The 141396-nt window shown below is 40.1% G+C and overlaps 6 protein-coding genes and 1 long non-coding RNA gene across 33 annotated transcripts in view; 5 read left to right on the top strand and 2 right to left on the bottom strand.

Moving 5' to 3' along the window:
* Window positions 1-42934, bottom strand: part of CFAP46 (cilia and flagella associated protein 46) — a 60251-nt gene extending 17317 nt beyond the window's left edge. Inside the window, exons 1-40 of one of the 2 annotated variants that reach the window (XM_033066169.1) lie at window positions 42704-42934; window positions 42240-42364; window positions 41692-41823; window positions 39774-39838; window positions 39092-39256; window positions 37650-37773; window positions 36435-36529; window positions 35544-35651; window positions 34423-34522; window positions 34113-34211; window positions 32583-32773; window positions 30448-30676; window positions 29314-29434; window positions 28334-28457; window positions 27477-27607; window positions 26017-26162; window positions 25358-25491; window positions 23588-23800; window positions 22088-22295; window positions 21602-21754; window positions 20763-20870; window positions 18995-19176; window positions 16088-16219; window positions 14657-14822; window positions 13526-13610; window positions 13280-13418; window positions 12603-12786; window positions 12106-12265; window positions 10657-10880; window positions 8604-8711; window positions 8076-8243; window positions 7566-7714; window positions 6063-6161; window positions 5672-5801; window positions 4608-4754; window positions 4052-4252; window positions 3034-3140; window positions 2184-2366; window positions 1253-1388; window positions 352-531 (exon numbers count right to left, since the gene is read on the bottom strand). In XM_033066169.1, coding sequence (XP_032922060.1) covers window positions 352-531; window positions 1253-1388; window positions 2184-2366; window positions 3034-3140; window positions 4052-4252; window positions 4608-4754; window positions 5672-5801; window positions 6063-6161; window positions 7566-7714; window positions 8076-8243; window positions 8604-8711; window positions 10657-10880; window positions 12106-12265; window positions 12603-12786; window positions 13280-13418; window positions 13526-13610; window positions 14657-14822; window positions 16088-16219; window positions 18995-19176; window positions 20763-20870; window positions 21602-21754; window positions 22088-22295; window positions 23588-23800; window positions 25358-25491; window positions 26017-26162; window positions 27477-27607; window positions 28334-28457; window positions 29314-29434; window positions 30448-30676; window positions 32583-32773; window positions 34113-34211; window positions 34423-34522; window positions 35544-35651; window positions 36435-36529; window positions 37650-37773; window positions 39092-39256; window positions 39774-39838; window positions 41692-41823; window positions 42240-42364; window positions 42704-42752 — 5700 coding nt within the window. In that variant the 5' untranslated portion in view covers window positions 42753-42934. Of the gene's footprint in view, window positions 1-351; window positions 532-1252; window positions 1389-2183; window positions 2367-3033; window positions 3141-4051; window positions 4253-4607; window positions 4755-5671; window positions 5802-6062; window positions 6162-7565; window positions 7715-8075; window positions 8244-8603; window positions 8712-10656; window positions 10881-12105; window positions 12266-12602; window positions 12787-13279; window positions 13419-13525; window positions 13611-14656; window positions 14823-16087; window positions 16220-18994; window positions 19177-20762; window positions 20871-21601; window positions 21755-22087; window positions 22296-23587; window positions 23801-25357; window positions 25492-26016; window positions 26163-27476; window positions 27608-28333; window positions 28458-29313; window positions 29435-30447; window positions 30677-32582; window positions 32774-34112; window positions 34212-34422; window positions 34523-35543; window positions 35652-36434; window positions 36530-37649; window positions 37774-39091; window positions 39257-39773; window positions 39839-41691; window positions 41824-42239; window positions 42365-42703 lie in introns of those variants that run through there. The other variant, XM_033066170.2, reaches the window with a different exon arrangement.
* A 4341-nt stretch (window positions 42935-47275) lies between these two features.
* On the top strand, window positions 47276-62119 carry TCTN3 (tectonic family member 3). Its single transcript, XM_033066311.1, has 13 exons — window positions 47276-47382; window positions 48070-48191; window positions 50865-50995; window positions 51913-52021; window positions 52096-52214; window positions 53317-53352; window positions 53696-53770; window positions 53870-53995; window positions 55145-55240; window positions 55425-55522; window positions 56097-56262; window positions 56959-57096; window positions 60511-62119. Exons 1-13 carry the CDS (start codon window positions 47282-47284, stop codon window positions 60730-60732), a joined length of 1539 nt encoding a protein of 512 aa, XP_032922202.1. The 5' UTR covers window positions 47276-47281; the 3' UTR covers window positions 60733-62119.
* Window positions 62120-63241: 1122 nt separating this feature from the next.
* Window positions 63242-96928, top strand: ALDH18A1 (aldehyde dehydrogenase 18 family member A1). 7 transcript variants are annotated; one of them, XM_033065887.2, is made up of 18 exons: window positions 63244-63274; window positions 72510-72633; window positions 75352-75575; window positions 77067-77216; window positions 77307-77411; window positions 78625-78783; window positions 79319-79409; window positions 81048-81172; window positions 84236-84380; window positions 85493-85566; window positions 86212-86311; window positions 86574-86794; window positions 89429-89566; window positions 89676-89871; window positions 90017-90138; window positions 92848-93034; window positions 93904-93999; window positions 94914-96928. In XM_033065887.2, exons 2-18 carry the CDS (start codon window positions 72540-72542, stop codon window positions 95093-95095), a joined length of 2409 nt encoding a protein of 802 aa, XP_032921778.1. In that variant the 5' UTR covers window positions 63244-63274; window positions 72510-72539; the 3' UTR covers window positions 95096-96928. The 7 variants fall into 7 exon arrangements, with proteins under 7 accessions (XP_032921782.1, XP_032921778.1, XP_032921781.1 ...); XM_033065890.2 differs by lacking the exon at window positions 63244-63274 and adding an exon at window positions 63446-63732 and having other exon boundaries at window positions 92848-92993; window positions 94914-95002; XM_033065888.2 differs by lacking the exon at window positions 63244-63274 and adding an exon at window positions 63448-63732 and having other exon boundaries at window positions 78625-78777.
* Window positions 96929-99523: 2595 nt separating this feature from the next.
* MSH4 (mutS homolog 4) lies at window positions 99524-124464 on the top strand. 6 transcript variants are annotated; one of them, XM_033065751.1, is made up of 21 exons: window positions 99679-99767; window positions 99969-100057; window positions 101763-101927; window positions 102580-102743; window positions 105344-105454; window positions 106212-106327; window positions 106932-107105; window positions 109209-109381; window positions 110146-110213; window positions 112860-112934; window positions 113331-113395; window positions 113955-114124; window positions 114946-115082; window positions 115486-115589; window positions 116423-116547; window positions 117380-117580; window positions 118759-118877; window positions 119337-119465; window positions 120927-121101; window positions 122740-122828; window positions 123162-124464. In XM_033065751.1, the coding sequence occupies exons 2-21, from the start codon at window positions 99991-99993 to the stop codon at window positions 123345-123347; spliced, it is 2613 nt and encodes an 870-aa protein (XP_032921642.1). In that variant the 5' UTR covers window positions 99679-99767; window positions 99969-99990; the 3' UTR covers window positions 123348-124464. The 6 variants fall into 6 exon arrangements, with proteins under 6 accessions (XP_032921640.1, XP_032921641.1, XP_032921644.1 ...); XM_033065752.1 differs by having other exon boundaries at window positions 99694-99767; window positions 99973-100057; XM_033065749.1 differs by lacking the exon at window positions 99969-100057 and having other exon boundaries at window positions 99524-99767.
* Window positions 124465-132419: 7955 nt separating this feature from the next.
* LOC116999830 lies at window positions 132420-133774 on the bottom strand. Its single transcript, XR_004418626.1, has 2 exons — window positions 133691-133774; window positions 132420-132506 (listed from the first exon to the last, which is right to left on the bottom strand). It is a non-coding gene; the product is annotated as an uncharacterized LOC116999830 (long non-coding RNA).
* LOC116999827 (proline-rich receptor-like protein kinase PERK2) lies at window positions 132451-140922 on the top strand. Of its 15 annotated transcripts, XM_033066829.1 has the most exons (14): window positions 132451-132537; window positions 133218-133360; window positions 133933-134010; window positions 135037-135076; window positions 135178-135219; window positions 135315-135482; window positions 135566-135645; window positions 135723-136783; window positions 136862-136889; window positions 136984-137313; window positions 137391-137492; window positions 138471-138587; window positions 138829-138983; window positions 139061-140922. In XM_033066829.1, exons 11-14 carry the CDS (start codon window positions 137416-137418, stop codon window positions 139813-139815), a joined length of 1104 nt encoding a protein of 367 aa, XP_032922720.1. In that variant the 5' UTR covers window positions 132451-132537; window positions 133218-133360; window positions 133933-134010; window positions 135037-135076; window positions 135178-135219; window positions 135315-135482; window positions 135566-135645; window positions 135723-136783; window positions 136862-136889; window positions 136984-137313; window positions 137391-137415; the 3' UTR covers window positions 139816-140922. The 15 variants fall into 15 exon arrangements, 14 of the variants coding, with proteins under 14 accessions (XP_032922720.1, XP_032922721.1, XP_032922731.1 ...); XM_033066830.1 differs by lacking the exon at window positions 133218-133360; XM_033066827.1 differs by lacking the exons at window positions 132451-132537; window positions 133218-133360 and adding an exon at window positions 133737-133824.
* Window positions 140923-141338: 416 nt separating this feature from the next.
* Window positions 141339-141396, top strand: part of LOC116999185 (basic proline-rich protein-like) — a 1988-nt gene continuing 1930 nt past the window's right edge. The window contains exon 1 of the mRNA XM_033065519.1: window positions 141339-141396. This exon is cut by the window's right edge and continues 885 nt beyond it. The gene's annotated coding sequence lies outside the window, so the exon portion shown is untranslated.

Genomic DNA, 141396 nt, shown 5'->3' with positions numbered 1-141396 from the left:
TTTTTTAAAAGCAACACATATATATTTATATACAAATATATACGTTGAATGTGATTGTACTTTCAACTACAAATGAGCTCTCTTTAACAGATATGCAAATTCATTAACAACTGATTTAGAAAAAAAGTTCAATCCCTAAGCAAAGTTCAAGCAGTGCCAAGGAAAACATGGGATAAGGGGAGGGTGGCCAGTAAGCCATCCCCTAGACTAAACCACACCCTTCAACCTCCATTACCACAAAACAACATGACTGGTCTGGGAACCCATTTCTTCAGTAGGGGTAGAGGCTGTGCTATGGAAAACCTTGTTATACCTTTCATGCAAATCATAGGACTAAATATTTTGTATTACCTGTTCTATTGCATCATCTTCAATGATTAATTCCTCCACAAATTCATGAAATGATGCTTCTCCCACATTTTTAAGCTTTTTCTCAGTAATGACAAGATGAAAAATATCCAAAAGAATTTCTACAAGATTTATTTTTCTGAGAGCTAATTGTCTCATTATCGGCATACTAAAACCTTTACTCTGAAATACAAAAGTAGAATTTTAATTTCAAGTATTTTTGCAAATCAACCTGATAAGAAGTTAGAATGTTGTACTTCTTTTAACCAAAGAAACAAACATTTTAGCATTATCACCTTGATACAGCAGAAACATTGCAATGAAGATTCTTTAGTAATTTAAAAGGAAAACTTCAATATCAAATATATTACAAGGCAATCAATGTAGCTCCATAGAGTAAGAGCAGCTGCATTTTTGCTTCTCACATTTTATGTATTTGGTACAAATATGTAATATCTAATAACGTTACATGCACAGTTGCAAAGTAGGCTGGAGGCTTTCATGACCCAAAATACAATATTTTGAAGACATTCTTTATTTATAATAATGTTTTATGAAGACTGTTTGTTTCTTCTGAGAAGAAAGACATTTTGAAGGACTTTAAACTTTCAAGATATTTAGAGAATCAAAAATAGCTCCAGGTTTATACTTTTTTCTTTTGTAGCTACTTTGATAAATGTCAGAATTACATAAACTTGACAAAGACCAAACAAATCCTCTCTTCACCCCTTTTTCAACTGTAAATTCTTTTGGCATGCAATATTTCCTTCTATATATAAAGAATGTTTAATCATTACAAGAAGATAATTCCTTGAAGCCCCAAAGAAGATTATCCAAGAATGTATGAATATTACATCTAAACTAGGTTTCCTTTCCACTATTAAGGGGGGAAAAAAGTCAATACCTCATTAAATGCAAATAAACTACAAACTTTATGAAATATTTCCTCTGTTCTGGATACTGCTCTCTGAGCTAAGTTATAAGCATCAAGATAGTGGCTGTGTTTGTCTTTTTTGTTCCACTTCTGCTTGGCAATCCTCCTGAAAAAAAAACCAAAAAAACAAACCAACACCATAAACTCAAAAGAACTAACATAAGAAAGTGCTTTTTTTATGGTATCAACACTATTGAACACATATAATGAAATACTGAATCTATTAATTAGTAGATTAAATAGATTAATTATAGATTAAAAAGTATTAAATTTGTATATGTGTTTTTGAAATGTACAAATAGGAGGAGTGAACCATTACAAGTTATTTCTCAAAGGTCTTATTGTTAGAACTGTACCACTGCAATGCAAGAAGATGCCAAGACTCAAAGAGAAGAAAGGCAGATCATATTCCAGAGTATGTATTTGGCAGGAACACAATGGCAGTACACCAGGTACAAAATATTTCCCAGTTGTTTTAAGGGGTATCTTGCAAACAGCTGCAATTCCAAGCATACTACGTTTTGCATTTTTACTATTGCAGTAGTTTCTAGAGAAACATTTTAACAGTAAGAATTGTAAAAGCGCGTAAAAACTAGAGAACGATTGGTATGGCTGCTAAAATACTTCTACAAACTGGAAGTCAAAAAGCTGACTAAAGAGACCCTGATACTTTGTTTTGACCTCAAAAGAGAACTTTGCCTTCAGTGAAAACTGAAGGATTCTACGGTACTACAGAACACATGAAGAATGCAAACAGACATCTAACACCAATATATAAAACCTAGCAATGTTATCTACTCTGTTCCATCTTAATTAGACTATAAAAAGTAAACAATACACTTCATGAACTAGTTCAGCCTAAATAAAAAATTTCAATAGAGGTATAGAAGTATAGTCTTACCTATGAATATTTGCACATTCCAGCAATATTTCAGCACTGTAGTTTTTATGCCCATGATTAAAAAGGTCTTTTTCAACTTGAACTAATTTATTGTAGCATTCCTGTAGAATGTGTGGCAACTGAGCAGAATTAGCATTAACTGTCATAGCATCCTGGGCAAAATGTATCTGAATAAGTGTTTTTCTAGAAATAAAAATGAAATACAAGACAGTAGTCAGAAAGCACAGCCTGTTTTTGAGAACAGACACATTTCTCTCTGCTTTCCTTTAAATTCTAAGAAATCTACAAAAAGCATCATAAATGTGTGTTCTACAAATTATAGTAATTCTGAAAAAATCCAAGTATTATATTTTAAGATCAGAGGTGTCACTTGTTCCTTGTATCTAATTATTCCATCTTACTAGGTCTAATCAGTCTTCTAAATACAGATGAACTGAGAAGACTGTTAATTGTCTTCCATTTCTAACTGAAAGTTTCCCATTTATGGAAAGAGACAGTAGCATGTTGTATATTTCTTTACCAACACATTTTAAGGTCTCTGTTCCTGGATTTCAGTGGAATTTAAATCACTGTTTAGTTTCACCATGAACAGGCTTTTGTGGTATCTAGTTTGCCAACATAACAGGTAGTAGGGCCACAGGCATGCATTTGGGAAGAAGATAGAGAAATATGGAAAGAAATTTAAATTTTAAAAAAAACCAAACCACAACATAAATTACTTAGAACAAAAATATTTGAGAATCCACAGAATTTGCCATAGTAAAACAATACAGCATTGTAAAAATTACATATATTTGCAATATAGCTGCATATTAGAAGCTGGGCATATTTTAGAGAAAACACAGCTTACTTGGCTTCAAGGGATGCAATCATAAAACCCAACTCTGATTGCCTTCCAGGTCTCTTCAGTGAAGTAGATCGAAGCACATTTATAGCACGTTCCAGTACCTCACAAGCCTGCAGGTAACACCAGAAATTTCATAATTCTATTTTAAATGTCTATGGATAATAATGAACATTCATTTAGAAAGCTTAAATTTTGTACAGAACATGTTAATTATTCCCAAGATGGCTGGCTCTTGATACCTGTAAATAAGTCTGGAAAGTTTGAGTTATGGTCATACTTACTTTGATGATTACATGAATGGTGCACATAGATACAAGGAGAGAAGATGGAGCCAGATTCATCTTGGGGGTACATAGCAAAAGACAGCAAATCAAATTAATCCCTCTACACGACACAGCCTTGCACTGTGTATCAAGACAGGTTAGATCATCACAGACATGAGACTTTATTTATGCTGAAACTCATAAAAGTTAAGGGTTTAAGAGTAAATGGATATTTTGATGCTATAGGATTTTAGTTTAAAAAAAAAAAAAAAAGTTATAGAAGTATCTTCCAGAATCTAGAAATAATGTTTGTAAAACTATCTGAAATACTTGGGATGGAAAAACATAATATAAAATGTTATTGAAAGGTGTGATTTTTATTGAATATGAAAAATAAACACACCAGTGTTAACAGAACTGTCTGAATACAAAATAATTCTAATCAAAAGAATCAGATCTCTGGGATTTAGTCATACATACTAGATTATAACTGGTTTTATTCCAATAGAAGGATACACAGCTTATCACAAAAACATCCTAAACTTCTGTGGGTTGAATTTCATTCATTCCTAGAGGCCTGCATCTGTTTGGAATTTGTAATTAATGTCTGTTAAATGCTCATAGAAAACAACATTAACTGCATTTAACACCTAATTTTGCTTTTCTTGAAAAGTAAAGGCTATAATATTTCACTGAGAGAGACCACTGCTGAAAAAAATCCCCAAACCCCAACCTCCAAACCCGTGAAGTTTCCTCACCATGCTCTGTTTTCCTTCCCCCTGCTCCTCAAGAATTGCTTCCGTCAGACTAAGAGTACAGCTGTACCAGAATTGCTCGTCTCCTCCCAGAAGCTGTGCTTTCTCAAGGAGTGCTTTAGCTTGTCTGTGGTTTCTCTCCAGGTTAGCCAACACAGCAAGTAAGTACAAGCACCTTGACACATCAGACAGGGCCCTCAGTTCCTAGAGAGAAAGAGATGTGCTCTGCATAACAAAAATCCACGACTGCTATTTGCATTTATGTCTGTCCACATTTCAGATTAACCTTACTGTAATAAAATCCTCCAAGTATCTGCTGAATTTCTTGGTTACTCCTTATAGTATGTCTACTTCATACCTCTTTCTGTTCCTGTACCTTCTATCTCACCAGTCAAATAAGCTACGTATGTTGAAACTTAATAAGAAATTGGTTTGGGGTGGTGGGAGAAGGCTTGGCTTTGTAGTTTGATTATTATTATGCTGAGGAATAACTGCATCAAAATGAACATTTTCTCTACACGTTATTAGTGCTTCTTTTTATATTTAATTTGTATTGTACCTGAGCTGCAGCATGGGCCTCTGAAAGCAGAATCCTTGCTGGTTGATACAAGCCTAGCTGAATTAGTACTTCAGCTTTTTCAATCCACAAGTGAGGGAAAGAAAGTGCACTCAGTCCTTTTCCTGTTACTGCATTTACCTCGAAACCCTGAAAAAATTGAAGTATTACACCTTCATAAATTTCAAAACAAACTAGACAGAATACAAGTTGTTATTAACTATGATATCCCACATCTCAGATGTATTTTCTAACTTCAAAATTTAACATTATATTGAATGAAAAGCAGGTAGTTTATGAGATCTGGATTTTACAGTCCTCCTAAGGCATTGAACTAGTAAGCATATACTGTTTAAACTAACTGTATGACAGATTAACTACTTCAGATATGCTGCTGTCACAAAACTGATTTTTTGTAATAACTAAAACTCAAAGAGGAATACTATTTACAAGATCTAAAAGAGGTGACTTGAGAGGGATTAGTAATTATAAAAACAAGGTATGTTATATGCACAAGTATGGAAAAAATATACAAAGAGAGTCAAATGGTGTGATGACAATCCAGACAACAGTGCCATAGTCAAGAGCAAAGTCGAGGTAAGTGACAAAGGAATCAGTAAAGAAATTATCTTCCTACAGAAAATACAGTAAAGACAGACCTGAAACATTTGCAAGCCCTTGAAACAATATGTAAGAAGAAGCAAAAGAGTACATGCTAATGTAATGGAGAAAGAAGATAAAAAACGAGGCCAAGAGCAAATACAGTATCCTTTTTGCTTCTCAGTATTTTTAATCAATTTGCATTAGTCCCCAAATCCATTTGTAGGAAAGTAGTTTTACTTTGTATGAATAAAGATTCCAATCTTGTTCTTCCTTGATATAAATAATATGCCAGGCAAACCCAGCTCAGCTTCAGATGTCTCTAGCAGAATTTAAGCAGCATGCATTTTTGATGACTTTTGTGTTCATGTATTTCTCAAGTATTATGTAAAAACAAACTAGCAAGTGCATTTTTAAAAAGGGAAGAGTAATTAATTTAGTATAGAAACTGAAGTAGAAATAAAAACCTTTTCACTTGAAGTAAGAATATTCTCACTTCTACTACCATTAAGCTGAGCATTTTCAAAAGGCATTTTTCTTTCTTCTGTTTTCATGCATACAGTTTTTTCCTTTTTCAGTGCAATCTCTTGCCTACACCTAAATCACAATAAAGAAAAAGTGAACTGAAGTATATTTTTAAAAGTGTTTCATAACAAAGTATTAGTGTGTAAGGAGTCTTTACCATACACTACTCTGTAGATAGACACTAACCAAACACGCACAGAATTTTACAGCAGACCTAATATACCAAAGATATGTTCCGAGATCACGTTTTTTACTATTATCCCCCAACAACACTTATCAACTGTAGGGCAAACAGTCCCAAATAAATACCACATCAGCAGTGAAAATACATACATTGCTTGTTCTAATTCACTAATGTATACTTCTCCAGCAGCCTTCTCATGGTACACAGATGCCTGACTGAGTTTCAAATCTGAACATATCAGGGCAATTCTACAAATAAAAAGAAGAAATGTATAATAAACAATCCGAATCCTTCATATGTTGCTTCATATAAGCACATTATATATACATAGCACATATTCCACATTTGTCAATTCTACCTTCACATGTCTTGATTCATTCTGGCAATAACAAAGACCATAAATAAAACCAGGGGAAATTACCCATTCGCAGAGGTCACAGAATCAAAGAATGGTTTGGGCTGGAAGGAACTTCTGAAGATACTTAAAGATATGGGCAAGGGCATCTTTCACAAGACCAGGTTGCTCCAAACTCCATCCAATTTAACCTTGAACAATTCTGGGGATGGGACATCCACCAGCAACTCCAGTCTTGTCCATCAAACCCGTATCTCTCCAACATAATGGCAAAAATTATGTACTGAAAGTATGAAAATATTTAGATGGTCTCACTACCCCTGCCCCTCAATGTATATGTGCTAACCTACTTTTCTCTCCTGAGTAAAGAGGAATATATTCCTACGCATATATTGGGTCATAGATATATATAAAATACCATTAAATAAACACAAGTCTTGAGGAATCAACAAAAAAATTTTGTCTGGCAAAACTTGGCTGAAAATAATTTCCTACCAGAAAGTCCCTTTTAGCCTTGTAAGAAAGCAACTCAGTAATCAATTGGCAGAGAAACATATATTTGTAAACATGAATATTTATTGTGTTTGGTGGGATCAGTTTCAGGCATTTTAAAGTTATGTGGTATTGCACGAACTATCAGAAAATAAGCAAACAATTATTGCTTATGGCTGTTACTTAATAAGCAAACATTATTTAATACCTATCAAAAAAGCATGATTAAATGCTAGAGAAATTTTCAACTTTCAATTCAAGAATTTTCAATTGCATGCATATTAAATACTTTTAAATCAGAACTTTTAGAGATTCTCACCCATAAAAAATAACGTAATTTTGGTCACAAAGACAAATCTCTCTAAAAATGCACTTACCAGGGCAACTTCTTTGTGCCCTTAAGGTGGAGAATATATTTTTGATACAAGTAGGGACTCTGCCTTTTGAATACTTAATAGATAAGACTTTTTAAATAGAAACTTTTTTTGACTTTGCTTTTTTCAGTTAAATGACGACAAGGCGTTTCAAAATTTTGCATGTGGAAGTGGCCAGGCTTCGTAATCTCATATGCTTTCCATGTGGGAGATCGTGTTTAGTAATAAATAAACTTAGTGGCCTTAATTCCACAAACCTATTCATCAAAATTCTATTAAAATGCATTAAAAATAAAGAAAAACAAATTAAAAGCCATTACAAACATGAAACAGTAAGTCACAAAAATTCTTGTTACTACTTGGTGAAATATTAATGGATGGTCCACTCCATTCAGTTTCTCTTTTATTTAAAATAAATAAAGGATACAAACCGAAGGTGATAGAGATCAGACAGACTTCTACATTCCAGGACTTCACTAGCAATAACTTCAGCTAGCTGAAAGATTGGAAGAATCAAGTGGGGGCAAAACATTTTCTGTAGTTCTTTAGATAAAAGGTCCATAAAATACAAAGTGCAAGTCTGAAAAGAATTTTTTTAAAATTCAGTCAGTATAAACATAATTTTGTAGAAAATAAATTTTAAATTAATAATTACATCTTCAGTTCCAAAATAAATCCCAAAAAAGTCACAAAGAAACTTTCTAGCTGAAGGAGCAGCAAGGTACATAGAAAGCTGCTAAATGTCTTCTCTGAGTTAACTTCATTTCAGCATGCAGAGGACAGGCTAACACCTTTTGAAGTATTAATGAATACTACAATACAAAAGTATTTGGGACAGCTGTCTGAAAATGCACAGACAGGAAAGCTAAAATACAGCCATTTTCTGGTACTGATTTTCTCCTAAATAGTAAACGCTGTAGAATTTTGAGGAGTATGCTTACAGGTTTTGGGAAATTATCCCAGTTGATACCGTGACTATTTGTTTTCTGTTTAAAAGTATCTCTGATTTCAGTGGGACAGTCGTACTGGGCCCATTCTTCCACATCTGCTGGTAAGATATCAACTGATTCTTTCCCTTTAGACTTCTCCTTTGCAGCAGAAGCGTCAACCTGTAATAAAAACAAGAACACTCAGGTCAAACTAACAATCCTATTGGTGTTAAATATTCAGCTAAAATATGTACACATTTGCTTAATATCCTTTGAAGTATTGTCAGATTTGGGGTTTTTTTGGATGTCCAGACAAAACAGCAGTTTTTGACCAAGGCAACAAACAAAAGAAAAAGTGTTTGTAAATCAATGATCTGTCAAGACTGTGTGATCAAGAGTGAAGGTAGGGTCCACAGATTCACAGAGAAATTCTTCCCAAGCTATGAGAGTCAGTACAGGAAAGTATTTACCAAACAAGCCCAGGGAAATATCTCTTAGAAAGAGAGGGTGGTTTTAATTCCACAGAAAAGTGGGTCTTACTTGTTTCTCTTTCTTTTTAGGAGTTTTTAACTTCACTTTCTGAGGACCTGTAGATTGTGAAGTCTTTGAGAATGCTTTTGTAATTATCCCTGATGCTGACAACGTCACCTAGACAACCAAATAATTACAGTTAATTATTTAAAATTTGTAACTAAAAAAAAAATATGAGTGTTTAGTAATAGTTATTATCCACTGCAAGTCACAGCTATCTACAGCTATTTACAATTGTCATATAACATATTCTGCTTGTGTAATAGTTTTCTTCAGAAGAATAACAAGTTCAGAGACTCCTTGATGCTTGCATTTTTTGTAATTGCAATACAATTAAGCAGCAGAACTGTCAAAAGACAAGATCAACCCTGTGATAAATACTACTGCTATCTTTGTTTATCCTATATGGTTGCAAATGCAATTGTTTTTTTCAAACCACTAGTCTAACCAGCTTCATTTTCTATAAGGGATAAATTTTATAAGGAAGTTATCTGCAAGACAGCAGAGTCACTCTGTCCTCTTTCTGGGTTAGTTTTTTACAATGTCACTACTGAATACTATATAAAAGAAACTTTTAAATATTTAAGCATACAAAAGAATTAATTGAAACTTTCTCTGTGCTAGTAAGAGCACAGATTCTGATCTTACGTAAAATTTTTAAAAAACAAACAAAAAACAACAACAAACAAAACCAAAAACAAACAAAAACCCAACCAACTAAAACAACAAAAAGACAAAAACGAATGCCACATTAATTTGAGAACAATAATATGTTTTACTGCAGGAAGCAAGAGAAGAATACAAAATATGAATTAAAAAATAGTACTGGCTACTCACAACAAATGAAAATTTCAAATTAAAGGTAACACATCTTTTAAATGTCAGAGACAGCTGATTTTTTCAGAGAATGTTTTAAGATCTAGTTACTTATGGAATCCTAACACCAAAGAGCCTGCTTTGAAGTGGATGTCTGCAGTCAGGTCTGCTTTATTTTGTCAGCCAAAACAAGGTGTCCTGTACTACTTTAATTCCTTTAATAAAACAAGGTTATTCCTTTTCTCACAATACTGTTCAGCTGTAAATATGATTCCTAGAATTACTACCATTATCCTACAACTGGCACTGACAGCAGCATCAACTCTTAAATTTTAGCTTTAATAACTTATTCAAACAGTAGTGCTGTCTTCAGATAGTTTTTTCCCTAGTAAGACACAAAGTCAAGTGTTGGATATTAAAAGTTATGTTTGTGTAAATCTGAAAATATCAATATTCAATTTTTGTTTTGAAAATTCCTGTCTCACATCACATGTTAAACTGATTTCACAATTGAGTGGTAACAAACTGCAGGCTTTTACTTCTAATTGGAATAAAACTATACACAAGCTATAGCTTACTAGCCTAGTTGATAGGTCCCAGCTGAGACTCTTCCAATAATGATTTGCTGCATTACTGTTATCAAGTACATATTTAGTCCCTTCGAATATTTACTTAACATATAATTACTTTCCTATGATCATTGCTGTGATTCTGAATAGCCATTTCAATTGGGCATATCTATGAGAAATGAAGTAGATTTGATTGACTTGAAGTGCTCTAACTATGAAAAAGTAATTAGGGAAATCAATCAGTGAACACTGCAAGCCTCTACAATTCCTTTCAGTCAAATGACAGCCATTTTGATTCAATTCCATGACGGTCTACCTGAAATCACAATTATTCAGAACTGCCAGAAATATCTTTAGTATATATTCTGCCACTACTGAGATTCCTCAATAAATTAAAAATAAAAAATTTGAGAATTTACAGCACAAAACATATTAATGGATTCCAGAGAAACAATGGTCCACTGCTTTTATCCATAGTCTGTCTTCTCCATTTTCCTGAGGGAAATCATTTTCTTGTTTAATCCTTAAACCTGATAAAATACTCTAAATGCACTATAAATAGAAAACTCTAAGGACAAAGTCAAACACCAAATGAATAGCTGCTACCATGATTACACAAGGAAATGTGAAATGTACTGGCCACATGACAGTGCCACAACACAAGACAGGAATCTCACCTGCCAGATGCGGATGATGCAGGCATATGCCATCAAACAGTGCTGCTCATGAAAAGAAGAACTAGGACCAGAAAATAAAGCCATTAATGTCTGTGCTCTAAACAAAGCTTCCAGTTGTTTAATATTGCTCAAATCTTCCAAATTAATTTGGGGCATGGTACCATGTACTTCATTGTTCATCTTCGTATTTTCTGTAGGCAATAACTTTGGTATGGCATTGTTTTCTGTTAAAAAAAAAAGCAAACACATGCTCACAGTGACAGCATTGTAAAAATGTATTTAAAAGTTAAACTTTCTGAATTGAAAATGAAAATATTTAGGGGAAAAAAAGAAAAATGGAAATCTATCTACTATAGGTGCTCTTGTTAAAATGATGTAATGCTATTTGTACCATGTTTTTAATCAACAGTGTAGCAGTACTGTATAATGAATGATGTAAGCCTGATAGAGAGATGAAATTCACAAAAGGCTGGACCAAATGACCTTTTGAGGTTGCTTCCAATCTGGGCTGGTTTATATTTGAATCTAATTTCCCTTATTATATTATCCGAGTTGCCATTAAGAGCTTGCAAAAATTTTCTTGAAACTTAAGTGATGTAAGGATAATAATCACAAGCAAACAGGTGAAACTGGGTGGAGGATCATTACAGAACAATTATGAAATTTAAATCACCATGGGACTGTAAAAAAACCCCCAACAAAACCACTAAGAAAAACATAAGCATAAACACAGTATCGCTACTGTTACTAATCAACTGTGTGATAGGAGAGACACTGCACATTTATCTTCCTCAATGAAAACACCAGAAGTACTTGTCTCATCCATGTCTATTCACACAAAAAAGAACAGCACAGCAGATGTTCATTAATGCTACACAGGACAGTATGGTTCCAGAAATCAGACACTTTTTTCCCAAATGAATATTGGGGTATCCTATCAGAACAGGTCACTAAGGTCATAGCAGTACAAGTGGATATTTATGTAGAAGGAGCAAAGAATTTTTACAGTTACAGAAGTAGTTGAAGGCATACATCCCTTTGAAAGTAACTTTTGACAAATTAGTGCTAAGATAATGCCAAGAACAGGGTAATGGCCTTAGGTACCCAAATCTTGACACAGAAATTATTTCTTTCCATTTCATCTGTCCCTCCGTGAGAACTCACTTGAAACAAACTCTCCAGCACTGCTTTCTGGTAGCATCTCACATCTCAGGAATCCCCAGGTCAGAGAGGAGCAGTGTCTTACTTTACCAAAAGACAGAGGGTAAGTCTCCACAGCATAACACAGAATTCACAGATAAACTGAACTTGTATTGAATAAATGTCAGTAAATTCACAGGAAAATACAGTCATTGTGCCATTCTTTTTAATAACTACGCTGTAAATTGAAAATCTTGCCTGTGTTTCCTGCTGAGAAATTCCTCTTAAGGAGAAACAACCATTACATACCTTCCTCTTGTGAGGACTGCATAGGGAATTTCATCTGAACCAGGAGATCTACTGCCCACTCCAGAGGTTTAATAGCATCATTGAGGGGAAACTGATTACAATATAAGCATTCAGCAAGTTCCATCAGGTAATCAACTCTCTGCCATTCACCTTCCTGTTTCTATAAAAGTAATAAAGGAGGAGTTAATTTGTATTTGTTTATGCAAACCATTAAAATTATATTCTAAAGTTTCATGATATTCTAAAGTTTAACCAGCTACATCTTCATTTTATTAAAACCACTTGCTACTCCTGGACATTTTTCTTTGGCTGGACTCAACTAAAATTTTACTGGATATAAGGATTCAACCACAGAGAGCTTTCCTACTGAAAGGAAATCTCAAAGTTACAAAAAATTATATGGCCTCCTCACCAATTCAGGAACTTGCAGTCCTATGAATCACCTGAGAAAAACATCATTCTATCAGCATGGGAACAAACAGGAAGAACTGACAAACCTGTAAAGCAATGATCGCATTTTGAAAACATCTCAACTGTCCAACAATACTTCTGGAGACTGTGACCAAGTGTCGCCACATATCTGACAAATAATCTTCACTTTCATGACTGACGTTCTGAATGCCCCTCATAAAATTGCACCCTGATCCTGCCCGCACTGTAGCCATAAGCTTGAAAATCAGGCTAGAAGAAAGATCAAACAAATTACAAATTACTTGTGTCTGTACCTGTAAAGTAACTTTGTGAGCAGTATAGTGCAAAGATGTAAAGCTTATAAACTAGCATAAAAGGGCATGAAACCAACACGAGAAGATTATGTTTACAATTGCCTAGACAATTTAGTTTCCATTTAATGAAGATGGTTTGCAGTTAGGAATTTCTTGCTATATAGCCACATTTCATACATCTATTTGCTTGGGAAGTAAGATACTACTTATATACAAGATTTTTAAAAATTAAATTTACAAATATTATTAGCAGATTAATGATAGGAAGCACTGCCTATGTGTGTCCTTTTTCATGGAAAAGGCACAAGAGTGTTTTGTGTCATAAGGACAGGCCGCTAAAAAGTAATCGTAATACTTTCCCAATGCAAAATACAAAAAAATACTCAAGAGTTTTATACTTCTTAAGAACCAAAATGCTTATTTTAATAAAAATAAGTCAACCAACTTACAGTTTGTGTCTTGCCTGAGGCAAAACTTGAATAGCTTCATCCAGGAGTTTTAGTGCTGTCTCCCAGTCAGATTTATCAGCATAGATGTGGAATAACAGACCATATAAGGAGGTTCTTAATGTCAGATCTTCCTCAGCACCTTTGAAGTATATTCAAACCATTTATTAATACATTGAAGAATTAGAATAATGATTACAAAATATTGGGGTTTCTTTTATTACCAGATAAACAGAAGGAAGAACATGCCTGGGACAAAGCATCCAACTGATAACCCAATATTTTGGAAATCTTTTGTAATCCACTGATGCAAAGGACAGGTATCTTCCTTCTCCTAAAAAAAAAAAAAAATTTAAAAAAAGAAAAACCAATAACAAAACACCTTTATCTTTCAGTTACTTTCAGTTAATGTATTAACTGAAGTTAAGTATTATTGAACTTTTGTTTTGTCTGTGAAGCAATCCATATCATTAATATGAATAGTAACCTAAATAGCTTCTTGACCAAATGAAAGCCACAGGCATTTCTCCAGAGTCCTATAATACAAATTTGTACCACTAAGTTTGGATGCAAAAGTCATCAACAATCCCTTCAAGTACTCATTGAAATTGTGCCTATGGAAATGTACAGGAGAACTCACAGCATCTTCATCGACATGTAAATCAAATCTAGAAAGAGAAATGGGTAAGCTCCATGGAGTTTTGAAGTAAGAAAAGCTGTAAATGTGCATGGAAGTTTCAGAGTGCAGAAGAAATTCTGCCTGGTGAGATGTGTTATATGACACACATCACCTGCATTCTGCTTCAAGGGGATAACTTCTTTGGATTACACAGGCTGTTCATAATCAACAAGTGTTTAATTTTATCACAAACTCCCAGCACAGTCTAAATTTTAACTGCTCCCTACTGCCAAAGTCCTAAACAGTCTGTTAAAAATAAAGTAAAACTTTCCTTTTGCAGGTAGAAGAATTTTGAGTTTGCAGGTGGGAGAAACCTTAATTTACTAACAATTTTTTTCTGAGTTACTGTTTTAGGATATAATATCATATTTTCTAGTTCTATTATCATACTTGCCAGAAGTGGCTTATATTCTGGATTTTAAATATTTTCTAAAAATTTTTTTTGTAAGCTTCATGAATTGAAACACTACACAGAAAATCAGACAGCAAATTACGTACTTTGCAGAAAACTGTTGTGAATTGGACAATTGCCCAAAACCAAAAGAATCACCAAATGGAATATAAGAGTATGTGACTGCAGGTAAGAAACCAGAAATGTGTTTATGACAAGTGACTTTTGACTCTTACAAAAGGTATCTTGAAGTTTCTTTACCATCAGTACCAATCACTAAAAACAAGCAATACCTATTAGAAATTCTTACCTGTTTGTTTTTAGATTCTGCTTTATTTATGTTCTTAAGAATTATGTTGGTAGGTTCCTTAAACTGTTCTCTGTCATGTGGTGAGCCTAGCAAAGGTAAACATGCATTCCAAAAGTGCCTAGCTGCAAACATTACAAGGGAATAATTTCCAGCTTCACCTGCATACCTGGAGAAAGGGAAGTAGAATTTAACAAGGAAAAACAACCACACTTCAGCTATAATAAAGAATTTTACTTCTAGGAACTTTTGGGTTTAGCTGATCTATGGATCACCTCAGCAATGAGGACTTAGCATAAGCTATTTTCCATTTTTATATACCAAACCACTTCATGCACTCAGCAGAACTAGGAAATAATAAATAGCATATTCATGATTTTACTGTATTTCTGCATAATCTTAGCTCAAGATCATTTATTTTAAAATAACATAAACCTCCTCAAGAAGTTCTCATTGGAATAATATACTTTTTTTTTGGCTTCCTATTATGTTAATTGCCCATTCTAAAAAACATTAAAAAATGAAACACAGTAATTATTACTATACTGCGGATTTTCCTTAGTACAGTACCACTGTAACACAAGAATATGTCCCAAATGTCTCTAGCTGCATTCAAATTGCTTTGAGCACATTTTATGCAAATGATACTTTGAATTAATAAAAGTTAATAATCCTGCAGATTGTGACACAACACAGTGTGTTCTGAGTGAGAAACAGCTTGGCATTTTAGTGAAAAATTATAGATTGGTGCAATGTAATCACCAATTGAATAGTGTTACTGTTTTTAAAAAAGTAGTTTCTTGAAACTGTCAATGTGATCACAGAACAAATGTTTAGACTGCTGCCTCCAGTTCTAGGCCACCCAACACATGGCAGACATGGAGAAACCACAAGGAGCTCAGTGAAAGGCCACTGAGATGATCCAGGGACGGGACTGCGCCTGCCTTGAGAAGAGGGCCAGTTGAAGAGGTGGCTTTAGGACACCTAAGAAGAAGTTTCTCAATAACCTAACAAAGTTCTTGAGAAGCAGCAGTCAGGCTCCTCCCAGTGAATGGCAGAACAAGCAAGAGCAGGCAGCAGTTAAAATGAGAAAGGTTCAGAAATGTCCCCCGTGGGTAGAGCCAGGCAGGCTGTGTGTCTCCACTCCTTGAGGGTTTCACAGCCACACTGGGTAAAGCCTGGACTGCCCTGCCTTGAGCAGGAGTCTGAACTAGAGTCCTTCTGAGGATGGGATGATCCTATGACACTACAAGGTCAGCTATGTGGAAAGTACTTGATAAATTTACCAAAGTGCAAAAGTCTGCCAAATCCTTTGTTAAACATTTCAACTCACAACTATTTTTATCAGTCTTGGGAGGAAATATGATGATCCCTAAAACTGTAATTAAACTTTAGATCTATTTGATAATAGTTTTCTTGCAACATAAAACATACCTGGCACTCTGAACAAAGGATTTTGATGCTGCTACACGCAGATGTTTTCTTCCAGACAAGTTTTCCATTATGCTCTTTCCTTGTATACAGGCTGTAGTACTTAACATTTCTTGTCTCACCCTGTTACCAAGCCTGCATAAAAGCAAATATTTCAGAAAGTGCTAATCAATTCCTATTAATGATGTATTCAAGTTGCTACTAAATACATGTCCCTTGCTTTGGAAGTTACAAATCCTTCTACTAAGTTTTCCTTTAAAATTAGAAAACACTTCAAAAAACTTAGTATTTTGTGAAAAGGTAGACTAAAATATGTTTCTCACACCTCTAATGAAAATAGCTGTGAAACCAGATTTTAAAAAACTATTACCTATTTTTAGCAAGGAAACAACATAGATCTGTAATTTTCTCCCTACTTTTCACTACTGTACATAAAAAAAAAATAATTGGCCGAAGTCGAACTTACACACCAAGCAATTAAAATTAAAATCAGAAATCAGGAAAATCCGATCATTTTTGATACTTTCTTTTGGGATTTGTTATGCGTGTGTCTGATAAAGTATGCCCAGGGCCCTTGAGAAATTTGTATGGATGCTACTCTACTACATGTAGAAGAAAACAATGTAGATTTCAGCCCCAGAGTCAATCAGATAAAAAAGGAATACAGAAATAAATGTATGCCATTGGTTAATACCAGTGACTGGCAGAACTGAGCAAAGAAAGAGCAATCGCAAACCGCGGAGTTCTCGGCGAGCGCTCCCGAGCGGGGCCGGAGCCGCGTGCAGGGGCGGCCCGTGGCCAGCAGGGGGCAGCAGAGCCCCGGCGCAGCGGCTCCAGCTCCTGCCCTGCATTCCCCCCGGGAATCCTGCCCTGCGCTCCCGGGAATCCTGCCCTGCATTCCCAGGAATCCTGCCCTGCGCTCCCGGGAATCCTGCCCTGCATTCCCAGGAATCCTGCCCTGCGCTCCCGGGAATCCTGCCCTGCACTCCCGGGAATCCTGCCCTGCGCTCCCGGGAATCCTGCCCTGCATTCCCCCCGGGAATCCTGCCCTGCATTCCCCCCGGGAATCCTGCCCTGAGTTCCTGGGAATCCTGCCCTGCGCTCCCGGGAATCCTGCCCTGCATTCCCCCCGGGAATCCTGCCCTGCATTCCCCCCGGGAATCCTGCCCTGCACTCCCGGGAATCCTGCCCTGCACTCCCGGAAATCCTGCCCTGCGCTCCCGGGAATCCTGCCCTGCATTCCCGGGAATCCTGCCCTGCACTCCCGGGAATCCTGCCCTGCATTCCCCCCGGGAATCCGGCCCTGCGCTCCCGGGAATCCTGCCCTGCCTTCCCGGGAATCCTGCCCTGCGCTCCCGGGAATCCTGCCCAGCGCTCCCGGGAATCCTGCTCTGCATTCCCCTCGGGAATCCTGCCCTGCACTCTGGGAATCCTGCCCTGCCTTCCTGGGAATCCTGCCCTGCGCTCCCGGGAATCCTGCCCTGCACTCCCGGGAATCCTGCCCTGCATTCCCCCCGGGAATCCTGCCCTGCCTTCCTGGGAATCCGGCCCTGCGCTCCCGGGAATCCTGCCCTGCATTCCCCCCGGGAATCCCGCCCTGCGCTGCCGGGAATCCTGCCCTGCACTCCCGGGAATCCTGCCCTGCATTCCCCCCGGGAATCCTGCCCTGCGCTCCCGGGAATCCTGCCCTGCATTCCCGGGAATCCGGCCCTGCATTCCCCCCGGGAATCCTGCCCTGCGCTCCCGGGAATCCTGCCCTGCACTCCCAGGAATCCTGCCCTGCGCTCCCGGGAATCCTGCCCTGCGCTCCCGGGAATCCTGCCCTGCGCTCCCGGGAATCCGGCCCTGCGTTTCCTGGAATCCTGTCCCGCATTCCCGGGAATCCTGTCCCGCATTCCCTGCACTCGGCATTGGCAGCTCATGGCCACACAGTCCAACATCTTCAGCAATTTGCAGATTGCTAGATGTCAGCGAGTAGTCTCTGTATTTCTGTGAAGTTCTGAAACTATCTATTTAACATTAAGATTATTTATTGGTTTTATATGTTTTTAAACCCATGTACAAAACAACTACGAGTTTCAAGGAACAGAATACTGTTTTTATAAGTTGAATTATTTTGCAGAGAAAAAAAAAAAGAACACTATATTGTATCTGAAATCTTTCAAATGTTTTTCTCAAACTTCCCACATTCAAAAGAAACTGCTATTCAATGGAGCTGATTCTTTCCTCTTCGGGTAAAATTGAATTCTGCTTTTGGAGGAAATTATTTTTAAAAATAGAGGGCTTGAAGGCTATCAACATTTTTAGAATTTATTTTTAATTTTATTTTCTATTTTTTTTTTTTTTAGGGCAAGTTTCAAAATACCAGTTAAGTAAGAGACTGGTCTTTCAAAGGAATTAGTTCCATTCCTATTGCACCCATGTGCACAGGCAGCAATGCAGTGCTGTCAGACTACCTGACAGCAGAGCCTGGAGCACGGGAGCTGCCCGAACCTTCCATCACCCCCAACTCCATCCTGGCCCATGAACTGTGCGTGTTAGAGCCAGATGAGCACTGAAAGCTATTTGCACCAAAAAGCAAAAGAAGCAGAATCAGATTTGCTGCTTTGAGATTATAAAAGTGTCAGAATACCATGATTCCAGGGATCATTTCAGAGCAGCAGTACAGAGATGTACAAGCTTCTGACTCACTTGGATGCCAAGCTTCATTGATCTTTCTGAACAGGGTCCAGAGCCACAATCTGGATCTCTCACTGCCTTTAACTTTCATTTTCCTCTCTAACTGCACCATTTTTTGGGAAAAAAGATTCTTCATTTTTGATTATGTGACCAAACACATTTGCCCTCTTTACTTTCTTCAAAACATAGTTCAAGTACATTACCATATCATACAAAATTCTATGTACTTACATGCCATATTTCTTAATATTTCTATTGCGGACAAAATTCTTATCTGAGTCCAAGATCCTTTTGGAACAAGTCATCACACTTTTATAGTCTTGTGATACATAGGCAAAATATGTAAGTCGTGTCAATGTCTGCAGTTCCACTGAGGAATCTGACCAACTGCATTCTAAAGCCAAATTCACTAACTAGGATTAAAAAAAAAATAAATTAATTTCCAGGTTTTTATATGCTTTTTCTACAGCAATTACATGCCTACAGCTGTATCTTCCTTATAACCCACCTGGGCATGGAACAAGTATGTGATAAAGCCATCTGGAAAATGAAAGAGCTACAAGTACAACCAAATATACAACAGACAGGCCTCATCCACCACGTAGTAAGTATTACCACAATGTGTGCAAATCCAGCTGTAATTGTGCATGCTTTTTAGCCAGAAGCCTCTGCCAGGACTTATTCCATATCCTCCATCATCTTCCAAAAATCAGTGGAATAGGACTTTCAAAATTCAGAGCCCATTTTAGTTAAGCCAAAAGTAAGAATGGGACATAGAATTGATTTTGCAACAACTAGTAATTGTAATCAGTAGTTTCTATGTATGCTGTTATATATGTGGCAGCTTGGGAGAGCTTGTGCTCCGTAATCTTAGAGGACTTTTCCAACCTAAACATATGCACAGATATAGATAGTTACAGTTTCATGTATAGTTCCATTATAGGATCTAAATGTTTCCATTTAATTTCTTTTGTACATGTCAAATTTGCACCCTTCTAGGATAGAGGTGATTGTTAATGAATTCATTCAAATGAAGGTACTACAACACTGCTATACAAAACTATGCTGGTGAAGCACAGCTAAACTTAACTTGTAATATTTGACATAAATCTGTAGACTGACTAGAATTAGATATCTATATCTTTATAAGGACCCCAAATCCTACTTGTCAGCAGTAGTTGTGTGGCTGTCCTGGCAACCTGCTTGTTTGGTTTCACACAGTCCATCAATAGTAACCAAGTGTAGTTGTGTTCTACCTTGCAACTGTCTAAAGTAAATTCACTATAATGTGAAGTTTTCTGTTGAAATACTGAATGCTTCTGATACAAACACAGATCTCTGTACAACTACCTGAAATGAGGCTGGAGCCAGGGAGAGGTCAGTCTCTTTTCCCAGGTAACAAGCAACAGGACAAGAGGAAACAGCCTCAAGTCGCACCAGGGGAGGTTTTGGTTGGATTTCGGGAAAATTCCTTCCCTGACAGGGCTCTCCAGCCCTGTCACAGCTGCCCAGGGCAGGGCTGGAGTCCCCATCCCTGGAGGGATTTGAAAGTTGTGTGGATGTGGCATTTGGTGGCCTTGGCAGTGCTGGGGAACAGCTGGACTCCACGATCTTGGAGGGCTTTTCTAACCTAAACAACTTTATGCTTTTATTAAGTTTTCTCCAGAAGAAAAATGAAAGGTTAGAAGAATGGTTCTGTAGAGAATTCATCTGAACCCATTATGCTCATCTGATGGTTAGTGAAACAATCTGCTAGAGCAACACAAGCACAAACCTAATATTTATCTTCTAATGCTATCTGGTCTTTGGATAAATAAAATTATTCTGTCACAAAAATCTCCTTCCTGTCATAAATATTTGATCTCTTGGTTAAAGAAAAAATAATGGTACAATAAAAGTTTCAAAAATAATTAAAACTCCATTTAAAATTGAATCTGAAATCAAATTCATAGTACACAATTTCATTAAACTCAAGAGCTTATAAAAAAACCCAAAATACCTGAGATAAGCTAGGAACAGTGAAATCCATGAGACCCAAGCCATTACATGAATACATTTCCAGACCAACAAGAATTCTTGCCAGAGGATTTTGTGCTTCATCATTATTCTAAGCGGAAATTAAAAATTCACATTCAGAGGTTTTGGGGTTTTTTTGCAAGTTAATAATATTAAGAACATTAATTGATAAAATAATAACAACAATAATAATAATGTTTGAAAACCTCAATTTGCTCTTAGCAATTCCTGGTCTCTACTGTGTCCTTAAAATGGCCAGTTTTTTGTATTTGTATTTTTTTAATTAACACTGTGAACTCAACTACTACAGTTTCAACATTAAAGCCCACATCAACAATACTATGAAGGCAAATTTCATATGCCACTGAGGGTTTCCAGTTTTATAGACACTATAAAATATAAGAATTAAATTTTTCTTTCCAGTTTACTATGTCTATAATGTATAATTATATATATAAAGAGGCCATAGTAAATGTTGACATAAATATAGCTGATTTTTCTTTACACTGTTAATGCAGCCATTTTATTATTTTACGTTCATGAATTCAAAATCAATTTTGCTCAACAGATATCATATGACAAACATCACCGTGGCAGCTAACAACAGAAGGAAGAGTTAAGAAATGTAGACTCACTGCTATACCCAATGTGAAAAATTTGCTATTCCCCTAAGGAACTAGAGCCCAAATTTGCTTTTACATTCTGATCAAATATACAGAAGAAAATATACCTTGGTAACTTCAGTTATTATTATATGAATTTATGAATTTAACTTCTCTTTGTCAAGTTTCAACATTATGCAGGATTTCCGGGCAGTCATACCTCCTCCTCCTGAGTGCCAAGGTGATGTCTGATCTGCTGCTGATTTAACTGCTTTGCTTTCACCCAGGTAGCAATGATCTGTTGTTGTGCAGCAATAGAGACTTTTTCCTTAGATATGCTTCCAGTCATTGCATTTAGGGCAAATTCACAAATCTAAACACCAAGAAGAGGAAAAGTAAATGTGAAACACAGAAGAATGTGGAAAAATTCTTGTATGGAACATGTTATCCATTAGTTATTTTTAAATTATTGCATCTCTAAAGCTAACAGGAATCTCCTTTAAGTCAGCCTGAGGCAAATAGAAGTTACAGTCCTCAGCTCCAAGCTGGTAAGGAGCTCCAGTGTGCATTTGGGGAGGATCTGTGGTGGCAGAAACTGTAAAAAAATGTAGCTTTGTTTACTTTTTAAATTTCTACTATTAAATGTATAGGAATTGTAATGTATGGCAGCAAAATGAAAAGGGCTACAAAAACCAGGGGTTTGTACCTCTAAGGCAGCTTTGATGTCAGGAAGTCCACTAGGATCCACTGAAAAAGACTGGATATTTGCTTTTTCCCGTTTCTTTGCTTCACTTTTTCTGCTACTCTCTGTTGCTGTATCTTCCATGTTCTCAGCAGGTTTTGGCTTTGGAATCCAAGAAATAATTAGGCCACGAGCCAAAGCATTACATAACATCAGTAAAATTTCAGTACTTCTGTAGAAGAAAATAAAAATCAGAAGTGCATACTGCATCAGATCAAGATAAAAGGCAGGAATAAAGTTACTGATTTCAAGAAGTAGGCATTACTTGAAAATCTAGTTTTCTTCTTAGAAGACAAAAATATCGATATTACCCAAAAAAATCTGCTCATTGGTAAAGCAGTTTAATGATTAAAAACACAAAACCCAGAATCAGTTTTCATCTAACATCGATTTTTCTCACTCTTTCTGTAACTGAAGCTTCCCTTTCATCACAGGAAAAAAATACATATGCCAGAGCAACATTTTAAAAAACTTTTTATTGATAGGTATCTGTGAAAAGAGCAGCTATTTTCTAAAAAATTTTCCTAAACCAAGCCCTTCACATTTTTTATGATTATCACGCCAACCCACTACCAAGCTGAGATTTTTCTTTTTCTTCTTTTTTTTTTTTTTTGAGAAAACATGAGCCTAATTACGTCTAAGAGATTATTGCTAGTACATGCTGATGTAAGTATCAAAATTAATAACCAGGTATTACCATTATTCATTCATTCAGGTATTCATTATTCATCTCTGAACAAACTGAAATTTAGATTTTATTCCCAGTACTGTTAAAAGAGATCTCTTTGCTGCTCGTCCTTACTCTACCTAGTGATGAGGTCACGTCAATATCTAGGAATTTGTCCCATAGTCAGACTTCAGCTGAGTACCTACTCCACAATGGTCAATCATTCTCCCACTGCATTTACTGCAGAACAGGATTTCTCTAAACCACTGTGTAATCTGTGTTCCCATTTTCATGGAACTAATGAGCACATTCCCTTTCTTTATTTTGTTTTCTATTTTCTCTTATTTCAGAACCAGTAGTAATCACCTTACACTAGTTAGACACAATTGCAATCAACTATATTTACAAACCAATTCAGGTTCGGAGAACTGACAGCAAGCAAATGCATTTTGAGCTGTTGGGCAAATTCAGAGTCTAAGAGAATTTTCCCAATTTTCTAACTTAACAAAATGCTATTTCACATGCACATGTTGCTATTCCACACTGAAGAGAAAGCAGTATTTTTTGATCTAAAGTTAGCATGGCTTACAGTGTAGTAACAAAGAACAAACAGAAAGGATTATCACGTAATTTTCACAATTTACCTCCTCAGCTATTCTGCATACACCAAGCTCTTTTACTACCAGTGAAAGCCAGCAATAAATATTTCATAGCGCAAAGTGACTTTCAATGTTTGAAATAATATTTTCCATGTTTTAGAAAAAACAATATGTTCATATCCAAACATCTAAATTTACCCATCGTGCCCAACAGTCTTGATGGCTCCAAGAAGAGTCTGGAGATACTCAATAATGTCCCTCTGTCTTCCTGAAGAAATCAGATGTCTGTTGTAATTTAAGGTATACACCACAGCATTGTGAACAATCCAGGCTTCCTTCAATTCTACTCCTATTTCAGCTGCACGTTGGAAGTTTTCCATAGCGTACCAAGATAAGTTGTCTATCCATAAACTGTAAAATTGGAATAAAGAAGCTGTTTTTCCAAAGCTTCAACACTAGAAGGAATTCTATCATAAGATTGAATATGCAGCACTACATCTCAACCAACCACAAGAACAAAACTTTCATTACTTTTCTATTGCATTTATTAAGTTTTTGCCCACTGACTTATATTTTATTTTGATGAGAAAATGGTTCAGAAAAGGAAGTATTATCAACATAAAATTAGTAGTCTCTGACATACAAGGCTATTGGCGTAAAAAACAGTGTCTATGGTTCATGTTTCATCCACATGTTCAGGTTTTTTAAATGCATGTGTGAATCCACCCATCAGTGCCAGAAATCATTAAATAACCAGGTAAAGGCTCTACTTGAATATCAATATAAGTGAGGCATGCCATCTGAGAGCTAGGGATGTGTCTTTTTTACTCAAAACTGCATGTGCTCTTGCACTCAAAGACATTTCCAGGTCTAAAATGTTGTAATAATTTTAAATAGAATATAATTTTTTTTCAGTCTATATGACAACTTTCTTTCAATAAATTTATTTTCTGTCTTTATTTTCAAAATGTACTATTACTTAGAAAAAACAATACTAAAAATACAGTCTTGAATGATCATACAGAATTGCAGTGTTTATGAAGTCAAAAAGCCAAAAGCAGAAAATGACACTGGATACTACTATGTCAACAGTGGTACAGGACACAGTATGAGACCAAAGTCCTTTTTTTCTATGGGTTTTTAATCTAATTAGGTAAACTCAAAAATAGCTAGCAGCAAATTTTGGAAGAAAATTCTCATCTTCTTTGCCCCTTGGCTCTGATAAGTTTATAATTTTTCCTGTTTTACTGCACATTTGCAGGCAGACAGTGTGAGAAACTTCACTTCACTTTCAGACTTAATGAACAGACCTAGGGACACAACTCTGCCATCGTGCTCTCTCACACATGGCCACTGTGACTGTAAGGCTGGTACTATTATGAATGTCAACAGCAGAGAGTCTAAGCATCACCTTCAGAAATCTCTCTCCCCCCTCTTCTCCTTCTCAAGAAATAATCATGTGAGACTAGTGAAAAACAGGACTTGATATATTCTACTCTCCCAAATTCATTTAAGTTGGTTGGATGGAACACACTAGATTTGCAAACTGGAATAATTCATTGCATGCATTCAGTACTACGAAATCATTATATGTATAAGAGCCACAAAGTAAGACAAATAGAGCTTTTGGATTTGAGGAAACATATTTTTAAATACAGAATTTAATCATTTAAGTGTCAATATACAACTACTTATTTGGTTTTCAGCTTGGAATATTAGCTTCTAGTTTCAGAGAAATAAATGTTAAATGAAAAACAAAATCCATGCTCCAAAGTGAAAGGAAACCTAGGAAAAAATATTTCAAACTATTTTCTAGATCCTTTTCCCATTTGCCATGACTACCTACAAAAATGAAGAATCTGGTGACAATTTTACTAAGGAGAAATACCTTTTGCAATTACCATTGGTGTCAGATAATAATGATGTTAAGAGTTCCTTGGTCTTGACATATATTACAAAAAAAAGCACCTGTACGTTTTCCATTCTGGATCACTTTCAGGAAGATATGAAGCATATCCTGGGTGACGCTGGTGTGTAGCTTCTGGAGGTACAGCACGATCATTCAGTTTGAATCCCTGCAATCTTAATAAATGAACAGTTGCCTGAAAAGACACAGAGAAATAAATTATCTACCCAGGTCATCGTTTTAAAAACAGATTATGACTTCATATTAGTGCTGTTATCTCTTAAAAAATTTTAAAAAGCAAAATGCTTTTTCAAATGTTGTACAGGCATGTACAAGTATATGAACAAGTATACAAGCTTAGTACTTCCTAAGCTTAAAATTGTCTTCAGCTACCTTCACTAAATACTTACACAGAGGGAAAAACATTATTTATATATGTAAGTTTTTAAATCGTTCTGGAACTTCAAGGATCCAGAAATGCAATGTCAGATGTCAAAATTTTACAGTAGAATTTTTTGTAAAGAAGTGTGATCAGCACCTGCAGTAAAAGTATTGTTAGTTACTTTCATATAGTATTTTGATAAGGTTGCTTCATGAAACCACTTCTTTCTTTGCTTCCTAGGGAGATAGAAAATGACTAAACTCAAATTTCCAGTGCTTCAAGATTTGTATATAAAACAAAACTAAGCAAATATGAATGACAGTTGTGTAATTTATTTACCTCTGCATTTATAAATCTTATTTCTGCTAGTATTCTGAGTAAATCTGTTTCAAAAGAGAAGGATTTAGCAGGCAGCAATGATTCTCCTGATAAGCTGCCACCTTGACCATCAACCTTCGTAGTTGCATTAGCTTTATTCTTCTGTGCTAAAAATAAACAAATCCATTATTATTTCCATGCAAATAATCATCTTCATTTTTAAATTTACAAACCCCTACATATTCTTAAATTCACAAGGAATAGTTAGCAATAAAAGATTTTTAACTATTTCAAGCAACTAATTTTTTCATTAGTACCTCTTACTGCACTCAAAATCTGTTCTCAATCAGTCTTGAGGCATTTGTTACCAGTTATTTTGCTGCATTTGTGCATAACCTTCAGTATTTGCAGCAAATAACTTGCCCCAGTCATAATATGCATACTTAAATTTCAGTGTGAACAGACTGCATGGCCTCTAGTTCAATTTTATTGCATTAATAGAAGTGGATCATAGAACTGAATTATGCAGAGATTAAGCCTTTGTGCATTTGAATCATGGACTGGGTTGACTTTCTGTTAATGCACATATTGGTAAAGAGGAAAAATATTATTCTTTTTCTCTGGCTTAATAATGAAGAGAAGGGACTAAGGTTATTTTAATATAAACTCAAAGTTTGTAAGAATGCACCACTTTCTATTCATGATGCTTTTGGCGTGTGGTTACCTTCAGTTTCTGCTAAGTGTACTTATTTTTCCCTTATTTTGTTTGGAAAGAAGACAAAGACTAAACACGGCTAGCATGCAAATGCAAAACCTGTGAAAGAAAACCAGCAAATTGATGTCCTATTTTAAATGGACCTCGGAAACAGTATGGAATAGGTGTGATTAACTTTGCCTAGTGAAAAATAAAACCGTTTCATCTATTCTCAAATGTGAGTTTTACAAACTTCCTGACAAAACCTACTTTAAAAGCCAGCAAGCAGAGAGTGATTTGAAAGTGCTTTTTCCTCAAGTTAAAAACTCTTAATGAGTGCTAGGTTTCCAGCAGACCCTCAAGGAACAATGTTGGATACCTCAGAGGAACCACTCACTATTAGAGGATTAAAGGGTAAAAAGTGTTAACATGTGAGCCTCATACAAAGTGTGACAACAACCCATTTCTCTACAGAATGCATGAATGATATGGACCTCAATGACCATTAGAGAATTTGCCTGTGTTCTTAAGGCAGATAGCTGTGTAGTGCTTCTCTACAGAATGGGTGAAACACTTCTGTACAGCTTCTACAAAAAAATGTAATGACCAATTTCTAGATTTGGAAGCAGAAGGAATATTCCGTGTATGCCAACATGCAGTACCAGAAAAGAAACTCAGAGAACTTTGGGAATGGGAGGAAAGAAAACAATATTGTCTGACTCCTTTTAGTAACTTTAATAAATAATGAAAAAATTCCTTACAACATTGAAAATAATTTGTCACTTACTTTTTTTATGCTTTGTTGCCTCCCTAAACAAAATATCATCATACAAGAGGCAAAATCTACATGCTGCACGACAGACATCCCACACTTCCAGTTTACGTGCAACTTTTGCCAAATCTGCCCAGAGTATAATTCTACCAAAGAAAAAGCATAAATAAAATTAGTTAATAAGCAGGATTAGGTTCCACAGTTCAGGATCGACAAAAACAATCATGTCAATAATGATGGCCAACAGGAAAAAAAATTACATCTAATCAAAATTATTATGTGGAAGACTTCTTGTCAGTAGCAAAGGTAGCACTATTATTTCATCAATTAAAAAAAATCCCCTCAGCATATCAAGAGACAAAATTCTTGTCTTGGATGGTAATTATACCATCCAAGAAGTTTCAAAATGTGTGTGACAACCCTCATTTTCTATCTCATAAAGTAAATTAAGTATCTCAATACTAATGTTGAGAATTTAAAAATAAGTCTTGAACAAGTCTGGATCTAGAATCTTTTAGAAAACAACTGCCTTTAAATTTCAGCACAGGAATTTTAGTGCAGCAAAAAAGTAGACATATCCTATTAAATAAAGAATGACAAAATTAGATATAAATTAAATCATTTTTCTACAGATTAATATTTCTGACTCAAAGTTGTAGCACATTATGTGGCACAAAGACCTAGAAAGACACTTGCAAGTTTCAGTTCTACATCAAGCAAAGCCTTAATCCATGCATCACTCTGTATGTTGGGCTCATATCAACAGAACAGGTGAATTTAAGTGTGCATGTGAGAAAGCAGAATAGAAACAGGGAAATAATAAAATTCTGCATAGTGTGGAAATGTAACTGGTTCTGGTCTGTAGCAATTACCTTTCTCTGCCATTTCCATTTCTTAAGTGTTTCAAATGTTCATCAACTTTCTCCACACTTCTATTATGATGTTGGGCTTTTGCACAGAGGTAGCTTATTTGACTATTACTTTTACCTGAGGAAACTTGGCAAAGAAATAAAAATTAAAGGTAGTTTTTATATATTAGAAATTTAAAAATCCATATTAATGGCAAGCAATTAGATTCATAATTCCTTGCTGAAGCACTCAAAATCCATCCCTTTGCTCATTTCTTGAAGCTTTTCCCAAACCAACCAACCAACCAACATGAAAAAACTGTGTTCCACCAGCATCTATAATCTCTACTGCAGGAGTATACTGGCTTTACTCAAAGTTAGTAAAATTAGTCACATGCACACTTGTTTTATTGCCAAGATAATACAAAACAGTTTAAGCAACCTGGAAAGTCTGTTCCCTGTCTGCTTTTCCTCAACCAGAGGCTGTATAATCACAAACTGTTTGGGGCACAACAAACGTGTCCATTTATGTTCCATGTTTTAGGAAGTAAATAATGAATTCACACCTAAATCTCTGTGCAAAACCAGAGCTCCCAAAAGCAAGATCTTAGAAGAGAAAGACAATTACAATGCAGAAAGAATACCCAATGTAGTTAACACAGGGTATTATTCGGTGACATTTCTGAAAACACCACTTAAAAATTACCTCGGTTAAAAACATTCAGGACTTGCACATAGTTAAAACAGAACCACTTAAAGCACCCTACAGGACAACAGTAAGATTCAGGGGAATTTGCAGGGGAAATCAACACCTTTTCTAGTATCACCATACAACCTTTAGATCCTTAATGAAAATTATAGGAAGTCTGCCACAGAATTCAGCAGAACTATCACTTCATCTGTACTGCAATATTCCCTTTATGTTGCCACTAGATGGTATGTCCAGCCTTTAAGAGTGTGCAAAGCAAAGTGTAATAACTTTTAGTTACACACACATACTTTACCTTTAGTTTCATTTTCACTGTCAAGGACTATTTGAAATGTGTCAGGAGCTAATGCAAGACCTGCATTTACCAGAAGGGATCTGTTTTTCCTTGCATTATCCTTTTGTTTTCCCCTTTTAGCCTACATAAAGAAAAGAACTCATTGTTATAGGGTTCATTTTACATTACAACTGGATCTTTTTTACTAAACATGACAGAATACACATCATGTAACTTACTACTACCAAAAAACTACCCATAGGCATTATGTATCTTTAGGTATCTTACACATCATTCTACAGTACTATAGCTATTGAAAGTGACTGCAGAACTGCTGTTGATATTCACATAATCACACCACGGATAATTTAATACGAAGCACTGTTCCTGCTTCTCATGAATCTTTACAGTATATTCCTCAGTATATAACCCGACATTACATTGTACCTTCTCAAACAAACAACAGAATTTATTTACAACCAACAGTAAGATGTCCAGTGGGCAGTAACCAGGAATTGCTATAAAATATAAAACAACATTCTGGTCTGCCAAGAACTAGCCAAAGTCAGAGGAGATGTGGGTTTTTTTTAAGGAACATTTAAACAGAGCAAGTTTGTATGCAAAAGCATTTAAACCAGGAAAACAATCAGTTGCCAGTATGATTTTTGTACAGGTGTTAAGGCAGCGCAACAAAATTAGATCCAGTAACTCTCGACAGTGCCTATATTGTGACTGTAGAGTATATTATTTAGTGGCATTTGTAAGTGTCACATAATACTGATTTATCTCATAACCAGCTAGGACATTTAGTAATTTGGACACAGTGCTTCACATTAAATAAAAGACTGTTTCATGCAATTAAATCCTAATTATCGACAACTGCTATTCTTTTTTCTGCTGATATTTCTGCTAATTAACAACTCCCTGTCTTCCCCCAAGAAATAAGCTTTGAAAGAATTGGGAAAAAAGTCCTCTATTACAATTTTCTGACTGAAGCAGCACGACCACTTCAAGGCAACAAAGCAAAGACAGTTTGCTGAAAACAAGCTGATGCTGCCTCTACTACTATACAGTTCTAATAAACAGCTGTGTCTCCTCTGCTGGAATTTGATAAGCAAGCCTATTCCAGCTGCAGACCTTATTTTAAATGCTTACCTGTTCAATCAGCATTACCGCCTGATCCTCTAGATGCTCAGGTGACTCATACAGCATAGCACTCAAACAAAGGCGCCTAAAACTCAGTCTTAGATGTTCTCGATACTGCCCACTGTTGTTCAGGTGCATAGCTTTTTGCAAATGTTCCAGAGCAGCCTCTAGTCTTTCCCCATCTTCTTCAATACGAGCTATTTCCATATGAACTTGGCAACGCAACAAAATCAACATGCTAAGGATTACAAATTTAAGTGCAAACTGTTAAAATAAGGCACACTAAAATTCTTAGACCTGAAACTCACCTGAAGGTGAAACTCAATAATTAAAAGTGAACTCTAGTGTTAAAATAGATATTCCCTTTTTAACTGACTTGTTTCTTTAATTTTCACTATTAAGCCTTTTTAATTGAAATTAGTAACAAAATTTAACTGCATATTACTTTCACTGACCCTGCAGGACAAAGTAACACACCTTGTGGACTAACTGATCTTTACATATCTGTAGAAATCTTTTTCCGTACCGCTTAGGTGAGAAATGAAGAGGTTTTCAAAAGTAGTTAACTGCCAGAGAAATGATAATGTGCTGAATAACGACTTTTGACAACAGCTGACTCTGTTCCTAACATTTAAGTAGAAGCTAATACACTTGCAAGTCTAGCCCTGGTTGTATTTGCTCAGCTCTTTTAGAGATGTGACTCACCTCAGGCATAAATGTTCACCCAAAGTACTGTCTCTACCCAGGTGTTGCTGACACCACTCACCACTCTATGGAGCCAGCAGGTTTTCACCAAAAACTGCATGTTCTCCAGTCTCAGGTACACTCAGCTCCCTATCCATCACCTGCCCCAAGGAGCTGTTCATGACAGCTCAGAGCTCTACATGCTACCACAAAAAATCAGATAAACAATAAACAAAAAAAAATCAGATAAACTAAAGCAATGTGATGAAAAAGAGAGAGAAGGCTTTCAAGCCTGTCAAATATGCCATAAGAACTAATGTATGTCCACTTCAGAGCCAGCCTGATTGATTTTACTGTGCACCAAAGTAGCCACAATTAATGCTGCAATCAAAACAAAAATTAAGACAGGCAAATTAATAGAAACAAATTACTTCATTCAATCTCTAGAGACAGCAACACATCAGAGTTCAGGCTGAGCCTACTGGATTATTAAGAATACACATGTGACAAACCCTCAAATCCTAATCTCTCCAAAATCTCCCTGCAAGCTTTCACAGAAAAATTGTCATTACTAACATTTGGTACAAATTTCAAAGTTGCCTATGCTGATCTTGCATTCTCTATATAGAAAGTATAATAAATGCTTAAAAACAGCACAGTAATACAATATAGTGCTTTCATGCATGTGTATATCTACTCTTTATGCAACTAAAAAAATAAATTTAAAAACACTGAAACTAGATTCCTCACCTTCCTCTGCAAAACTTGCAGCAGAAACCACCTACTGTCCTGCTCAAATGTCAATTACAATTCACTCTACTGCAAAAGTTCTGATCTCTGTTCTTAACAGTCAGTCGATGCATGGGTCCAAACTCAACTAAGCAACAAATAGTAATGTTTACTTGTCAACTCAAATTAACAAAAAATGTGAAAATATTTAGGTGCTTAAGGTTAAGTACAGCATAATTGCAAATAGAAGAACGCACCCCCCCAAAATAATAAATTTTCTTAATACGGTAGGTTTTTCAATTTAAAAAAGGTATCATCAAAGATACAAAAATAGTATCTTACAAGAAGTGTCTTACTTGACATGTAATATAGAAGCCTTGATATTTTTTCAAAAGTAATTTTTTGGATTTTATTTTTTAACCAACAAAGGCGATGTTAACACAAGAATCTAGACCACAGTCCAACACATATGCTGCAGTTTTGGAATTTTTGCAAGTAATTTTGATTAACCAGAATTTTTTTAAATTCCTAAAATATTTCACTTTTTGTTACAGGACATTAAACAGTGTAAGGCTGTGCCTGAAAGGAACCTATATTTAAATGATTAACAGGGAAATGTATGCAACATGCAGACATGCATTTATTCTCAAAGACAATATCAGACAACTTGAGCTTTTATGTGCGTTTATGCTTTGAGACCTTTCAAAAAACTACACAGCATTAAAAATTACCTGTCAATCTCTTCAAGGGCATCAGCAACTGAGATCAATGGCCTTCGCACATGTTGATGCAAATTGTGTTGTAGTAGTGGTAAGCACAGATTCCACTGGGTTGCACAAACAACCTGGATCACACCAGGATCTCCCAACTGAACTGCACATTTTAACGTTAATTCAAGATTTTTTATCAATTTCAGCTGAGCCTATGTACATGAAGAAGTAATTAGCACTATTGCATTTAATAAATAGAATTTGTTACTTGTTCCTCCAAATTTTAATCTCAGGACTGTTTTCAGCAGAAAGCAGTCCTTCAGCCAGCAGACTTGCGAAACTTTTTTCTTAATATTTCCTTTAGTAATTTTTTTTTTAATAGGCATCAATAACTAAGGAGTATTTCTTTTAGGTGCTCCAGGCTGGCAGAAGTCTGTTGGCTATTCCCCATTCTTATGATAAACAATACGTATTGATAATTGTGAGTACTTGTGAATTCAGATGGTTTAGCCATTTTGGGTTTTTTCACATACAGCTACAGATGCAGTACAGAAGAGGAAAAAAGAATATTATGAATGGAATTTGCCATACTGTCAAGTAAATTTGGTTGTTATTAAATCTAAAAGCCAATGTCACCTACAGTAACAGACATGTCGTTTCTTTTGTTATTTTTAGAGGTTATGCAAGTAAAAAACAAAACAAAACAAAACAGAAAAAAATCGAACAAAATCCTTCTCCAACTTCATACACTGTAGACTTAAAGTTTAGAAATACCTAAACATCCTGGTTTATATTTCAGTATTAGTAGTGTTTCATATTATGAAGAATTCATTAACAAGAGGTTTTTTTTTCAAAAGGTGATTGGAATTTCTGAACTCCAAAATGATAACAGCCCTAGATAGGAGTAAGTCTTTGCATTACCAATTTCTATTAAACATATTCCTACTTCCCACTGTAGGAACTTTAGGGGACTCTAACAGCTGGTCTAAACTGCTCATTGTAGGCATCTCTCTAATCCCATTAATAATATTGATATTTAGGCTTCTAACTTTGATGGTCTGAATTATAACTGAGCCAACCAACCACAGAAATTGAAGAAAATCCTCCCTAGTGTGACAATTTATCAGGGACAATCTGCATTTTTCTGACATAAGAATTTGTGTAAGATTAACCATAACATGGAATCACAGTTGAGATGTACTCAGTGATCCCTAGTGGTCCTTTCCAACCCAGGATATTCCATGAAAAGAGATCCCATAAAGGAAAAATACAAAAACACAAGAGTGTTGCCCTTCTATGCCTCAATGCTACCATCTTTGCTCTTGAAAAGCAATATATAACGAACCTTTACAGTCAGACAGAAGACTTAAGTGAGCAATACACAACTGTGGTTTATTTTTCTCCATTTCCTTCTTGAAAGTCCAATTTAAGAGAATATGAAGGTTAAAAGAATTCCTTATCAGTAATGTAATTAAGACACACAGTCAAATGCAATTTTCCACATTTAACAAATTAAAACTTGTACTTTTCTCTCAAAGTTAAAGAACATACCTCAACAACTCCTTTGGTGTAAGTTACAATTTCAGTGCCATTTTTCTTCATTTCATATTCATATTCCAGACATTCTATCTCAATAAGTTTCCCTTGCTCCTATGAAGAATTAATACACAAATTTAACTTCTAATCAAACTCTAGCACAGGTACCATTTTAAAAACATATGCACAAATTTACAGTCAATATTTATTTGCCAAAACAAACATAGAATCATTAGTACTATTTTTGAAATATTAACAGAAAAGAGGTGTGGGAATGTGGGGGTGTGTGAAAATAAATATCCAAACCCACATAATTAAAACTTACAGTAATTGGAATGCTCTTCAAATCAAGTATACAATGAGTTGCGAGCTCAGTGCAGTTTACTTTCAGAGAAAAACGAGCTAATTCCAGAATCAAAGGAAACCTTCAAAAATACAAAAACATCACTCAGAGAATTTGATATTGCTCTTCCATGGAATTAAAAAAGCACTATTTGAAAGTAACTGTGCAATGTATCTGAAAACCTGAAAGTCATATAAATATTAGAGGAATTATAATTATAATGTTTATTATTATTATTATTATTATTATTATTACTATTATTATACTAGCAAAGCTGACAGTTAACAAGAAAATCAGAAAGAGTTCAAAGTTGGCTACACAGAAAATACAAAAGTTAATCTGTTTAAGGAAAATAATAAGCATACTCCTACAAAGTCTGCACAAACACTTCCTGAAGAAAACAAAAACTACAGAATGAAATGCATGAAGCACAGACATGCTGAAGTAAGAAACTACAGATTGCAGAATGATTGCAGGAAATTTTGGAAATACAATTCAATGAACTGGCACACAAAGCAGTCCAATCCATCATTCTGCTGCCTAGGAACGAAGAACACAGATACAGAGATGGAGACTCTGTTCCATCTGTTTGGATGTCTGTAAATAACCAAAGGAGCACAGTGCACTGTCTGGAACAGAAGTGATGAGATACCTGAATATTGTCAAAGAGAGTTTACCTTAACAAGTAAAAATGTAGTATTTCTTCCATATGTAACAGCTGTGATATAACTGCTGGAATAGTGGTCAGTTTAGTCTTTCAAACTTATGCTTAAGAGTTAGAAAAGGCCCCAGGAAAAGTTAAAAATTAACTACAGTCTGAAAGTACATGTCCATTTTAAGACCTTTAAAAAAAAATCTCGTTTTACCAGTAAGAAATTATTATGGAAAGATTTATCATGTTATACAAACAGCTGTATGCAGGAAGATATTTAATCTTGGGTTCTGTCATAAAGCCTAAAAGGATTTTGTCCTTTTCTAAGATGACCTATGTGTTAAGTAAGTGTTCAATCTCTGTAAGGTCATCAGGAATTCTGACAGACTTCCATGGAAGCAGGATCAGATTCATCATCAACTTTCAGGGGACTATGACAAATCAAACTCACTTCACATTGAGAACAGATGCTGGAGGTACATCATATTGTTTCAAAAGCTCATATATAGAATTCAGATTTGCGGTGGCATCACTTGGAAATACATTTGTGTCCCACTGCCTGCAACACATGAGGAATTGGGTCATAATATTTAGTGAGAAAGGTTATTCCATTAAAAATTTGAAATAACTCTCCTAACTTCAGAATGGATGGCTCTTATTCCAAAGTATCAGTGGGCTACCTGGACATTGAAATATCAAGAAAAAAACCCCAAAACAATAAAACCTAACTTTAGTATCTGAATTAATATTTCAGACCATAAATTTTATTCCAGAACAAACATAAAAGATGTGCAAGACTTTCCCATCATTTCAGTATAAATTAATTCACTGTTACTAAGAAAAGAATCAATATTTTTAAAATGGGGAAATCTTGAGACACTGAAAAAGAATTACATGAGATTTTGCTATGAAGCCTAATTTTCAAATTTTTCTTATACTTTTAAAATTTAAAGAGTTTTAAAAGCATTATGCTTCATGATTTGTACATTGCATTTTAGATGATTTCCCCACATCATCTTTACTTTCTTGTACACAGCTTGGGGATAGAAGGAGAGTCCATTTGATATTAAGATGTCTTTCAGACTCTTAAATTCTTTCTCCTGGCAATATCTGTACAACAGACAAATCCCTATGTTCCCAAATAGCTAGCTCACTTTTTAGATGAGGGTGTTCTCTAGACAGACCTGACAGTTACTACAAAAAATGTTATTATCATTCTCCTTTTGAGGAATTAAACTCTGCATTAGATTTTTCTACAAGCATATGGGAACCCTGAAACTGATTCTACCTCTGTAATACACAGCATAAAAGTACAAGTGGAAGGATACATTTTCATACTTACAATTTTAACACCTGCATTTTATAAATAACTGAAAGATGGAGGGAATTTTGTGTTTCCTTCTTTATCTGGGAAATATTCATTAGTTTGTGATACACCTATAAAATAACAATTTAATTATTATTTGGTTAAATAAGCAAAGAACTAACACTAAACAAGGTATGTGGACTGTTTTTATGAACTTTAAGGGCAATATGGCTACTATGATAATCTATGTTGTTCTGCATAGATAATACAAAGATCACCCACTACAGTTACACTGACCTTCTGATAGTCAGGATCAGAACTATCAGCAGAAATATAAATGTGGAACCACCTTCTGAGTTAGAATCCTAATTAATGCATTTTTAACACCTTTTGATAGAACTCAGTCTGAAATCATGTCATCTAGCTGAGAGAAACATGCCAAATTAAATTTTATCTGTACCTATAGATAATAGGCAGGGAAAAATATTAAGACATTACAATAAACTGCAGTTACTTCAACTCAGCTGTAGAGTTACACATTAAGAGTGTGCAGATCATTTCTTCTGACTCTCACAACTATCAATACTGATTACTTAGGCTGTACTGGAACACTAAGTTTTGCAGGACTCCAGTAGGCTGCTGCTAAAGCACTTTGTAGTTTGGATCATACTTCTAGATGAAGTGATGAACAGAAAAAAGACAACAGACAGTGTAGAAAAATGAAAGAAAATATGCCTGCACACAGCTTCCGAGTTTTGTTTGCCTCTTCCTGCTTTTGCCACATTTGTCTTCATCCTCTTATTTCCCAAATTAAGGGCATGCAAGAAATGTGAATTATTGTCATATCCTCCAATTTCCAGAATTATTTACAGGGTTCAAGTTGAATCACTCAAGCATTTACCAGCATGAGAAAAGTCAAAAGATACTAAATATGCCCTCAGTGGGATAAGTCAGGTTAAATTGCTCTCACTAAGCCTTCTCTTTCAACAATAATTAGTTCCAAATAGAAGTTTAGGGTTGGCCAAAGTTATTCATATTATATCACAATGTGTTAAAAGAACATGGAGCAGCAGGGAGCTTTAGTATCAAAAATATACAATTTGTGAAAATCTCTGCACATCTACCGAATTGTTTGGTAGCTCACAAAACATAAATGAAGAAAACAGCTTATATAACATTATAACTATGATCTTACAAAACGTGGACAGAGCTCTTGTCTTAATGGGAATTTAAAATATTTTTCAGCATTACCATTAAAGAAAATATTTGAGAGTATTTATCTGGAACATTTTCCTTAATAAAGACTGCTGCAGTAGATGAAAACTCTTTTGCTTCTTCCAGTTTTGAAGCATCAAGGTAGCACTCAAGTAAATTTCTGCAGATCAAATAAATGATTGTATTAAGTATTTATTAACACATTCAAAAATAATTCTTAGTCATATTTTTTAACACTCTTTATATTCAAGTTACCAATTCTAAATGCAGTACAAACAATTAGTGCTATAAAGCATTGACTCAAGACAGAAAAGATCCTCTAATTTTTACATTTTTGCTTCTTCTAGATATACAGCTGTTAACATATATTTAGTGCAGATCACAGTAAGAACCTTGGAAAATGTGGAGTTTTTTTGTGAAAACTTTTCTCAGCAAGATACCTGGAATTAAAAAGATTATTATCTTAAAGTGTATGAGAAAAAACATTTCTGTGAGACGCATTCTAAGATTCTCCCTTAAAGACTGGAAAGGCTAGTATTTCAAAGCCATTTAGCAAAAGAAAACTATTCCTGTTGGAAACTGCAATATATCTACTGGATTTTCTATACTTTATCTTATTTAACTGAAAAAGAGCCTGTGACTCCACAACATAAATTAACAACAACGATAATCATAATTTTTTAAAATGTAGAAATAAATACAACTTTAAAATAAATAAATGCAACCATTAGCTTTATAACACAAACACACTGTGTGCATTTGTTTGTCCTCATCAATACCCCAGCAAGAGTTTGGTACCAAGAAACTGCATGCATTATATTCCAGATAGTCCTTAGCACACCCCTTGGAATGTTTTGTTACTTCACTCCAGTTCCAGTTTATAAAGAAAATGCTACGTATCAATAAACCACAGTCATAGACCAAAGAAACAGAAAAATTCACAAAGAGAAAGGGAACAAACTATAGTAGGACTGCAAGAGGAACTGGAATCAGTCTGTTGAATAGGGGATCAAAACATCTCTATGAAAAGGGAGTGTAATTTGAAAAATTACATGGACACTCCTCCATTTGTGCATAAAACTATTTTTCTCAGTACAGTTATCTCAAGGTTTATGCTCCAGCTTCGCTCAGGAAATGCAAGAATGATAATACATTTATATTTATACACCATTTATTTCCAATTACTATCAATGATTCAAACACTGCATCCAAAATTACTGTGAAAATTCAGATCCGATCTAGGGCCCAGCTGTCTCTAAAACTTCTCTTTAGCTGTCACTAAAACTTCAAGCTTAAAGTAGATATTGAAATGAAGCACCTTTTATGTTCAGTACATTCATGTCTCTGTAAGAAGTTATTAATTAAGCTTTAATAAATACATCTACAACATTACAGTGAAATATACCTTATTAAAGACCTCAGGTAGCAGTTCCAAAAGCAGTTCCATAGCCCATATGAAAAAATACAATTAAACTCACATCATGAGTTCTGCTCGCCACTCATTGTCTTGCTCTTCAATTTGGTTTAATGCTGTAACAATCTGTGAAAGGCTGGGAATAAGGCAATAGCGGAATCCAGGCTTAAGAAATGGCCTCACAAGTTGCCAATAAAGAATTGAGGCATTATATATCAAAAAAAAATACCTGAAAAATAAGAATTAAAAAATTTAGTATTTCATGAACTTGAATAAACATAAAATTACAGCTTGAGTACTGTAAGACACTTTTAAGAAGTTAAAAAGTGCACCTTGTACTTTTCATTGGAAGCAATCCTGACTAAAAACTGAGAAGACAAGTACAGCACAAAAAGACTATGGTAACTCTTACAACTATACTCTACTCAATAATTATCCACTTAAAAATAAGCTAAAATGGTGTTCTCATTCTATAGATTATAATTATAAAAGGATAAGAAGTGCTGAGATATCTATCAGCTTTTAACAGGGCTGTTCATCCTGACCACGTAAGACTGCAGTATCCTTTTGTTGTTACAGCACAAATAGCAGTAACAGAAGTTACAAACTGGAAGGAAAAATCTAAAAAAAAAAAAACCCTAACAACACAACTCCATGCTACCTAATGAAAATCAAGACAAAGAATTGAAAATGCAGATCAGTAGCATTTTCTGGGATTTAGAGTTAATCCTGTCAGTATGACCTACCTTCTGTTATGGGTTGCAAAATCTATTGCCTTCATAAAAAACAGCACAAACTTTTCAAACTCTTCCTAGAATAGAACAAAGAAAAGCTAGTGCAATTTGAATATGGCTTTTATAAATCAGTAGATTATTTTCCTATTTAAATATGTTCATATTTCATATATTTTATTTTCAGACCACTCTCAACTAAAACATACTGCTATAGTAAGTTGTTGCTATAGAAACAGAATAATTAAAAACTGGTTGATAGCTTATTTATATGATTTCCTGATTTCAAATTTTAAGACCATATTTTCAATTTACTTCATTTCTGCCAAATATTAATTACGGGGACTGAAATTCTCCAAACCTACAAAGCTGCATACTTTCTAAGCTTTTAGCAAAAAAAGTTTGGAAATATCTGAGAGCAAATCCAGTGGGGAAAAAAGTTATATTAATCTGTCCCATTAAAAATATCAAGGAATTATTTTCTTTAAAAAAGGCTCCAACAGGAATTTGTCAACAGAATGATGTGACAGGCATGCCCTTTCTATCATTAAAGGAGCTGGGAACCAGCTCTTCAGAGGAGGAGCTAGGCATCCCAGCGGACACCAAGTGGAGGAATACCAGCCAGCAGCATTCCCTTGCTGCAAAGGTGGCTGACAGTGTCCAGGGGTGCCTTCGGAGGAGTGTGCCCAGCAGGCTGAGGGATGTGATCCTTCCCTTCTGCTCAGCATTGGTGAGGCCACACCCGGGAGCACGGCTCCCAGTTCTGGCCTCCTCAGTACGAGAGACACGGATGCTGTGGAGAGTCCAAGGCAGGGCTGCAAAGGTCAAGAAAGAACTGAAGTGTCTCTCCTATGGGCAAAGACAGAGAGCTGAGACTGCTGAGCCGGAAGGCAGCTCAGGGAAGATCTCATCAGTATTCCTGAAGGCAGGGTGTAAAGAGATAGTATAAGGGAATATTTGGAAGTGGAGAAGGATGCAGTGCAAATAGCAAAGCCAAGGTGGAGCTGGATGAGCAGGAGTGGGATGACACCAGAGGGGGTCTCTACAGTATGCTAGAAAAGATAACCTAAAATCTCTGAGCTCTGGGATGGCATAAGAAGGGTACTGATCAATAAATGGGAACTGCCTAGATAAAGGGAAAACCAGAGATGAAATACGTAGTAGAGAAGTTGCACTTGGCCCTTAAGAACACAAGCATCTTAATCAATTAAGAAGGATTCCTTAGGATGGAAACCAAAACAAGGACAAATTTATCTTTTCTATCTAAATAATGATTACTTAGCATGAGACGTCATGCCACTTATACCTTCATAAATTATCTAGGAACACAGCAGTGACAAAACTTTACAACTGATGTGAAATGTATTTTAAGAGACCATTACACCACATGACACAAGGAACCAAGCCAGGACTGCACTTTTAATTGTATTTTTAACTTCTAAGAAGTTAACAAGAGCCAAGAAGAAAGCAGTAAAACATAACAGAATAGTTTATTAATTTAGAAACATAACTGGACATTGGATGTTGCTAACATGCATGAGGTTTTAAAGTCACCACTGACCAGTCATTCTGCATATGTGCTCGTAGAAGAAAGAAAGCACAGAAAACGTAACAAGGAAAAGATTCTAGCTTGAAAGTTAATTCAAACATATTTAAGTAAAAAGTTAAGAGGGTGACTTAAAACAATCAACCACCTGAAAATTTTAAAAGTATTCTTTTTTATTGTCTTCTCCAAAATATTTGAAATATTACTGTGATTCAGATGGTAAGTTTTGTTTACTGACAAATTACTTGTTTATATATTTCCTTCAATTTTTCCCACAGTCATGCTTATCCTTGTGTATTTTAAATTACTGAAGGCAACACATAAAAACCTAGGGATAAAGACTTGTAAAACCAGGCTTAATATAAATCAACTTTCATAATATCTCACCAAATTATCTGTAGAGTGTGGAGCATACAATTGGCCTTGGCACAAATATGCTCTGACAAGAAACTGGTTCACGGGAAATCTTCCTTTAAAATACATCTGTAGACAGTCACTGCTAATTTCCAGATATCCCAGCTAAAACCCAAAAAAAGAGCATTTCAATATTAAAAAAAATTGCAACAAATAATTAAGAATTGTTAGCTTTTTAAAATGCATGCCTAATCAAGGGTAACATCTTAACATCTAACTCCATACCAGTATGTAAGCAATATTCCATAGGGATGCACACCAGTTGTGGTATAAGCCCATTACAATTTACTAAAGACATAGTTTTGTCATTCCAAATGTATGTGAAAAAAAGAAGTGAGGATTTAGGGGTGGAGTTTTAACGGAAAATGTATGTTTAAACAATAGCTCTCCAAAACCAGAACCGTGTAATACTTTCCTCAGGTGCTTCTGAGATTTTTAAAGTAGTAACTGTAACAGTTGTAAATACAGTGCATCATATACATATTTTTATTTAATACAGTTAAAGGACCTAAATTACAAACCTGAAGCGCTTGTTCAGCACATAAAACATACAAATCGGTGCTGATGTTATCTGATGAATCAAGTGCAGTCTGTCCTTCAGTGGCTGATTTGATTAACTTGTAAGCATTCTTCAAAGCCTGAACATCTGAAATTTTAAAAAAAGTAATTAAGCATTTTTGCATCCAGGTGTACTGATGCGATTGCATTCAAATGAGTCACGTGACATCCATTCTCTCCTCTGCAGAAATAAATGAAGAATATTTAAGGAAAATACGCACATGTTGCTCTAAGTTAGGGATAGTTCTAAGATGAAACATTAACAACTCTCTTGCTATTTAAAATCACTAACGTTAGCACACTAGAAAGCGAGTTTAGAAAACAGATTAGGATCAAGCTGTTTTCCTGTTTGAAGTCGAATTTTAATTTCACTTCTTTTCCAAGACGGTCACGAGCCCGCAGCCGCCCGCTCACCCCGTGCGCTCACCCCGTGCGCTCTGCGCGGCGAGCAGCAGCTCCCGCACCGCCAGCTCCATCGCGGCCGGGGCCGGGGCACAGCTCTAAGCCGCCAGCGCCAGGCCTTCCCGAAGGTCCCGAAACCTTGTCCGGACAGCCCAGGGATGCGGCTGCCAGAGGTGCCCGCCGGACATCGCAGGCTGCCCCTCGGCCGCTCGCGGTTCCCACAACACCGGCGCGTATCCCGGCAGCGCTGCCACGACAGCCGCGGCCCTGCCCTCGGGGGCCGGGCTAACCGGGAGGGAGTGGGAGGGAGCCGGGAAGGAGTGGGAGGGAGCCGGGAGGGAGCCGGGAAGGAGTGGGAGGGAGCCGGGAGGGAGGCGGGAAGGAGGCGGGAAGGAGTGGGGAGGGAGCCGGGAGGGAGCCGGGAGGGAGGCGGGAGGGAGGCGGGAAGGAGGCGGGAAGGAGTGGGAGGGAGCCGAGAGCGAGCCGGGAAGGAGTGGGAGGGAGGCGGGAGGGAGCCGGGAAGGAGGCGGGAAGGAGTGAGTGGGAGGGAGCCGGGAGGGAGTGGGAGGGAGCCGGGAACGAGCCGGGAACGAGCCGGGAGGGAGCCGGGAAGGAGTGGGAGGGAGCCGGGAAGGAGTGGGAGGGAGCCGAGAGCGAGCCGAGGCCCGGCCCCGCGGGGGAGCTGCGGGAACCGCCGCGGTAACGGGCGGCACCGGAGCGGGCACGGGCTCCGCGGCTGCCACAGGCAACGACTGACGCCTTCCTGCACGTGAAAGTAGTGCTAAGAAATGCTGTCTGTCACCAGTGATTTTTGTCCCCGTGTTGAGAGCTTCTAACATGAAGCCTTTTGAAATAAAGCATACACAACCAGTGGCTGAACCTTTGGACTAAAGCCGAACAAAATGCCCAACAACAGTGGGATTATATCTGCCAGTCCAGGAAGAAATCATGGGTGAGGGAGAAAAAAAAAAAGAAAAAGGGCTGCCTGGCTGCACTGACATTAAAACGTACAAATTAAGTGTTTAGAGCCTCAGCACTGCCCCTCAACTACTGAGTCATACCAGAATCTGTGAGGGAAATAATTGTGGTCATGAACAGAATTTAAAAGTTTACAATTTTAAACCGAACTAGACTCGATTTTTCAAGCTAGGCTGCAACTCTGTACCCCTAGGCTGCTCCAGTACAAGGGTCTGTAAAGAATTCAGGAGTAGACTCAGTCCCTACGTGTACTACATAACCCCCTCCCTGGCCACAGCGCCCATTTAAATCAAGTAACTGTCTTGCTTCTGTGAATTTCGATGAACAGAAATAAAACTAATCTGAAACTAGGTGGGCAAGGAAAAAACCCTATAGCAAACCTGTGTCAATTTCTTAAGCAGACAGTAGTGTATTACTTGTGTAATCATGTTAGATGATAATAACAATGGCTTACTGTGGCATACCATGGTATATCTATCTATATCTATATCTATAACTATAGCTATAGCTATATCTGGTGTTTATACCCAAACTTTTAAACTCTTATTCGGTTTCAGCCGCTTCTGGATGTCTGTTGGCAGAATCCCAGACTCAGGTAAGAGTAGTGTCTCCTCATGCATAAATGAGTATGTGAAAGCTCAGCTGACTCAACTGACTTCTGCAGTGAAGATAATAGCCAAAACGACACCACCATAATATAAATATCTAAAATTTTTCTATTTATTATTCATCCTCATTAAATACCTGGGTGTTATGATCCGGTTTAAACCCAGAAGAGAAAAAAAACGAAGTATCTGTGTATAAAACAGAAAGAAGTTTGAAGGTTCAAAATACACTCAAAAATGTGACTAAAACTAAACCAGGTCAAATGTTGTTGCCAAAAAATTGATACCTTTCATTCAACAGTAAAAGAGTCAAGAAAGAAAGAAAGAAAGAAACAAACAAACAAACACACGGGCGCCAGTCACTGCGCCTCTGTCCAGAGGTTTTCCCAAAACACACCCAAAGCCTTTTTCCCCCCACCCCATGGTGCGAGGGTCCGTGCAAGCCTGGAAGCTGATAGCCCTGGGGCTGTGATCTCCACCCTGAAGGTGTCAAGCTTGTGCCTTGTGACTGTCCCCAGCCCTGAGCTTCGTCAGCGAGCCATGTAAAGCCTCAGTCAGGACCCCATGCAGGGTGTAGTGGTCTCCTCTGCTGCTTTTGAAATACAGTTCTGCTATAATAGGCGAAAGTCTTTAATGAAAATGTTTAAGTCGTAAACTACAATATTTCGGTCTCTGACACCGTGCTAAGAGTCTGGATGTATTATTCCCAATTTCAATGGAAAATCACTGGCTACTATGTAATGAAAATTGGTCACACGATTTGTGACTATCAAAATCTACTAATTATGTCATGATCAAATGACCAGGAAAACATAGAAAGAAAACAAACAAGACCAAGTTAAAATCAATAATTTGAATTAATTTTTAAATTAACTGAAAGGAATTAAATCAAGGAATTGACAAAAAAAAAAATATATATATATATATTTGAGCGAGGATCACTAAGCTTTTTGACTTTTCTAAAACTGTAACCCAATATAGAATGACTGATGTTCAAATCTAGAAACTTAAGAAATCAGGTGTTTGTCCTCCCAGATGTTACTCAGCAATAGTTATGATCTCCTGATACTTTGTAAAATAGAAATCAGTGGTAAATTGCTGGTAGCTTTTGCTAAAGGGTCTGTGTCCTTGTCACCAAAATCACCTGTCTGTACAAATAAGAGATTAAAGTAGTAATGTTAACCCACATAGTAAAAACGTTAAAAATTTAACATGTCCTGTAAATGGTTGAAACAAAGTGCACCATGGAGATTACTTTACAGTGCAGTTTCCTTCTATAGGATTTCATTTATTTTCCTTGAATAGATGAGGTATGATTCCAGTCCTCCTATAGGCAAGGTGAGTCAAGAGAGAATGAGAAATAATTCAGACCAAATACTCTCTAATCAGAATTATACAGATGTCAAAGGAATCATTGGTTTGCTCCATATGCTTTTTTAATTATAATTACTTCCTGATTCTTTTACATTCTGGTTTGCAGGTTCAAACATCAAATTTCATATGTTACATGTTTGTCCTCAGAGGGCTTTGTTGCAGCGTGCTTTTCTAACATGTAAGAGAGTACAAAAATTGTTTTCTATAACATTTTCTCACCTTTTGCTCCTTTCTTTCTGTTTTATCTTAAGGCAGCTTAAGGCTAACTTCATTATTTGTACTGTGGGTGCTGTTCCTTCTTGTTATATACCATGGGATTCATGAATGACCCTGAGGAGACTAGATATACGGATTCCATTTATTCCCAAGCTGCATACTAATGTACAGCCATGAACGCACATAAAGAGCAATGAAGGGGAGAAACAAAAATTCTAGGCTGCAAAGAGATGTAGACAAACTGGAAGTATTTTCTATAGACAGTATGTATCGTATTCTCTTTGTTCAGAAATTGATCATGATCACACAACTTGTATTATTAAATTAATCTACTGCAAAGTGGCTGAGTTATATATGGAATGAATGACAGCAAATGATAACTAAATATCTGATGTCACAATGCCTCTGTATTCTGTGCTGTCCTTACTTGCCAAAAAAAAAAAAAAGGCTTAAGGTATATCTTCTCTGTCTTGGCTTCCGATGAAAATCTAGTACACACGGGACATAGGCATGGAACTGGATCAGAACAAAGGTCTAGCCAGTGAGCTTTCCTTCGACAGAGATGAGCCCTAGAAGGCTGAGTTTCAAACAGGGCATTGCAATATTTCCAGAGTAAGGAATCCCTGAAGCTTCCAACAGCTCAAAACCATCAAATCTGAGAAAGCCCTGTTGCAGTACCTGCATCTTTTATGACCTTTGACATTCTTTCTTTCATGAATTTGCCTTATTTGACTCCTTGAACACATATAGACTTTTTAATCTCTACTCTATTGCACCAGTCAGATTCAGATGTTAGATAAATATTGCATGAAAAACAACTTCACAAAAAGCACCATGAAAAATATTTTTATTTAAAAGATACAACTATAAAAGCCAAACTCACCCAGGACTTACCTATATGGGATTTTGACTAAGCTCTGGCATTTGTTTGGAAAGAATTTTCATTATTTGAAAATTAAGAATCTTCTCCCATCTGGTCCGCTGTGTAGAAATGCTTGTGATACAAAGTCTAGAAAAAGTGAAACACTGTTTTTACCTAGGTAGCTCTGCAGACCAGTTTATGCACTCTAACATAATGTAAAGCAGTGATTGCTTAGTGACTCATTCAATTTACATAATTTAAATGACAGCAGAACGGGGTAACTCATGTTGAATGTTAGACACAACTGCCCTTTTGAATGTTAGACACAACTGCCCTTAACGCAATCATTATGCCATGACATGAATACATTAACAGTAGACGATTTCTATCAGCTGTGAATATAAAGTAGCTACACCTACATGAAATTAACTCTTTTAATCACGCTCCGTGAGAAGAGCGCTGTCCTCCCAGCGCGGCCCCGCCCCGCCCCGCCCCGCCCCGCGCGGCCCCGCCCCTCCGGCCGCGCAGGCGCTGTGGCTCCGCGGGGTCCCCGCGCGGGTGCGGGGCCATGCGCGGCCCCGGCGGGGTGTGGGTGTTGCTGCTGCTGCTACTGGCGTCGGTGCCCGCCCTCAGCCCCGCGGGCGCGTCCCGTCGCTCCGGCGGCAGCAGGTGCGTTGGGGATGGGCTTCTGCCGCCGCTGGCGTGGAGCGGGCCGAGGCGGGCCGGGAGAGCGGGCGCGGGCCGGGCTCCGGCCGGAGCTGTGCGTTGGCCGCCCGTGTTTCGCGGCGGTGTTACCTCATCCCCGGGCCCGGGGACAGCGTGATGCCGGGCCGGGGACTGCGTAAGGCTTCCCGGGGCCGGCAGCGCAATGGCCGAGATGAAGCGAGGCTTGGCTACTCCGTGATGAGGCAGCTGGCGGTGGGACAGGGAAGTCTGGGTTTAAGGTAAAGGAACTTCGGAGAGCTATGAGGAGATCGTCAGACAAGTACAGATCGCGAGATGCTGTCAGTGAGGAAGATGATCCCAGCTATTAGAGAGTAAAATCTGCCTTTGCAGCTTGCTCTTGTGATGAGGACTGAGAGGAGCTGTAATATATGGGCATTGATTTTATTTTCAATCACTTTTTCTTCCAGGGAATGTCAGAGTGATTTCCAATTGCACTAACCGAATGTCCACAAAGTTACTACAGTGAAAAGAGAGACTTTCAGTAATTGATTATCAGTGCAGATTGTACAGCTCATCTAAACTGACGAAAAGTAATACTGTGTTGTGTTGTTGGTGTTAGGTAGTGTAAAATACGAAATTAAGCAACCACGGTTCATTTCATAGTTCGCTGGGCGGGGCTTGTCTTTACAGGTCTGCGAATAAAGTGTGTGTGGAAAAGTCACTCATTTTCAGAAGTAACACCCCTTACTCTACAGACATCGTTTCTGATCCTGGTGGACGTGATCCGCTGTTCTGTGTGCAGTTGGATGACTGTAAGCAATATTTCTTTTCACACATTTTGTTAATAGATTGCCTCTGCTTAGGGAATATTTCTTGAACTATGAGTTATAATTGTTGCTGATTATTTTGGCTGTTACAGTTCCACAGAGACCATAGTGAATCAGAGTCTGATCACCAAAGACAAAACAAAGATTATTGCACTGTTATAAAGGATAGAGTTTCTGGTTGAGCACAAATAAGTCTTTATCAATTGCCTATGCATCTGAGATACCTTACATAATTGGCTACACACAGAGCAGCAGATAAGGGTTGACATTTGAAGTATCCCACTATTATAATTTTGAGAAAGTGTTTTCTTATTGTGTCTTGGGTTCTTCATTATATGTGCTTCTTTTCATTCTTTCTTCTCTGCTGGTGATGATTTTTTTCACTGGTAATCATGTATCATGTAGGATATGCATTAGCATTCTTTCCTCTTTCTGCTTTCCACATTGTACTTCATTTGAGTGATCCAATGTCCAGCTTCTGGCATTCAGTGCGATTGCTGTGGTCTCACATTTGAACACTTACCATTTTCTCTTTTGAGTTATTTGTCTGGGAGTTGTGACCCACAGTTCCATCTGCTTCTGACCTAAATCTGAATATTTTAGGTTGAGAGGGACTCAGGAGATTATCAGGTACAACAGCTAGTCAAAAGAAGGTTTGTTTGTTATTCTCTTGTCTGATTTCAGTTCTATACAGATTTTGCCTGAGTGTTTTGTGTGCAGGGAAGAACAAAGAAATTATGAGAGAGCTTCATAATCTATAGTATGATAGGTAGTAGCACTAGAACTTTACTCATTCCAATTTTCAGTAGGTCTCACAGTAAAGATTAATTTAGATGAGGGTTTAACCACAGCTTAAAGTGCTGTCAGGCTCCTGGGCTTTTCAGTCTGTAACTTGCAATCTAAATTTCACCCTTTTCCCACACCACTTGTAATATCCTAAAATTAAGATTAAAAGGATTCAGAATTTTTAATGTTTTGCACAGAAAAGATCATCTGTGTTCAGATCGACAGCACCAGACTTTTTTAGTCATTTGATATTCGGGCCCTGTATCTATCACATGATTAGGCCCACTGTAGAGGTCTAAACATTTGACTGCATGTATACATTGGGTGTAACCTACCTGGGAACAGAATTCATTGTTCACATGGCCTTTTCCTTTTCTGTGCTTGTTGTTGGAAGAAGACTTTATTTGGGATCACCTGAAGGTTCACAACATTTTCTGGTAGAAACAGTGGCCTTTCCCATGGAAATATAGGAATACATATATTTTATTTGACTGATTGTGGCAGCAGCTTTTCCAGGATGGTGTGATGAGCTACCATTGCCAGAGATACAATTGAGCCCTAATGAATTGTCGTGGCCAGTGAAAGTGATGTACAGGTTGACTTTACCTTGTTGAAACCATTGCTAGCAGATTAAATTTTATTTTTGCTTTTTCTGCAAGATTAAATAGCCTTTAATATCTAAACTTAAGCAGTTTGAATATCTTAAGTTTTGCTGCCAAAGGTATTTCCTTCCAGTTTTCAGGTATATTTTGCATTATGTAATATTATTAACCTGTGCTACCAAGTATTCAGCTTTGATAATAGAGAGTATGTGATAAACTGGATCCCAAATCAATTAAATGGCTGTGAGAAAACAATTGCGAATGTTTTCTTTTTCAGTCTAATTATGACACCCTCAAGTGATTATTAAGCAAGCTGCTTTGCATGCCTATTTTTGTGACCCTTGCAGGAGCTTAATAGTCCTTCGACTTTTATCTCTCTCCTTGAAAGATTTGACTGCTTAACTAATGGTGTATTTGGATATTAACAATCTTTTGTTTCTGCTAGCTCTGCTGTACCTTTGAGCATCTGCTCTGCCTTTGAACAGCAGAATTACATTGAGAGCTTAAGGTTCTTTTTTTACTGTTCTTTTTTTCCTCCCAAATCTGCTGGATTATGTAAGTTCTTTCTGGAACTACTGTAGTTGAGAGTACTGATACTTGTTGCTGTTGTCACTAGGATATGTAATCCTTGAATCTTCTAAGATGCTGTATTTTAATGCATTGAAAAGCTTTTCATATTAGGATGAGTCTATGTGGCATGCCTGTAATAAGTTGCCTTTTTATAACAGTGTTTTAGTAGTAATAAATTAATACATTATAGCATGCTAACCATTCCATTGAATACCACCAGGTCAGGAAGATATCACTGGAGGATAGCAATACAAAGTCTTTTTTTAGGATGCTTATCGTCTATTCATACTTGTCTTGAGTTTTACCAATTACCAGTTTTACTTAATTGTTTTGAATCCATTTAATGTTGCTTTTAGTGAGCTCACAAATTATAGTGCTTAGTATTTAAAATGTTATGTGTGCCTAATTTGGGCACCTCATGGAAATTACAGCATATATTAAGATAGCTGCTAAGGAATCTCATGCTTTTTGGAAAGTCACTTTGTGTATTAATGTCTGTTTCCTATGAAACTTACTCTTGTCATCCTGTTTGTAGAGCATATTAGCCTATTAGAAGTGTTACTAGGGATTAATTAATATAGTGCACCAGCTAGCTTACAATTGCTTAAGTTATTCCTTTTTAAAATATTGGCACGGTATTTACTGTTATCTTTTCTAGTAACTTAATATTGATGGTTTTTTTTTTCTTTTCAAACTCCAGCCAAGCTGAACTATTTTCAACAGCCACAGGATATCAAAGAATCTGATTTTGTGGAGTTCTTAGAGAAGTATGGCAGACACTCTTTCTTAGCACCATCACAAGTTCAACCATCGTTCTCTGCTTTTTACCGTGTGAGTTGAAAGACAATAGCAATCAATTTGCACATATGCTTTTACTAAAGCTCTCTGTAATGATGTCTGATGAGAACAGATCGAAAGATTCTTGTTTTGTACCTGGAAGCCATGTCCTAGGATTGTAACATATCCTGACTTGGATGGGACCCACGAGGATCATTGAGTCCAGCTGCTGGCCTTGCACAGGATGCCCCAACAATCCCACCCTGTGCCTGAGAGTGTCGCCCAAATGCTTCTTCAGTTCTGTCAGCCTTGGGACTGTGACCATTCCCTGAGGAGCCTGTTCAGTGCCCAGCCACCCTCTGGGGGAAGAATCTTTTCCTGATATAAGCCTCTCCTGACACAGCTCGAGCAATTTCCTTGGGTCCTGTCCCTCATCCACAGAGAGCAGAGATCAGTGTCGGCCCCTCAGGAGGAAGCTGCAGAGTGCGATGAGATCTCCCCTCTGTTTCCTCTAGGCTGAACAAGCCAAGTGACTTTAACCATTCCATGTATGGCTTCTCCTGGAAAAGCCCTTCATCATCTTTGTAACTCTCTTTTGGATGCACTCCAATAGCTTTATGGCTTATGTTGTGGCGCTCAAAAGTGCCCTCAGGGCTCAAGGTGAGGCCGTACCAGCATGCAGAACAGAGTGGAACAATTGCCTGCTCCTAGGAGCTGGTGATGCTGAGCCAGATGCATTCCAGGACACAGTTGGCCCTCCTGGTTACCAGAGCACATTGTTGAACTATTTATCTCTCAGTACTTTCCATTCCTTAGTGTATAAAAAGTTTCTGGTCAGTTGCCTCATGTTTAAGAGGTTGGACAACATTTTAGACAAAACTGGGTGTACACAAAGAAGTATAGATTTGTCTCTTGCCCTTGGCCTTAGTATTCTGCTGTAACTTTGTAATTTCTCCAAATTGTCTTTTCAGGCTGGTGATCCAATCCTAATCTACTTTGATTCATCATCTGTATTGAGCATGCTTAGACAGCCAGTAAAAATGGGAGCCAGTGGACTTTGTGTTGATGGAAATCCTGCTGGTAAGTAAAGGGGGAAGAATATCTTAGGGTGGTTTGCTTCTGTTTTATCTGTTGTCATGTCTTAACTCACCCAGGTTTCCTGGACAGTAAAAGCACAAGCTGTACTCGGATATTTGTCAACTTGAGCAAGAGCTGCATGACTGACCCTGCCCTAGATGCTGCTTCCTACTACCGTGACTTCACTGTGCTAAAGGTGCATTTCATAATTCTTGCTTTTGTTCAAAATCTAAATTATTTTACTATGCATTGCCTTCCACTGGGACCTCACATAACTGTAAAACTGAAGGTCATCTGGTATTTCACTCCTGATCTCCCAGTTGCTGAGGCCTTATTGCTGAGAAACCTGTTAAAAGTGTCATGTGTGACCAGTGATCATCCTTCAATTCAAACTACTTTCCAATAAATTTCCATTATTAGCAAATTCTCAGGGTATTTAACTGGTACATCATTGATACTTTATAGTTCTAATGGTTTATCTAATATTCTCTCACATTTTAAAGAGATGGTTTATGAAAGTATTCCTGTCTGTTCTATCAGCTTGATCAACCAAGCAATGCATGTTCACAGTAAAGAGGGTGGTCTTTTTACGTAAAGTGTTACCTCTAAAATCATACTGAAGGCCCCTTATTAATATTACCTCTATTTATATCCATGTCAATTTCTCTACTATTTATCCTGACAATAAATTCAAAGCAACCAATGTACTGATTTGAGTTCATCCTACTGGTCTTACTGAATGCTTATATGAAAATGTCTCTTCTCACCTTGTAGAATTTTTCTGTTTTTTTCAAGAGAAAACAACATTTTAAATAGGAGTACTTATTAAGGCTGATGGTTCAGTTTACCTTTATACTGGAAATCTAAATGTACTTAACTAGCAGAGAATATTCTATTGATCAGATTTAATTAACGTTTTCAGGGCTTTCTTTGTCACTGTTGCCAAAATTCAGTTTTTGCCTTAACTGGATGCTGAAGTATTAATTTGATTGCAGAAGATGCAGTTTCAGAAATGGATCAGAGATGTGACAGTTAAAATACCTGCGTTCTGCAGGACGTTAGTAGGGCCAAGCTTAAATTTGTGTTTTGGTATTTTAAAATGGCTTCTGTGGAATGTGTCTCTGATTTATAAATTAGAAAATGATCACAAGTTTTCACATCTGGAATAAACAAAGTAATTTTGTCAATATAATATTCAGATTCTTTTGTAATTGTTTTATGGCTTTGGTCACTTGCAAACACAGCAATTTACTTAGCTTTTTATTGATATCGTAAAATGGTTTGTTTATTTTCCCCAGGTCCCAATTAATGACGCTGTTATGCAGTCCATGAAGGTCAGTCTCTGCTGCCAATGAAAATAATTTCTGCTTCTGAAGGGAGAATGGGAATGTACTGTGTCTGAGACAAGATTTTTCTTGCCAAAGTAGGACGTTAGAGAAAAAAAGGACATAAGTAAGGGTGTGTTTTTAAATGAATGGGCATAGATAGGAATAAAGTCAGGGAGGTAGCTTACTTTCCTGGAAAAAGATTTGGGATCTAGAGCAGTGTGCTGTACCCCAAGGTCACAACTACAGCAGGGAGGTAAATCTGTCTTGCATGGAAAAGCAGTGAAAAAGAGTAAAAAATGCACTCTCCTTTTAAACAATTACTAACTGTTAGTATGCTTACTGTCTCCAGGTAAATGTCTCTGCAGTCTCACCACCTGGAGCTCCCCACATGAAAGACAACACATGCATCAATGTTGTTTCTGAGGTCTGTGAATCTTCTTCCCTTTTGGAGCTGCTTAACACAAGCTTAAAGTCATCAATAACCCTAACCTTGTCTCCTATGATTCTATAATTGGACTTCCAGGTGATCTATGAGATAGAATATAGTGGCACAAGTGGAATTCAGAGTGTTTCTGTTCAGTTCAAAGTGAGCAACATCTCTGGGAACTCCAGATCCTCTCTGCAGCAGCACTTCACTGTGCACTTCTGGGTTAGTATCCCCATCCTCTCTGGAATTTTTCCAAGTTTGTAGTTTTTAGCTTTTTGTAGAAATGAGACCTGAAAAGGTTAGAGCAGTGTCACTGTGGTATAGTAGTAACAGAATCCTGGGGTGCAAATGGTTTAAGACAGGAGGGGAGGCACTTCTGGTCTCAAGTAAACCATGCTAGAAGAAAAATCCAGGCTCGGCATTGCACAGATTTCAAGGAGCTGATAATTTTTACATTACTATATTTGCTCTTGGTTTGTAGGTTTTGTTTTAGGTGTTTTTTGTGTGTTTGTTTGGGGCTTTATGGTGGGTTTTTTGAGGGTGGGTTTTTAGTTTGTTTGGTTTAGTTTTGTGCTTTTTTTGTTAGTCTTGGGTTTTTTGTGGGGTTATTTTGATTTTTTTTGTGTGTTTTGTTTGGGGTTTTGGGAGGTTTTGTGTTGATTTTGGTCTTTGTTTGTTGAGATAAGTCAGCAGCATGGCCTTGTAAAGAAAATTGTTGAAGCTAGGGCTTTATCTGATGTGTTTGGTGTTTGTGAACAAAGTTACTAAATTTATTCCAGATACTTACTTAACTTTGCCTTTGCAGCAGGAAAGAAAGTTACTTTGAAGGGAGTAGAAATCTGGGAAATACTAATGTGTGTTAAATTCACTTAAATCGCGTCCCATAGAGACAATATAAAATTGGATAAGTGGTGACCTCAGGAGTTGGTAAGTGTGCAGTGCAATCTTGTTGAAGTTATGCCCAGAGGCTCTTGCCATACAACCATTTAGAGGTGGAATGAAGAATCAGGGTTCAGGCAGGGTTTGTTTTGCAGTTCTTCTGTAGAATTAGTCTGACTGATCTGTTCAGTTCCTCAAAGACAAAGGTTGAGCAATAGCAATTCATTGTATTGAGAGCTTTCCTGGTATTAGCCACATGTCAGGATACGGACATTTAGGGGTTTTTTTTACCTCCTGGACTGCAAATGAAATTTGCCAGGTAAGAGAGAGACCTTGGAAACAAATATTTTAAGTGGTGTGTGATAATCAATCATGCAAAAACAGCTTACATTTACATTTTTGAGAATGCAAATTAGATCTTTGGAGATGAATGGATGTCATTGGTGCTAATATTTTCCTCTTTTTCTGTTTCTTCCCTTTGCATCTTTGTAGACCAGGATTCTTTCTCATATGTTGCCTAGAAGTGGAAACCCTGGCTATATCACTGGAGCACCACTGTTGATTGCAAACAGTGGTGCCGTGCAACATGTATCCTTATCTGCTATGAGTTGTTGTTTATCACTGGAGGTTTTTTTATTTCTGGTACTGCACTGTGTGGACTTTTATAGCGCACCAATAGGGATATGGGGTGAGTGGATTGTTAAAAACAAGATGAGTGTTGTATGTTGTCTGTTTATACTTTTGTTTGGCTTCTTGATGTGTAGTCTGTCAGATGAGCATATTAAGGAGTGAAAGTGATGGAAGTTGTTCACAGTTCCTCAGACACACGGTGCAATTTGGAAGGAATATGAGGACAGGCTGCAAAATCAGGTAACAACACATTCCGCAGTCATCCTTTCTGACAGTTGGAAGTTGTGGGCTCACTTGGCATGTTTTTCTGTAGTCTCTCATGTACTGCTGGGAGCCAAGGTCCTTCCCTGAGGTCACAGTGGATCTCTACAAATCTTCCATATACTCCTGAGAGAACTTGAATATAGGAAAGATGGCGGACTTCTAGAATAATCTGAACATTGTGAAGGTCTTCTGGGGCATTTTGAGGCTCTAGTGTGGCAATATGTTTTGGGCAAGAGTAGCATTGAGGAGTGAATCTTAAAAAGAGGTTGTTTTGATGATTAGGATTGTTCTTTTGACAGGGCAAGTGCAGGACCACTGATGAGATAATATGGCTAAAGGGCTGTCAGTTTTATTATGCATTACCCTGCTATATTTTTCTCCTTTCTCATTGCAGAGAGGATTGAAACTGCATCTGTTTAATACCGATACTTGTTGATTCATTTTAAGGGGAGAAGAAATACTTATTGCAAAGAAAGGATGTTGATAATGGTTTGGGGTTTTTTTGGTCCTGGAAATCACTTTCTAAAAGGTGTTATTTTTTCATTTCCAGCCTATACCCAATACTTGAAGACAGTAACTGCAGTTACATGCAGCAGAAGTTATACAAGGCTTTTTGGGGGGTGAACAGAGCAGAGGACTTCGCTGTAACTGGCAGTGCTCATTTGACTCAGGCAGAAGAGTGGATGACCATTCTGATTCAGAACTGCAGTGTGCAGGTAATATGAATGCAAAAAGACTGTCTGTAGATATTCTTCCTTTCATATTTTTGTATTGCCTTGGGGAGGTGGGGGTATCTGGACTATTTTTGTATAATGATCCTATGACTCTCAGGGGTCTTAATATGTGTAAGCATTCATTATGGTTCATATTATTAGAGTACTTAACAAAAAAAACCCTAAAGAACCCCAACAAACCCTGATGTTTCCTATCTCTTTAATCCTGTTTTTGCTATGAAATAGGCAAAAAGAATAAAATACTGAATCCAGTGTTATATTACATAGTTTTCTGACAGGCTTTTGGAACTGATAGTAGCTGGTTGCTTCTTATTAGTTATTATTGTAATCTTTTCTGCTTTTCCAGAATAAGGGAATATTTTTGTAAGGATATTTATATCCTATTATATTACCTAATAAAGTTTGTGAGCCAATTATATTGTAGTAATTGTTAATCTGTGGGGGAATGGCTAAGTGGAATGTGAAATCCAAGTGGTAAAGCTGAGACAAATTCTAATTGGAACTGAGATGGCAGTGAGATGGATGTAGCTCCAGAATGGGTGATTGTCCTGACCAGTACTGAAGTGATTGATTCAGGTTCTTTTACCTATATTATCCAAAATATTAGACTTTGATCATAATGGTTGTCCTTTATCACTTTTAAAATACTATATTAATTTGATTTGGGTTTATTTTCAGGCTGTGAATTGCACTTCCTGTTGTATGGTTCCCATGACCCTGGAGATACAGATACTGTGGACTAAAGTGGGCCTCCTGTCCAACCCACAAGCTCAAATACTGGGTGTACGGCACTTTTACCAGTGTCACCCCCTCAAGGTATGGAATAAAAACCCTCCCTCACACACAGAGGTAATTAAAGGGGATTTACAGATTATTTAAGAAGCAAGGAATCAAATGGTCTTGAAACTAAGTTGAGATTTTTTTAATTTTAGCAGTTGTCTGGCTGCAATGGTAACCTTTTATAGACAACACTTCTTTTGTGGTCTTTCCAGTCCTGTCCTCACTCAGTTGCATAACTGGAACAGATATCTTCTTTCCAACCCTAAACCACTTAAGGACTCAATCTTTAAACTTTCAGTTATGGTTGGTGTAAAGTTGTAGTTGCAAACATTCAGTAACTCCATGTTTATTTAGTTGTCTCTTAAAGCCTTGATACAGAATTTGGATTGAGTAATATTTCACAGAGTCCACAGAATGCTGATCATCTGTGCAAGAAGATATTTCTGTTTCTCTATAGCTTCTGAAATCACCAACAGGTAGCGGAGGAAGTGACTAATGCTGATAGCAGCATATTTGAAGAATTGGGGAGGAAGGCTGTAAGCCAGAAAGAGGGTATTCAAGACCAGGTTGGACAGAGTTCTGAACAACCTTGTCTAGTTGAAGGCATCCTTTGTCATGGGAGAAGGCTTGAACTAGGTGGCCTTTAAAGGTCCCTTTCAGCCCAGACCATTCTGTGTTTCTGTGATGCCAGCAGGAATGTGTCAATTAACAAGTCCACAGAGGACCGTGAGCAGTCTAAATTCAAGCATATGTCAGTGGATCCCACTGTATGGGGGTTTTTGTTTGTTTTTTGTGGGTTTGTTTGTTTGGGCTTTTTGTTAGTTTTTGGGCTTTTTTGATATCAATAGTATTTTGGGCAGCAGATATATTTCAAGGCTTACACTTCTCTGTAAGGGCTTTAGGGAGAGCAGCTGAAACCCACTTGGGCATCTTAATAGCTGTAAGGTACAACATGGAAAGTGTCTGTCTGATCTGTTAACACTCTTTGAATTTCAGACTCAGTTCTAAATGAGATTTTACATACTTGTTTGAATGCATCTAATGGTACCCCTTTGTTCTCCCTTCTTGCAAAATACATGAAGAAAAGAGGAGAGGAAGATGTTAACCTGTGTAAAACTCATATTGCCCTGAGGCAAACTGATACCCGCACCCCATGAAAATATTTTTTAAATCACCTGTTACATGGCTTCATTAACAAGATTTCTGTGTGAGAAAGAAGACTTGCATTCCTGGTAAAAGTGCAGGGTGAAAATCTCTCAGGATTAGCTAATCAAGAAGAATGAGATTCAGATTTGATTGAGCAACTGATGCTAATTACTTTAGAGCTTTGAGGTATATTGCAAAGCTAATTTTAAGAAAGCAAGTTCCTGGCAGCTAAAAACCCCCATGCCGTTAAAATCAGTACTGACTTCATCAGTGACAATCCACAAATTAGGATTGTTAGTAAAGACATTTTAGCAAAGAACCAACTTCCTCTAAAGCCAGCAGTTATGAATTGCAGCTATTTGTAAGCATGCTAGGCTGCACATTACTTTCAAATGATGTCACTTCCCAGCTTTAGCCTTCAGATTCTCTGAGAACTATCCTTTACTTCCTTTAATTATTCTGTAGAGAAACCTTTTATTTTAGACAACACTGCATCACTGGAAAATTGCTTAAGTAACTGACCAGAAAACAGAGAACCCAGGGAACCCATCCACAATATCTAATTACAGTTGTATTTGGACTTTATGAAAATACAGGACATTGTAAAATGATGTAGTGCTCCACAAGAGCATGATGGAAGTTGTTGATGGTTGCCTTCTCCTGGCTGTTTAGGAGGGGTTGTGTATGAGTTTTTTTCCCCTGCACTAATCTCTCTGATTTTAAGGGAGTTTTTGAAAGTCCAGACACTTAAATCAGTCATCTTGAGGCTTCATATTGACTAGAGCGACTTGGCCTATTGTATGTTTACTCATTGAAAGGAGAACTTACATCCATCAAAAGTGTTGGGGAAATTCTATTTGTAACTGCTCAGCAGTGTGAGTTGTGATCAAGGACTGATCTGGCATGGAGGGCAAGAAGGGGTTAAACTGGCTGGAAGCAGGAATGCTAGGACACCTTGCAAGTGAATGAAGTTTCCAGGTGATGAGAGAAGAAATAGCCTCATCATTGTCTTGTAGCCGTTCTTGCAAGTGAATGAAGTTTCCAGGTGATGAGGGAAGAAATAGCCTCATCATTGTCTTGTAGCCGTTCTTGCAAGTGAATGAAGTTTCCAGGTGATGAGGGAAGAAATAGCCTCATCATTGTCTTGTAGCCGTTCTGGAATGGGAACTGCTGGGGGGTCACCTTTGGGCAGCAGAGCCGGCCTGGGGGATGGGCTCACAGCTGGCTGAAGTGCCCCATGCTGATGTTCTCAGGACAGGAATCTGCTCATGATGCCTTTTTGCAGACTCCATGTAGAACCAGGACTATACCCAATGCACTGTTCATTTTATTTTTCTTTTTTATTTAAGCACAGGAGTATTTTTAAATTCGCCTTGAGGAATACCACAAAAAATTCCCCAGTAGGAGTCGCAGTAATTTGGTCTTAAGAGTCATGAACTCTATCTTGCAAATTTTTTGAATGCTTCCTACAGAATTGTGCTCTAAGGGCAATCTTAGAAATTCTTCTCAGGGAAGTGAACGAGGTGGTAACTTCACAGGTTGGCTTCAACCAGTACAAGCACAGAAGGCATGGTGCCAGTAAATGCCCTCTCTATGTTAGCATTCAGAGCTGGGAAGTGGGGCAGGGAGTAGGGTTGCTCTTTTGGCAGCAGCATGGTCTTTAATCAGCCCAAGGTAATCATGAAACTCCATGTAGCTCAAAGAGCTAGTGTATTAGTTTTCTTGCAGCATTCTGTTAAAACAGAAAAGAACTGAGGCCTTAGAGGTTCAATCCCCTGTTTGATCTTCACTGATCTGTCTCCTTCCTGAAAGAACATCCTAAAATGTGAGCAATAAATTTATTATTGTACTGGGTCTGTGCTTTAATTTATTGACATTTATTGATAGGATTGAATCTTGTGGCAGTTCGTTCTGATAGCGAGCACTTGTCCAAAGAGCCAGGTGATCTTTTATAAAAAATAAAGCTAGCTTACATCTATTCTTACTACTAACTAGCTGGTATGTCTTTCCTCTGAATAGAAGGCTTACTGTAGCAGAGCTAGAGTCACTGCTGCCAGTTTGGAGATCTGTACCATATGATTCACAGTAGCTACTGTTCTTTACTACACCCTCAATTTACCTCCTAAGTGTCAGTTTTGGGAAAGAGAGCTTACTCTTCTGAAAACTTGGGACACTTAACTCATACTGTCCCAAAGACATCATCCTTGCCAGTCATCTACAGTGAGTCCCCATTAGAAAATTGAGGAGGGGAATGTCTTTTGTATTAAGACTGCTAAACTCTTTTTGTTTCCCTTCTTGTTGCAGTTTCTAAACATGAGCATGGTACCTGTGACAACTGTCGTTACCTTCACTGACATGACAGATTGGCCAGAACCTCCACGAGGCCAGCCCCAAATGCACTGGAAACTCCCATTTGACATCTTTTTCCCATTCAGGATGGCCCTGAATGTAGAAAGAAGTTACAGAGGTGATCTGGCTGAGTATTTATTGTTGATTCTAGTAATAGCTAGTATTTTCTGCTTTTGAAAATAGATGGAGCCTGTATTTAAAGTTTGGCGAGTAAATTGATACATTCCGGATACGATCCCAATGATGGACTTTTGTCATCAGGTTTTTATACCATGTCTGTGATATCTACGTGCCTTCTGTTCTTGGATCAAGTCGTGCGGACAGCTTGTCCTCTCATGCCCTGTTCTCTGTATGTGAACCATCTGTGAATGTCACTGCAGTGACACACTTGAGAAATTTCTCTGCTTGAGAAATGTAGAGATCCAGGGATATTGCATTAATGAAGGATAAGGAAGAAAAGCTTAAGACGATTAGTCCATGTCCCCAGAAACCAAGAATATTCTGTAAACCAAGGAATATGGAGAGAGAAGCAAAGTTCAATTAAAGCATTTTAGAGCTGCTTTCAGTTAGTTCCCTGTTGGAGAAGCACCTGATTTTTCTCTATGGATCCAGCTGAACACTAAAGGTACAGGAACTGTCCTGGGTGGCCTGAATTCTTATTTTATGAGTAGACATGTGTGCTGGTCACCCCTAACCTGTCCTTGATGACGACAACCACACCTCTGTGACATTTTTTGAATTTTACTTTTCTGTGTCTTTTCAAATACAGATATTCAATTGAAATTTTCATGGTTTAATCACTGCTCACATTAGCAACGGTGTCGCACAGAGTAATTGTAAATGCCACATACTCTGAAATACAGTTGAATTTTAGTGGTTTGTAAAAACGTCTTCCTTCCTGATTTTTTTTCCCCTGGAAGAAATTGGCCTGAATAGAGTTTTTTCTCGATAAGAAACATTTACTTGCTCCAGATAGGCACTGAACTGAAAATGATAACCACTAAAATTCTAGTAGCACATCAGAGAGACTTGTGAATAGCTTTGAAGCTAAAACATTGAATATTTTAGGAAAATGTATAGGTGTATTATGAGACTGAAGCTTGCTGCAATACCTTACCTCTGGCTCAGTCTCTGGGACCAGGAAATAAGTTTAATGTTTTTGAAGTTAAAGGTTGTGTTCTGATTTTCTGGTCTGCCCTCTACCATCACACAGGAAATCTGCTCAATTGTTCCAGGAAGCTGTTGGATGTAAGTATAGTTTTTTAGCAAAAGATTTTATTATTTATCTTCTTCAGATGGTGGAAAAATATGCCCCATCTAATGCCAGGTACTCTCATGGAATCAATAAGGGCCAAAAATATCAGAGCCTACTTTTTAATAAAATTTATTGGTTGTTTTTGTACCTATACTGCACATAGCAACTCTTGCTCCTTCTCATTGTAAACCTAAAAAAGAATGCAAAAATAAACTGAAAAATTTGTAATTAGTTGGGGTGTCGAAGGAGATAACACAAATAAAACAAAACTACAACCCATCTAAAAGCTTCTGGGTTAATGTCACATTATCTTTGTGATTGTTTGCATGGTTTATTAGCTGGGAACGAATTCCGTGCAAGTGTCTGCAGCTTCCATTGATTTCTATTCTGTGGCAGCCCAACCAAGCTGGTGAGAACATTCAGAACCGTGTCCATTCCAGTACTACAGAGGACTGTACTGTTACACGGTACAGCAACAACCTTTGATTTGTAGGTAGATGTGGCTTCTCAGCTGTGCCTGTAATACGTTTGAAAAACTTTTCTCAGAACACATTTGTAGTGTATCCCATATCCTCTCATTTCCTTAATTTGTAGAATCCAGGAAATTAATTTAGTGGTGACAGTAACTGAATTACAAAGGGTTAGCTGGAGAAACTTCCCAAATGTCACATGTCAGTGATAAATGTTTTGGGTCAGGACTTAAATGAAAAGGATCTGGCATCCTTGTTTTCTACCTTATTAAGGTAATTCACTGAGGTATAACCACAGAGATACTGTTTACTCTTTGGGCTGCAAATACATGAAGTTCTGTAAGAATGTATCGCCTTATATTGTAATTATCTGCCATAACTACCTAACCTCCAACATGTCGTATTTTCTAGGTCATATTTGGCTCCTTTCACATTTTGTCATAGCAAGAAACAGAGCTGGAAGGAGCCTTGTCCAGCCTGAATTAAGGCATATTCAAATTCTAGACGGGCGACAGCAGTGCTTGTAGGTTTACGATCTGCAGCTTCCTAGGACAGTGCATTTTCGTCTTTGCTTTGTCCTGTTGAGTTTTTCCCCCCTGCCTGATCTGAAATAGTCTGTGTTGCAATTCACTATCAGGCACCGTTATAAGAAGTGTCACACACAAGGCAGACTGATATGTCAGATGTACAGGAATGGAGTGTTTGTACTCCATGTCAAAGGGCAGAGACAAAACTAATTCCTCTGCTGCCAGCGTTCTAAATGGAGACATCTTACCAACATCTCCCTTTTTTGAGGCAGTAGGTCTGTTTGTTCACTGTCCGGGTGAAGACGGTCTTTACTAGATCATCTTTAAAGTCCGTTCCAAACATAACCCTGGATTATTTGGAGTATGTAGTTGTAGATTTCAAAGCAGGAGCCCTTGTAGAAGCGGCGGGGCGGGGCCGGAAGCGACGGTGGCTGAGGAGCCGGGCCGGGCCGGGCCGAGCCGGGCAGGTGAGTGGGGGCGGGCCGCGCCGAGCCCGGCAGGGCAGCGCCGAGCCCGGCTGGCCACAGCAGCCTCGGCCGTGCCCGGAGCGGCCAAGTGGGCTGGGCTGCGGGCGCGGGGTGCGGCCCGGCCCGGCCGGGCGGAGGCGGCCCAGGGCCGCGGAGGTGCCGTGGCGGACGGGCGGTCCCGTGCTGCCTTGTGCCCGCCGCCCGTCGGCGCTGCCGCTTCCCCTTCCGCGTGGAGAACCGGGAGCGGCTGCTGTGTCGCTTGTGATAGAAGGCTGAGGGCTCTGGAGGGAAGGGAGAAGTGAGCTCAGCCTCACGACCGCCGCTCTCTCGGGCCGCGCACACTTTCCAGAGCCCTACAAATTCGGGGTCGCTTCTCGGCGGTCTCAGAGCGTTGCTGCTGCGGGGAATTGCCGCAGTGTGAATCGCAATTTGATCCTCTGCGAGCACCAGACGAACTGGTAAGAGCTGCACGGACCTCATCCACCTGGAGATCTGCGAGAGCAGAGCTGTTTGTTGCTCCTCTTGAGGTTTCTTTTTCCTTGCCGCTCTCTTGTGCCTATTTAAAAGATTTCTCCATGCCCAAAGAAAATATTTAAACCCTGCTGATACTTGCATGACAGCTAACAGTCACTCGCTAGGTTTTGACCCGACTTTGTGATAAGCCTGTGTTCTTCACATACTGTTTCTTCACAGTAGACAGAACAGGATCAGATTAGAGGTTTTTTTAAGTAACCTGATAGCCCTCTGAAAAGAGTAATCAAACTCTAGATAATGGAGACTTAAGCAAAGCTTACTTGGTTTACCAAAATTATTTGACAACCGTTTTTGTGCTATAAAGTCAAAAGTTTTATTTTTTCAAATGAAAAATAACTCAAAATTTTCCATATGCTTATAAAAATTTTCCATATGCTTACACCTATGCCGACTCTGTAACCTAAAGTTGATGGATACCTGGAGTGTTTACCTTCTTCCTCTTGCCAAATTTGCTCTTGAGGATACGGAGAAGAAATTTAGAAAGGGTTAAAATAAATTGTAGCAAAGTATTAATGTTTAGTCACTTCAGAAACAATATTACTAGTTCCATATTTGTGTCAGTGAATTTTTTTGTTGTGTAAACTGCTTTGCTGATTTTTTTAAACTGTATTTCCTTGCACTTCTAAGCTACCGTTTTGTCACAATTGTCGTAAAAATTGTGTTCAATAGCAAAGTAAACATCTTTCAGGCTTAGTTTCAGTAATTCTTCAGCTGTTCTTATTGCATGTTGTGTTACTAGGATTACAAAAGCAAGGATATTTTTATGTTTTTCTGTGCAATCTGGGGAAGAAAACATCTGAGAGTCACTGTGCATGATACTCTGAAAAGTCAGTTTAAGATGTAGTGGGGGAAAAAATATTAAATAGAACGGTAGAAGTTATTGCTTAAGGAGCAAAAAGCAGAATAAAAGACCTCATTATGCCAGGTAATACCATATTAATCCGTTTTTCATTCAAATTTGAGTAGTCTGTTCTCTGCTGCAGTTCTGGACTCTCCCTTGGCTAGCATGCTGCACTCTTTGGGCTAATCGGAGAGATGGAGGAAGAGCAATGGAGATCATTACAAATATATGAAATAGCCTTGATATAAGGAAAGCAAGAGCATCCTATGCTGATGTATTAGTGGCAGTGTAGTCTAAGGAATTGCTGTGCTTCTCTCTTGCTGCTGCTGATATTCACCTGTATAGATTGGGTTGGGTCAGTTAGTCTCTGATCAGAATATTACTGCAGTCAGGCTGTCTTGCTTGGGGACAGGAATTGTGGCTTTGATCAGAAGGGGTGGCAAAACTAGTGCACCTCTGGTACTAGAATTGTTCAGGACCAACTCGAGAATGACAGCAAATAGAGGAATGAGGAGGTAAGTGCACTGCAAGTCTGTAAAATCATCAGTGGTATGAAGGTGAATAACCCCAGTCTCCACCAAACTGGAAACTAGGAGAGTATGCAACTAGTTTTGATTGCCTTCTTGCCCTATGCATGTACTTTACCTGGGCATCTGACAGACTGCTGTTCTACCTATCAGTTTTGTTTTACTTTATTTGCTTTCCTGAGTGATGTCTGGCAATTGTACAACCTTCATTTGATGGATGTAGGGAAACTGGAACAGGATTGGGATGCTAGTTGTATCATCTTTATCTTATCAGCTGGTGGAACCTGATGTTCGCAGCTCAGTGCTCAGAAAAAGTAGCAAGATTTGATTGAGGCAAGAGTAAAGAGATGTTAGGAGGAAGGAAAGGCTTGAAAGGTGTTAATGAATCCTATCTTGAGGTTTATTAGTGGTTTAATCATGCTTGATTAAACTAACCTGTCCTTATGTTCCTCACTTAATTTGATTAAGCAGCTACTCTGTGTGATTTTTTTTTTTCTTTTTAATTAGCTGGGGAATAAAATATTTGCACAGAGATATACTCACGTTTCCTGCAATTATGTCTGGGATGCAGGTAGGTGGACTGAAACTTGTGTGCCTAGACATACGGTTATTACCATCAGGATAGTTCCATGCTTTTTCTTGAAGATGGAACTCTCTTTAAGATTACTGAAAGTTCACTATGTTAACCTGTCGGAAACCGCAGTTTTATGTTGCTCACTTCTCAATATGCTTGTGTAGTACACTGAGGTAAGTAGCTGCTGACCATGTAGGAAATCTAGGATTCCCTGCCACTTACAAGTATCCTTCTATAAAAACTACTGGTTTCATGTGGCAAATGAAAGTACTGATTTATTTTGTATGCATTTTCTCTTACCAATTTTATGTCTATTTGAGTATCTGAAAAAGAAAAGCAGCTCCTCAGTATCTGCAATGGTTATGGGAAACCTGCTGCTTTTTATTTGGAAGCACAGTTTAAAGAAGTTGCACATGCTAAAAATTGGCCAGGTGAGATTAAAATGAGAGCATTTCCAGTTCTTGTTAGCTATTCAAAATGAATCACAGAATCTTCAGAGCTGGAAGGCACCAACAAGGATCAGCAAAGCCTACTTCCTGCAAGGCTTGACTTACTATAAAAATAGTCTTGTCTTGATTAAAAAAAAAAGCAACTGCTGTGATATACCTTTAATCACCATTCTGTTATTTTTGTGAGTGACCGACATTCTGGTATTGTCATTGGTTTTATTCTGCAGTGCCTAATAAATGGAGTGGGGAGAAGTAGGGAGCAGGGTTTACATGCACTATGATGATTAAACCAAGTTCTAGTTCTGGCAAAGTAAAGATCTCCAAATAGTTTTCTAACATAGTGATGACCTTATTTTTGGGGTTTGGTTTTTTTGTTTGCTTGGGGTTTTTTGTGGGGAGAAGAATGGGGAGGCTCTTTTGGTATTTTTTCTTCTTTTTAAGGGGATCTGGTGGAGTTGTTTAATTTCCATTGTTTGGAGAGAGTGACATGTTAATGTAAGATAATTGTGAGTTGGATTTTCTGTTAATTCTTGAGACACTGAAGTTTTTCCATATGTCTTGAACTCCATTTCCCACCACATGAATATTCTTCATTCTTTGTGAAGTTTTCTCCACAATTTTGAGACCTTAATTTGTTTCCTACTCCCAGAATTGCATTAACAATTTTGAAAAACAAAGCAAAAGTAAAAAATTAACAGCTCCCAACAAACAAAAATAGCCCACAGAACAACTCTCTTACAACCATATGGGAATTGATACTGTTGGAATTTATTTGAATTCTAATAGGAACATAGCAGTGATAATATAACATATGTGAGGTCAAAAAAACAGTATATCTACTGTTTGGGTTAAACTGTGAATTTTGTAGTGTCTCTGAAGATGAAAAACTGTAGATTTGTGGTTTCTACCAATTGCAGTGATGAGTGCTTGCAGATGATGCTGAGTTGGGCAGGAGTGTTTATCTGCTGTTGTGCAGGAAGGATCTGGACAAGCTGGATTGATGGGCCAAGGCCAGTGGTATGACGGTCAACAAGGTGAAGTGCTGGTTCTGCCTGTGGGTGACAACAACCCCATGGAGTGCTCCAGACTGGGAAAAGAAGGGCGGGAAAGTGCCCAGCGGGAAAAGACCAGGGGGTGGTGGTCGACAGTGGCTAAATATGAGTCCAGGTGACAAAGAACACCAATGGCACCTGCCTTGTATCAGCCATGGTGTGGCCACATGCCCAGGGTAGCGGCCGTTGGTCTTTACTGGGCACCGGAGAGGCCTGCAGCTTTAATCTTGAAGTCAGTTTTGGGCCTCTTCACTGTAAAAAGGACAGTGAGGGACTTGAGTGTGTCCCGAGAATTGAATGGAGCTGGGGAAGGCTGTGGAGCACAAGTCTCATGAGGAGCAGCTGAGGTAGCTGAGGGGGTTCAGCCTGAAGGAAAGGGGGCTCAGAGGGAAACCTTTCTCTGTACAACACTGACAGGAGGATGCTGCCTGGTGAGAGTCTGGTTCTGTTCCCCAGGAGCCACTGACAGGATGAGAGGAAATGGCCTCAAGAAGGAGCAAGGGAGGTTTAGGCTGAATATTAGGAAATATATCTTCACAGAATGGGTGGTCAGGCACTGGTGCCCTTTAACTGCTCACAGCAGTGCTAGAGTCACCATCCCTGGAGGAATCTAAAACACCGGCAGTGCCCGTGGCAGCTGACAGTGCTCTCCCTGCCTCTGTAGATGTGACACTTAGGGTTGGATTAGGCCGCCATGGTTGTGGATTGGCTGCATCCAAGGCCACTGCAGGCAGGAGTTGGTGGACTTGATGGTGTTAGGCTTGTGGTTGCACTTAGTGATCTTAAAGGTGTTTTCCACATTCCTAAACGTGTGCAGTTCACACCTACTGTGTGCAGTTCTGGTACCATAACATAAGGAAGATACAAAGCTATTGGAGAGCATCTAAAAGAGGGCTGCAAAGATGGTGAAGGGTCTCCAGGGAAAGCCATACGAGGAGCTGCAGAGGGCACTTGGCTTGTTCAGTCTGGAGGAGACTGAGGGGAGACATTGCACTCTGCAGCTTCCTCCCAAGGGGCAGAGGACCTCTCTCTCTTCCTCTCCTCTCCCTCTCCTCTCCTCGACCAGTGACAGGACCTGAGGAATCCACTGGAGCTGTCTCAAGGGGGGCTTAGGCTGGACATCAGGAAAGGGTTCTCTCCCAGAGGGTGGTCGGGCACTGAACAGGCTCACCAGGGCAGTGGTCATGGCCCCAAGGCCAACACAGCTCAAGGTGCCTTTGGACAATAGTCTCAGGCATGTGGTGTGATGGTTGGGGCTCTGCTATGCACGGCCCGGAACTGGACCTTTAGTGCTCATGATATTCTGTGGTTCTAAATTACCCCTATTTTCTTAATTTAGAAGTGAATTCAGATGGGATATGGGAGGTAAGTGGAGAGCTAAGCCAGCACTCTTGCACTTTTGAAGAGGTTTGGGCTGCAGTGGAGAAAAGAAAGGATGTAAACGGCCTAAGGAGGTAAAGACACTCAGAAGACTGGCTGCAGATCCCTTTCATCTGCTCTCTGCACCGGACTGTGAACATGTGGGAGCGAGGAGAATCCAGGTTAAGGGAGGCCGCTGTGAGAGACGGCTCAGCAGCCTGTGCTGTGGGTAGGGCTGTCTGGACTAGTATGGGCCCAGACTAAACAGTTGTTACTGCTGCAATTTACAAAGGCCAAGATTCTGTGCTGCAACGTGGAGTGGAATTACATCATCCGCCGGTAGCGCGGGGGGAAGCAGCGCGGGCGCGGACGGCCAGGCGGGGTCGGTGACGTGCCGTGGCTGCTGCCGCCGCCGCCGCGGATTGGCTGCGGCCGAGGCCGCTCCGGGCGGGGATTGGCTGCGGCCGAGGCCGCTCCGGGCGGGGATTGGCTGCGGCGGGTCAGCGGGGCCGCGGCGGCGGGAGCGCGCCCCGGGCCCGCGCGTGCTGGTGCTGTACAGCCCCTCTTGTGGGGCCGGGCTCGTCTATAGGCTGGCTGCGGCAGAGCGAGCGCCGAGCTGCTGCACGTACTGCCCTGTGAGGCACTCGGTAGGGCTCCGAGGCCAGGACAAGGTGCTGCTGCACCGCGCCGGGCAGTACTGCCGTGAGCGCAGTGTACCACTGGGATGCCTTCTTGAGAGAAAGGAATCGCACGGTGCTCGCTGCTTTGAATTGCCTCTTCTCTGTGCCTATACCATCTGCAGACCCCGGGTGAACCTATATGCCTTCTGCTCTAAAGACCACTTACTTGAAGTTTTCCTTTACTTTAACCAGTTCTTCTGAGCTGACTTCCCTCTGGGAACGTTTCTAGGGTTAAAGTTTGCCCGAAGAGCTGCAGATCGCTTTTTTTTTTCTCCTTGCAGAAGTTTCATTTGGTAAGGTAATGAAACGGTTTAACTAATAGAAGCCTCTGAATGTTACTGAGGACTTAAAGTTTGTGTTGTGGGAAAGACTTACTTCATAGAAATTGTACGCATTTCCTTTGAACTTGATTTATCTCTTTTTCCTCTGCTTAAGTGTTTTGCAAAATAGTTCTATCGATCAGAGTTTGATTTCCAGATTTTTTCACTTGTGGAATGTCTTAACGCTCAGATACGTGCCTTTATGTCTGAAACTGTGAAAACAGTTTATTTAATTTAATCAATTCACTGCAAATAATTGTGGACATGCTATGGCTCTGCAGCCAACAGACTGAAAAAGCAATAACACTGTTTTTCAAGGCACAAATTTTAGGATTTGAGATTGCTGATTGCCTTGGAAGGTAGCTAAGTCTCTTCACACTGATCTGGAACAGCAACTGAATGTACTGTGCTACTTAATAGCTTTTATAGTTAATAGGTTTTATGATAATAAATACATGAAAACTAGGTCATGGTATTGCTTTCTCTGAGCAGTAATACAAGGATAACTTTCATTATTCAAAGCGATAATAGAAAAATAATATTTTTAAAAGTCATTTTTGGAGACTAGTTTGCAAGAATTAGATTTTTGTGGTAGCGGAAAAAAAAATTAAGCTGATGCTAGGAGGAATACCTGAATAATGCATTTTGCTTTTTTTAATTGCTTCCTCCAAGTAAGGCAGTAAAGTTTTACTTTTTAAAAAATTATTTTTAGTTATCCACATTTTTTATTTGTTTGTCATTGAATGTCATAACCATTCCAGCTATGGAAGTGGTGGAAATGTGAGTAGAATGGAAAATGAGGATTGAAATTGACTTTAAATCCTTTATTAAGTTAGAGGAGAGAAAGGAGTTTGATTAGCCTGAAAGAAAACCAGTACTTTACATCATACTGTAAACTGTGCTCTGTCTGTGCTTTCTGGCAGCATCCATTTCCATTTCACATACTGATACCTGCTGCTGCTTTGAACTCTCTGTTTTCTTGTTAACTTGGTCTCCTTGCCATTTCTCACAAGCTAGTTTCAGAAATATGCTGTTTTCTCTAATCTTTTTCCTTCAAAGGATCCACACTGTTTGACCCTTTCACTCTTCATTGTTTGCCTGCTTCTAGCAAAGTTGTCTCTGGCAAAGGGAAACAGGAGACAGCCTTCCAGAAGGATGAGGTCTCTCTTAGTTGCAAGCAGCCTGTAGTGAGAATGTGAAGTGGTTCTCCAGCAGATCAGTAGGAGCAGCCAAGGAGATGGCACAGCTTGATCTGTCCAGTGTGAGTCTGTGACATTCTGTGACAGCGAAGTGCCAGGTGGATGTTATTTCTATAGCAGGAGCTGAAGGTTGATCGGAGAGATAACAGGAGATGTCTGGAGGTGAAGCTTCAGGTAGTGTGCCTGTTTCTGTCCCTTAAGGGGCATAGTTTGTAAGAGGGAGCTGAAGGGAAACTGGCAGAGGGGTAGTTGTGTTGGAAGGGGTTCTGGATAAAGAACCTGGTGTTTGCCAGCTCATATCAGGAACTGCTGGATTTTGAGCATCTCTGAGACCCAACTAGGACCCTCTTGAGAAAACAGTGTCTGACAATAAGAGGTCAAGGCGGGCTTCAAGGTAGAAGGCTGGAACATGAAAAGTGAGAATTGTGCAACCCTGGAGGCAGCACATGAGGTACCTGGTAAGGGTTCAAAGGGGGAATGTCTAATTAGTACTCTTCCCCAGCTTCTTTAAGCGTACCCTGTTTAGAAGAAAACTTTGACTACTTGCTTAGTTGCATGATCTGCTCAGAGTCCTTTCTCTGCCTCATCCTAGCAGTGGCCAGTATTGCCGTTTCAGATGAAATACTGAAATGCAGATTAATATTGTTAAAATGCCATGCAATGTAAGCTTTACTAGATAAAACAGTAGGAACATTGTGTGCTGGTGGCCGCCTTGTCTAATGTAGAGGTGTATATTTTGGTAAGGATTATAATGAGGGATAGTAATACACTGATGCAGGGTAATGAGGCCCCTTTAAGTGTTCATGTACATGTATGCCAGAACTGTCAGTGCTGTAAATGTCCTGGTATTTGTAATAGCCACATTTACTATAAGGTCTCCTTGTCCTCGTCTCAGTGCTTTCTCATAGTTTGTGCAGTTTTGTTTGCTTTTTTCCAATGGTGCTGGAAAATGGATTGAAAACAAGTAAAGGAAGCAAAGTTTTGTAAAAGAGAAGGAGAGGTTTTGTGGTTTAAATACTGTCTGGGAGAACTGGATTCTTCTTAATCTCATTTGTTTCCTTCATGAGACTACGTGCATTACTTGAACTAAACCCATCATAGGAAATGGCTAATTGTGTATTCCTTATTTGCTGTGTACTTGCTTTAGTGAATTTAGAGTTAGAAGAATCCTGAGTGTTTACAGGTTTGGTCAAAGGAAGCTGATGCCAAGTGCTTGGAAATTGGTGTCCTTACTTGTAATCATAAAGTTAAGATCTTGTAATTTTATAGTGCTCAGGGAAAAGTGAATGAGTATATTTCTTATATTGAATAGGGCTGAGATTCATGGGAAGTATAGTACATGCTCTGTTGTGGGGTGTACCTCTCTACTTTTTCTTTAAGGCTTCTCCATGGAAATAATATTACTTTTATCCATTGTGGGTACATTCACTAATAGTGTTTTCCCTTCTCAGGGAGCCATGTTTTATTCTTTACCTCTAATAAAGATCTGGCAGCAGGTAGGGAAGAGGGGCTTCTGTTCTTCTGTATCATAGTCCATGTGCAAATTCCGCAAAATGGAGAATGGGCATGAGGAAATTGTATTAAGATGGTACAGGAAGAGAGGAGTTGGACTGGGGGAATGGGTGAGGAGAGAAATACAGATGGAAGGTCATTGATATTTAACCAGTTTTTCCGCTTCCTCCCTTCGTTTTAACTTGCAGATACCCTTGATTCGCAGAAGGCATCTCAAAATGTTGTGTCGAGCTGCTCTGAGCCCTCTTGTCCGTTCCCCTGGATGGTGCTTTGTGTTACCACCACATGCCATTGCAGCCATTTCCCGTTTATGTATGTATGAGAGAAAAGCACACATTTCTAAAATGTTGGTCAGTATGTCTGAGCATGCCTATGCTCTTTACTTTTTGTTGAAAGGAAAATCATCTCATTAACATCATTCAAAACTTACAGCCTCTGAACTGTAGCTGAAGCTCTACTTTCTCAATGTTGCTTTTTCTCTTAACTCAGTAATAGTCAGCTGGATGTCTGAGTTTATGTATTTTTCCTTCTGACATGCATTTCAAGATTAAAAAAAATTAGTTGTAAAAGTACTGCTGCTGCAGAAGTTCTTTATTTCAACCTCATACATTCCTGGAAAACAAGATCTGATTTTGTCTGTTCCCCCATCTGCATTTTCAGATGTCTTGAGTAAAGCAAAGAGCAAAACTCAAATTTGCTTGGATTAAATTCAAGTGGAAAGATGCATGCAGGAAACCTGAGTATAAATGCATAGGTACCCAGTAAATAGTTCTTCCCTGAAAACCTGATTTTAGAGAAACATTCAGTGTCTGCTTGATTAATGGTTTGAAATACAAAAGGCAAGGATAGATAAACTTTATTAGATCAAGAGAGTACCTGTTAACCACTGCATGCAAGGTTAATTTCCCACTGATCTGTGTATTAACACTTCTCTTTTATTAATAACTATATGAATTAGATGTTAAAATCTTGAAAATTCTAAACTTTTTATTTATGGGCTACAGCTCAGTTGATTTCTGTATTTGTAATATTTCTAAATATTTCACATTTTCTGAAGTCAGTAATTTTCACAGTGCTAACTATGAGAAGTTTGTTCCCAAGTATTAACACTATCCAGCAGTGGGGCAACTCTAGTCACTTCATCAGTTGTGATCTAAAGCTAGAGTGGTCATTTATCATGGGGATTTTTTTTTCTCTACCATTTTCTCTTTGTTCCCCACATTTTTTTTTCTGTTCTGTTCCGCTTGTGTATTTTGAAATTCTGTTTCTTTACTCTTGAGAAACAAACCTTGTGCAGGCTACATAGAAGGATCTGCAGTGCCAAATACTTCAGTATGTTTCGTACATGTCCCTTTCTTTATTAAGGAAGTGAAACTGTTGACAGGTATGCGATATAAAATCTGTAATGCCTTTAAGCCTACTTGTCCAAAACCTGGACTGAATGACTATGTCAGTTCCTCCCTAATTGCATGTGGGGCAAGTCAATAGGCTTGCATCTCCAGAAATGTTTTGCACGTGTAATGTAGGAGCTGATTTCACACCTCAGTCCAGTGTAAAATAACTAAAAAAGGTAGATTTATGCAGCCAGAGCAAGATTAATGATTAGGACTTTAGTGGGGATGAATTTAATTCTCTGTTTGTCCTAGAACTGTTGTCTTTTCCCTTATTTTTCTTTAAAAAAGTACAATAACTTCATGATTATAAGCTGCACCACTTTGACTAAAATTTTGGTCCAAACCCAGAAGTGCGTCTTATAATCAGGTGCAGCTTATAATCGTGAAATTACTGTAAATGCTTTCTTTACAGACACTGGTTATTTCTCACCATCTACCTTCTTGTAACTTTCTAAACCCTGAAACCAAGAGAACTGGAAATAAACTCCTTTCTGGTTATATTGTGTTGGTTAGGCAAATACTAAATAGTACTAAATAGTAAGGTGTAATGCTGGAAACAGCAGTCAAATTGTACTCCTTTGCCCAGTCTTTCCTATGTATTGTAGATCTTATTTAGATTTGCAAGTGTTCCCTCATGAAAACTGGGGCAAATGAAACTCCTCTTTAAATTCCATTTTCTGTTTTTATATGTGTCATGTTAGTGCAGCCTTCACTTATAATTAGTCACTTAATCTTCTTCTGTGTGTATAATGAGCGAAAGATGTATTTAATTAAAGCATTGTTAAATTAAAAGGTTTTTTTTTAATGTAGCACATTATTCATTCCTGTCTTTCTCCGGTAACGCCAAGAATAGTCACTTTAACTTATAAATGAATCAATTATGTATTACAAAGCACCAAAATTACAGATACTGGACATACAAAATATATTTGGGTAACTCTGACCATGGCACAGGATTCAGTTCACTGATTTGTAAAGAAACCTCTGCGTCTTCAGATGATACATTGGTTAGGATTGACTAGAACAGAATAGTTCGTTGTAAGACTCTTAGAGGGGTCACCTAATCCCACAGCCTGATGGTTCAGGACTGCCCAAAGCTAAAGCACACTATGGGCACTGTCCAAATGCCTCCTGAGCATTGACAGGCTTGGAGCACAAACACGTCTTCAGGAGGCCTGTTTCAGGCTTGAATACCACCATGCAACTTTGAGTTCATATGTCTGTCGTGCCCAAAAATACCTGGCTTGGAGATGTTGTAAAAGCTGTGTTTCTTTTCTAACAGTCAGGCTTTCTGTGATACTTCAGGCAGGAAAACTCTTAACTGTATCCAATGAGGCAAGGCAAAGGGGATTGTTTTTAAAATTAGTCCTTGAGGTGTGAGCTTATTATAGGCTCTTACACAACGTCTTTCAGTTTGGTCTTCTAGATTCCCAGAGTCAGAGCTCTGTGATGCATTGGATACTACTTTCTATACCTTAGGGGTGGTTAGTGCTGCTCATATACTCCTGTTTCTCACTTCCTTTTGGTGAATTGAAAGCTAGCTTCTCGTTCCCAGTTATTGGGAAATGTGTATTGTGAAGGGTTACAAGTCTGGATGAAGCACTTAAAACTTTTTTTTTTCTTCCTTTATCTGCAGATCTCCCTTGCCGTAACCAAAGGTTAAGGAATGAATCCATCCGTTGTTGGAGCAACATTCCATTTATCACTGTGCCACTCAGCCGTGCACATGGAAAATCATTTGCACACCGCAGTGAGCTGAAACATGCAAAACGGATTGTAGTAAAACTGGGTAGTGCTGTTGTTACTCGAGGGGATGAGTGTGGATTGGCCCTTGGCAGGCTGGCTTCTATTGTAGAGCAGGTAATTGACTGAACATGGATGTTAACTTCAGGTACTCAGTGATGGATGCTACAGAAGATTGTAGTAAAACATATTAAAATATTGATACTCTTTAAAACAATGTGTTAACCTTTCCCTTTTCAACCCCCTATGCTGCAGTACTACAAACCATGTAACTCGGTAAATTGTTTTTTGAAGATGTGGTGGTTTAATGGTGACTGTCAGCCAAGCATCCACATTCTTGTTTGCTCCCCTCACCTCTGCCCCACCACCAGTGGGATTGGGATGAAAATGGGTAGAGCAAAAGTAAGAAAACTTGTGAGTTGAAATAAAGATAGTTTAATAAGTCAAAGAGAGGGGAAAAGAAATCAGTGATTGCAATCACTACCTTATTCAAGCAGACCAATGCCCTGCTAGTTCTTGAGTGGTGGCCACCTTGGGAGACAACATCCTGCATTTTGCTGTTCTGCGACTCTCTTACTGTGTGTGATGTTATATGGTGTGAAAAGTCCCTTTGGCCAGTTGAAGGTCAGCTGTCTCAAATGTGTCCTCTCTGGACTTTGTGCCCAGCTCTAGCCTACCTGCTGGGATGGGACATAGTGGAACAAGCAAAGCGTTGATGGCTGTGCAGGTGCTGCTCAGCATGGGGGAAAGATAAGGCTTTGATGCTGTGCAAGCACCATTTAACAATAGGCAAAACATTGAAATGTTATCAAAACTGTTTTACAACTGAAATCTGAAACACAGTATCCTACAGACCCCTGTAAAAAGTGTTACCTCCATCTTGGCCAAACCCAGCATAGAGGGAGAGATTGGCACAGTGAGATTTTTGTGCAATAAATAAGACATGACTGGGGCATTAGTTGTCTCTAGTGGGAAGGTGGCACTGAAGTATGTGAATTCTGCAAAATGAGTCAATCCTTCTTGATCACCTGAGCATTTGCAGAATTCCTCCAGAGAAAAACCTGAAACTTCATTACTTGTAGAAAAAACTGATGGGATCAACTCAAATATTTCTTCTCCAAAATGAAAGGCTTGTCTTGGTGAGCACTAGATATGTTCTTCCTGGGAAGTAAAGTTAACATAATGTATTATATTCAGATAAGACATTTAGCTTTGTGGCTTTGAAAGACAGATACATGTAAGGAGGAAGTAATCCAAAGTGTTACTATTGAGAGTTGGCCTCTTCACTTCTAGAATTCTAAGTTACTGTATAATGATACCTTTGGGAATGGGTGAATTCAAGCATTTTTCTGTCACAAAAGCTGGTGTTGTCAAAAGAAGGTTTATGAGAAGTAATAGATTGCATGCAGTCCTTGGCATAGCTTCCAGGTGGCTAAGAAGGTGTGCAGAAATATCGTGAAGGGTGATTGCCTTGCTGTGTGCATCCATAGAGAAATCAAAATGCTTGTGGTCAGCAGGAATTGGTGAACAAAAGGTTATAGTAGCCAGGACTGTCTTGCTCTCACTGATCATATGCCAGGCCCTATTTCTTATTTCCTTTACTTACAGGTCTCAATGCTGCAAAATCAGGGCCGAGAGATGATGATTGTCACTAGTGGGGCTGTAGCTTTTGGAAAGCAGCGGCTGCGTCATGAGATCTTGCTTTCTCAGAGTGTGAGGCAAGCACTTCATTCAGGCCAGAGTCAGCTGAAAGATATGGTGAGAGGCTGGTGACACTCCTGCTTTTCCTTGAATGTTGGGTACTACCTGTTTAAGTCACTGCCTGGCCACTGCTCTTTGTCTTTCTAGGCTATTCCAGTCTTGGAGGCCCGAGCCTGTGCAGCAGCTGGGCAGAGTGGACTAATGGCTCTGTATGAGGCCATGTTTACACAGTACAGCATCTGTGCAGCTCAGGTAAGGCATTCCTTCTTTCCTAGACTAACTTGCTACTTTTGGAGCTTATTATTGTCACATAAATGTATTGTCACCTAAATGGTAGCTTGTACAAGAGTGCCTTGCTAAATATTTCTGAAACAGAGTTACTCTATTGTCAAGATAAAATGAATATGCTTTTTCTTTTTGGAGTTCAGGTGTGTCCTCTTATAGCGGGGAGGGTCTGTTAAGATCTCTTCACAAAAACTGAAGTTGGTGGTCCAAAGTGAAGGTTTAAAAACCACAAGTGACTAAACTGCAGCACATTGTGTAAAGTTGACAGAAGTGCATATCCACGCTTCAGAACTTGCTGTCCATCTGCTCTTCTCACCTTTCCAGCTTATGGGTGATGGTATCCCTGGCCTGGGTCTTATACTCAGGGCTGCAGCTGTATCAGTTGAACTACTCTTAAACAGACTTTGCTTATCTTAGATACTCTGAAAATACAGAATTGCTTTAATTGTAAGGTCTTATTTGTTTAGACGCTATTAATGAATTTAGGACCCTAGCATGAAATCTTCTTGGAGGAACTTCTTACTGTAATATGGTAGAGCTGATACAGCCAAATTATTTATAGTATAGCTAAAAATCACTATAGGTCATTCTGTATTGTAATCTTGTTCAAATCTGTAGACAACTATCATTACTTTGATATAAAAGAATGAATTTCCTATGCCAACAAACTTAGCATACACATTGATTCCAAGTACTCTTGTGCATTTGAGTGGTGGAGTTGTTTGCTTAGTTCTCAAATGTCCAGTGACAGAGTAAAAACAAAAAAAAAGTCTCTCCAGAGCAGACATGGAGGGTATTTTTTATCTGAAACACTGAAAGAAGGGCTGCTATCTGCATTTAGGGGACAAGATTGTTTCAGAAGAACAAGTGGGTTCTACTGAGTAGAAGGAAGGTTGATATAAAACATCCCTTCTGCTCACTACAGGTAGGAATATTAAGGTGGGAGGAAAAACTGAAAAGGCAGCATCTTGAGCAATCTGTTGAATTGTCTAGGGTCTTAGCAGTTATCATGAGTATTTGTGAATTTCTCACTTTTATTCTATATTTTTTTAAATGTGGCTTTTATTTCTTTAGTGACCCAAAAGACATGACTACTCTGTAATGATGTGTTAATGCATAAGTTTATATGATGTTCTCATAGAAAAGAAGGTAGGCTAAGCAGTTTCTTTCTTTCTTTTAGATTTTAGTCACCAATCTGGATTTCCACGATGAACAGAAGCGCCGCAATTTAAATGGAACATTACATGAGCTTTTAAGGATGAATATTGTCCCTATAATTAACACTAACGATGCAGTTGTTCCACCTCCAGAGCCAAACAGTGATCTGCAGGGGGTAAATGTGGGTAAAGTATTGCGGGGGTAGGGGGGGCGTCCTGCTTGCATATGGTGCAGTGCTAATGTGTACTTGACTAATGCCATAACCAGGGACCTCTGAAGTCTACAGCAGAGAAACAAAATACGGAATTAGTACATGGACAAGCGCATACTGGAAGGCTGTGTTGACTTGTCTGTACTTGGCATGATACAGTGTTGTGGGATGAAACCAGGGCAAATGCTGTCTCCTTTGCCAAAAGCAAGCATGCCTCTGCAGGTCATCTAATCCAGCACCCCTTCTTAAAGCAGCATCAGTTAGTGCCTCTTGCCCAGTCGTTGGGCACTAAGGTGGAAAATACAAGTACTGATGACACTGCTTGTCATTTGGATACCACTTTACTGAAGCATATGTACTTTCACACAAAGATCACCTTTGAAGTTTCTGGTGGGTGTGAAAAAAGGACTTGTTAGTGCTGAGGTAGATTGCTTTATTATGTTGACACTAAATATTTCTTAGTTCTCACACTATTCACTGCTTCTGATATGCATGTGTATTGCAGGTAATTAGCGTGAAAGATAATGACAGTCTGGCAGCACGACTGGCTGTGGAAATGAAAACTGATCTCCTGATTGTTCTTTCAGACGTAGAAGGTTTGTGAGTAATTTGTTTAATTTCTGATTTTAGTGAAGCACATCTGACTGTCAAACCAACCTCTTTTCCTGTTTTACTAATCTCTTCAGTTCATCTCTTTTACAGACAGTTGCAATGTATTACAATAATTCCTTAAGGCCTATACCCAGTGTTGATGCTGTGGCATTAGCCAAACACTGTCTGACACACTGTTGAATCTGGGTGGGTGAGAATGCTTGTGAACCTGAGACGTGTTCCCGATCCCAGAATACCACATGTACTGTGGTGGTACTTCTGGCTTCTCAGAGTTGTATGATAGTCAGGAATAGTATGCAGGATAAAAGCTACGAACTATAAACCAAATACTCTTCTATGATAGTTTTGTTTCTTCTGGCAGTGGGTTCGGTCAGTGAATTATTGGTGTACCCCAAGTCCTGGTTTTGCTTTCCAGATATCTGGGTCTTGATAGCTTTTTCTGTCTCACTTACTTCCAGCGTACACTGCTCTAGTCTTCTGAGCTGTGCTGTTGTGACATAAGCCTGTGAATGTTGAACTTCATTTTCTAGAGAGGGGAAGGTAGTGGGTACAGTTTCAGATCAATGCAGTCCACATCACCTTAAGTCACATATTCTTTTAATCTTCTCCAGATGAGTTTCTGTTAGTAGATTCTGGCTTTCAGGAGATGCTTGAGGCCCTGAGGAGGAGAGAGGTGTCTTTCCATAAGCACTGTTTCTTTTAGCAGATACAGCTGGTTTTCGTGGTTAATTCTAGTCAAAGTGACTGTCTCAGAGCAACTCATAAAAGCCATAATCAAAGGAGTTCGTAAAAAATCCCAAAAACCAGCACACCTGTCCTCCAACCTTATTCATTCAATGTGACAGCTTGCCTGTGGAAAGATGTCCTCTACTTGTCAACCTATCAGGGGCGGGCACAGGTAGACTGCACTTGTGCTCTCTAAATCATAATCTGTGGCAGTATTTGTGCACATATAGAATTTCTGGGAAATGTAGCGGTAGAGTTGAAGTTTAATATGTTAGTTAACCAAAGTGTCATTAAACTCTGAGTGCAGTGACATTAAATTGCTTGATTTTAAAAAATGCTAATAAGAGTATGTGTCTGTAGTGTTGTGTTCCTTCTTAGAAGAATTCAACAGTTACCCTTTTTACATGTTTCTGAATTGCCTGTTTTCTCACTGTGCAACCTACCATTCAAAAATATCATCTGAGTCTTTGATGAGGAGGACTATTCTTTGCCTGTTCAGTTGTGGGTTTGTATATATAAGCCCTGATTTTGAGCATCCAAAAGCTGCAGACTGTCTGAAACCTCAACCAGATGTCATTACCTCCCAGCTCGCTTGCTGCTATTCAGCATGCGGGTTTTTGGTTTCTTATTTTTTAGGCTTTCAATAAACCTATACCTTAACTGGCAGACAGTTAAGAATTTTGTGCTTTTAGTTCTATAAATAGAAGGGTGCAGTGGAAGTTTTGAATCCTCCTCCTGAAGGAGAATTCCTCCTACTCCTGAAGTGGAGCACAGCTTTTTAGCCTCATATTGGTTGTTTTTGTTGCTTGGTTTGTTTGTTTGTTTGTTTTCTGTATTTTTTCATGGGTGAACTTTGGACATGAGGGTAAATAACTGATTTTTATAATTTATTTCAGGACTCTTTGACAACCCACCAGGGTCTGACGACGCAAAGCTTATTGACATATTCTACCCAGGAGACCAGCAGTCTGTAACATTTGGAACTAAATCCCGAGTGGGAATGGGTGGCATGGAAGCCAAGGTAGAAATAAATATGGAACATTTGCTTCATAATCGGGAAGGAAAGGGAGCTGCATGAGATGATTGTGCTTTGTGCTGCTATTCAGATGGATCTTGGCAGGCTGCAGAAATGGGCAGGCAGGAACCTTAGGAGTTCAGTGAAAGGAAATGCTGAGTCTTACGCCTAGGGACACTGGTATGGGCTGGAGAATTGACTACCTTGAAAGCAGGTTCAGGGAAAAGGGGTTTTGGTAGACACCAAATGGAATGTACACCCGCATTATGGCCTTTGGGCAAAGCAGGCCAACAGTGTCCTGGTTTGTATGAAAAAGAACATAGCCAGCAGGTTGGGGAAAATTACTTTCACCTACTCAGCACTAGTGAAACCACATCTGTAGTGTTGTGTCTGGTTCTGGACACTGCAGTATAGGACATGCTACAGTGACACCAACAGAGAGCCATGAATATAATTAAAGAACTGGAACACTGTCACACTAAGAGAGGCTGAAAGCTAGGATTGTTTGCCCTGGAAAAGAGAACGTTTGGGTATAAGTAGCTGAAGGAAGAGTTTGGAGAAGGCAGAACTAGATTCTTCTTAGTGATATCCAGGGAACACACAAGAGGCCATGGGCACCAAAAGAAATACAAGTGATTAAATTGAAATGTAAGAATTTTACAATGAGGTTCCTGAAGCCCTGGAGCAGGTTGCCAAGAGAGCCTGTGGATTCTCTGTTGGGAAATGTTCAAAACCTGACTGGATGGTGTCTTGAGTAAGTTGCGCTAGTTGTCCCTGCTTTGAGCACACAGTTGGACTGTATGATTTCCAGGGATCCTTTCCAGCCTCAACTATTCTTTAAGTACCCTGAAATGGTATATAGGTTCCTTTTGCTTTTTGTTTGGGTCCATGTGAATTGAAAAGAGCAAGTTAAGAATTACAGTCCAGTATATTTTAAAAGGTGACATTTGGAACTGTATTTTAGTGTTTTAAATTAAAATAAGAGTCAGTCCTCAATTCATTCTTATGTGATTATTCCCCATCTCTTAAATCTGATATGGTGCTTCCCTCTCCTGTGAGTTTGTACAATGTACTTCTGAAGGATATGTTGGTGGAGACCAAGGTACTTCAGTTTTTGAGTGAAAGATCAGTGGAGATGGGAGGGCTAATATGTTTTAGTGCTGTGTCCAGTCAGGAGATCTCAGTATTCGTTGCTGTGAGCACATAAACATGGGTGTGTTTTACAATTTCAGCATATATTTCTCATGAAGCTGAGATACAAACTGCTGTAGTATTAATCACTGCAGGTCTCCCTGGCATGTATCTGGAAAGGTGTCTGTAAAAACCAAAGCAGATCTTGACTAAGCAAGAAAATACCAAAATAAAATTCTTCACCAGTTATGCTATTGATTATTCCCTTTTCTGAAGAATCAGGTAAGGCGCACTCTTAAGTATCAGAGCGTGGACTGGAAGGTGGCAAAAGGAGGAGGCATTTTTAACTATGGGATGTACAAAGCTTATTCAGAAGTTACTTTCCCTTATCTGGTTTCTAGGGTAGTTTAAACAATTCCAGGTATTGAAGGTAAAGCTGCCAAGCTCAGAGAATACTTTTATTGTAAATGTAATAATCAGTTAGAATTACTTGGTGTCTTTTGAGTCACATGGAGGCAAATCTTGATGCAGGTGTTGTAACAAAAATTTGCTAACAGTTGAGAAGGTAGGTGACATTTTTGAAAAACTGTAGCATTGATAACAGGAAACGGATGGTGGCTCGAAGAACATACCTTGATTTTCAGTGTAAAATTTGAGCAATAGTGAAGCAACTGATGGTAGCTGAGTTTGATGTGATAGACCTGTCTGGCATTTGTGTCTCATACTGACAGTAGACTGTAATACCAAGTTGTAGAAGTATATTAGGAAAGCATAGAAGCAAGTAAACAGAGAAGCTTTTGCAATTAAATACATGACATATAAGTATAGTAGTTGTCCTGGTTTGAAAGACAGGTATCTGCTAAGAAAGGCAGGAGTCTCTCTTCGAAATGGAGAATGTAAACCCCCTCCCTCCAAATTATTATAATTTTGAAATTAAGGGACTTTCAGGCAAAGATATGGGAATAGGAATAACAGTTCTTTACTAGGAAAATTGAAATAGAAATACAGTACTATAAAGAACAAACCCAAAACACTGAACAGAGTCAGAATACGATTTGACACCCCATCAGTCAGTCAGGGTATTGGTAGCAGTCCCATTAAATGGTGATTGCAGTCCTCCTGCAGTGACAGATGTCATTCAGTAGGAGGGTGCAGTTTTACTCTGAAGGTCCAATGATGATGTGGAAAGGCCCTGTTTTCCTCTGAGAGCTGGTGGAGAAAAGGGCTACTTTGGCGTTCTAAATCTCAGTTTTTATCTGGGTAGGAAAGGCTTGACTCTTTACCCTGGCTGGAGCAACTTCCAGTGGGATGCAATAATTTTATCAGTCGTACAGAGGGACTCAATGGGCCATTAGCAGAACATACCTCTCTGGAGGAAGGATGGGTTGTGGAAAAGATAAAGACTGCCCCACCTGGTTTAACAGATGGCCCATTAGCAGATAATATCTCCCACAGAGATAAGGATCTTTTGCCCCACCTGGTTTCAACAGATGGTGATAGAACACACATTTCTGGTCACATTCTGTATCGAAATCTGAGACAGTAGTGGGTAATATTGCCCATACCTTGATTAGGAAAAGAAATGAAGGAAAGCACTGGCAGTATCTCTTCAGTAGGTAGCATCTGGGATTTGAGAGAAATCATATTCTGCTCAAAAATGTGCGAAGAGGCAAATCTTAGGACCAGTCAGCGCACAGGGATTTCAAAGGACGCTTGCTTACTAATGAGCTAATCCTGATGTAAACAACATACTGTGGAAGGATTAAGCAAATACCAGTATTTCAACACTGAAGTTCAGAGATTCCCAAAATGTGTTGAATGCTCTTTGAAAGTATAAGCGATCCATCTGGATGTCAGAGTGGATCAAGCAGTCTTGTTGAGAGTGGTGATTCAAATAACCAGTGAATCTCTTGCAGCTGGTTCTGTCCTTTCCTGTAGGTGAAAGCAGCTCTGTGGGCCTTGCAAGGAGGCACTTCAGTAGTGATTGCAAATGGAACCCACCCAAAGATCTCAGGTCATGTCATCACAGATATTGTAGAAGGGAAAAAAGTTGGAACTTTTTTTTCAGAGGTAAAACCTGCAGGTGAGTACAGAGCTAATGTGTACCTTGAGAGTTGTAGAGATTTCCTGAAAAATTAGAATTAAAATTTGTCTAGAGCTGTGCAATAAGTGGGAAACCACTCTCTGCTTGCAAAATGGATTTTGAAAGATATTTTCTAAAGTTGGGATAGAAACTGCTGAATTCCCTGCTTTTCTTCCCTCCAGATAATAAACTGGTGCATCAGACTTGCATTTGAAGAATGCAGTGAGTAGAATAGAAGTTTTGCCTTTTGTAGTCTTAAGAGTTATCATCAAGTATCCATGATTTCAGTATGAAAATATGGATATAGAATGTGCTGCTGAACTACAGTAGTGTTTAAGTTTATTTTTTTTATCATTAATGAAATCATTCATTTATTTTATGACTCAGTCTTCTGATACGGTAGGTAGGAATGTTTTCCTGCCACTACATTGCTGGAACTGTGTAATAATTGCTGGATAAAATCATACCAAAGATCCATCACCTTAGCAGAATAGATACTGGAGTGATGCTTTTGACTTGCACTTTAAGCCAAGTGAATTTCTTTGTGTATAGTAATCCTTAATGGATTTCTTGTATAAATATGTGAAATCATCTTTGAACGCACTCAGTGTCATTTTGCTCAAGTGTCTTTTTTGGTTAGCCCCGCTATAATAAGTTGGTATCAGCAGTAAAGTTTTTAATCCTGTGATCCCATTATGAGTCACAAATTTGGGAAGTAGCTGAAGTCTGTCCCTGTGGACTGTCAGCTGGATACTTGAACTTTTCAAAGTTTGCCTCTTTTCTTTCAGTAACCTACTATACCCTAGAGACTTAGCTAGTCTGTTGTTCTTTTGCCCTTTGTGAAGTCCTTTTGGTATGTGCTGCACACTTGCTGGCTGTGACATGGAGACAGAATCTTTGTGGTGATTCTTTATATAGGGACCATAACAGTATTTTTGTTTCAGGCACAGACTTGTCTGTCTTAGAGTACAAAATTTTTCTTGAATTTGTCTGTTAAAAACCGTACCAGCTTTCATGCTCTGAACAAAGAATTGGATGACGAACAGGCTAGTGCTCACTTCTGCCTATGCTGTTACTTTGTCTGCATAGCATATTTTTGGGATTTTTTGCAGGCCCTACTGTAGAACAGCAGGCTGAAATGGCTCGAGCTGGTGGCAGGACCTTGGCGGCTCTACAGCCTGAGCAGGTGACAGAGCAATATGGACAAATTTTTAATACTGTGCATGTGTGGCAAATTTTACAACACAGACTTAAAAATAAATGGGCCCCTTGGGACAAGAATCTTATTATTTCTGTGCCAGATCCATTGGTTGTAGCCTGCTTAAAGATGAGGAAAGCAAAAAGATTGTGTTCCTTGGGACTGTGAAGTAATAATGGGCTTTCATCTGGGGTTTATAAAAATTATGATCACATCAAGTAACACTTAGAAGTGAATTGTGATCAGAGCTGCTGAAGAATTGACTGGAATAAGTTGCTCCATTCACACCTGCATGGAGTTTAGCATACAGCATGTATACAAAAGTGGAACTGTAGACAATTACTGCTCTGCAGCTGCGTGGGAATGATGTGGTACAAGGTGCTCTTGAAAGACGTGAGTTTGGTGAAGAAGACTGGACAAGGAAAGCAAGATAATAAAAAGCAAGGTAAAGGCTGAAGTGGTGTTTGATCTTCTTTTTCAATGTGATGCAGGCTGGAAGAATCAGCTGGCCAAGTATCAGGAGAGTTAAGATAGTGAGAGGATGTGGTCAGCATAAATGGACTGTAGGAACTAGATGTCAAACAGCATGGACTTTGAGTAAGAAGTCAGTTCAGAAACTGTTTTCTTTTTCAGAGAGCAGAGATTATTTATCGTCTTGCTGACTTATTAACGGACCAGAGAGAAGAAATTCTCTTGGCAAACAAAAAGGACTTAGAGGAGGCTGAAAATAAAGGTACTGTTTCAAATACTTCCATAGTAATACTATCATTTTGGATGTCTTTGGGCCTCAAGACGAATGAGCAGAACTAGAATCTTCCGTCACCTGGGATTGTGACTACCAGACTTGATGCTGTGCATTTTCAATCTCAGGTAGATTAGTTGCTAGGGTGTGGGAAATATCTTAATTTTCCTTAGGTTCAACACTCGTTTAAGTCACTTCTGCTTGAGCCTAGAAAGACCAATCTATCTTCAGCACAGCTTTTTATTTCTTTTAGGGAGATTAGCACTCCCTTTGTTGAAACGCCTAAGTCTGTCTACTTCAAAGCTGAACAGCTTGGCGATTGGTCTGCGTCAGATTGCAGCATCCTCGCAGGACAGTGTTGGCCGTGTAATTCGGCGAACTCGAATAGCAAAAGACCTGGATTTGGAGCAGGTGACAGTGCCGATTGGTGTCCTTCTCGTGATCTTTGAATCTCGTCCTGACTGTCTTCCACAGGTTTGTAAGGAAGGTAGATTACACTGTTGGGTATTTCTGTTGGCGAGCAAGCAAGAGACTACAGAAAGTATTGTTTCATAGGACTCTTGCTTTGATTAATCTGCAATTGATTGTGTTGGCATTCCTATTTTTTATGCAGAGATGTTTTCAGAACTTGCTTCTGCAGTGTTCGGTTAATAATTTGTCTTATGCCACGAATAAGGCAGGTATGTTAAGGGCAAATGCCTTCCCCTGCAGCACAGTGTGGAAGTGTTCCTGTAAGTAAATGCATGAAAATACGGGTGCTGAACTAATGTTGAGAGGCAACGTTGGTCTTGCTTTCTAACTCCCAAATACTTTACTGAGCAACTGAAGTAGATTTTAAAATGAAAGCAAAAAACCCCCCCTGATTAGCAGCATTTCTTCCCACAATTGACATTAGGTATCTAAGAGGCTTGAGTGAGGAGTTCTCTAACATATGAGCAGGTGTTTGAGTAGAAAATGGTGGGTACAGTCACTTCAAGAAGGTGTAAGGCTCAATCAGTGGGCAGCTTTGTACTTCATGCCAGATTTTTGTGAATAGTCCCTATTTCACAGTGAAAAGGAGTATGCTGTAAGAAAAGTTCATGTGAAACAGGCACTAGTCTCCCTTGACTACCAACTCTGTTGCAGATAACCAGTATGGTACATTTTTGCTTTTGCGTCTGTCTTCCTGGTCTTCAGCCTAGATCTCTGCCTTGCACAACTGATGTCTTCTTCTTTCTATTGGCTGTATCTTAAAACTTACAGCAGACTGACTCCTGCTGGCTTCTCTGCCCTGTCCTCTCTTTTCCTGCTTTGTTTTTCAGACTTAAGATAGCTTGTCGTGGTACTTGCTTTGCTGCTTGCCAACCTTGTGTTCTCATACATCAGGTGTCCTGATGAAATTTCAGAGGTTCATCTTTGATAACTCCACATTTGAATTACATGTTTTCTGTCCCATCCTGTACCTGATAGTAGGTGGGTTTCTGATTGAGAGGAACAGTTCCCTCCCCTTAGTTTACTACTGCATCTCATGCTTGGTTGGGTTAAGATTTAATAAGTGAGCTTATACGAACAACATGTTTGTCCCTAATACTTAGAGGGTGAAATTGCGAGCATCCTTCAGAGAATGTTTTGTATAGATTCCAACAAATCTAGTTGTTGCTCTGAAGTATAGTCATGTTTTACTAGTCTTTGAGAATGAACCATTTTGAAACCCCTTGTGTTCTACTTTTAATCACACAAGTTTTTTATTTTTGTGTCATAATTCTTGGTATTTTTTTCTTTCAATTCTTTCTAACTAGGTCAAAACCTTTCTTTTAATCATATGCCTTGTTACTTAAATAAACTTATTTGTTTAGTTTTCCTTTGTGATACTGGAGTGGCAAATATTTAGAAGGTACTCTTAAAATACACTCAGATGGCTTTTTAATGTCTACTTATATAACTTAAAAAGACACATGATAGTTATGTAAGGCAGAATTCCCAGACAATTATACTTCAGTGTGTTTTTCTAAAGTGTTTCTTCTGTTTCAATATTATTTTCAAATGAGGTAGAATACCAAGCATTGTGATTATTATTACCCATTTGATACTAGAAGGGGAAAGAAAGATCTGGCTGGTTATTTCATGAATCAGGATCTAGAGTTTGCCACCTAACTTCTTGTTAGGTGTGAGCCTGGCTAATTTTGGCATCAACATCTCAACAACATACAATAGATACTCTAATGAGTGTAGGTTTGGTGATGATATATACAGGTGATGTATAATCTTTACCAGAAGATAGTAATACAGCAAAATAACTTAAAATACTAAGTTTGTTCATTCTAGAGGTTCTAGAGAGGAGGCGATTTTGTTTTCTAAGGAGTACATGCTTTTAAACTTTTTTTAAGTAGGCAGGAAAATTGTGAGGCCATTGTGAATGAAGTTGGGATAATTAATACAAAAAAGGATACGAAAGAAAAATAGGTTTAGAAAAAGAGTTTTATTGTGTCTGACACTCTGAGGTAGAAAAGAACAAAAACCTCTTGTGTAGCTGGACTTAAATGGGTGAAATCTGACACCTTAAACAGAAGGGCAGCAATGTCTGTCAGTTTCTCCTGGTGATAAACTGGGAAGCAAAGATGATGCTGGGGTTATTGTCTCAAAATTTTTTTCTCCACACTTAGAGCAAATGTTACCTATATATGACTGCTGTTTTAGACAGCATGATGAAAATGTTTTTCCTTCCTATAGGGAGAACATATTTGCCACTCTCTGCTGAATGGTTAGGGACAAGAGTCCTTGCTCCTAAAATTGTTCTCCTTGGGGTAATTGCACACACAGCAATCCAATTCATATGAAGATCTATCTCCATAGTTTCCTCTGACTTGTTCACTGTAGTCTCCCCGTGGCAATAGTACCCTGAAAACTCAAGTTTGCTTCTGAAACCAGAACATTTAATTTCTGGAGTTAAATGTGCTGCTACTTGTGATGGTTTTTCAGAACCATGAAAAGAAAACTGTAAATTAATATTGAGTAAATCAACTGAACAAAAAATCCTGCTTTTATTTTATGTTATTGGGTGTTATTCTGACAGAAGAACCAGATTACGTTTAAGGGTTTTTTCCCCCCCATAATAAACTCCTTTGACAGGTGTCTGCTTTGGCCATAGCCAGTGGAAATGGCTTACTACTTAAAGGAGGGAAAGAGGCAGCACATAGCAATCAAATCCTTCATCGTCTAACACAAGAAGCACTCTCTATTCATGGAGTCAGAGATGCAGTGCAACTGGTAAGTGCCTAGAGTTAAATCAACTATTTCTTTGCTATGGTATGTATAAAAAGTGTGGACAAAACTCGAGAGTTCAAACTGTTAACCCTTTGTATTGCAACTACCACAGGTGAACACAAGAGAAGAAGTAGAAGATCTCTGCCGTTTGGATAAGCTAATAGATCTCATCATTCCACGTGGTTCATCACAGCTAGTCAGAAATATCCAAAAAGCTGCTAAGGGAATCCCAGTGATGGGACACAGTGAAGGGATCTGTCATGTCTATGTTGACACGGATGCCAGTGTTGAGAAGGTCACACGAATAAGTAAGCGGTGGGAGGGTGACTTGAATCTCATGGGTATAATTGAACTTTGGAGTATGAATGTAGTTATGGTAATTTATAAATTATATAATATTCAAAATCTTTGTTGTAAATGTTATATAACCAATTATCTACTCTTAAACCTCAGTCAGAGACTCGAAGTGTGAATATCCTGCTGCCTGTAATGCTCTGGAAACTCTCTTAATTCATCGAGACTTGCTGAGAACCCCGTTGTTTGATCAGATCATAGACATGTTGAGAGTAGAACAGGTTAGTCATTCATTCATACTTGTGTTTTCTTTTGTGGTTTTTATCTGTTTTTTTTCTGAAACTTTAGAAGCATTTGGTCTGACTGGTGTAGAGCTGTTTACACAGCATAGTATTTTAGTTCCCCATATGTGTCTTTGTACACGTCAGTGAACTTTGCTTCTCCACACAGCATCAAGTGTTTCTGTAGAAATTATCTGAAAACAGCTTATTCAGGACAGCTAGAGGCTATAGCAAAAATAATCTTCTGCCATAAAAGCATATACACAACCCTTTCTCTACCCTTTCAAATTCAACCAAATGCAAAGCCTCATCTTCCTGAATCTATTAATTTGGCTTCTTACCCAAGTGAATTCCCTTTTTTATCCTTTCTGAATTTGCTTCATACATGGGTTTTAAAAATTTTCTCTTGCATGCCCTTTATTCCCGCCCGTTTCCCCTCCTGGTATGTCATAGGTTATCAAAAGGCCGGTGTGCTAATTAGTTGTCTAGACACAGGCAATGTCTTTTCAGTAAAGGTAGCTGAGATGCATCAGGAAGAAATGAACTGCACACGGATCAAGGGTTTTCGCACAGTGCTGTGTATTTGACAAATAGAGTGCACAGGCAGTGATTAATGCAGCATAGAGAGGTCATACGTTTTGATGATATTAAAAGGGTTATAGTAAAAGAAGCTGATAAGTAGTCAAGGAACAGGTTCTCAATGTTTGGGGCTTTTTGATGTCTTATTTAGTTGTTTCTTGGGAAGGGTAGTGTGCAGGGTATATGTTTGTATTTTGGATGGCAGGAATATGAATACTAGTGCATTTCCACCACTAACCCTAACCCATCTCCTTATACAGTGGGGAGGATATTGCCTCTGTCTAATCTGACCTGACAATGAGAAACATGCAAATATTGGGCAGGATTATGCAATTAAAGTAATTTATAGTTGCACAAGAAAATGCTGGTTTACAGATATCATCTTAAAAGCCTTCACATTTAGTAGACTTATGCCCTATTTCCCATTTATGCTTGTCTTGTCAAAATTTCTTGTGTTTCATTTGCATGGAATTTCTGTGTTGTATCTGTTCTAAATTATCTCTCACTTTTTAGGTGCTTTGGCCGAGGTTGATAATGTGTTAAAATCTTCTTTATAACAAATGAAAAATATCTATGTGAGTTTTTTGGTTTTGAGCCCAGTAACTCTTTTGTGTCTGTGATGTGCTTCAGAGAGAGTTGGTATCAATTTATAAAGTAAAAGGATAAAAGTCATCCAAGATCTTAAAACTTCTGTAGGTGCAAACTTGGAAGCATTCCTTTAATTATTCGTTGCATGGCAGTTGCTGTCTTAAAACAAAGGCTGGCACAAGTGTTTTAGTTGTTTCTCTAGTAGTACTGGCTAGGACTGTACTGACCTTTTCTGCCTAGTGACTAAGTGATGCAATTGCTTTAAATAATTTTAAATGGGTCCTGAATTACGAGCTTATCATGGTAGGTAGCCTACCAGCTGTCAGTAGCTAATTTCACCTATGTGCCAAGTTTCCCAAAGTATAAGTGTACTTTTCTTACACTGCCTGCATGTTGAGGATTAACTCCACTCATTGGCTAAGCACCATCCAGCTACCTGCTTACTCTCCCCTGTTCCAAGTGGTATGGACAGGAGGAGAAAATTAGAGCAAAAGCAGGAACCTTGTTGACTGAAAGATAGCTTGATAAGTCAAGGAAAGAGAAACAAGAAGGGGGACAAAAAGGAGGAAACAATCCAGTAAAAAAGTAAACCCCAAAACAAAACTAAAAACCCACCAGTCCCCCCAAAACACCCACAAAGGCAAAGCTAATGGCTTGTTGTTTGCCACAAAAAAAGTCAATGCCTAGTCAGTCTCTTGAGCAATGGCTGCCTGTGGATGATACAATTCCTCCGAAGCCATCTTCCCCTGGCCCCTGGAACTTGCTATAATAGATAAGGTTTCCTAGATACCAAGGCCGAGACCAAGGCCGAGCCAAATTCCTTAAGAATTTGGTCACACTCTAACACTTTGTAAGATAACTGATTAGAAATTGGTTTGTATAATTGATCAGTTCACCTTTAGAACTTCTCACTTAGATTGGAGGCTGTTTTTTGTATAAACCTTTTATTGGCTGTAGTTTGAATCCTCCTTAAACCTATAAATATGACTGTCTGTCCTTTGTTTCCGAGAGACGCTGCTTGACCACCTTTCACATGAAATAAAGATTCTTGCGGAACGCGTCAAGCAAGGCTCTGATCTTTCTCTGCTGACTGTGAGCTCCTGAGACATGGCTGATCCGTATTAGCACTCTCAGGTCCTGGTAAAACAGCTACCAGGGACAAAAAGAAAACTTACCTTCTTCAAAAACCCCCTCTCCTCAGTTTGTACTGCTGCACATGACATTATACGGCATGGAACACCCCTTTAGTCAGTTCTGGTCAGCTGTTGCCTATGTCCCCTTCCAACTTCCCGCACAATCCCAGTCTCCTTGCTAGGCACACAGAGATGGAGCAGGGGGGAAGAGAGAATCTTATACTGTGCAAGCTCTGTTCAGCAGCAGCCAAAACATTGGTGTGTTTTTAACACTGTTTTAGTCAAAAGTTCAAAACATAGCACCACAAGGACTGCTATCCATCCCATATTGAGTACAAGAAGCTACACTTTCACCTGAAAGGCTCTGGTATGGTCAGTAGCCACAAGCAAGATGTTTCTGGTGTTGCAGGTGAAGATTCATGCTGGCCCAAAGTTTGCATCTTACTTGACATTCAGTCCTTCAGAAGTGAAATCTCTGCGCACAGAATATGGGGACCTGGAGTGCTGCATTGAGGTGGTGGACAGCGTTCAAGAGGCTGTTGAACATATCCACAAGTATGGAAGTTCCCATACAGATGTTATTATCACAGAGAATGGTTAGTGACCAGGCTCCTTTAAGCTGCTGTTTTGGTTTGACTGCTAATTCCTGTTGTTGGTGCAACATTGTAGTAGTTTGTCTCTTGGGTCTGTGCTAGTTCAAAACCTTACTAGAGCTGTGCCAAGACAGAGGTTGACTCTCCAACCAAACCAAGCCCAGAACTTCTGAGAATCAGCTGCAGTTAAGGACATGTTGATCTGTGGCTGGCCAGTGTGAGTCAGTTAGGCTTCTGTTTCTCTACTTCTTGCTGAGCTTAAATGCATGCCACTAAAAGGCATGCATTTGATACCATAACCACTGCCACACGACCTGGTGAACTTGTGATTTATACTGGAAATAGAGTTGCTCTTGAATGTCTGTCTTGTTGCTAAGGGCTACTGACCTCCAAGTTCCCACACTTGCATGTGGCATTTCTCCATCGTAGTTCTCAAATATTTCCTGCAACAGCAATTGAGTTTAGGATTTCTCAATATTTGGAACAATTCCGTGTTTGAGACTAGTGGAGACCTGACTGTAGCTTAACTGTTTGAATGAAAAATGCTGTTTGGGGCAACTGTTCTTTCCCCTTGGTCATGGAACTAAATCTCTCTTTGACTAAACTGAATAGAGTTGGAATTAGACATCTTTTTGCTTTTTCTAATCTTTGCGAGTTTCTTGTAAGATTTGCAATTGTGTCTACTTGATAAGCGTGCTAGGAGGAAGGTGAGGATGAGTGTGGCTTAGCCCAGGCTGTTTAAGTACTGTCTGATAAGATTGCATTTGAAAGTTGTATTGTTATGTATGTTCACTGTTTTATGCTATGTTTATTGGAATACGTGATCTGTCTGTATGTAATAGATTTTATTTTTGTCTCTGCTTCTTTTGCAGAGAAAACAGCAGAGTTCTTCCTCCAGCACGTGGACAGTGCTTGTGTTTTCTGGAATGCCAGTACCCGATTCTCTGATGGCTATAGGTTTGGACTTGGTAAGAGGGAAGATATTGCAGGGTTGCAGAATTTTCTGGTGTGTGAAAAATGTGGCAGTATGAACCCTGAAAGATAGGATTCGTCTCTTACGTTACTGTCTAATAAAAGGTTTTCAGGAAAGGTACTGTATGAAAAGTTGAAGCCTAGAAATTTCATCCACACAAAGATGTTTTGGATCCTTTGAAGCTTTATTCAATTGCAGTAAAGTATGCTGGATGCATATAGTGATAGAACAATGCGATATAGGATGTGAAACTGCTGAACATCTTTTCTTTTGTTTCACATTCTAATGATGCTGGAAAGAATGTGATACTTTAGTCCTGCTGGGCAGATTGAGATGCTGTCCAGTGTGCAGAGTTAAGGAATGAAGGGCAGGAGCCAAACTGAGTATCAACTGATTCAATAAACAGGTGCACCTACTGTGAATTGCAGAAGACAAGGGAAACATTTCTTGATGAGGTAGAAGATCAGAAGTCTGCACTATGTGCTATTACTGTGTCAGCTGGAACAGTGTTCCGTGTGACTAAAAAATTCCAGTTGTCTTCCAGTATCTCCTTAATGTGATGAAAAAGGACATAAGATCATAATCTTTACTAGTTTATTTTTTTCTTTTTTAAGTATTATGCCCTTAGATTAGTCTAAATGCAATGTAAGAGATACTTCTCTCTTTATTGCATGTTTCTTTCTGAAAGTAACTGTAGCAACCAGAAGTATAAACATTACAATTTATAATGTAATAGTTAATCTCCTTGAGCTTCTCTATCAGGTAAATGGAAATGGTATTTGGAAAGGAGCAGAGATTGACAGGTCTCTGAAAGGCAGGCAGCTTTTTAACTTAGAGGTGCAAAAGCATTTAGTATGATGTGAACACCATCAGAAGATTAACTACCTTTATCTTGGGTGTTTCCTACAGGTGCTGAAGTGGGAATTAGTACGTCGCGTATCCATGCACGTGGACCAGTAGGAATTGAAGGACTCTTAACTACGAAGTGGTTACTGAGGGGGGACAATCATGTTGTTTCTGACTTTTCAGAGCATGGGAGCATGAAGTATCTTCATGAAAGCCTCCCGCTCCCACAGAGAAATGCCAACTAAAAACGCTGGGGAGAAAACCCAGGGGTATAATTATTTCCTGAAGATATTCAGGATGATCTCTGGTGAAGGAGTTTATTTTTCATCTTCAGAAACGTTGTCCTTGGTCATTTTGCAGTGCAATGAATTCAAAATGATCCCATTAATGAGAAATTCCCTCCCACCCTTTCAGTTTCCTTAAGCTGTATCTGCAAATTGACCTCACCTCTCACAAAGACAGATTTTTTTCAAATCATACAGGTAACATAAGGAAGGATTTCAATATTGACTACATTCCTTTTTTTTCCCAGTGCTCCCTGTAGCAAGTGCTTGGTGGTGGATGTACCTTAATTTTTTTTTCCTAAGTTTTGTTTTAGTCAAGTTTATCTGTTCTGGAGAACAGACTCAGTAGTTTTGGTTTTGGGGTTTTTTTCCCTTCAGTCTTAGGATCATGGCATCTTTTGAGGGCCAGAAAGCTTTATGCTTAATTTCTTTGTATTTGATCATTCTTGAGATAGGGGGACAGATGTTCCGACTGTATAGTAAGCTTTTGACCAAGACACCTTTTATATCTAATTCTTTGTATTGTTGACTATTTTAGATAAATAGTTGTCTGCTACGTAAATTTTGTTACTTATTTGTATCAAAGGTTTATTTTTCTTCGGTTTTCTATAAAACTTACTCCAACAGCACTTCAATGATGGCTTGTCGAGAATGGGGCTCTCCATCTGCACTAACACTTCCCGTGGTGCACTGAACCCCACCGCACGGCTGGCGGCCAGAGCTCCCCGCCAGCTGCAGGAGCTCTCGGTTCGGCGCCGCCGGGGCGGTCCTGGTGTGCCACCGCTCCGTCAGAGCGCTGTTTCCTTTCCTGCCCGCTGCTCTCCGCTGCTGTCCTGGCACAGGTGGTGGACACGCTGTGCTTGGGATGCAATGCTGCTGCACCCCTTTCTTGGTCACGGGCATCACGATGGGGCGTGGGGTGTCTCCCCTCTGAGCAGATGCCGAGGGCCAGTGGACATGGGTGAGGCAAGTGAGATGCCTCAGTAGGTGTGGATGGCTCCTGTTTGCTGAAGGTGGCACTGCAGTGAAGCTCAGATCAGCATGAGGAGAGGTCACAACACAGAGGCTGCGAGGGGGGCTTTGACTGGTTGTGGGGGCCATGGTGCTGTCGCAGCTACGGGCAGTGTGTGCAGTCAGCCCTGGGTGCACGGGCACCAGGCGGGCCCCAGAGCAGGGTGGTGATACTGAAACTCGCCTGCTTTGGCTTGCTGGAGAGTAGCAAGGAAGATGGCTTCAGAACCTTGTTCCTCCGAAGTGAAGGAAGGTTGCTGAGGGGGGATAGGTCTCTTGGGGAGAGGCACAAAATTGGAAATTACAAGGAGGGCTGTAAAGTCACTGTAGGGGAGAGCTGTTCAGAGGCAGTTCCCTTGGAGCAGGTGAAGGGAACAGGTTAGTTCTCAGCACAGTGTTAGGACTGTGCCCGGGAAGGCAATTCCAGCATGTGCCTGTGTTGTGTGAACTCTGTTACAGTCTGTCTTCTGCATTGTACACCGTACCTTCCTTGGGTCTTGATGTCTCCATAACTCTTAGTGATCATTAGGCACCTTGGTAGCCCTCCCACGAGTCTCTATGCATTTCCACATCAGTATAGTGCCTATCGAGCCTTTCTTGTGTTGTAATTCCAGTTTAAGATACGGATCTGTCTGGCGTCTGTCATATTGTAGATGGTTCTGAGTGGTGAGCTGGGTGGCACCTTCAGTTCCACTTTTGAGTTCTCCTTTGACGCAGATGTCTCTGGGGACTGAATTCCCATGTGTGTAACAGTCTTTTGTCTTAAAGCTTGGCTTCTTGCTCTCTTTTGTCTTAAAGCTTGGCTTCTTGCTCATTGATCATTCTGGTTTTGATGGCTGACGGCTGCAGCAGTCACCACTTTCTGGGGCTGCTGTAGAATACCTGCACTGTCATGGCACTGTTGGACCTCTCTGCTGGTGGGTGCCACATTTCCTTGGGAAGTCATTGTCGCTCATGCGCTTATCGCATCTCACAGTCACGGTGCTTGCGGTGTTGGGTGTCCATGTCACAGCTCGAGCTGCCCTGCCCCAGTTGTAGCAATACTAAAGACAGGGTAGCACAGCCTCAGGGTGGTGTGGTAGTACGTTGATCTGTCTAGATACTTTTGGCAAAGATCATACACTTCATCTCTGGGCTGTAGACAGCTGGCACAGTTATCTTCATTGTCTTTTGAGGGCACCAGTCTGGCCTTCTGTGAGCAGTAATTTGTGTAGTAGTGGAGTGTAGGTCTTGAATGTGCCTTGGCTTTTACAGGTGGGGCTCAATATCTGGGTTCTTCGAGCTGTGTTAGTGTAAAAAAAGCTAGAACTGGAAAAAGTCAATATTTGATAGACCTTTACATGTCATGGATTTCAAAAACAAAATGTGAATTTGAATGCTCAAGCATTTTTAATGAATTTTTAAAGCCTACAGGCTTTTAGATAAGGTAGAAACTCTACTTTTAAATATACATTTGCCTGATGAATTCCTTGATCAAAGTCTGGAATTTTGTTTTTCAAGGTTTGGAAAAAAGTTACTATAAAAAGTCTAACAGAAGAGGCTTGGTATTGAGTGTGAGGGAATGAGAGCACTGATGAGGTTTTATTTAACTGTAAAGGTTAACCAAAAATTTTAAAGTAATTATTGTTTTTTTCATTATGGTTTCCTTTGCAAGTACACTTCTTTTCACCCAGGAAAACGTTATTTAGTGTTAGATAAAAAGCTGGTATTTTTACATGTTCTGTAAACAAAATGGAATCGTCTTCAGAATTTCTAGTCTTTTACAGCCTGGCAGTCAATACGTGGGTGATATTGCATAGCAGTGAACATTTCACTTTAGATTAAAATCCTGTTAATATTATTGGAGTTCTCTGATGGAAGTTTGGTCAGTGCAACTTTTTAAGTCAGCTGTGCTTTCTAAAGATCTTTTAAATTATAGGTTAAAAAAGATGTGAGTGTATGGAGTGTTTTGTAAGGTGTATTTAGTGCCAGAGACAAAATTGTGCCTAGTCAAAATGTAAATTGAAACATTTTAGTGGTGTTTGTTACATGATGCTAATATACAAAGCAGTGTTAGTGTTCTAAAACAGCCTTACAAGCACGTGTTTAAGACAACTACAGAGGTAAACAAACTTCGTGATTATTTCGGGGATCTTTTGGTATCCAAACTCCTGAGCAGGGAGAAAACACTGCTGAAGTGTCACCTAAAACAGTCTGAATGGTGAAGAATTGATGCGGGTTAAATAAGGTTTAAATGCAGTACTCCTGCTTTAAAGAGAGGAGCACTTTCCTTGCGTCCTAGGGCCCTTGCGTATTTATAAAGAAAGCCATTGCAGGGCCAGCAGCTCTATATACTGTTGTATCATTTACAGCTGCAGCTCGACAACTTTTACCGGCAGGGCCCATCTGGGACTCTGCTTGCTTAACCCCGTGCGGGCGCCCCGACTGTCGGGCCCGGGCGCGGCCATTGCCGGCGGCGGGCGGGGGCCGGTGCTGAGGGGGGCCATGCTGAGGGGGGGCCATGCTGGGGGGGGGCCATGCTGAGGGGGGGCGGTGCTGGGGGGGGGGGTCCATGCTGAGGGGGAAGCCATGCTGAGGGGGGGCGATGCTGAGGGGGGGGCGGTGCTGAGGGGGGGGCCATGCTGAGGGGGGGGCGGTGCTGGGGGGGGCCGTGCTGAGGGGGGGGCCGTGCTGAGGGGGGGCGATGCTGAGGGGGGCCGTGCTGGGGGGGGGCCATGCTGAGGGGGGGGCCATGCTGAGGGGGGGCGATGCTGAGGGGGCGGTGCTGGGGGGGGGCCATGCTGAGGGGGAAGCCATGCTGAGGGGGGGCCATGCTGAGGGGGGCCATGCTGAGGGGGGGCGGTGCTGAGGGGGCGGTGCTGAGGGGGAAGCCATGCTGAGGGGGGGCGATGCTGAGGGGGCGGTGCTGGGGGGGCGCCATGCTGAGGGGGGCCGTGCTGAGGGGGGGCCATGCTGAGGGGGGGCGATGCTGAGGGGGCGGTGCTGGGGGGGGCCGTGCTGAGGGGGGGCCATGCTGAGGGGGGGCGATGCTGAGGGGGGCGGTGCTGGGGGGGGGCCATGCTGAGGGGGGGCCATGCTGAGGGGGGCCATGCTGAGGGGGGGCGGTGCTGAGGGGGGGCGATGCTGAGGGGGCGGTGCTGGGGGGGGGCCATGCTGAGGGGGGCCGTGCTGAGGGGGGGGCGGTGCTGGGGGGGGGGCGATGCTGAAGCGGGGTGGGGCCGCTGCTGGGGCTGTGGTGCTGGGGGGGCGGTGCTGAGGGGGGCCGTGCTGAGGGGGGGGCGGTGCTGAGGGGGGGCCGTGCTGAGGGGGGCCCATGCTGAGGGTGGGCGGTGCTGGGGGTGTGATGCTGACGGGGGGGCGGTGGTGGGGGGGGCCATGCTGAGGGGTCGCGCCATGGCGGGCACGGGCGGGCGAGTGGCCACCTCGGAGTCTTACACAGGCCACTGCTCTTCCACGCCCGGTGTGAGCGGGCGGGCGGAGCAGACGCCCCGCTACACCCTGGGGCTTCTGCAGACGCCGCACAGCTCGGAGAGCGCCGGGGCTGGCTGCAGCGGGGAAGGCCTTGCAGCCAGCCGGGCTGCCGGGACCAGCGCAGTGAAGCCGGTGGTTTCCGAAAGGGGAGGTACGCTCTTTGCCCGAGCCTTTCTCTGTTTTGTTATCCTCGTGCTGTCTTTGCTCGCGTCGGGTTCCGAAAGAGCTGCTAAAAGCGGTGCTTGCTGAGACGGGGCGGCAGCGACTAACTCATGGCGACCTTCTTCATGTAGCCGGCCAGAGCAATAGAAATCGTTCCTTGCACTTCTTTAATCTCTCTTATTTTCTTTAGATAGTAGTTGCTGGATTCTCTGATGGGGTCAGTAAATGTGTTTGAATTGCTGCACGGTGTTTGTTTTACGGAACAGAACCGAAACATTGGTTAGTTTGGGGTTTGTATTTGATTTATTGGTTGTTTTGGGAGATTTGTTGTAGTTTTTTAGTTTTGCTTTTATTTTTTTGCCTGATCTTTGAAATAGTTTTAAGTGCCTATCGGTCTCGATGTGGGGTAAGAATGTTGTGCTCCTACAATGCAGTACTGCTATTTGGCATCCTTTAGAAGAATCGACACCATCAAAGTCTGTGTCTTGACACGCAGCAAAAAAGAAAAAAAATGTGCTATTTTCAGACGAAAAGAAACTATGAAAAGAGTTGGAAATCATTTTAACTCTTTCTGCAATGAATTCTGATGCATAGATATCCCCATTATGTATAAATTAGAAATTAGGTAAAATGGGTTTGGGTAATATATTTGACTACTGAGGAATCCTAAAAAAACCCCGAACAGAATGCTAATTAGAATAGAGCATCACTGAAATGTTGAGTTTTAGAAATACCTCTATATGGTTTCGTTCATCTGGTCTTTAAAATTACTGTCTTCCCCTGTTACGCCAGATTTGGTCCCTTTTACAGGAAACCTCTTCTGTCAAAATTCTGACTGAACTTATGCCAAAGTCTAAGTGAACGCTATTTTAAAAAAACAGCAGTATGCATTGCAATGCTGATGTTTCCACTCGTAAAAAAGTCCCCAACCGAAGAGTTTGAGCTAGTATTTTTATCACTTGTCACAGTTTTAAGATTAAAAAAAACTCTCAACCAAACACAAAGTCCCACCTCACCCTCCAAAAACCCAAACAAACTCCAGAACCCCAGTACTGTAGATATTTTTGTAGCAACCAAAAGTCATGCAGTTAATTGATCATCTAAAAACAATACTTAAGTATTTTGTCTTGTGTGTCAGTTTTTAATGTACTGTAAGAAACAGAAACATTTGTGTTTGCATGTTTTATAACACCTGGAGATTTTTGAGTGGATCTGCTGTTTATGTTTTTATTCATGTTTTTAATCTTAAAAGCAGTTAACTAAATAAAGGATGTCTTCAGTCATCTCAAGAGAATTAAAAACAATTAAATTACTTTAATAATTTATTGGAGCATAAAAGTTTTCTGAGACAAAGATATTTTGCAGGACTTAAAAACATAGGTAGATCATAAATACATGTGTAAAAGAGGCTGCTATTAATAAATACATCACAGATTATGATACGATTTCTGAGACTTGATCCCCATAAGGATGGAAAGGGTTATCCTTCCCAAGTGGTTCTTTGTTTTCTTTTATTGTCCTGTTTTTTAAAAGGAATGATCAACTTTTAAAAAAAGGTTTTCATAAACACGTGTGCAGTTTTAGGTAATGATTTTTCGAATGATGAGCAAATATGAGATAAAGTTGATTTATAGCATTCTTTCATAAATCTAGAATTCATTAGAATATGAAATGATCCTTAGTAAAGTGATTTCTGTTGTACTATTTTAGTTCAACAATGTAAATAATTTTTTTTTTTTTGTTGGCACTGCACATAGTGTCATTGTAGGACATAATCATATTAACGCAAGCTTGCTTTCAAAGCAGTCTGATTTTTATTTCATTTTATACTCTGGAGAGTTTTCATAGAATGGCATTTTGTTTGGATATATCTATTTCTGCTAACAAAAAATGAAGTTTTGTAAGCTGTTTTTTGTTTATTGTTTTCTGAATAAAAAGTTGTTGTGGCTGTTTTAATAATTTACTTATTTTTCTCTCTCCTCAGAATCCTATTTTGGGGACAAAAGTTCTTGTGTAGAAAATGCGAACACATTGAATCTCACTAGTTCTTCTTCCATGCGAGGCCTGAATAGTACATGTGTAGGAAAAACACCTCTCTCTTCTGGTAGATCTGGTTGCAGAAGCCATACCCCTCTTATGGGATATTCAGGTATGATTAATAACTCTAAGAGGAAACAGTCCAACTTGATTTTCTGATGTTATTTTATTAAACAGTTGAATTTTTAATGTGATATGTTAAGATATTGAAATAAACTCAAAACACAGTGTGTTTTGTACCACAGAGGATGCTGCCAAGGAACAATACATCAACAAAAACCATCCAGCTTCACGTATTGTGAAGATGTTTTGGTATTGCATCCTCTTGCTACTTACTTTGCGTTCATGTATGGATTATCAGTGTAGTTAGAATTCAGACTTTTTTCAAATTGTCCAAAATCAAATTCTCTTTGTGGACATATAGTGTGATCACTAAGGACACTTACACAGTAACTGATGTTTCTTGATTTTGCAGTGCTTCATATGAGCAAAATGGTGTTAGAGGGTAATGATGCTTTGTGCCATGTTACATGTATCATATGTGCTCTGGCAATGCAAAAGTAATGGGATTTAAAGTAAATTCTTTCACAGTCTGACTAATCATTATCAATTCAGTTTTTAGTGTTCTTAAAGACTGAACTGATAATGATTCTTTCATGCATGTGTATATTTGTTTATCCTTTCTCTATGGTTTGTGATGCTCCTTCATCAATCTTTCATTGTTCTGCATTGAATGTAACTGAATATATCCAACTGTTTTCCAGTTACATCCTCCTCTGCAGTTTCTGCTCATACTGTTGCGTCGGTTATTGTAGCTGTAGTAGAAGGAAGAGGCCTTGCCAGAGGTGAAGTAGGAATGGCCAGTATAGATTTAAAAAATCCTGAGATGATATTATCACAATTTGCAGACAATACAACTTATGCCAAGGTACTTCTGGGCTAATTGTTGTGACTTACTTTCCTGAACAAAGCTTGTGACTAATGGGAAATTAAGTTTCTAGTTTGTGGGAGAGATTTCTCAAAAGTGGGAGTAACAAGTTCTAGAAAATGTGCAGTGTTGAAAAGACTTATCTGAGGCACAGTAAGGAAAATAGCAAAGAGGAAAGAATGTTTTTCAGAAGAAATACAGCCTTTCTGCAAAATACACTGTTGATGCCTCTTTTTGAAGAGCATTGGGCAATATATGGTAGTAGCAAGTAGTAGTTGCAAGTATCCTTCATCAGGCAAAAGTTCTGAGAACAGAGCTGCATAAATATTTATTTGTGTGTGTGATAGAGTAATTATAGTTCTGGCGTTGGTTGCATAAATATTCTGTCTCAGTTTGAAATGAAATTCACTCAATTTACAGCCAGCACTGCATATTCTACATAAATTTGGTGAGTAATCTCTGGTTTATGCAGCAACAGCATTAGTGAAACATCTTATTTCGTGGTGTTGTTGTAGTTATGCCTACTAGAAAAAATGACTTATAGCATCTTCACAATATTCAAAGAAACAAAAGCCCTGTTGGGACAGTAAGTAGCTCTGACTCAGTATATAAACCACCATCATATCTGTTTACTAAAGCAGGTGTTGCATAATGTTGTACAGTGTATATTTTACAACATGGTTGTACATTACAGTTGTTGTATAATGTGCAGTGTTGTATAATGGATTTCTTTATTTTGTTTTTAAGCATTAGTGCTTTTAAAGGCTGTTCTGGCCTTAACACACACACCTACGTATTGAACATCCTTTATAGCTGCATCACAGGCCGTGGTCAGATTGTTCATTGTTTACTGCCTTGCCATTATAAAAACTGGTGTTTTTATTTGTTTACATATGTTACTAATTTTCCATTTAGATTGCTGAGTTCTCTGTTCTGTTCTCATACCTGATAGTGCATTCACCATCCAGTCACAAAAAGAGAGATGCTAGTGTACAGCTACTTTTTCCCTAATGCAAGAAATGTCCTAACAACCTCATTTCTTGCCTTAATCTCTTCCACCTTTAACAATGTGTGAGAAAATTCCTGTTGTCAGAGGTCTATGTCTGTGGAGGAGACAGAGGAGTCCTGTACCGTTTATTCTTGATCAAAGGGAGAGACCATGGGGGATTTCCCCCGGGGTCTCTCAGAATGTTGGAGGACTGCAGCCTCCTTTTTATGCTAATCTCCCTGGCTGCAGAATCTTCACCATTCCATGTTGGTTGAGATACTTGGGGGAGGTACAGACTTTCTGATCTGCCTGCTAAACGCACCCCTTAATGTGCTCTCCCCTGTATAACATGATACATGAGCATTAAAATTAGCTTCAAACCCACCCTGGGTGGCGGAGTTAATATTCATAACCCTATGAAGTCTTTGTTCTTCTCGATGTTCAGGAGTTGAGCGTAACCTTGGCTAAGTTGCAGTCCGTGTCAGTTAGTAACATTTTTTGAAATTGATGGTTTGTCCCGTTACTTCCTTCTCTGCAAGTCTCTGGCCCTATCTGCAAGCAGATTCACACAATCTGTTTGTAAAGACACGTTCATCTTATTCCTTTCAACAATTCCGTCTTATCTGCTGATCAGCTTTTTTCTTACACTCTCAGAATCCATCCTTTGCCTAGTGATTGTTATCCAACCTACTATATTTTCTCTTTCCTGTGCTTGCTTTTGTTTTTTAATGTTCTGCAGATAAATTCAGGAAACTTGTTTTCTTTATGTTCTTGGACATTTGCTGAAATGTGATGCCACTGGAAAAAAACTTCTAGTGGTTAGCAGATATGAAGGGCAGTGACAACCCTCCCACTCCATTTGCCCTTAGATTTTTAATTTTGTGTATTTTTTATGCTTGTTTACATTTTAATTGGGACATCATCTGTCCCTTCTTGCACAACTTCTAAGCAGTTAAACTATAGTCTGTTTTTTCATGTTTCCCCATTGAGAACTTGTGAATGCTGGTATAAATGAGCATAAAGGCGCAATGTTGTTTGTACTTTCTTACACAGTAGAAGAGCATATAGTCTGCTAATAAGCCCTACAGGGCATGTGCATAACGTGAAGCTGGTGAAATTTTTAGCCATGTTAATACTGAGATAAATGTTACTAAAGGAGGTTAAAACAAAGTAAAAAACTAGTCTCAATCAAAAGATTGGTCATATTCAGACATGTTGCATTTCTTCATCATCCAGAGCACCATTAATCTTCTGCTGCAAGCCCAGAAAGCTGCCATCTGTTGAAATAAGTCCTTCTCGTCCATCATAGCCGTGGAATATAGTTTTGGGTATTTATCTCTTACTTCAAGGGCAGACATGATTCCATATTCAAATCTGTTTGATTTGAACAGGAGATAAACTCTGAATTTTGTTTGTTTCTTTTTATTTTAGTTTTGTGTGTATTTAGATACATATGAATTTGACTCATTATTGTAGAATTTAGCAGAAAATTTGGAACTCAAACTGATTCTAAAATACAACGGTTCTGTATTTTGTTATTGCTGTTCATTATTGCTAAAATATTTTAGATTGTATGGGTTTTTAATTGAACTATTTTGAATTTTTTGTTCAGGTTATTACTAAACTCAAGATTTTAACACCACTAGAAATAATAATGTCAAACACTGCTTGTGATGCAGGGAATACAACAAAATTGTTCAGTCTGGTAACAGAGCATTTCAAGGTAAGGTTTAAATTTCATTCAGTGTTTTGGAGTTCTTGTTGATCACTTGTATGCTGGTTGATTTGAGAGTTTTACACAACTTTTAAAATCTCGAGTGCAGACAGATTTTGTTTTCTATGATATTCAGGTCTAATTTTAGAATGGTAGTGAATAAACGAAATGCAACTCCCATGCTGCTACTTCCAGTACTGACCATTACAGAGATAGGTATATTGCTGATGAAAGCTGAAAGGTTTGAATTTGTGGCATTGTGTAATTTGAGTAATAGTGAACCTAGGAAAGATAGAGAAATTAAAAAATCAAGCATTCTTCTTTGCTTCTCCCTTGTTCTCTCAGCCTGGTGAATCAATGGGACTGATATATCATAGAATATGAAAAAGAGCACTGTTAGGGTAAAAGAGGATGAGATGTACTAGTATAAGTAATTTATGAGTATTAAAACCTCAGAACCTTTAAAGAAACTATTAATTGTTACCTGAATTACTTCATGCCTACAGAGCTGATGACCTCTTCCTGAGTGCTCTTCTACCTGCTGACCTCTCTCTTCTTTTTCTCACGTGTGCATCAAATCACTTGTGCATCACACACTTTCAGTGATAATGACCTGCCTGTGCTAGTAAGCTGGAATGAATACTTCTGTGAGGACAGGTCGCACAATCAGTCGATAGATTTCTTAGAAACATGTATCACTAGAAAAATATAGAAGTCTCTCTGATGTAACTTTTAAAAGTATTTGCTTTTATCCCCATCTTCACAGAATGTGACGTTTACAACTGTCCAGAGAAAATACTTCAATGAAACGAAGGGTTTGGAGTACATTGAACAACTGTGCGCATCTGAATTTAGCACCATATTCATGGAAGTCCAGTCAAAGTATGTTTAAACAAGGAAAAGCATACTATGTCCAAATAAGTTTTTAACAAAATCATTTTATGTACTCATTATATGTCCTTGTCATGTTGCAAAAATTAGAAAATCATAAAGGGGCTGTCTTTTTATTTTGCCCTCCAGTGTTTCTGATAGATCTAGAAATGTAAATAGAAAGCCTGTTACAGGGTGTTTTTTCAAGTTTTCACACTTCATCTTTTTCATTCTTTCCTTAAAGATACCTTTCAGGAGCTATGATTGCCTTTCTTACTGGCCTCAGCAAGCATTTTCTATGTATCAACAGTTTTAAGTGTTCATACTTTGGTGACCAGTCTTCAAGTCACATGTGTCTATTGTAATGTATATGTTCACGATACCAACAACACAGTATGGGCTGTACAGTGTACAGAGACTCAAACATTTATGAATATTTGATCAGCGTGAATATATGTTCACTAGACATGGCTTTGCACATATTTGAAATATACTGCTTTTTCAGTGCTGTCAGTCACAGGAGTTTTGTCAAGCCACAAAGCGGCTAGTGTGAATGTTATTGCTGGTATTTCGATAGCAGTATTCAACATTCATAAAAGATTTTTTTTTTTCCAAGGTATTACTGTCTTGCAGCTGCTGCAGCTTTACTAAAATATGTTGAATTTATTCAAAATGCCGTTTATGCTCCTAAATCACTCAAGGTGCGTTTCCAGGGGAGTGAGAAAACAGCTATGATAGATTCATCATCAGCACAAAATCTTGAACTAGTAATTAATAACAGAGATTCTCGGTAAGAATATTTTTTCCAAGTTATGTTTTGATAAAGATGGATTTTGCTGAGTTTCCTTGAAATTTGTGTCAAAGAGCTGACCACTACATTTATTTCTGTATGAGGGAACATGCATACCATTCAGAGATTCTAAAAAATATTTTGACAGAGAGATATGTTACAATTCAGCACGAAATTTCTAGCGCAGGAAATCCTGAAGTGAATTGTTGAAAGAGATTATGCATAATCATCTTTACATTGATGTGTATGGTTTATTCAGACTTTCAAATTTAATTTATGCAAAATTTGACAGACTATGAAATGCAGAAATACTGCCTCTTTCAAGTTTCTTATGTTGGATTAAACCGCCTACATTTTACTCATTTTACCCAAGAGACATGCTTCAGTCTTGAAAGGTGGTTTTGTTTTCTTTTAGATCTAATAGTGGGAAAGAGAGTAAATGCTGTAATGATGGGAATGTGCAGTGTGGTACTTGATCACATGGTAGTTTTCCACATTGAGATCAATGCTTGGAGCACTTCCTTCATCGGAAGTTGGTTGCCTTGTAGGCAGAAGAAACTTCAAGGCTTGCCTTCTCCAGACTGTTCCACTTGTGGTTAGCAAGAGAAATACTTGGAACTTGTCTTTTGCTGCCTGCGGGGTTCTGAGATCCACCTCTGTGTAGATGTCCACCCTGATATAAAAAGGGGAGTTTGGACATTCCTGATTCTCCAAGTACTGTTCATAAGAGCTTTGTCTTTGGGGAGATACAGTAGAACCACAGAATGCCTTACGTAGGAAGGTACTTTTGGGGCAATATTTTTTGGAAAAAATATGTTTCTGTTCCTAATTCCACAGATGGTTTTGAGAGGAAGGTGGTTACAGGAGGAGCTGAGCAACAGTAAATAAACTGCTTGAAGTTTCTCTGCGCACTTTTTTAGCATTATTGATGCAGAATTTTTGCTGATCCATTGGCAAGTTTGAGTCAGCCAAACATACGTAATTTTTATTACCTAGATTTTAGCCCCAAAGCCTGGTTGCATATCTTTGTATTAGGTGTCAGCAAATAAAAGTGAATAGTACAGGCACACACCAGGAACACCCAAGTCAAATTTGTGTGCTAGTCTTAATTCTCTAGGGACTTGTCTCTCTTCATTTAACTGTACAGGGAAAGAAGTCCTCAGTTGCCTAAAGACAGGCACTGTGGATACTCTCCCAAATGCAGAGTTCCACTTAAGTTTTGCCACTTAAGGATTGCCTTGTATGGTAAATACACCCTTAATACAACTGGTTTAAATTTCAGGGTGTTTTTGCTCATTCTACCTACCTGCCTACCTGTCTTTGTGCTGTTTGTTTTGTGTACTTGTATAGGTTTCTTCCTATTCAAGTTCTTTTTTAAATCAAGATATTATTATGGCCCTGGTATTTCATGGGTCTTCTTCCAGCCGATAGCATAGAAGATTTCAGGTTTCTAAAACTGTTTAACTGTGTAGTAGGTGTAAATATTATAGGTGGCTTATTCTACAGGGATGCAATCACCCTTAAGCGTGAAACCCTGGGATATGTAACATGTCCAAACCATAAAGATGAAACTAATACTTAAAAATTATAAGCATATTATTTAGCTTCTGTATTGGCTGAAGTATGTTCTTTAGAAGAATAAAACCAAAAATTATTTCTCTTTTTGACTTCTAAGTCAATTGTAAATTATTTTCAGAAATGCATTTCAAGTAAATTGTTCTGATTAGTATTTGATCTCTGATGACAACTTGATAATTTGCCTCCTTGTGTAGGGTTTGTTCATTTTTAATTAGTTTAATTGAGTGGGAACAGGTGAACTTTACCACTGCAGTAGCAATGGAATACTACTACAAAATATGAATAAAATACTAAGTACAAATGTATTTCTATACTGATATAATTGAGGGCTAACATTATATTAAATTGCATTGAATTACCTAGCTTCCTAAACTGCTGTAGTTCATATAATATACGTGGCAAACAGGGAGATGCTGAGCGTACCAAAGTGTGCCTCAGATTTGTAGGATACTCGTGCCTGTAAATCTGTCCTGCTATCTCTGTTTTTTGGTGCATGTATTCTTCACGTCTGTTTTATTTTCAAAGGGATGGTCACACACTTCTTGGTGTTTTAAATTACACTAAAACTCCTGGTGGAAGTCGAAGACTTAGATCCAATATCCTGGAACCTCTAGTTGATGCTGAAACAATTAACACAAGACTGGACTGTGTTCAGGAATTACTCCAGGATGAGGAGCTCTTTTTTGGTCTTCAAGCAGGTAGTAGTTTATTTTGTAACACCTAATACTCTATTTATTTTTAAACAGTTTTTTTCTAATATAGGAAAGTATATAGTGTTACTCAGTATGTTTGAAAAGTATTTTTTAATGGTTTGTTAGGTGACATAGCGAACACTTAATTTTAAGTATTCTGTATTACCGTAGTGATACTTTTCTCAAGTATTTTGCTTAGAAAAGTTGAATTTGTCTGATCAAGTGTGTACAAGTCTGTGAGCCAATAGCTTTTTGAAAGAGTTGGAGTTTGTTTCTTTACTGCCATGGCTGGGTATGCATTATGTTTGCTCTATACAAGCATATGTAATGCATGCATGAAAAGGCAAACACACTACTTAAGTCATACTTGCATATAAATAATTTTTTTCCTGTTGCTTCGTAAAACATATGGTCCAGAGAAAGGTAAAATACAATACTAGAATTAGTCCACCTGAAACTGGATCATACAGTCTTCATCTGTGTCACAAGAGAAATACGACTCAATCTAAGAAAAGTTTTTTGAATTGACAGAAGTCTACCCATACAATAATCACTGCACACTTAGGTATAGTAAATCGTACGTATAGTTATTACAAAATAATTCAGATATTAGCTATTTTAAGCTAGTTTTTACCCTGTCAATAATTTGTGACAATGGAATGTAAGGAAAAGATTAGCATTAGTATGGTGCTAAGTAACTGTGTGCTTTCAGAGAAAATACTTCTTACAGTTTCAGTTTCATTTCTGATATGTCTACTTTCGTTTTACAGTTATCTCAAAATTCCTGGATACAGAGCAACTACTTTCAGTTTTGGTACAGATTCCAAAGCAGGATACAGTATGTTTCAAAGTACACCTTGGAAAATGAATTTATTTGTCTATAACATGCAATATATAAATGTGATATCTATAATTCATCTTAGTTTATGCAAATGTACTTGCAGAAATGTTTACTCTTTCATCTCTCCCCACCTTTATTCTTGATAAGTGTACATTTTACTCAACTGTACTCAGATGAGAGGAATGTGTTTCACATCAGCATAAAAGGAAAAAGCATTTAGTGACTTACAGTCCTAGTGACTGTTATATTTAAAAGCAAGATTGGTTTTTCATCAGACCTTGTCTCACATATCAGTCTGTGTGTTAACACATGTATAACAAATATCCAAATGGAATAAATATATGTAGTTTACCAGTGAATCTTGGTTGAGACCAGACCCAAGACTTAACTGCAGTGTGCTCGAGGTTACTGAACCCCAGCTTTGTTTCCACTAAGCATATTGAAACTGTGGTGTTAAAAGTTATATTTGCCTACTGTAGTTGAGTTGGGTATTTCTGCCACTGCTTTTGAGATGATGATTCCTTATGTTTATGTTTGTGTGCCAGTATCTTGGATACTCACAACTCTTTCACCTCTGTGTCTTCTCACATGCTGATTTACCTGCTTAGATAAAGGATTTGTCTAATTGTAGTTAAAGAAATCAGGTACAGGCTCAAACAGGACAGTAATAAATGCAGATAAATATCTTTAATGACATAATCACAACCCAGAATGATTATTGCTCCCAGCTTTCCTTGTAAAAATGTGTAACATGAATTCATGGCTAATGCACGACTGAAGCTGTCACATGGGATGCTTTTATGCATGCATAGGACGATATACACCAAACATTTTTACTGCAGTGTTTTCCCCATTGACTGCTTCCAGTATAGCAGAGCTTACTATTCATGCAAAAGATGTGCTTATTCAAGTGCTAGCTTGATTGCTTTTGTCAAATGCTGGATTACGCAATTCAGTATGTTCCATTCCTACTCTCCATAAAAATTTTCATTTTAAACCTTCCACCAGTCAGCAGATGAGATGCACATCTGAGAAGCCTACAGTTTCAGTTACTAAATGTGAGTGGCATGTTCAGCATGAGCATTAGAATTCTCTCATCCTGAGGAAGTTGTCAATCACACAGAATGACTAGGTGGGAAGAGACCATCAAGATTATAGGCTCCAAACCATGCCCTAACACCTCAACTAAACCATGGCATCGAGTGCTGCATCCAGTCTTTTTTTAAACACGTCCAGGGATGGTGACTCCACCACCTCCCTGGGCAGACAAGTCCAGTACTTTAAAAAATAGGTTTGGAAAGGTCAACTTTTTTTTTAATAACCGCTTTCTATCCAAGTTATGTCATGCAGTTACAAAGAAGTTAGGAAAAAGCATGAGTTTCTGTGAGGGACTAACTGTCTTTTTAAAAAAAAAGTTCATATTCATTGCCGTTCATTGATGATGTTCATTGATTCATTGATGTTATTTATAAATAACGTCTGGCACTTCAAGGGGTCTCCAAGGGACAAAAGCCTTATACTTTGGAAACTGTGCTTCATCCGATCTTGGTACCATGTATTACTTGAAAAATCATGTCAATGGTAAAATTATTTACTGCCTTTGGGCTTAATTGTATCATATGCAGAGATCCACTTTTAACACCAGTTCAGTTAAACTTCCTGTAAGAGTTAATTAGTCAAAGATCCATTCCACTACCACTTTTTTGTGTGTGACCACATCAGTTCTTTCGAACTCTCTCATGAGTCCTTTCAATCTTACTTCTTCATGGGACTTAGACCCTGTATTTATTTGGAGGTTAGCATTCTTCCATTCATGCATTTAGCACTGTTTAGTTCTATCTTTTACAAAAAAAAACCCAACAACTTTATGTGACTGTAAGATAAGAGATGCCCTCAGTCACAAGAGTAAAGAGATATTATATATATGAATGAGAAAAGATTTCACAGCGGGTCATGCTCCTATGTTCATTTGCTTATATCTATGTTTATCTGTGTTATTTCCTTAAAACCCTCTTGCATAGTGCATGTGTACTGCATATGCTGTGCCCCAATGTCAGCAGCAGAATTCTTTATCCTGAGTGTTAATGGGTCATACAAAACAAGTTCAAGGATTTCTGTGATTGAAAGATTTTAAGAACAGTCATAATTGTGAGAAAAATTTTGAAATATTTACTGGATTTGTATGGACAGATATTTAAGGATGTACATATATTAACCAAAGAGAAATCAACCAAACTGCGTTATGTTGTGTTTAACAGCATTGATGGAAACAGTGGTGTACTTCATTATATAATACATAATGTATTCGCTTTGAAAAAGTCTACAAATTGTGTAGAGCTAAGTATACATAGAAGATGTAAAGTTTGCACAGCTTGGGCTAGCGAGGTGTTCTTAGAGTCAGTCATCAGTTCAAACAGGAAAATCTTAACTACTGATGGACAAACTATCACACCAGGAAGTGTAAAATTTAGGTAAACATTTTTTGTGTAGACATAAAGTTGCCACAATGAGCTTATGAAGCATTTCAGGAGTTTTTGTTGAATATATAAGCCTGTTAGTCTTAAAAACATGAGTTCTGCTAGTTCTTAAATACTTTTTAGAGCAGTCACACAAACCTCCAATATTTGGAAAATTTTTCAACAGGTTAAAACTGCCGAATCAAAAATAACGAATTTAATCTACCTGAAGCATACCTTAGAACTTGTGGAACCTCTGAAAGTAAGTGGTCTATTTTTTTTTTTTTTTAATTTTTTAAATTTAAAATACGGATTATTTTGTCCTTACTTTTTTGAGTGCAGTTCATTTAAATTTCATAGGATATCTCAAGTCAAAAGTAAAAAAAGAATATAATTGCAGAACACAACACTGCCAGCATAGTACATTGATTCTTAACACCAGTGGGAAATACGCATTTGTGTCTGCGCTGTCAAGAGCAGGGTTCCTACGTTACCTGAGTAATTGATTATATAACAAACCTTTAACAGAAACTCCAGCTGGCGTTCCGCAGACTATTTATACAGCTGCTGATTAGCCTCTGAATCTGAAAACTTTCAGTCCTTTAAAAAAGCTCCGAAAAGAAGTTAACTGTCGTGTCTGTGTTGTAATCCTCAACAGGCTGCTTTAAGAAGCTGTAACACACAGCTGCTAAAGGCATATTACAATTCTCTTGAAGATACAAGGTATTTATCATAATACATAGCTACTGTGCTAGAAACTCTGATCTCTAAAGTGCCTATAAGATAAAAAATGTTGCATCTTTGCTCTTTATAGTTTGTAGTATAGCTCAATCCTTTTGCTTAAAGCTGATTTTAATTGTCAGAAAATGGAATTTTCAACTAACGAACGCAGGGATACAAACAAGAGAGCAAGCTGTGATAGTGGAGTTGCTGCTGAACTGAACTCCCTTAGAAATAATTCTGGAAAAACGAGAGTAGTGGTTTCCTAGAGTCTCCATAATCATGCAAAAATCAAGTATTGTGTATTTGATAAAAAAGCATATTTGAGAAATAATTAGTATCTCCCAAAGATGTGAATAGTATTTTTAGTTAGACTTTGGTATAGTTATGGTGCATTCTGAGGTGAAAATAGAAATGAAATGTAGTGTTTTGTTTTAACAGTAGAAAGTTTAAAAGTAGCTTCACTTATTTGTAATACTGCTACTTGTATTTTGGGGATGATACTGCAAGTAAAAATTGTGAAGTATTATGCATCTAATTACTGATACAACTGATATTGCAGGTTTGGAATTATACTTGAAAAGATTACAAGTGTAATTAATGATGATACAAGATACACAAAAGGATGTCTGAGCATGAGGACCCAGAAGTGCTACGCTGTTAAGCCTAACATAAATGAATTCCTTGACATAGCTCGTAGAACATACACGGAAATTGTTGATGACATTGCAGGTATTTCTAAATGAAAATTTGTATGTATTTGGAATTATAAGTATGTTGCACTTGACGTATAGAAACCATATAATTGTATGTTTTATAACCTTCTCATATATAAAAGTTATTTAGTATTGATATGAATTGATTGTCATTGATAAGCAACTGAGATTCTCCATTAATGGAGAAAAAATCAGTTTTATTTTAATAAAATTGAATAATTACATGGTGATTCCTATATTCCAAACTCTGTTACTCCTTGTCCTCTTAAAGTGCAACACAGTTGAAGGAATGGAACAGAATTACTAAACCTAAAATATTCTACATGAAACATGTAAATCTTTGTTTTAACTCCTTCATTTAAAATATCTGAGTTCTTTGTTCTTTTTATTTTAAGCAGTCTTGATCTCTCTGTGGACTACCTTTTGGCTAAAATAGTAAGAGTTGGAAAATAGGAACAAAATGAATTTTAGCATGATGTGTGTTTCAGCAACCTTCATATTTATCATTAGGTCAAAAGAGAAGAAAAAAAATTATTCTGAAACTGATTTCCTTTTCTAGTATAAATTGTTAATTTCTAGCTCAAGGAGCATCTTAGTTTACTGTATAGCTGGAAACCTAAAAGAGTGTCAGAAATTTTAGCACCTGTCATATGTGATGAAGTTCCTGTTTTATCCTAACCCTACATTCATACGTAGTGAAAAATACAGATGGTGCTGGTTTGTATTTCTGAAACCTTCCATTAGCAGTTTCCATCTTTGTAGCAGCACGAGTGGGGGACGGGGGGGGACTATGTGAACATTTATAATCTGGGTGAAATCTTTGTCCGTGCCATGTAGGTATGATAACACAACTTGCAGAAAAGTACAACCTGCCAATGAAAACAAGTTTCAGTTCTGCTCGTGGATTTTTTATCCAAATGAATGCTGATTGTTCAACATTACCTAATGGCCAGCTTCCTTCAGAATTTACAAAGGTATCTGTGCAAACTATGTTTTCACATATTTGTGCATTTTATTAATGATATAGAATACATTAATAAAGCACACATTATACACTAAACAACAACAAAAATAATTTCAGTGAAGATATTTAGACGTAAATGAAGTTTTAAATGGGATGCTTTTGTAACTATCTTAAGTTATACGATCAAAATATGTGCATGCACATGCAATTATGTTTTGTGCAAGAATAAAGTTGTATATTTTACTAATTGCTATCTTAAATGGAATTTTCATAAAAAATTGTATAGTAAAAGTGAAACTGGACATTGTTTGTTCTCTTTTGTTTCCTCATATGGTTTCCAATCTGATTTTTAGAAGCTATTTTTCCTTCAGATAATAAGGCAAGCTCTTATTTTTGGTTTCAATTCCCCATAGATCACGAAAATTAAAAACACATATAGCTTCACTTCAGCAGATTTAATGAAAATGAATGAAAGATGTCAGGAGTCCCTGAGGGAAATATATCACATGACCTACTTGTAAGACCTGTTAAAACTATTTAATATTTGCTAAGTATGCTTATTTTCTCCAATTGTCAGCTAATTATGTGGGTTTTTAAAGCTATCTTTCTGTTAAGTTGCGGCTACTTAGAGAAATAGTCTAAAGCAATACTGTTCGAGTCTACCTCCTGACACAGAAGAACCCCCTCCATAAACTGTGTATTGTATTAAACATGATTGCAAATATATTGGCATTTATTAATAGAAGTGGCCATCATGTTAAATTTTTATGGGTGAATTATCTGCAAAAAATGACCCATTGAATGCATTAGTTTTGTATCAGTAATGCAGAATCATTACTTTAAGTCAGTTCCTTATATTTAGAGTAGAACTGTCCATTTCTGTGTCTTGTCCTTGCTGCTTGTCATGTTGTTCTCTCCGATTCACAGTTTAGGAAGTGCAGTGTTACCTATCAATGGAATGGAAATTCTTTTTAGCAACCATGTAGGGTTTTTTTAACATGAAAGTCTGAGGGAATTAGAGTCACATTTCACATGTTAATGAAACATACTGGATTTGATAGCTACATTTTTAGTTCATTCTCTGTGTGGAGCTTTCATGTGAGCTATTGGTGTCTGAGCTATGTGTCTTGTGTCTGATCAGCAGAATGTTCACTGAGATGTTGGTACAAGATCTGAATTTATTTCAAAGAAATTTATGTATTTGTTCACATCTGGTAGACGTGATTGGGTTTTATGAGTGATCTTTTATCCTACTCTATGCACTATGAACGTGATAGTTCCTGTATTTCTGTAAGTTGTATAAAGTGACAGGATATGCCGTGCAACAGCTAAAGCAGTGTCTTATTTCAGAATAGTGTGTAAACTACTGAATGAGATCTATGAACACATTCATTGCCTGTACAAACTGTCTGACATTGTGTCTATGCTGGATATGCTGCTTTCATTTGCCCACGCCTGCACTCTTTCTGATTATGGTAAGTTTCTTCTTTGATTCTGTTATGAGCCAGAGAAAGACCCTTCTGATGGAGAATAACCAAGCTGTTTTGTCTGGTTCCATTTCTTTTTCTGTGTCTCAGTAGTCTGTTGGTGAGTGTCTCTGGTCTGTCTTTGCTAGTTTTATGCTGATGTTCTTTCTGCTGCCATTCATAGAAATTAAATTCTGCTAGTTAGCTGCCATAAGCCTTCCCAGTCACTCTTCTCAAAACAGACAGTTTAAGCATAATCTGTTCAAAAGCATGAAGTGTATGGACATTCTCTCTTTATGATTTTTTCTGTTCTGTTAACGCTGGTACATGAGAAGGAGTCACATGTAATTGGTTCAGAAAAGAGCTGTGTTCTGACAGAAATCCTTAGACGTAGTTCCAGCATCCAATGGGTCTTTGTAGGCATGGTACATTCCCAAATAATCAATATGGTAACAAAATATATAACAAAAATAGAAGGAATGCTACTTTCCTGTTCACCATACAAATCCAGGGTACAAATGTAGAAGTAACAGAAGTCCATGACCCTTGCATTGTGTGAAAATACTTCAGCACTTTGCATTTTTACTACTGGAGTCCAGTCCTACTTACTAGGAAACAAAACCATTAATTTAGAAATAAAGTTTTAGTTATGAGTTTCTTTTTGTAATCATAAATGATGAAGGCTTGCATGGTAATCAGAATTTGTACCTGAAAGTGGCCAGTAATTCTTCCCAAGAGCTTGCTCTGGAGCAGTTTACTTTATTTCAAGACATACTAGTTTAATAATGTAAAGGTTCCCACACTAACTCCTCAGTGTTTGGCATCTTTTTTTCTCATTTAGTTCGTCCAGAATTTACCGATACTTTAGCAATCAAGCAGGGGTGGCATCCTATTCTTGAAAAGATAGCTATGGAAAAACCTGTGGCTAACAACACCTACCTGACAGAGGGCAACAATTTAGTCATTATTACAGGACCAAACATGAGTGGAAAATCGACATACCTGAAACAGATTGCTCTCTGCCAAATTATGGCACAGATTGGTAAGAGTGTACAGTATTAATCACCTTCTGCAGCACTTTTTTTTTGGTTAAAAATATTTATAGTTGAATGATTTAGCTTCCAGAATAACGTTATATCTAAATAAAATATTAACAGATAATTTGTAGTCCATTTTCTTCTACCAACTCTTGTGTTGCTTACACCTTGTGTAAAGTTTTTCATCTGCCACTGGAAACTTCTGGGGCCCCATCTGTGTATCCTGAAGCCTCCCCAGTCTATCCTCAGAGAAGCATAGTTGCATGCCCTAGTTCTGTGGAGCACCATAACCCAGTCTAGCACCCTAGGCTAGATAGATAGTGAGTGTCCTTAACCAGTGTAAGTGTGCTGGTGACTAACGTGTGTTAGTCATCCAAAAGAAACGTGACCTTGAGCATACCTAAATTACACAGAGAAACGTGTTTCCAGACAAGTGCAATTATTAGATAAATAATCAACTACTTCAGATAAAAGTAGTAACAAATACTGCAAGGTTCTGTGACTGAAGTTATAAAAGGAAACCAACTATTTGTTTAATCCAGCAGACTCATTCCTAAATTCAGGATTTCATCGTGACTTTTTTCTTAAAAGTAAGTCTAGTAGCACAAGTCAAAGACCTAACTCTATAGAATGAAGCTACTTAGCAGTGGAGAATAAAATTTATCCATCATGCATTTGTGGGTTCGGTCCCTAATAACTGCAAGTTGCTGAGGAATTGCTCTCAAAGACATGAGTTTTATATGAATAAAGCAGACTCTGAAGTTTTTGGCAAAAAGTTCCTGTTCTTTTCTGTTGGGTAAAACCACTATGCTTTGAAGTCTGATAAATGCAATGTAATCTTGATTTTGGGAAACTTAATGTTTTTTGGGATTAGTAAATCAGTGGCCACAGAAATGTAAAACAATCCTAGAGTTCATTGTTTTTTCTGCATCCCTTTAGACTCACAAACAACTTCAGGCATATGATTTCTTGAAAGTTTCAGTGAAAAGCTTCTTTAATTATCCTATATAATAACTGTATTTCTTATCAATTAATGGTAGAACATACTCTTAAAGACTTTATCAAGTAAGATGCATTCTCTGCTGTGTGCAAAACCAAGTGTAAAAGTAATTTTTCTTGCCAGTGACCTATTCAGGCAAGTGTCATAGTGATGAGACAAACTTGTATTTTACTTGCTTTGTAGGTTCTTATGTCCCAGCAGAGTATTGTTCTTTTCGAATTGCAGAGCAAATTTTTACCAGGATAGGTATGGATGATGATATTGAAACAAATGCATCAACATTCATGAAGGAAATGAAAGAGGTATGAAGTGTAGTTATCCAGGTCCAAGGCCCTTTTTGCTGTTAAACGAATAGAAATTGTATATTTCTACTGAAAGAGTGTACTTTGCAAAACAATAAAAAACTCAGCCTTCATCTGTCTTAAATAGAAATATACTCCAATGTGAGCAAAAATCAGTGCTTTGTTGGACAGTACTTTCAACATTTTTAGGTTTGTTTAGACTTTAAATAATCATTTGTACAGGCCTAAGCTCTCTCAATTTCCTCTCACAAACTGATACCATTCTGAGGGTAAGTGGTATGTTCAGTGAAGAGTGCTGTAGTGTCTTTGCTTGATTAGAATTGATAGCTGTTTGAAGGCTTTGAAGAGGTAAAATTGCTCTATTTCAAGAGATTTTTAAAAAATTTCTGCATCTGAATAACAATTCTTTTTTAAAACTACACATTTATAGGAGTTATAACACTTTGAATATTTTTCTAGATAACGTACATCATACAAAATGCTAATGATAAGTCGCTCATCATTATCGACGAACTTGGCAGAGGTACCAGTGCCCAAGAAGGTATTGGCATTTGTTATGCTGCTTGTGAATATCTGTTGAACTTAAAGGTAATTTCTTTTTGAAAGAAATTTAAGCCTTAGAATTGTTTTGTCATCCTGAAAATAAATACAGTATTTGACATGGGATTTTGCAAAGGTTTCTTGGCTAAATATGGTATTTTTCATAACCGGTGACCATTAGGAATTACCGTGATAGAGGAATGAGGTGCTGACATAAGCTGCAGTTCTGTTCACTGGCTGCTGTGATTTAACCCCAGGCAGCTGCTAAACACCACCCAGGAGCTCGCCTGCTCCCCATAGTGAGATGGAGGAGAGATCGGCAAGGTGGAGGTACAAGAGCTTGTGGTCTGAGATGAAGACAGTTTAGTAAGGAAAGGAAAGCCATATGCAGAAGCAAAACAAGGCCTTCATTCCCTGCTTCCTAGCAGCAGGCAGATGTTCAGGCATTTCCTGCAGTGCCGTGTTTCCTCACAATGCCTGTTCCCAGTGAGGCTGAACGTCCCTCATCCTTGCTCACAGTTTTTATTGTGGTGGTGTGCTATAGTGTGGGATGTGCCTGGGGTCAGTTTGGATCAACCATCCTGGCTGTGTCCCCTCCCAACTCTGGCAACACCCCCGGGCTGCTTGCTGGTGGGGCAGGGTGAGGAGCAGAGCAGCCCTCGGTGCTGCGCAAACGCTGCTCTGCAGTGGCTGAAACTGGGCAGTTATCAGAACCGTCTTGGTCACAAACCCAAAACAGCACAACACAAGCTACTGTGATGTAAACTAACTCTAGTTCATCTAAAACCCCTACCCTGGTCACCATATCATTCCAACTTGCTTACAAGCTTGTAAGTCTTGTCTAGAAAGAGAATAACCCGTCAGTTTAGTTTTGCATATTTAGTTTAGTTTTAGTTTTGCTTTATGCTTGAAGGTTAAAGGTGAAACTTTACCTGGTGGTTACCTGGTAGTTCCACACAATTTAGGAATTGGTCACAGAGGTTAGAAACTTTTTTAGAAAAGTGGAAGATCATTTTAGATGGATTGCTAAAATCACCTCAGTTGCTAGTTATGTGATGAAGCTCGGGTGGCTGTTACAAACCTTTTGAGTGTGCAGGTGTTTGTTTCTCCTCAGAGTTTATTCGGAGTACTTTTTTGGGTTTTTTGGTTTGCAAAGCTCAGATGCTTTCTGTCACTTGCACTTTTGATAAAGAATTCCTTGAGAGAATTAAGCAACCATTTGGCAATCATTCCTGACACCAGCATAATGGATTTTCTTTTGTTTCTGATACTGTTTTCCTGCTATTGAGAAATGAGCAGGAGAATCCCCAGTTGGAAAAGACGTACTTGCCAATGGTAGAAGGCATCCCTTAAGGATTTTCATTTGCTTTAGTAATGTAAAGACAGCTTTTCAGTGTTTTGGAGGAAAACCTGGACATCTGTGAGGTGATTTAATTTTTCTTATTTATTATTATTTATTTCTGGATTGTTGCCAAAATAAATTTGCTTTTTTTTTACTTCCTTATTTAGGCGTTTACACTGTTTGCTACACATTTCCTGGAACTATGTCATATAGACGCTTTATATCCCAACGTGGAAAACTACCATTTTGAAGTGCAACATGTGAGAAGCAGTGCTGGAAATAAGGAGAAAATTGCTTACACTTACACACTTTCTAAAGGATACACAGAGGAAAAGAACTACGGTAATGGATTCCACTGTGACTTAGAGTTGGCAAAAGTTGCACAAGATATTGTTTCTGTCATTAGGCATCTAACAGTATTTTTTTCTGATGACAGGTTTCTCTTGAGTTTGTGCCTCTCTCAGAGAGATACAGAGATCTGCAGGTGTAGAATTTGTTCCAAATCAGTGTCTAAGTAATTATGTAGAGAAAGAGTAGTTTTGGGTAGTATGAAGAACTTACATGATATTTCATACTGAAAAAAAAAAATCTTCCTGCTGTTGGTATATCTTTGATTCATATCTGTTTGAATGAGTTGAGTCATCCTGGGGGCATGCTACTGGAGTTCATTGAATCTGTGCTTACGGAAGTGAGTGTGTGCTCTGGAGAGGCTTCAGGATGTGTCTGCCATAAGCAGTGGTATGACTGGTTAACGGCAGGTTGGCCTTTTTTGATTAGCAAAAAGGCATCGTGTTTCTTTAAAAAAGGAGAGGAATTATACAGTGTATCAGGCTAAGACAGTTTTGAGTAGGTCTGCAGTGTTCTCTGTAAAATGGATTTATTTTTCTTTTAACTTTAGGATATATTATAGTGTAGATTGTACAGATTGATTAATTACGGGTCAATAAAGAAAAGAGTGAATGACAAAGATTTAAAGAAATCTGTATGCTTCCAAATACTGGATTTGGATGTTGATTCCTTGATTTAGGTAACATTTAATCAGGAGGAAATCAGCTGCACGTGACTTTTACAAGCTATTGGTAACCAAAGACTAGAAATTATTCCAGTTAAGCTTCAAGTAACAGGACTTAAAGCTTTTCTTGGTCACAATTTAAGAATAAGTTTGTTTAACTTTGGCAGCACAAGCTCAATTTTAAATGCTATATCACCACTAACTCCAAAGAACTGTATGTCTAGAGAGTAATCTCTCTGAAAAGGACGCCTTTAGAAACTCAGTGCTCGTCTCTTGGCTTCACCTTACTTGAGAAGTCACATTCTAGGACTTTTTCATTTTCAAACCTGCAGTATTAAACCATACAATAAACCACAGACTTTCCGGGGTAGGGTCAGAGGCAAAAGTTAAAAAAAATCATGTTGGGGCAGGAAAAAAATTTACATCTTTCTTACCCCAAGTATCAGGAAGTTTGGCTGTTGGCAACAAAGGAGCTGGAAAATGACATCCATGTCCACTGGGCATCTGGACATAATTGAGAGTGCAGTTAGCAAAACCTCTATATTTTCTGCCCAATTTAAAAATGGAACCAAGAAAGCTGTTGGCACCATGCTGCCTTTTTTTTTTCCTTTTAGCCCCCTAATGTCTCATTCTACCCATTTACAGTATTACCAGCAGTAACCTGATGTCAAGCTGTGTTTCGGAGATACCATTAAAACAAAGTAGACGTTTTGTAACTCTGAACCTTACTGTTCATTAACAAAAAGGAATCCAAAACAAACAAAAACCCAAAACCAAACCAAAACAAAGAAAAAAAAAGCCCAAACAAACAAAAAACCACTCAAAGAGAAAATATGTCAAAATTACTTTAATAAAACTTAAATTTTTAACCCTTAGAAAAACAGGCTGAGTTAATACTGGAAGACATTAAATGGAAGGTAGGGATAAAAACTGCATAAAAAATCCTGATTTGTGTTTTATATGTTTAGGACTGAAAGCTGCAGAAGTGTCCTCCCTACCATCATCCATAACTTTGGATGCAAAGGAAATCACAAATCACATTGCAAAACAAATTTTGGTATGTAATAGAAAATTACAATACTGTATTTCACAGTTTTTATGCAACTCAAATGTATTTTCAGTTTCTGAAAGGGTATAGGATAAGCGCTGCCTATGTTTTAAGGAAAACTGATTTCATTAAACTTTGTGTTTCTGAAAGATGGTACTGAAGGTCAGTGTTAGCTGGACAACATGAAATGGCCCTTAGGGTAAGGGAATATCAAATGTAATGTTTATATGCAAACCAAGAATCCTGAGATCAAAAACAGGCTGGAAATTAGCTAATTCTAGTATTTTTATAATAGAACACAATTTATTTAATATTTTAATGCATGTGTATTTTTAAGAGCAGCACAGGCAGAAGAGCACTCCGGAGATGATGAAGCAGAGAGCTGCATACCAGTTAGCAATGAGCTTGGTTCAGACTGCCAGAAATTCGCGACTGGACCCTGGCAGTTTGCGGGTGTATTTGAAAGCCCTGAAGAAAAAGTATGAAGCCAGTTGTCCCACACTTGGAAAGAGTGATGAGCAACAGTAACGTGTAACAGAGGCTGCTGCTCTAGTTTTTATGACTGCATGATGATTCTGGTTTTTCTGGTCTTTTTACATGGTGTTACGTTTTTAATTCATAGTGTAAATTACACTCAGTAATGGAAGATGATATCCTTTATAGGTTTCCTCCCTCCCCCAGCTTACCTGGAATAAAAGCATTTGCCTTCTATGAGGAACACAATTCTTTTTGACGATAAATTGTATAATTTTCCGCATTTTAGAGCAACACTGAGAGGATAGGGAAGAACTGGACCGGAGTACTAAGGAACTCAGAATTTCAGGCGTGACACGGAAGAAAGCTCAGATTACAGAAAGGGAAATGTGCCCAAATTGGCTCGAAGCAGTGTTGCTGTCTGTTGTTGTTCAACTCTGTCTTCTAAAAATGAGACCATTCTCTTCATTGTGCTGTGCTAAACACTTCTCACTTCTCCCAATGCCAGGAAACAGGTGAAGCTTGGAGAAACTTGAAGGAATTTGGATGTGTAAAAACAGGCTGTTCTCTCTTCTCCAGAGCAAGCAGTTTGATGTTATTGGCAATAAAGGTTCTGAGTTTTCTCATTGTCCTCTTGCTCAGTCTTCAGGTCACTGTAGGATTTCCAAAGAATCCCCTTTCCAAAGAGACAACAGAGAAGCCTCTCATCATGTTCATTCCGATCACACAGAGATACTGGGAGGGGAAGGGAACAGATAGAGGTGAAATTTCCCTGATAAAAGGATTAGGACTGAACAGGACCAAAGCTGGAGCACATCAACCATTCAGCTTTCACCTCATGTTGTATCAGGGGCTTTATGGAGACAGGTGTTAATTGCTGAGTCCCAGGCCGAGCCGTGACCGTGACCTGTTCTGTTGGAGCTGGTGGTTTTTGGACACGTTCACCTGCCACACTCTGTAATAATTAGTCCTGGGCTTTGCTCCTGTTTTTCTTTCAGCCTTCTATCCGACTTACACTCTTTTTCTCTGTCCAGTGTCTTTTGTGCTCTTTTTTTGTCCTGTGTGCTCCACTTCCCGTTCCTTTTCACTACTTCACTCTCTGTTGTTCTTCTTTTTCTTTCAAGAAATAAATCCTTAATATTTATTAAATAAATGTTGCTCAGTCCCTCTCCCTGTTCTGTCCTGCTTTTTGTCTCACTTCCTGCCTGCATCTTTATCTTTCCTTCTTTCTTCTTCTCCTTTTCCCTTTGCCCTGCACGGCAGGTGTATATCTTTGTCCCTGTCGCTGTCCTTGTGCCCGTACCTGTGTGCACCTGCTGCGCAGAGCTCGTCCCTGAGCGCAGCGCTCTCTGGGTGAGCCTCTGTGCTGCAGGCCGTGCCTCTGTGTCTGCATCCCCGTGCCGCTCGTGGCCCGTCTGGGAGTCCTTGGTGCCTTCTTTGGGGGTGAGGAAGAAAGGCTGAGGGGAGGGGGTGGAGATTTGGGTGTTATTATATAGATAATATAAATATAAAATATAAGGAATAGAAAAATGAAAATATAAAAATATAAATATATTTGTAGAAATATAAAATACAAACAAATACAAGTAACAAATTAATATGAAATATATACTATGTAAATAATGCAAATATAATATATCATGAATAAATATAAATATGAGAATAGAAATATAAAGATATACTTTAAATATTTTATTGGCTTTATTTGATTAGAGGCAGGTTTTTTTATGAGTAATATAAGCAAAAATATAAATATTCAAATATAAATATATACAGACATACAAAGTTAGTAATATAAATATATATGCATATATAAATATAAGATAAATATATATGTAGGATATAAATAATAGGATATATTCTTATATACATAATAGAGATATATAAATTACAGATATAAATATGAAAAATATAAAGAGAAAAATATATTTAAATATTGTTAGAAATAAAGGGATTTTTTTCTTTCTATTTGGTTAGAGGCGGAGCTTTTTAATAAATAATATTTAAAAATATAAACATACAAATATATAATACATAAAGATATACACATACATAAAATAGAATTAAATATTAGCAATATCAATATTTTGTATATAATAAATAAATAATATTGTATATATGTTAGAATACAATTTTAATATTAATATGTATAGATTATGAATATAAGTTAAATATGAACAAATATTATATCTATATATTCAAAGGGGTTTTTTTCTTTTTATTTGGTTAGAGGCAGAGGTTTTTTTTAGTTTTGGTCGACCGGTTTTTGGGGCATTCATTTGGGAGGATTTTTTGAAGGGATGGAATTCGTTGCTTTTGCCTTGTCTGCCCCGCAGCCCGGGCTGAGCTGGGCGGCAGTGTCGCCGCCGTGTGGACACAGCGCGGTACTGCAGCCATTGCTGAGGCGGTGCCGCCCTGGGTGATTGGGCGGTGACCAAGGGGGACGGCGGGGTCGCTCCGTGGCTGCCGAGCGTGGGGAGGGGGCGAGGGCCGGGAGAGAGCGGGGCGGTGTCTGTCAATGGAGGGCAGAGGGGAAGGGGAGTTGGGGCTGCAAAGGGACGCCGTGGCTGAGAAGGATGACAGCGCGGGTGGTGGTGGCGGGGGGGCCCCCCTCCCAGAATTCCCAATGGGACTCCCCCCGGGACCCCCCCCCACCCTCCCTGGGAACCCCCAGGGACCCTCACGGGCTCCCCGTGGGGGCAATAAAAGCTCAAATCAGTGACAAAACCGCGTCTGCTGTGTGTCCAGTGCCTGCACTGGGAGAACTGGGAGAACTGGGAGGGACGTGGGGACATTGGAAGGCACACTGGGGGCGCAGGGAGGGGACCGGGACTCCTGGGAATGATCCTGCACACAAAAACCCCTCGGAGTCATTCCAGTGCTGCAGGACACTCCAGAGACCGAGGGGACACGGCCCAGGGCCCCTTGGCGGGATGGATTTGCCCCTGAACCACCCGGGGTGTGTTGGGGCGATGGGGACTCGGACCAGCCCCAGGTGTGGGCAGTGACCAGCAGGAAGGGGCGGGCAGTGCTGGGGGCTGGTTCCGGGGAGGGTTCCGCTGCTCTCTCTTTGGTCTGGAGCTGCTGGAGGAGCGGAGTTTACGGTTCGCTCCGGGGGTACCTCGTGGAACGGCGGTGAGAGCACTCACGGGTCCCGGGAGAGCGCTGGGACGTGGAACATTGCGTACGGGAGGGGCCGAGGGAGGGAGCGAGGGAGCAGCTGCTGACCGGGGCTTTGCAGTGGGCGCTTGTCCCCTTTTCAGTTGTATCCCGAAAAAAATGGGGGCTATGAAGACAAACGGAATTTAAATTGAAGGAAGTAACTCCTCTTCCATTATTGTGTGTTTAAACCGGGGCAATGCTCCTTCACCCGTGATTTTAAGGGGACTGAGAGCCGAGCCGAGCCGAGCCGGGAGCGGCACCACCCGTCCGAGCCGCTCCGTCCGCTCCGGGCGGGGGGCTCGGACACCGCCGGGACCCTCTGGGCTCGGCGGGCAGGGGCGGGCAGGGCTGTCCCGGCTGTCCTGCCGGAGGAGCGGCCCGAGGAGCGGCTTTGCATTCCTACCGGGACCTGCGCTCCGCCCGGCACCGGGATCGCGGGGCCATGCCGGACACCGGGAACGCGGGGCCATGCCGAGCCCGCCCCGTTTGCCGTCCATCTCCCGGTCCATCTTGCCGTCCATCTCGCAGTCCATCTCCCCCTCCCCGTCCATTTCGCTGTCCATTTCGCCGTCCCGCCCCGCCCGCTGTCCCCCCCCGGTTCGCGCCCTGCCCGGGTCTGGCCCCCGCCCGGTGCCACGGAAGGGAACAGCGGGGACAATGAGGCAGGAGGGGAAGCTGCTTTGGTTTCTGTCAGCTCCAGGCTTGGAGAGCACTGGGGTTTGAAATCCTCCCGCCCAAATAAAGTGAACTTGAACTTCTGGGCACTTTTGGACCCCTCTGTGCCACTCCTGTGATCCTTTACCTGCGAGCTGTGGCCTCAGAACCCTGCACCTACTGCATGGGTTTTTACACGTGCAAATTAATTTTCTTAGGGAAACCATCACGTCTCATGAAAATCTGTGATACAGTGGCTGATAGTAGAGCTCAGCCTTGCTTGTTTTCTTTAAAACCTGTTCTAAACAGGACTCTGAAACTGGAAAATGCAAAGGGGTGGGAGTTGCTCTCCATTTTTTATGGGGTGCTGCGGATTTTGGTACGGCAAGTGACACCACCAAAATAAAACTGTAAGAACTGAGGACTCTGCAGTTCATCCTTTAATGTGTGTGGGTGCAGGAAATGTCAAAGCCCAATTCTGTGTCTCTAACATTAAGTGCATCATCTTTAAGTGCTCGGTGTGGGGTTTTTACATACGTTTTTATGGTCTAAAGGCTTTTCTTGTGCCCCAAAACCCCCACAAGGAACCTTCCAGCATCAGGCCTTCATTGCATAGCTGGGATTTCAGATTGCTCATAGATTCTATCCTCCAATCTTCTCTCAGGTTCTTGTTCCAGAGGTGCTCTGACCTCAGAGCCATACAGGGTCTGTAGCCTTGATAAATGGGAATGAAATTGGCCAGTCTATCAGGAAAGCAAAAACATCCTGGGGTTTGTTTGGCCAAAGACGGACCATGAAGATGTCTGTACTTCCAGTGGGTGTGAGTGCTGATCCTTTTGGGACACTTTCAGCAGCAATCCATGTTTTAAAAGAACACAAAGAGTATCCAATGCAGAATAGTCTTGAGGAAACACACCCAAAAAGAGACTCTGCTTTTTTCTTGTAATTCTCCCTCCTGTTTTCACCTGGGCTGGAAGGATGGGCTGGGCCTGTGTTTATCATATGAAAGCGATGCTCCTAAATTTCTCCGGCAGTTCTGATTACTATTATTACTCATTTTCTGGCAGAAAACGTGCTGATTTTGCCATTCTCACGTTGTTTTCTGGTGATGGCCTGGTTTTGGGGGTTGTGGGGTTGGTTCTCCTACTTTTTCTGCTGTGGCATTTCTTCCCATTATCATGCTAAGCTCGCTCGTTTGGCTGCACTCAGCTGCTAATGTGCAGAGAGAGAGAGGGAGAGAGAGACACGGTGTCTGCGACTGAAAAAGAGACAGAAACTAAGTTACTGTTTTTGTTTTGTCAGTAATTTTTATAGCTGCTGCTGTTTCTGTTTGTTTGGTTAAATATATTAGCAAAGAGCTGTTTTTCCTTCCCCCCATGTCTTGACCTGGGAGTCCCTGATTCCAAATTTATATAATGAGGAGGGAGGGGGTTTACATTCTGCATTGCAGGGAGGGATTTTCCTGCCTTTCTCGGCAAATACCTGCCTTTACCAGCTAGGAAGTGCACAGAAGTGAGGCAGGGAAATGACAGGAGGGACCAGCTGTAAATTCAAAGGCAGAAAGAGAAGATGTACCAGCACAAGGCAGGAAAGGGGAGAGGTTTCAGAAAGCATTTCTGCGGTCTAATTAATAATATTCTCTGATTCCCCAGGGAGAAGAACACCAACTCACAGCCACTCAGACCTGGCAGTCCCTTGCAGCGAGAGCTCAGCACACATCCACAGAGTCCAGCATCTGAAAGAAGAAAAAAAACCACAAGAAATAGGTGATTTCTTTTACTTCAAAGTTGTTTCAAGTTCTTAAAGCCCAAGCAACATTTGCACTGGATTTTGTGTGGGTGAATCACGAGCACTGGGCGAGGGTCATGCCGTTCATTTAGCTGTAAACCCGGGGTGATTTAGAGGGGACACAAGAAGTGTTTGTGTAGGAACATGCGAGGGGATGTCAAGGGGAGTGAGGTGGCATTTTTGAGAGGATTGCTGAGGTAACCCAAGGGAGCCCAGCAGACAATTTCTCTGGGAAGTCCGAGGCCCCTGTGGAGCGCAGCCAGGGCTCTCCAGGGGTGGCGGGGAGGGCTCAGAACTCGGGACTCTCTGTGTCCTCCTTCCTTGGCAGCAGCCGGTGGGGAAGGGAGGAGAGGCTCCGTGCGGGATGAGACCGGAGAGAGCGAGCAGAGGAGCGGCCTGGGGCTGGAGAGGGGCAGGAGAAAGGCAAAGGGACCTCCCTGGGGTCACCATGGCCTGTGGGGAACAGAATGGACACTTAGATGAGCAGTGGAGGGGAGCAGTGGATCTGAGGTCATCTACAGGGAAATGAGGAGGGGATATTTTGGGGGGAAAAGCTGAGGTGCTGAGGTCACTCACCCTGGCAGCAGTTGTGTTTGCACCAAGTGCAAAAAGCCACGAGGAACCTTCCAGAATCAGGCCTTCATTGCATAGCTGGGATTTCGGATTGCTCATAGATTCTATCCTCCAATCTTCTGTCAGGTTCTTGTTCCAGAGGTGCTCTGACCCCAGAGCGATACAGGGTCTGTAGCCCTGAGAAATGGGAATGAAATTGGCCCAGTCTGTCAGGAAAGCAAAAACATCCTGGGGTTTGTTTGGCCAAAGACGGACCATGAGGATGTCTGTACTTCCAGTGGGGGTGAGTGCTGATCCTTTTGGGACATTTCAGCAGCAATCCATATTTTAAAAGAACACAAAGATCATCCAATGCAGAAAAGTCTTGAGGAAACACACCGAAATAAGAGACTCTGCTTTTTTCCTGTAGTTCTCCCTCCTGTTTTCACCAGGGCTGGAAGGATGGGCAGGGCCTGTATTTATCACATGAAAGCGATGCTCCAAAATTTCTCTGGCAGTTCTGATTACTATTATTACTCATTTTCTGGCAGAAAACGTGCTGATTTTGCCATTCTCACGTTGTTTTCTGGTGATGGCCTGGTTTTGGGGGTTGTGGGGTTGGTTCTCCTACTTTTTCTGCTGTGGCATTTCTTCCCATTATCATGCTAAGCTTGCTCGTTTGGCTGCACCCAGCTCGTAATGTGCAGAGGGAGAGAGAGAGAGGGAGAGAGAGACACGGTGTCTGCGACTGAAAAAGAGACTGAAACTAAGTTACTGTTTTTGTTTTGTCAGTAATTTTTATAGCTGCTGCTGTTTCTGTTGTTTGGTTAAATATATTAGCAAAGAGCTGTTTTTCCTTCCCCCCATGTCTTGGCCTGGGAGTCCCTGATTCCAAATTTATATAATGAGGAGGGAGGGGGTTTACATTCTGCATTGCAGGGAGGGATTTTCCTGCCTTTCTCGGCAAATACCTGCCTTTACCAGCTAGGAAGTGCACGGAAGTGAGGCAGGGAAATGACAGGAGGGACCAGCTGTAAATTCAAAGGCAGAAAGAGCAGATGTACCAGCACAGGGCAGGAAAGGGGAAAGGTTTCAGAAAGCATTTCTGTGGTCTAATTAATAATAATTTCTGATTCCCCAGGGAGAAGAACACCAACTCACAGCCACTCAGGCCTGGCAGTCCCTGCAGTGAGAGCTCAGCACACATCCACAGAGGCAAGTCCAGCATCTGAAAGAAGAAAAATAAACAGAAGAAAAAGGTAAATTCTTTTACTTCAAAGTTGTTTCAAGTTCTTAAAGCCCAAGCAACATTTGCTCTGGATCTTGTTTGGCTGAATCATGATCGGTGGGCACAGGTCAAGGCATTCATGCAGCTGTAAGCCCAGGGTAATTTAGAGGGGACACAAGAACTGTTTGTGTAGGAACACGCGAGGGGATGTCAAGGGGAGTGAGGTGGCATTTTTGAGAGGATTGCTGAGGTAACCCAAGGGAGCCCAGCAGACAATTTCTCTGGGAAGTCCGAGGCCCCTGTGGAGCGCAGCCAGGGCTCTCCAGGGGTAGCGGGGAGGGCTCAGAACTCGGGACTCTCTGCGTCCTCCTTCCTTGGCAGCAGCCGGTGGGGAAGGGAGGAGAGGATCCGTGCGGGATGAGGCCGGAGAGAGCGAGCAGAGGAGCGGCCTCGGGCTGGAGAGGGGCAGGAGAAAGGCAAAGGGACCTCCCTGGGGTCACCATGGCCTGTGGGGAACAGAATGGACACTTGGATGACCAGTGGAGGGGAGGAGAGGATCTGAGCTCATCTACAGGGAAATGAGGAGGGGATATTTTGGGGGGAAAAGCTGAGGTGCTGAGGTCACTCACCCTGGCACAAGTTGTGTTTGCACCAAGTGCAAAAAGCCACAAGGAACCTTCCAGAAGCAGGCCTTCATTGCATAGCTGGGATTTCAGATTGCTCATAGATTCTATCCTCCAATCTTCTCTCAGGTTCTTGTTCCAGAGGGGAACTCTGACCCCAGAGCCATACAGGGTCTGTAGCCTTGAGAAATGGGAATGAAATTGGCCCAGTCTGTCAGGAAAGCAAAAACATCCTGGGGTTTGTTTGGCCAAAGACGGACCATGAAGATGTCTGTACTTCCAGTGGGGGTGAGTGCTGATCCTTTTGGGACACTTTCAGCAGCAATCCATGTTTTAAAAGAACACACAGAGCATCCAATGCAGAAGAGTCTTGAGGAAACACACCCAAATAAGAGACTCTGCTTTTTTCCTGTAGTTCTCCCTCCTGTTTTCACCTGGGCTGGAAGGATGGGCAGGGCCAGTATTTATCATATGAAAGCGATGCTCCTAAATTTCTCCAGCAGTTCTGATTACTATTATTACTCATTTTCTGGCAGAAAACGTGCTGATTTTGCCATTCTCACGTTGTTTTCTGGTGATGGCCTGGTTTTGGGGGTTGTGGGGTTGGTTCTCCTACTTTTTCTGCTGTGGCATTTCTTCCCATTATCATGCTAAGCTCGCTCATTGGGCTGCACTCAGCTCCTAATGTGCAGAGAGAGAGAGAGAGAGAGACACGGCGTCTGCGACTGAAAAAGAGACAGAAACTAAGTTACTGTTTTTGTTTTGTCAGTAATTTTTATAGCTGCTGCTGTTTCTGTTTGTTTGGTTAAATACATTAGCAAAGAGCTGTTTTTCCTTCCCCCCATATCTTGGCCTGGGAGTCCCTGATTCCAAATTTATATAATGAGGAGGGAGGGGGTTTACATTCTGCATTGCAGGGAGGGATTTTCCTGCCTTTCTCGGCAAATACCTGCCTTTACCAGCTAGGAAGTGCACGGAAGTGAGGCAGGGAAATGACAGGAGGGACCAGCTGTAAATTCAAAGGCAGAAAGAGCAGATGTACCAGCACAAGGCAGGAAAGGGGAAAGGTTTCAGAAAGCATTTCTGTGGTCTAATTAATAATAATTTCTGATTCCCCAGGGAGAAGAACACCAACTCACAGCCACTCAGGCCTGGCAGTCCCTGCAGTGAGAGCTCAGCACACATCCACAGAGGCAAGTCCAGCATCTGAAAGAAGAAAAATAAACAGCAGAAAAAGGTGATTTCTTTTACTTCAAAGTTATTTCAAGTTCTTAAAGCCCAAGCAACATTTGCTCTGGATTTTGTGTGGGTGAATCACGAGCACTGGGCAAGGGTCATGCCGTTCATTTAGTTGTCACAATCTGGAGCTCTGCCTGCTAAAATTCCAAATGGATCAGGATTTCTCCCAGACACAAAGTGCCACCGCTTAGAACCTTGGCTGCCTTTGGAGTGCAAAATGCCTCATTTAAACTACTGTCAGGAAACTGGGCTGGTGACTTTTCTTTTAGAGTAAATTTGGCCACCTTTTGTATCCAGCGTCCCGGGCCTTAGACCGGGCTTCCGCCTGCTACAAGTCCAAACGGATCGGGATTTCTCCCAGACCCAACCTGCCAGCACTTAGAATTCTGACTGCCTTTGGAGTGCCAAATACCTCCCCCAAAATGATATCAGGACACTGGAAGGGTGAATTTTCATTCACAGGGAAAGAGGCCACCTTTTGCGTCTAGGGCCCCGTCACGGCGACTGTGCTCTACCCGCTGTAATTTCAAACGGATCAGGATTTATCGCGGCTTCAAGCGGGCTCCATATAAAGTCCTGACTGCCTTTGCAGTGCAAAATACCTCTTCTAAACTGCGATTATGCTTCTGGGAGGGGGAGTTTTGGTTCAGAGGGCAAAGCGCCAACGTTCTCGTCCAGGGCCCTGTTCCTGCGACCCGGCTTCCATCTGCTACAACGCCAGACAGATCAGGATTTCTCCCAGACACAAGCTGCTAGCACTTAGAACCCCGGCTGCCTTTGCAGTGCAAAACAGCTCTTCCCTACTGATGTCACAGAACTGGGTGGGTGAGAATTACTTCACAGAGAATTTACTCTTTTTCTTGGTTTGTTTAAAACATAGGTAGCCCTGAATAGAGGTCTCTGTGACACTTACACCGTTGTTCTCATTCCTATTCTCGTCCATCCTAGTTAGTTACACGCATAGTAAGTTTTTGCATTCACTAAAGACTAATTAGATCACCTAATAAATTCTCTCTGTTATCTAGCTATGCTGCTGAAACACAAAGTTTTATTTCTGATGCAATTTTTGCCCCTTTTTCTGAACGCGCTTGTTGCAAAAAGGGAAGAATTTGTATTTCCTATAAATTTTTTTGTATCGAAAAATGACTTACCTTTCTCTTGCAGAATTTCCTCATCTCAAATTCAAGTCTGAGGAGCCAAACAGCCACCATTATTCTGAGGCCTTTTATACCTCGTGGGATTTGCTCCTCCTTTTCCTGCAAACCAGGGGTGGTCCCAATCAGGGGTATATTAACCGCAGCCTTCGCCAAGGGCCTCCATTTCCTCTCTGGAATCAGCTGGGATCAGGGTTCTCCTCTCATTTCAATGCAGAGGATGTTTCATCTTGTCTCAGGTCTATTTTGTGATGATGGCATCAGACTGAGTGCAGCTGAAGTGAGTGAGGTGAGCCCCTGGGCATTCCTGGGAGATGGTGAGTAGTGAAATTATCAGGTTTTGGCCTGTTTGCTGCTCAGAGCATGCACTGATGTCTGGTTTTCTTTATTGTAGGTGACTAAGGGACAACAGCCTAGTGATGGCAGGAATTTCCCAGATGGTGAAGCTTTTTTACTGCACACCTGGCCTGGATTCTCATACCTGGATCTCTGACAGATAAGTGCTGGGCTCCAACCCACAGAGGGGATGGGAGCAGGATGCTGGGTCGGGAATTGTCAGGAGGGATTTTTGAGGCAGCTTTGGAGCTGGGGATGTCCAAGAAGCAGCCCCTCAGGCCCCATAAGGGGAAGAGTCTCAATTTGATCTCAATGCTGATTTGCACAGGGCAGAGCAGTTCCTCTGGGTGTCATGTCACTTGTCTCTTGTGCTGTGTGTGTCTTCTGTGTGTGTTGTATGTCTCTTGCCTTAGCCCTTTGAGGGGCCTCTCAGAAACCCTGAGGTCATCCATAGCATCTTGTGATCTCTGCATTCCTCAGCCTGGCTCTGGTGCCATCAAACCTTGGTCTCAGGAGCTTGGACAGGCATCTGAATCTCTTCTCTTTTGGAAAGCATCCAGTCTGATCTCTTTTAAGGTCTTCTTCTGAGCTGTGCACCTGAAGGATCCATTATATCAGATTGGAACTTGGAAGAATGGAAGATAAGAAGAGGATTCTCAGGCATCCATCTCTGCAGTTCTTGAAGCAAATCATTCTGCTAGCATCTTTTTTCCCACCTTGTCAGCTTGCTCTCAGTCTTCCCTCAGTCCTTGTGGTCCTTCCTCTTGCTGAGATATTTTTTTCCCTCTCTTGTCATCCCCTCGTTTGTCATGTCCTGTGTCACGGGTGCCTGCATGCATTTGGGTCGGAGCTGCTCTGCCCTGCTGTGTAGTCTGGGCATAGGTGTGCTAGGACCAGTCCTGGGGACTTGCTTTTTGTAATGTGGGGTGGTGTTGGACCCTAGATGAAATCTGGAGGTATAAAGTTATCCTGCAGCACATTTGACTTCTGTCCTCCCTTCCTTTCAGATGCAGATGGATCAAATCTGAGGCTGTGGGCCCATCCTAGGTAAGGGTTTTGCTCTGAGCATGTCAGTCACAGTTTGCCTTTGCAGGGGAAGTGTTAATGGTGACTGTGTTACAACACTTTTCTTTGCCTTTTATTTTTAGGAAATGAAGCAGGATATCCACTGTCAAGGGGAAGCAGGCCAGGTGAGCAGTTTCTGATGGTCTGAATCAGTTGTTTTTGCTCAGGTCTCAATCTCTGGTGCAGCTCTCAGCATTCATTGTTCTTTGTGTGTTTTTAGGCAGTGTTCTTGAACTACCCTGAGATGGCTCTGCCCAGCTGGCCCAGAGACCCAGTTCACTGCTCCTGTGAGCCCTCCAGCAGTATTCCAGGACTCTGATGAAGCCTTCACCTTCTCCTATTTGAAGATGCCAGCAGGGTGACCTTTGGTGAGAGCCAAGCAGTTGGGGTGAGTCTGGGAGTTTGGGAGGAGGAGTTTGGGTCCAGTCAAATTTCAGCCATGCCACATCACCTTGTCTCTTCTTAAGCCAGGCCTACCCTGCTAGGACAGTCTCAGCCTCTGAGTGCAGCTGAAGCGTTTAACCTGAGGCCCTGGGCATTCCTGGGAGATGGTGAGTAGTGAAATTATCAGGTTTTGGCCTGTATGCTGCTCAGAGCATGCACTGATGTCTGCTTTTCTTTATTGTAGCTGACTAAGGGACAACAGCCCAGTGATGGCAGGAATTTCCCAGATGGTGAAGCTTTTTTACTGCACACCTGGCATGGATTCTCATACCTGGATCTCTGACAGATAAGTGCTGGGCTCCAACCCACAGAGGGGATGGGAGCGGGATGCTGGATCTGGAATTGTCAGGAGGGATTTTTGAGGCAGCTTTGGAGCTGGGGATGTCCAAGAAGCAGCCCCTCAGGCCCCATAAGGGGAAGAGTCTCAATTTGATCTCAATGCTGATTTGCACAGGGCAGAGCAGTTCCTCTGGGTGTCATGTCACTTGTCTCTTGTGCTGTCTGTGTGTCCTGTGTGTTGTATTGTATGTCTCTTGCCTTAGCCCTTTGAGGGGCCTATCAGAAACCCTGAGGTCATCCATAGCATCTTGTGATTTCTGCATTCATCATCCTGGCTCTGCTGCCCTCAAACCTTGGACTCATTTGCCATCTGAATCTCTGTGCTTTTTGAGAAGCATCCCAGTCAGTCTTTTAAGGTCTTGTTCTGAGCTTTATTGACAGCTGTGCGCTGCAAACTTCCATTACTTGAGATTGGGTCTTGGAAGAATGGGAAGATAAGAAGAGGATTCTCAGGCATCCATCTCTTCAGATCTTGGAACAAATCATTCTGCTAGCATCTTTTTCCAGCCTTGTCAGCTTGCTGTCAGTCTTCTCTGAGTCACCTCAATTTGCGATCTATGTCCTCATGGTCCTTCCTGCTGAGAGATTTAATTTTTTTCCTCCCCATGTCCTCCCCTCGTTTGTCATGTCCTGTGTCACGGGTGCCTGCATGCATTTGGGTGAGAAACTGCTCTGCCCTGTTGTGTAGTCTGGGTGTAGGGGTGCTAGGACCAGTCCTAGGGACTTGATTTTAGTGATGTGGGGTGGGGTTGGACTCTAGTTGAGGTCTGCAGATTGATCCCAGATGTTTGGAGGTGTTAAGCTATCCTGCAGCAGCTTTGACTTTTGTCCTGCCTCTGTTTCAGATGCAGATGGATCCAAGTTGAGGACAAGGGCCCCCCTGGGTAAGGGATTTGCCCTGAACAGGTCAGTCACAGTTTGCCTTTGCAGGGGCAATGTTAACGGTGACTGTGTTACAGCATTTATCTTTGTCTTTGTTTTTAGGAAATGAAGCTGGATATCAGTGGGCAAGGTGAGCAGTTTCTGATGGTCTGAATCAGTTGTTTTTGCTCAGGTCTCAATCTCTGGTGCAGCTCTCAGCATTCATTGTTCTTTGTGTGTTTTAGGCAGTGCCCTTGAACTACCCTGAGATGGCTCTGCCCAGCTGGCCCAGAGACCCAGTTCACTGCTCCTGTGAGCCCTCCAGCAGTATTCCAGGACTCTGATGAAGCCTTCACCTTCTCCTATTTGAAGATGCCAGCCAGGTAGGCTTTGGCAAGAGCTGAGCAGTTGAGGTGAGTCTGGGAGTTTGGGAGAAGGAGTTTGGGTCCAGTCAAGTTTCAGCCATGCCACATCACCTTGTCTCTTCTTAAGCCAGGCCTGCCCTGCTAGGACAGTCTCAACCTCTGAGTGCAGCTGGAGTGAGTGAGTGAGGCACTGGGCATTCCTGGGAGATGGTGAGTAGTGAAATTATCAGGTTTTGGCCTGTTTGCTGCTCAGTGCATGCACTGATGTCTGGTTTTCTTTATTGTAGCTGACTAAGGGACAACAGCCCAGCGATGGCAGGAATTTCCCAGATGGTGAAGCTTTTTTACTGCACACCTGGCATGGATTCTCATACCTGGATCTCTGACAGATAAGTGCTGGGCTCCAACCCACAGAGGGGATGGGAGTGGGATGCTGTGTCTGGAATTGTCAGGAGGGATTTTTGAGGCAGCTTTGGAGCTGGGGATGTCCAAGAAGCAGCCCCTCAGGCCCCATAAGGGGAAGAGTCTCAATTTGATCTCAATGCTGATTTGCACAGGGCAGAGCAGTTCCTCTGGGTGTCATGTCACTTGTCTCTTGTGCTGTGTGTGTCTTCTGTGTGTGTTGTATGTCTCTTACCTTTAGCCCTTTGAGGGGCCTATCAGAAACCCTGAGGTCATCCATAGCATCTTGTGCTCTCTGCATTCATCATCCTGGCTCTGGTGCCATCAAACCTTGGACTCAGGAGCTTGGACAGGCATCTGAATCTCTTCTCTTTTGGAAAGCATCCAGTCTCATCTCTTAAGGTCTTGCTCTGACCTGTATTGCCAGCTGTGCACCTGAAGGATCCATTACAAGAGATGAGGAATTAGAGGAATGGGAAGATAAGAAGAGGATTCTCAGGCATCCATCTCTGCAGTTCTTGAAGCAAATCATTCTGCTAGGATCTTTTTCCAGCCTTGTCAGCTTGCTGTCAGTCTTCCCTCAGTGATCTCATTTTGCATTCTCTCAGTCCTCGTGGTTCTTCTTGCTGAGTTTTTTCGTCCCCCTGTCCTCCCCTCGTTTGTCATGTCCTGTGTCACGGGTGCCTGCACGCATTTGGTCTGGAGCTGCTCTGCCCTGATGCATAGTCAAGATAGGACAAGGTGCAGGGACTTGGGTTTTGTACTGTGGGGTGGTGTTGGACTCTAGATCAGATCTGCACATTCACTCAAGATGTCTGGGGCTGTCCAGCTATTATGCTGGGCTTTAAATTTTGTTCTAAGTTCTTTTTACCTGCAGTTTACCTGGGGTTTTGGGTAGAAAATGTGTGGGGATGTCTCTTGGCTCTCAGGTAACCACTCACTGACCTCCCGCTTCTGTCTCGCAGGTCCCCGAGGCAGATTTCCGGTTCTCAGCCGCCACCTTTCACAGAACCTGTCCCTCGATGTCGAGGACCAGCAGCCAGAGGATGCGGTCAAGCATCCTGTTCAGCGTACCGTTTCAGGTAAGGGTTGCAGTCCGCTTACCAGCTGAAGATTGTGTGACAGTCTGTGTGTGAGAGTTTGTGTCCGTCTGCCACCGCTAGCGTATGCCTGTGCGAGTGTGCGTGGTGACCGGTTGTAATTTTGTGTGAGTGAGTTTTGCCTTCCAGGCTTTTCAACCAATTTTAAATTTAGAATAAAAATTCCCCAGCCAGGGTTTTTTTTTTTTAAATTTCCTCCCTGGCTGGAGTTTTTTTTTCCCGGGTCCCGGCCGGTCTGCGCGGTGAAGTTCATCACCAAAGTTTGGGCGCAGAACGGCCAGGGACCGGGGTTTTCGTCAGGCAGGGCGATATTTGAGGTTCCTGGGGAGCACAGAGAGTCGTGGTGTAATTGGGCGCTCGAGACAAGAGCGGTGGCAGGTGAGCCGAAAGTTGTGTGCGGTGGATAAGGGTTATGTTTTATGGGTTCTGATTTTCTTCTCATTTTATTTATGCAGGAAATCGAACTGTCATCAACTGTTGTGGTCCAGAAGGACGATTATGTTCTGTTACTATGTATGAGGTTTTATTTTGTTTTAGCAAGAGGCAGAAACCCCCCAGTGATGCTGCAGCCGTCCCAGCCTTTAAATACTTTGGGGATGTGCTTGCCAGCATTCCCGAAAGAGCACTGGGAAAGCACCAGGAAATCACAGAACCGTTTAGGCTGGAAAAGAGCTCTGACATCACCGAATCCAAGCTGTGTCCATCCCCACCTTGTCCCCAGCCCAGAGCCCTGAGTCCAGGACAGCTCCAGGGACCCCAAACCTCCCCGGGCAGCCCCTTCCAGTGCCCGGCCTCCCTTTTCATGTGGGAATTCCTCCCGAACTCCCCTGGTCCAGCTCCCATCCCATTGCTGGATCAGAGCCTGACCCTATTGAATTTTGGGGTTGTCACCACATCCTCCATCCCGTTTTTCAGGGCAGTGACAGCGAGTACGAGGTGGACCCGGGGCACCAGAAGGGCATCTCCCGGGCACAGGCTTACAGCTACACCGAGAGCGATTCGGGCGAGCCCGAGCACACCCCGCTCTCCCACAGCACCTCCACGCAGCAGGGCAGCCTGTTCCGCCCCAAAGCCAGCAGGACTCCCACCCCCCAGACCCCCGGCAACGCCCCCAGCAGCCAGCCCGGGACCCTGTACTGCCCTCCCAGCAGCCTGGCCCCCGGCTCCAGAGCTCCCCTCGCTGGGTTTTCCTCTTTCGTTTGATATTTAAACAGAAGGAAAAAAAAAAAACCAACAGGAGAGGGGGGGGAAAAATTAGGGAAAAAAAAGAAACGAAAAGAAAAGCCCCAAGACAGTAAGAGAAAAGGAAAAAGCAGCAAGGAGGAGGAAGGGGAGCAGCCCCAGGGGTTTTCTGCTTTCTGGGCAGCACCGGAGCTGGATGCCAAGGTCAGGTCCCCTCCTTGGCCAAAGTGTCACAGACTCCTCGGGCGGGGCTCGGGCTGTGCTGACATCACCCTTGGCACCCATGGGGGCCACCCCGGACCTGCTGCTGGACTCCAGTGGGTGCTGGGGGCTGGGTGAGGGGCTCCTGCCGTGCCAAACCCCGGCCCCTCCACTCGTGGCTCCCCCAGGACATGGGGACAAGCGGTGACACAGAGACCCCAAACTAAAGAGGGCGAGAGGAGCTCTGCTGATCTCAAACCTCTGGACTTGAACCCTGCACTTGGCACCCCCACAGCCTTTGGGGGAAGGATCCCAGGGCACAATTCATTCCCCCCCTCCTTGGTGCCTGGCCCAGCACAGCCCCCCCGAGGAGAACCCAGGACTGAAACCCCCGGAGAGCCCCAGTGGGTGCACGTGGTGCTCATCCCCTCTGACTTTGCACCTCGGGGGCTCTGGGGAGGACTCGGATGAAGCAATTGGAGCCTCCCCTTGGCGTTTCTGGGGGTTTGGGGGTTTTCAGTGGGGTTTTGTGCAGAGGCCTGAGGGCATTCGGGGGTGTGGATGCCCGGGGGGGTCCGTGGCCATTTTGGGGTTTCTGCACAGCACAGCCCCCACAGTGCCTATGGGTGAGCCAGCACCAGCCTGGCAGGGCCGTGGCACCCGGCCTGAGCCGAGGGAGATGCCGATAACCATCCTGAGGACAAGAGTGTCCCCTCTCTGGCACCTTGCTCTGCCACAGAAAGGGCCAGTGCCCCGTGTCCGTGTGTCCTGCTGCCCCACTGGGCTCGTGGCAGCCCTGTGGCACCAGGGAAGGACCTGGGGTGCCAGAGGTGCTGGGTGGAGCCCAGAAGGGTGCAGGGAGCTGTGCTGGCCGTGTCCTGCATGTCCCCGTCGCAGAGGGGGCTGGAGCTGCTGGGAAATGGGGGGTGGGACAGGACAGCCCTGCCAGCAGCAGCCCTGGCACTGGGGATTCTCCTGGGCTGGGTCACAGCCGCCCTCTCCTGCTCTGCCCTTCAGGCCTGGCAGGAAAATCCAGGTGAGGCGTTCAGGTTTCATCAGCTGTCACCAGCTGGGGCTGGGGCTGGGGAGGGCTCAGCACAACACCAGGTCAGTGCCAGGGGCTGCACAGTCCCTGTCACAGCACCTGGGAGCCACATCCCAGGCCAGGGGCTGCCAGGGGAGCGTTGTGCAGGTTTTGGGGTCCCTGCTGCTCCCCCTTGCACTGGGAGGGTTGGGCTGCACTGGTGGCCTTGCTGCTGAGCCACAGTCACTCTCTGTCCCCTCACAGTGTCCCCAGAGCAGCTGGCACTGCAGGTGGGTGACTCCTCTGACCCACCTGGGCAGCACAGCACCCAGGGCTGCCGTCCCCTCCTGGGGAGCCCCCAGACCCCACTCACGGGCACAGAGG

Source organism: Catharus ustulatus, chromosome 8, assembly GCF_009819885.2.
Source record: "Catharus ustulatus isolate bCatUst1 chromosome 8, bCatUst1.pri.v2, whole genome shotgun sequence".
NCBI classification, from domain to species: domain Eukaryota; kingdom Metazoa; phylum Chordata; class Aves; order Passeriformes; family Turdidae; genus Catharus; species Catharus ustulatus.
The sequence above is the reverse complement of the archived record's forward strand: the minus strand, read 5'-3'. Positions and strand labels throughout refer to the sequence as shown.

Bases quoted from the DNA above. Each gene is read 5' to 3' on its own strand.
- MSH4 (XM_033065749.1), top strand. From the start codon at position 99,539: ATGGCGGGCACGGGCGGGCGAGTGGCCACCTCGGAGTCTTACACAGGC. The intron at 110,214-112,859 runs GTATGTTTCAAA...ATTTTTCAACAG, and splicing joins AGATTCCAAAGCAGGATACA to GTTAAAACTGCCGAATCAAA. The intron at 112,935-113,330 runs GTAAGTGGTCTA...AATCCTCAACAG, and splicing joins AACTTGTGGAACCTCTGAAA to GCTGCTTTAAGAAGCTGTAA.
- ALDH18A1 (XM_033065887.2), top strand. From the start codon at position 72,540: ATGTTGTGTCGAGCTGCTCTGAGCCCTCTTGTCCGTTCCCCTGGATGG. The intron at 72,634-75,351 runs GTATGTATGAGA...CTTTATCTGCAG, and splicing joins TGCAGCCATTTCCCGTTTAT to ATCTCCCTTGCCGTAACCAA. The intron at 81,173-84,235 runs GTAGAAATAAAT...CCTTTCCTGTAG, and splicing joins TGGGTGGCATGGAAGCCAAG to GTGAAAGCAGCTCTGTGGGC.
- LOC116999827 (XM_033066830.1), top strand. From the start codon at position 137,416: ATGGCAGGAATTTCCCAGATGGTGAAGCTTTTTTACTGCACACCTGGC. The intron at 137,493-138,470 runs ATAAGTGCTGGG...TCTGTCTCGCAG, and splicing joins CATACCTGGATCTCTGACAG to GTCCCCGAGGCAGATTTCCG. The intron at 138,984-139,060 runs GTGAGCCGAAAG...TTATTTATGCAG, and splicing joins CGAGACAAGAGCGGTGGCAG to GAAATCGAACTGTCATCAAC.
- TCTN3 (XM_033066311.1), top strand. From the start codon at position 47,282: ATGCGCGGCCCCGGCGGGGTGTGGGTGTTGCTGCTGCTGCTACTGGCG. The intron at 50,996-51,912 runs GTGAGTTGAAAG...TTGTCTTTTCAG, and splicing joins CGTTCTCTGCTTTTTACCGT to GCTGGTGATCCAATCCTAAT. The intron at 52,215-53,316 runs GTGCATTTCATA...TATTTTCCCCAG, and splicing joins GTGACTTCACTGTGCTAAAG to GTCCCAATTAATGACGCTGT.